Source organism: Magnolia sinica, chromosome 2, assembly GCF_029962835.1.
Source record: "Magnolia sinica isolate HGM2019 chromosome 2, MsV1, whole genome shotgun sequence".
In the NCBI taxonomy this organism is placed as follows: Eukaryota; Viridiplantae; Streptophyta; class Magnoliopsida; order Magnoliales; family Magnoliaceae; genus Magnolia; species Magnolia sinica.
The window spans coordinates 77,788,726-77,932,904 of NC_080574.1; the positions used below are offsets into that span (position 1 = coordinate 77,788,726).

The window sequence follows — 144,179 nt, forward strand, 5'->3', positions numbered from 1 at the left end:
TAATCCTAATCTAAACTCCCTAACCTAAACCTAAACCTAAACTTGAAAACCAAAACCTAAACCCGATCTCGAACCTGAACCCGATTTCCTAAACCTAAACCTTAACCTATTCTCAATTCTCTAAACCTATAGCTTATAGCCTAAACCTAAACCTAAACCTAAATCGGTAACCTATAACCTAAACTTAAACCTAAAACCTAAATGTATTCTCAAATCCCTAAACCTAAACCAACACCTAATCCTAATCTCAACTCCCTAACCTAAACCTAAACCTAAACCCGATCCCGAAACCGAACCCGATTTCCTAAACCTAAACCTTAACCTATTCTCAATTCCCTAAACCTATTACTTATAACCTAAACCGAAACCTAAACCTATACCTTAACCTAAACCTAAACCTAAACCTATAACCTAAACATAAACCTAAAACCTAAATGTATTCTCAAATCCCTAAACCTAAGCCTACACCTAATCCTAATCTCAATTCCCTAACCTAAACCTAAACTAAACTTGAAAACTCAAACCGAAACCTGATCCCGAACCCGAACCCGATTTCCTAAACTTAAACCTTAATGTATTCTCAAATCCCTAAACCTAAACCTAAACCTACACCTAATCCTAATCTCAACTCCCCAACCTAAACCTAAACCTAAACCTAAACTTGAAAACTCAAACGTAAACCCGATCCCGAACCCGAACCCGATTTCCTAAACCTAAACCTTAACCCATTCTCAATTCACTAAGCCTATAGCTTATAACCAAAACCTAAACCTAACCTAAACCTTAATCTAAACCAATAACCTATAACCTAAACCTAAAACCTAAATTTATTCTCAAATCCCTAAACCTAAACCTACACCTAATCCTAATCTCAACTCCCTAACCTAAACCTAAACTTGAAACCCAAACCTAAACCCGATCTCGAACCCGAACCCGATTTCCTAAACTTAAACCTTAACCTATTCTCAATTCCCTAAACCTATAGCTTATAACCTAAACCTAAACCTAAACCTATATAACATATAACCTAAACCTAAACCTAAAACCTAATGTATTCTCAAATTCCTAAACCTAAACCTACACCTAATCATAATCTCAACTCCCTAACCTAAACCTAAACCTAAACTTGAAAACCCAAACCTAAACCCGAACCCGATTTCCTAAACCTAAACCTTAACCTATTCTCAATTCCCTAAACCTATAGCTTATAACCTAAACTTAAACCTTAACCTAAACCAATAACCTATAACCTAAACTTAAACCTATAACCTAAATGTATTCTCGAATCCCTAAACCTAAACCTACACCTAATCCTAATCTCAACTCCCTAACCTAAACCTAAAGCTAAACTTGAAAACCCAAACCTAAACCCGATCTCGAACCCAAACCCAATTTCCTAAACCTAAACATTAACCTATTCTCAATTCCCTAAACCTATAGCTTATAACCTAAACCTAAACCTTAACCTAAACCTAAACCTAAACCTAAATCTATAACCTATAACCTAAACCTAAACCTAAAACCTAAATGTATTCTCAAATCCCTAAACTTAAACCTACACATAATCCTAATCTCAACTCCCTAACCTAAACCTAAACCTAAACCTAAACTTGAAAACCCAAACCTAAACCCGTTCCCAAACCCGAACCTGATTTCCTAAACTAAACCTTAACCTATTCTCAATTCCCTAAACCTTCACCTATAACCTAACCTAAACCTAAACCTATTACTTACACTTATAACCTAAACCTATAACCTAAACCTAATCCTAAAACCTAAACATAAACCTAAAATCGAAATGTATTATCAAATCCTTAAACCTAAACTTACACCTAATCCTAATCTCAACTCCCTAACCTAAACTTAAACATAAACTTGAAAACCCAAACCTAAACCCAATCCCAAACCTGGACCCGATTTCCTAAACCTATACCTTAACCTTAACCTTAACCTATTCTCAATTCCCTAAAGCTATAACCTATATACTATAACCTATAACTAAAGCCTAAACCTTAACATAAACCTATAACCTAAACCTAAACCTTAACCTAAACCTAAACCAAAACCTATAACCTATAACCTATAACCTAAACTTATAACCTATAACCTAAAACCTAATCCTAAACCTAAACCTAAACCTAAACCTATAACCTAAAACCTAATACCTAAACCTAAACCTAAAACCTAAATGTATTCTCAAATCCTTAAACCTAGACCTACACCTAATCCTAATCTTAACTCCCTAACCTAAACCTAAACCTAAACCTAAACTTGTAAACCCAAACCTAAACCCGATCCTGAACCCAAACCCAATTGTTGTAATAATGTAGCCCAATCACATGGCAAGAAACAAGAATGTATCCCTTTTAACACATGCCCCTTTTTACAAAGCTTTAATTTTTGTTGTTGTTTCTATTAACTTGAATTATAGCCCAATCATATGGCAACAAACAAGAATGTATCCCTTTTAACACATGCCCCTTTTTACAGAGCTTTAATTTTTCTTGTTATTTCTATTAACTTGAATTGAAACACTTTTTTGCATTATTTGCTTGCATTAATTTTATTTTAATGATCAGTTTTATTTTTAAAAAGTGCCCACTTTTTTGGAAGAAGTTTATGCAATTCTTCATGATTCTGAATTATAATGTTTTGTTGGTTTAATATTTTTTTCAGATGAAAGACACAAAAAGAAAATTGTTACGGATTTTATTCCTTTTTTTTATTTATGATGTTAAACTTATATGTATTTATGCGTGGATGAATGTAATGTGGATAAGATTGTTTGTGTTTGGATGGATGTAGTTTATGTTTGGATGAATGTAGTTTATGTTGGATTTACGTAGTTTGGGTTTAGATGGATATGAATGTGAATATGATGAAATATATTATATAACAGGTGTATATCAGGAAGAATACGATGAAATATATCGTAACAGGTGTAGATTGATCCTCTCAAATTTGAAAATGTGCTTTAAAGGCTCATAAGGGATGGTTCATGACAGTCCTTTTTAAGGACGGTCTGTGGCCGTCCTTTGAAGGCTCATAAGAGACGGTCCATGACAGTCCTTTTTAAGGACGGTCTATGACCATCCTTTTAAAGGACGGTCCATAGCCATCCTTTGAAGGGCCATAAGAGACGGTCCATGACAGTCCATGACCGTCCTTTGAAGGCTCATCAGAAACGGTCTATGACAGTCCTTTTTAAAGGACGATCCATGACGGTCCTTTTAAAGGACGGTCGATGGCCGTCCTTTGAAGGCTCATAAGAGACGGTCCATGACCATCCTTTTTAAGGACAGTCCACGATCGTCCTTTTTTCGTCAATAAGAATGACGATTTTCGACCGTCCTTTAATGTAATGCCCTAAAATTCGGGGGTCGAGCATAACTCAGCTCCCGAGTTCCAAAACATCACTTATGCAACATATTTAATGATGGATGTATGTTGACTGTATTAGTGCATAAAACAGGGAATAGATTAAGCCAAAACACAAATATGATTCAGGGACAAGTGAATAAAGCAAGCGGAAAACTTATAGAAAACTAGGTGTACAAGTGTAAATCCCTGAAGTACATATACAAACCAGGTCGTATGAAAGTGTTACTTAACAAACTTATAAGTATCAAGTTACATCATTTAAGTTCCCAAAAATAATCCCGTAATCCCGCGCATCAACACGAGGCTCGCTAGAACCCGTCTGAAAACTGCATATAAGAGAAGGTAGCCTCATCATCATCCATCTCCCGCTCTGCCTCAGAAGTCGCATCAACATCTGCAACATCAGAACCTAAGACAGAGTCTGGTGGGTGTTTAACACCGCCCCAGAACGTGGGAGTGAGTGATCAACTCAGTGGAACAATAAGGCACTGGTTAACATGTTATCAGTTCAATCAAACAGTAATGATAAAGCAGGACAATTAAATAAATCCTAAGTACTATTATTAATACAAGGATGTATGCAATATGATGCGTGCCCTCACGCGTACACCCTCAGCGTCTTCATCTTACGTTACGCATGACATCGCCTCAAAGTGCGCCACATCTACAAAGCACATGCAAATGCGGTGCATGGATATGATTACCAAGTTGCTATTAGTCCATTTCACACAGCAGGATTGGGAAGCTAAGATACCTTCCTCATATCACCATCCAAACAGTGATCCATTCTAGGGTCGTCAATCCTAGTCGTCTCATACGATCATATAATTGAGGTCGTAGCAAAGGGCTCGTCACCAATCAATGCACGCCTTTCATGCCTTTACTACCACAGTTCGGCTCGTCACCTCCTTGTGGTATCCAAGTATGCTCAAGGTCACTATAAAGGGCTCGTCACCAATCAATGTAGGCCGACAGCACGAATATAGTGTCCCATACCTCCATAATCGGCTCACGAGTTTAGTTGCTCACTGGTCACTATGGGGAGGCTCGTCACCCCACCGTAGGCCGACAGCTCGACCACGGTGTCCCATACCACCATGTCCGGCTTATGAGTCTTAGCGGATCAAGGTACCATGGTTATTAGGATTTCAGTGGTAAGTTCGGTACCCTAGATTCAAACAGTAGCGTCCATACATGGTGAACATACATCGGACAATCGGGTTACTTGAAGAACTCGACTAGCACGAGCGCACGTTGAATTGAGCGACATAGAGTGCGCAAACACTCCGTGTGGCCAAACCACTGCCGACAACTCTAATACAACTCGGGTTCGTCTAATACGTCCTACGTGGCGAAAGCAATCTCAGCCACGGACATAGGGTCAATTACTGATTTCCTGGACTAAGGCATAGTCCCAAACACCTTACACTACAACAGATATTCATGTTGAATGTAAAACAGTAATGGAACAACAACTTAAATCATGGTACATGCGCATCTGAAGAATATCAACTTAACATAAATGTAAGCATATGGAATGCTTGAATTTAAATAACATGGAATGTAACTAGCATAAAGGAAATCATGCACATCAAAGGGAGTGTTGAGAATCACTTCTCAACGCCCGCAATTAGTGTAAGAAGTTACACTTTAGATCATTCATGCATTTCTACAAACACTTAGCATACATGAGACAACATACATGACGTATGTTGGAATACATGCATTTGGACAATTCCTTTTACTAAGGAGCTGTCATACATGCATCTAGCACACATACATGACAAATAATCATGGCAAACATAAGTGCGTATTTTATACGTATATGGTACTTTATACATACACATAGAATACACAAATCTCAATATAACGCATGCATATCAGGAAAGCAACGTAAACACAACATTTGGCATATGAAATCTCATCCATAACAAGAATAAATCACTAACTGGCATTGAAAGCCTTGAAAACCATAACCTATACACTTAAAGTCCGCACCTTAAGCAAGGAAAGAAACACCGAACTGATTTAGACGAGTTGTCTTCGTCAACGGCGATAGAATACCCTAAAACAAGGATAGAAATGAGATACAACAACACCAAGACTAATCTAAGCTCTAACACAGGTTAGGGTTAGATTAACTTACCCCAAGATGAACTCAGAACCGTCAGAATAACGATTCAAAGTGAAGGTTCAAGGATGAAGAAGAACAAAGAAGAATCCAAGATGATTCACCAACTTATCTCTCTTACTATCTCTCTCTTTTCCACTCTCTTTCCAAGCTAGGGTTAGAGAAAATTCGTATGGAAAAGAGAGCTAGGGTTTAAGGACTATAAATAGGCCTAACTTTAACAGAAATAACCCCAGGGTCAAGGTATACTTAGGTTATAACCAAAGTAAGCCACTCTCGATCCAACGAAGCACTTCTGGTGGGCCAATGACCACGAAAGGTCGGACTTAAGCTCATAGACCATGGATCTAGGTCAGGTTGAGTTTTCGTACCGACCGGCTCTTCAAATTAGCCGTGGCGAACCACACTCAATTCAATGGTCACGGAATCTCGATCAGGTCCACAAGCACTAGGATATGCCTGGGCCACCTTCCCTGATCAGAGGATGAAATTGGGTCAGAATCCAACGGTCAGAATGCTTAAAATCGTCGCGCAAGCAACACGATTCAGATTTCATAAAATCTTAATAAATATCCAACCGTTCTCACACTCTTCACTCCGAACTCAATCAAATCGACCCAGAACATCACATGGACTTGATTTTCAAGGTGATGGTCAAGCCCAATATGGTGACCGCAACAGCCTAAGATCATCGCCATCGGACTTTCGATGCGCGGTCCAGGTCCGATCCAGATCTTCCAAAAATTCTCCAGAACAACTGGATTTAGCGATGGATCCCAGATTTCAGAGTAACGTAGCGCTAACTAATCTACAAGTTTTGAGCCATGCAGATACAATTTAAAGTGACTGATGCGAATTTCACAAGCAATCGAGTATAGCGCTAATTACCCCAAAAATAACTACTTAAGGAAAGATTAGCACAAAAATTCTAAGGTCGTTACAATCTACCCCCCTTAAAGAAAATTTCGTCCTCGAAATTCATACCTTCATATAATCCTCAAGGATCAGAGGGTAGGTCTTTCTGACCTCAGCTTCAGATTCCCAAGTAGCCTCTTCCACACCATGATGCGTCCATAGCACCTTCACAAGAGGGATAACCTTGCTACGCAATACCTGCTCCTTCCTGTCGAGAATAAGCGTCGGTCGCAGTACATAAGTGGCATCCTCACTCAACTACACTTGCTCCCAACTGATAATATGCGAAAGATCAGGAACGTACTTCTTCAGCATAAAAACATGAAATACATTATGCACGCCCGCAAGAGGTGTGGGCAAAGCAAGGCGGTATGCTACCGCTCCCACTCGATCCAGAACTTGAAATGGACCAATAAATCTCGGCGTCAGCTTCCCCTTCTTACCGAACCGCAGAACTCCCTTCATAGGAGAGACCTTCAGAAAAACATGGTCTCCTACCTCAAACTCAAGCGGTCGATGCCTCGTATCAACATAACTCTTCTGCCTGCTCTGCACTGTCAGAAGTCGACGTCGAATTATGTCAACCTTCTCTGAAGTCACCTGCACTAACTCCGGGTCAAGCAAACTACGCTCACCAATTTCTGCCCAACAATGTGGTGCTCTGCACGGGCGACCATACAACGCCTTAAAGGGAGCCATGCCGATACTCTCCTGGAAACTACTATTATACGTGAACTCTGCATACTGAAGACAATTATCCCAACTGTCCTTGAAATTTAAAACACAAGCTCGCAACATATCCTCTAGGACTTGATTCACGTGCTCCGTCTACCCATCTGTTTGCGGATGAAACGCGGTGCTGAACTTTAGTTTTACACCCATTGCTTCCTGTATACGAGTCCAGAAGATAGATGTAAAACGCGTGTCTCTATCAGACACAATCTCCAGGGGAACTCCATGCAGACGCACTATCTCCTTGATATACAACCTAGCCAACTCGTCTGCAGAGTAAGTGACTCTGATCGGTAAGAAATGCGCCGACTTCGTTAATCGATCGACGATTACCCAGATAGAGTCATATCCCTTCCTCGTCCTCGACAACCCATAAATAAAATCTATAGAGATGAAATCCCACTTCCATTCAGCTATGGGCATAGGCTGCAACAACCCAGGAGGTCGGCGATGCTCTGGCTTGACCTGCTGGCACGTGAGACAACGAGAAATAAATTCAGCAATCTGGACCTTCATATTGTCCCACCAATAAGACCTCTTCATATCCTGATACATCTTCGTGCTACCTGGATGCATCGCAAGTTTAGAACTATGGGCTAACTCGAGAACCTCCCGTCTCAAGTCAGGGATGTCAGGAACACATAACCGGCCACGAAAACGTAGGCCCCCATCAGAACTAACACTCCAGTCGGAGTTCTCATCTGTACCAACCCGCTGCCTCATCTTCACTAAAAGCTCATCATCTGCCGAGCTGCAACGATCCTCTCGTCGATAAGGGGCTGTACACGAATGTGTGCGATAACCTCATACGGCTCAACCACCGTAAGCTTCGCTCAAAATCGCGCACGAACTCCAACATATCCCACTCTGCTATCATCAGGAGAGCAAACTTCAAAGCCTTCTTGCGACTCAACGCGTCACCACAAGGTTCGCCTTGCCGGATGGTAAGAAACATCGAACTTAAAGTCCTTCAATGTTTCCATCCATCTGCACGCCTCATATTCAAATCACGCCGCGTGAAAATATACTTAAGGCTCTTGTGGTCGCAAAAGAGCTCGAACTCTTCACCATAGAGGTAATGTCTCCAAAGCTTTAATGCGAAGATGATGGCCACTCCATGTCGTGCGTAGGGTAATTCTCTTCGTGTTTCCTCAATCGACGCGAAGCATAAGCAATCACCCCGTCCTTCCGCATAAGGACACAACCCGGGCCAACGCGAGAGGCGTCAATATAAATAATATACTTAACCCCTTGCTCGCAATACTAGCACAGGGGCGGACGCCAACTTGTCCTTCACTCTGAAAAGCTAACTCCGCCGCTCACTCCAAGCAAACTTCAAATCTTTCCGTGTCAATCGAGACAACGGTCTCAATCTTCGAGAAGTTCTGAATAAAGCGTCGATAATAGCCTCGCAAGACCCAGAAAACTCCTTACCTCGATAACTGAATCGCACTGCAGCTAACTTGGCAAGGTCGACGGCTATTCCTTCCTTGGACACCACATGTCCCAGGAACTTGACTTCCTCTTTCCAGAAATCACACTTCTTGAACTGTGCGAAGAGCCGATGCTTCCTAAGAGTATCCAAAACCGCTCTTAAGTGCTCCTCGTGCTCTGGCCCGGCGAATAAATCAAGATGTCATCAATAAAGACAATGACGAATCGAACAGAATGGCCGAAACACCCTATTCATCAAATCCATGAACACGGTCGGTGCGTGAACAAACGACATCACAAGGAACTCATAATGACCGGGGTCCGAAAGTGGTCTTACGCACGCCCCATCCTTGACGTGCAATCGATGATACCGATCGCAGATCAACCTTCGAAAAGTACCGTGCCCCCTTCAACCGATCTGACATCATCAATCCTGGGCAAAGGGTACTTATTCTTCACGATTACCATCAACTGCGATAATCAATACACAATCGCAAGGAACCATCCTTCTTCTTCACAAACAGAATAGGTGCTCTCCAAGGAGACACACTGGGCCGAATAAAACCCAATTCCAGCAAACCATCTATCTGCTTCCTCAACTCCTCCATTTCACTCGGAGGCATATGATAGGTGGGTAAAGAAATGGGCACCGCACCAGGCATAAGATCGATAGCAAAATCAATCTCACGCTGAGGAGGTAATCCAGGAATCGACTCAAACACATCTTCAAACTCCTGAACTACCAGCGTACTAACTAACGCCGATTCGGCCAAACTCTCCAACAAAGAAGAATAAAAATCAATACGAAGAGGGTAACTGACCTGAACTGGGAAAGTAACAGCCTCGCCCTCAGGTCCATGGATCGTCACTGATCTAGCTTCACAATCAATCTCAGCTCGCATCCTCGTGAGCCAATCCATACCCATAATAACATCGTAGTGATAAAGCGGTGCGACTAGCAAATCAACATGGATCGATCCACTTCCCAGATCAACCAAACAATCCATACAACCCTTGCCCAAAGCAGAGGAAATCCCCATAGCGGTAGTAAGCGTCACTCCTTGCATAGGAACAGATCTCAAACCCAAACGCCTAACTGCCGCATAAGATATAAGAGAAGTAGTGGACCCTGTATCCACTAACACAGAAACGGGAATACCTTCAATGTGCGCTGTCACCTCGAAGGACCTCGGCACTAAGTCAGACATAGGCGCTTCAGCTGAAAGCGCATGAACACGAGCCTACTGCTGACGATTTGGGGGAGGAACCATGGGCCGCTGAGGTGGCCTGAAGCTAGGAACTGCAGGTCTGAAGGATGGATGAGCTGGCGCTGATCGAAGACGTGGAGGAGAAATAACCTGAGGCATCGGACGGCTAACCCTCTGCGGTGGAGTAAAATCACCGGCTCGCATACAGGAGAAGCAAAAACGGTCCAAGTGCCCTATCTTCCCACAATATGAACATCGAAGATCAGCTCTCATCTGCTGAGCGGGCGGCGCTGAACGCCTCGGAGGAGAATCTGCTCGCGGCCTCTTGCCGAGGAAAGGTGCACCCTGAAAGTCCGGTCGCGGCCTAGGAACCATCGGTGCTCGCATGCGAGACGCTCTATCCCCGTCCTACTCTGCTCGCAAGGACATGCTCACCAGCTCCGCATACGAAGAAATGCTAGCACAGCAAATCTTCGATCGAATCTCAAGTCTCAATCCCTCAGAGAAACGCCACATCCTCATCGGCTGATCACCCAGGATCAAAGGAACATACTGCCCCAACTCAGTAAACCGGTTCTCATACTCCGTCACTGACAACCCTCCCTGGCGGAGGCGAAGGAACTCACTCTCCTTCTCATGTCGGTACGTAACCGAGAAATACTTCTCATGGAAGCGCGCCTCAAATGCCTGCCACGACCACTCAAAGCCTTCCTCGACAGTGCGAAGAACACTGTCCCACCACAGACTGGCCTCTTTCTCAAACATGAAGGTGGCAAGCTCAACCTGCTCGACCTCAGAGCAGTGCAGCGATCTCAGCATCTTAGAGATGCGGTCGATCCAATACTCGGCCTCCTCGGGTCTATGAGAACCCGCAAAAGTAGGAGGTCGCAAGCGCTGGAATCGCTCGAAAGTACCTCTGGCACTGGCGCTCCCAGATGGAGACATAGGTGAAACAGGTGGAGTCGCCCCCACAGACTGAGCAAAGATGCCAGCCATGGAAGAGAGGAACTCCTGCTGCTTCTGCTGCTGCTGCTGTTGGTGCTGAATCTGCTGCTGCTGCATCAACAACATCATCTGCTCAAACCTATCCACAGGTGGAGTAGATGAAGGTGCACGGCTCGGCCCAGGAACCGAGGTCGTGACTGAAGGAGCCATAGGTGTCGACCCAACACCAGCTCGAGATGGACCCGCCTGCGGATCTGACTGGCTATCGCTCAAGGGAGGAACCCCAGCAAGCGACTCAATCAGATAGAGACGGGCCGAAGTCTTCGAACCGTTAGGAGGCATCCCTACATTCAACAGAGGATGTAACCTGTCAGATTCTAAGTCACATAATCCATCCACACAACAACACAGCACAACTCCAAAGGCAAACAACATGCATTCCATTAATCAAAATCGTCGCAATACAAGTAGTGCAGCAATACATGAATCACGACTAGGAAAGCATGAAAACAACAACATCTAACACTTCAAACAACCACAGTAACTTTTAAACTACAACACTTCAATTACAAGCCAGCAACGGCTACATACAGAAAGAAAACAACAAACAAAGTAAAAGACGGCCACGACGACAGCTACTCGTCGAAATCAGGAGATGGAGGCGGAGCACCCTTATCCTGCAAGCAACACAGGATAGACTTCAGAGTTCGAGTCACCTTCTTAAACTTATGTTTAACAAGGCCTCGAAGATCGACAAGATCCTGGCGTAAAACAGCCTGCCCTTATTCAAGCCGTGTAAGACGGGCATCTCTGGTAGTCTGCTCTGCGCCCTGCTCTGGTGCCACATAAGAAGAGCTATCACTGGAATCCTGTGCCTCATCTCCTTCCTCGTCTTGCTCTGTTTCTTCCTCAATCTCAGCACCACCTTCAGCATAACTCTCTTCATCACCGCCCTCAGACTCAGCCTCACCCTCTGAGGCATGCCGACCAGAAACAACCTCCATCAGCTTAAGAGTCCTCAGATTGATGTGACGAACAGGAACTGGCTTCTTAGCTCCAAGCCTATAGCCAAACTCATGTGCAATCTTGCAAATGAGGCGGCCAAATGGAAGCGACTCGGTCCTCCTACTCGAACGAGCGATGAGAATAATCTGGCACAAGACGTACGTCGACACACACAACTTCGCTTCCTGCCCCACCTGATATAGGAAATCCACCATCAGGAGCGTACACTCGCTGCGATTGCTCCACCTTGGATATACATTGAACGTAAAGATGTGGTGAAGCAAACGGAAGTCGTCCGTCATGTAGGTAGCCAGAAGACTCCTATTCGGCTGCCATTCAACCAGACGACCACACAAGGATCAGGTGCGATGATCCCTCTCACGCACACTGTTCACATTCTTCTCGCTGGCATGCACTTCACCAAGTGGCACCTTCAGGAGGCGGGATATCAAAGCAACATCAACGATACCCACACGACCGCTACCACAAGGAATCTTAAACTGCAGAGGCTCCAGCGAAGGCTCCAGAATGTTGGCATAAAAGGCTCGAACAGTGCTAGCATTCGCGGGATACTCGCCTTCGAACAAGGGACCCCAACCAGCCCCTTCTAGGCGCTCCAACAAGAAAACTCACCAAAGAGCCGCGGATCAACATGAGCCTCAAAAAGGACTCTACGACCTTCATAGACTCCATGTGACAACTCCACCAGCAAGGTCCTACTAACGGGAGCTCGAGGATCGAGGTCCCGCTTCGTATGGAATTCACAAGTGGCGGAAGTGCTCGCGGCGGCACCTCTCGGCCTCCGTGCACGGGTTGGGCGGCTTGGCCCGGCTTTATCCACGGGCGCTCTCTTCTTCCCCATCAAGGAAAGAAGGGAAGAAATGGAAAAGATGGCCGTCACAATCTCAAAGAGGGCCATGAGAAATGAGAGAAAGAGAGAAATAGAAAGATGGTGAAGCTTCCACACAACCAATAGCCAACAAGGGGATGCAAGAGCTCAAATGAGGAGGAAAGAAAGAGAAATCAGCAATGGGAGGGAGGATTTGGAGATGGGGTGATGGGTTTGCATGAAAAATGGAGGAAGAAGAAGATTAGGGAGAGATTTGAGAGGATTTGAAGAAGGTTTTGAAGAAAGGAAAAGCTTGGGGGAGGGATTTGTGAAGGAAATAGGTAAAAGAAAAAGGTTTTAAGGTAAAACCGTGGAGGGGTGGGCCACACTAAGCCAAGGGAGCGTCGGCCCGCCCGGCCTGGCCCGCTGGGCAGCGAGCCCTCGCCGAACCGGCGAGGGCATCGCCGGTCTATGGACAGTCCGGCGATACCTCACCGTCTTGGTGAGGCCCTCCTGGTCTCCCATGGTCCAAAACATGTGGTTCCCCCCCTGGGCCCCACAGGAAATGCCCCGATTGGCCCCTTGCATAATTTGACGCCTATCTGGTTCCAAGTGTAACGCCCTGAAATTCGGGGGTCGAGCATAACTCAGCTCCCGAGTTCCAAAACATCACTTATGCAACATATTTAATGATGGATGTATGTTGACTGTATTAGTGCATAAAATATGGAATAGATTAAGCCAAAACACAGATATGATTCAGGGACAAGTGAATAAAGCAAGCGGAAGACTTATAGAAAACTAAGTGTACAAGTGTAAATACCTGAAGTACATATACAAACCAGGTCGTATGAAAGTGTTACTTAACAAACTTATAAGTATCAAGTTACAGCATTTAAGTTCCCAAAAATAATCTCGTAATCCCGCGCATCAGCACGAGGCTCGCTAGAACCCATCTGAAAACTGCATATAAGAGAAGGCAGCCTCATCATCATCCATCTCCCGCTCTGCCTCAGAAGTCGCATCAACATCTGCAACATTAGAACCTAAGACAGAGTCTGGTGGGTGTTTAACATCGCCCCAGAACGTGGGAGTGAGTGATCAACTCAGTGGAACAATAAAGCACTGGTTAACATGTTATCAGTTCAATCAAACAGTAATGACAAAGCAGGACAATTAAATAAATCCTAAGTACTCTTGTTAATGCAAGGATGTATGCAATATGATGCGTGCCCTTACGCGTACACCCTCAGCATCTTCATCTTACGTTACGCATGACATCGCCTCAAAGTGCGCCACATCTACAAAGCACATGCAAATGCGGTGCATGGATATGATTACCAAGTTGTTATTAGTCCATTTCACACAGCAGGATTGGGAAGCTAAGATACCTTCCTCATATCACCATCCAAACAGTGATCCATTCTAGGGTCGTCAATCCTAGTCATCTCATACGATCATATAGTTGAGGTCGTAGCAAAGGGCTCGTCACCAATCAATGCACGCCTTTCATGCCTTTACTACCACAGTTCGGCTTGTCACCTCCTTGCGGTATCCAGGTATGCTCAAGGTCACTATAAAGGGCTCGTCACCAATCAATGTAGGCCGACAGCACGAATATAGTGTCCCATACCACCATAATCGACTCACGAGTTTAGTTGCTCACTGGTCACTACGGGGAGGCTCGTCACCCCACCGTAGGCCGGCAGCTCGACCACGGTGTCCCATACCACCATGTCCGGCTCATGAGTCTTAGCAGATCAAGGTACCATGGTTATTAGGATTTCAGTGGTAAGTTCGGTACCCTAGCTTTAAACAGTAGCGTCCATACATGGTGAACATACATCGGACAATCGGGTTACTTGAAGAACTCGACTAGCACGAGCGCACGTTGAATTGAGCGACATAGAGTGCGCAAACACTCCGTGTGGCCAAACCACTGCCGACAACTCTAATACAACTCGGGTTCGTCTAATACGTCCTACGTGGCGAAAGCAATCTCAGCCACGGACATAGGGTTAATTACTGATTTCCTGGACTAAGGCATAGTCCCAAACACCTTACACTACAACAGATATTCATGTTGAATGTAAAACAGTAATGGAACAACAACTTAAATCATGGTACATGCGCATCTGAAGAATATCAACTTAACATAAATGTAAGCATATGGAATGCTTGAATTTAAATAACATGGAATGTAACTAGCATAAAGGAAATCATGCACATCAAAGGGAGTGTTAAGAATCACTTCTCAACGCCCGCAATTAGTGTAAGAAGTTACACTTTAGATCATTCATGCATTTCTACAAACACTTAGCATACATGAGACAACATACATGACGTATGTTGGAATACATGCATTTGGACAATTCCTTTTACCAAGGAGCTGTCATACATGCATCTAGCACACATACATGACAAATAATCATGGCAAACATAAGTGCGTATTTTATACGTATATGGTACTTTATACATACACATAGAATACACAAATCTCAATATAACGCATGCATATCAGGAAAGCAACGTAAACACAACATTTGGCATATGAAATCTCATCCATAACAAGAATAAATCACTAACTGGCATTGAAAGCCTTGAAAACCATAACCTATAAACTTAAAGTCCGCACCTTAAGCAAGGAAAGAAACACCGAACTGATTTAGACGAGTTATCTTCGTCAACGGCGATAGAATACCCTAAAACAAGGATAGAAATGAGATACAACAACACCAAGACTAATCTAAGCTCTAACACAGGTTAGGGTTAGATTAACTTACCCCAAGATGAACTCAGAACCGTCAGAATAACGATTCAAAGTGAAGGTTCAAGGATGAAGAAGAATAAAGAAGAATCCAAGATGATTCACCAACTTATCTCTCTCACTATCTCTCTCTTTTCCACTCTCTTTCTAAGCTAAGGTTAGAGAAAATTCGTATGGAAAAAAGAGCTAGGGTTTAAGGACTATAAATAGGCCTAATTTTGACAAAAATAACCCCAGGGTCAAGGTATACTTAGGTTATAACCAAAGTAAGCCTCTCTCGATCCAACGAAGCACTTCTGGTGGGCCAATGACCACGAAAGGTCGGACTTAAGCTCATAGACCATGGATCTAGGTCAGGCTGAGTTTTCGTACCAACCGGCTCTTCAGATCAGCCGTGGCGGACCACACTCAATTCAACGGTCACGGAATCTCGATCAGGTCCACAAGCACTAGGATATGCCTGGGCCACCTTCCCTGATCAGAGGGTGAAATTGGGTCAGAATCCAACGGTCAGAATGCTTAAAATCGTCGCGCAAGCGACACGACTCAGATTTCATAAAATCTTAATAAATATCCAACCGTTCTCACACTCTTCACTCCGAACTCAATCAAATCGACCCAGAACATCTCATGGACTTGATTTTCGAGGTGATGGTCAAGCCCAACATGGTGACCGTAACAGCTTAAGATCATCGCCATCGGACTTTCGACGCGCGGTCCAGGTCCGATCCAGATCTTCCAAAAATTCCCCAGAATAACTGGATTTAGCGATGGATCCCAGATTTCAGAGTAACGTAGCGCTAACTAATCTACAAGTTTTGAGCCATGCAGATACAATTTAAAGTGACTGATGCGAATTTCACAAGCAATCGAGTATAGCGCTAATTACCCCAAAAACAACTACTTAAGGAAAGATTAGCACAAAAATTTCAAGGTCGTTACATTTAAGTAATATTGAAAAGGCCAAGCTATATGTCCTAGAGGGGGGGTGAATAGGACAATGCCAAATAAAACTTATAACTGCGGAATTAAAAAGAAAATGATAGCCAAAGTAAATCACAATGCAGGAAAGAAAAATAACCTTAAAATTCAGATCTTGAGAGGTTGATACAAATGTTATTCTAAGGACAACCTTACACCAAAAACCAAAGTTTATGGTAGGACAATCTTATTTCTAGAAAGGTCTTTGTATCAAATCTCAAATCGAAGAGGAATACAGAATTAAATACAAACTGAATTGAAATAACTTGTAATAAAAAATGTATTGTTCTAGGGACAGCCATACACCATAAAAATGGCAGGGCAACCTTGCTGGAACAACTTTCAAAAGAAATTGTAAATCAAGCTGAAAAAGAAATAGTAGAAAATAAATTCTAAACTATTACAACATTCTCACAATGCTTGAATTAAATGATTACAACATTCACCACCATACATACATCCCACAAAAGAAATAATTAAAGATTACAAGAATAAATCAATCAACCACAATACAAGGGTTTATAGTGGTTCGCCTGTGTGTTCACCAACTGTTAAACAACAGCCACACAAAATGCTACTCCACTCCTAATATCCTCACACAGGGGATATTAGCGTTTACTAACAAAATAGGTTTTCTCAGGTTCACCCAAAACCTTCACAATTGTGTCTTTGTCTATGGGCTTACACAATTAAAAAACCCCCTTCTGAGTTTTCCTGGCTCTCCTCAGATAACCAATACAACAAGATTTTTCTGGCAAATCTTGAAAGAAACCAAAACAAAAAGGAATTTACAATTAAATATAAAATACCTGATTATCTCCTTCGTTGTAGCAGCCCGGTAGAACCAAAGCAGAGTAGATGATTGAATGTCCAAGTTCAATGTCCAGTACTCAATTACAATGGTTCTAATTCTAATAGATTTTAAATTAAACCAAATAGGGCTTACCTTAATTGATTTTGATTCCAAAGAAAGGGAATAATAATTCCTCTTATCAAATCGGATTGGAATAGCAGAAACAAAATCAATTAAAATAAAGCTAAGGAAAGAGAATATTAAATAAGCACACTTAGCTTAGATGGAGCACAGAATTATCTCTCAGAAGTTCGACGAAGATTGGCTTGAATGAATTAATTAAATCGATGATTTCTTCTGAGATTCGTGCACTATTTATAGGTAAGCAGATCGTGTCTTCGACTGGTCTAGGGAGATCTTCGACTAGTCGAAGCAACAACAGATATTTGAAAAATCCGGCGGGATATGCTCTGACCGTTCTACGACTGGTCGAAGGTCTCCTACGACTGGTCGTAGGTCACCTACGACTGGTCGTAGCTCTCCTTCGACTGGTCGTAGGTCCTAGAAAGCTTCGCTAGAATTCGAGTCGAAGATGTTCGACTGGTCGAAGATGCAGTCGACACTGTTCCTATGACTGGTCGAACAATTTCCTGGACTAGTCGAAGCATAACAGATTTCATCCGAAATTTGTAACAAACTCACGACTGATCGAGGAATTTCTTAGACTGGTCGAAGCAAGTCTAGGACTAGTCGAAGAAGGCCTAGGACTAGTCGAAGAACAGACCAATCACATGTAAAATAAACATTCGGTTTATGTATCCGAAATGACCTACTTCTAAGGTCAACCTATGGTCAATCAAACCTCAATCATGAAGTAAAGGACATTGAAACATTCGGAACAAGTGACCTTGAAGTATGAACCTTGAAGTCTTGACGTAGATCATTCTTAAAATCTTGACGTAGCTCAATCTTGAAAGGGTCTTGAGTTCTTTACCAACTGCCTTGTACTCTTCTTGAAGTCTTGTAGCTGGAGTCAAAGGGTCTTGTGAGCTTGTTGTGAGCTTAGCTTGTTCATGAACGTTGATCCTTGAGAGAACTTCACTTATGCAAGTAATATATAACATAACAGTGATCTTGGCACCACAAATTTGACAACAGACAGGGATATAAATTATAGCACTTACAAATATGACACGTCAAAATTTGACGGCCCATGCGACGGTCCATGACCGTCCTTTTTGGTCATTTGAGACAGTTTTGGACCGTCCTTTTAGGTCATTTGAGACAATTTTGGACCGTCCTTTTTTCATAGTTTTGGCGTAGTGGAGGTTGGTTGAATCTCCTACAACTAGTGGAAAGTAGCTTTTCCTAAGGGATTCAACTAGATGGGTCTTCTAAACGATTTGAACAATGGTATGCCAAGATTGCTTAAGTCCAATCTCTAAAAAATGGAAGGGTTCAAGCACATCTTCAATGTAGATGTTGAAATCCTTATATGAGTGTGAATCTCAAGGAAGAGTGCTTAAAACACCATGGAATATAGCTTGGGGATGAGGGATATGAATATGGAATCACCCTACCTCCTGTTGCTCCAAAAACTCATCCTAATGCCCAAGAACAGATTCTCTTTTATAAAAGTTCGAACTCGAATGGTAAAAAAAGGACAAAAATGGCTCTGTCGATGCCATCAAAGGCCCTTCGATGTTATTGAAGATACCTTTGATGTCATTGAAGGTTTTCTCGATGCCATCGAACAATCCAAATATATATATATATATGTTGATTTCTTGTTGGACATAACTGGGGTATTTTTGATGTCATCGAACTTCCCTTTAATGTCATTAAACTTAACCTTCGATGCCATTGAAGGTGTCCTCGTGGTATTGAAAAAGTTAAAATTAAATCCAATTTCTTACTAGACAAATCTAATTATCAATCGATGTCATCGAACTTACCCTTCAATGCCATCGAAGGTACCTCGATTCCATCGAGAAAATTAGAACAAATATCAATATGTTGCTGGACTGTTCTGACTCTTAATTGATGTCATCGAGCAGGCCTTCGATGTCATTGAAGGCAGTTTGATGGCAGCTCGACGCCATCGAACTTCGCTTTTCTTCTAACCTTATTTATCATGTCTCTCTTGGTCTGCTAAGGGTAAGGGATGATCAATTATGTATTCCTATTAGGTCAAGATCATCTAAAGGTGTATAGGTTGTTTTGGGTCAAGGGTTAGGGTCACCAAGGTACCTCATTTATTTGTTCTTCCTTGATTCTTCAGCTTCACTTGTGTCTTCGGCCTTCACTTTCCAAAGGTTCAACCGACTACATGACACAACAACTGACTTGATTGACAAATCGAGTGCAAAAATCAGTGCACTAACAGGGGTCGTTTGCTATGGACGATGCTGGTCATTCCCTTTGACTTGCCTAAGGGTCACATACCGGCCTTGTCACTTCGACTCAGGAGGATCCCCCATCCAGGAACGGTTCTTCTAGCGTATCATTCGTACAATTGCGAGCCTTTCCCATCTTGCCGAATAGTGCTCGGATGGCTTGCATTCGAATGAAAGGGCCAACATCCCCTTTGTACTGGTAATCATAGTATCCCTCTCTAGTTGATCGAGCCAAGATCGACCTTTGACCGTGGTTGGTTTCTCAAATTCACCATGACTATATTGACCTTAAGGTTGGGTGAGAATGGATCTGTGTTGATCAACATAGCTTACTCGCCTTTTTTTCTAAAAACTTCAGCAATTCGTAGATGATGTTATCTTAGACGACGTTCCTGAATACAACACATTTATTATTCAAATGAAACCGAGTTTTATGCCACTTGCAATATTCAATCTTTTACAATTCATCGGTTGTTGATATCTTATGAATTTTAATAAACTTTCAGGCCAACAGAATTTCAAATATCTCATCAGCCCTTGTGATGTTGAAAGTATAGACCCTTTGAGTTTTATGTGCAATTGACGCAGTCGATTCTACTTTGACCAATGTTGCACATATGAGTGGTTTCTTAGCCACCACTTCGACGGTTGCAACTTCATAATTTAGGTTATGGTAATATGTTCCTAATTACGAGTTCTTTTGCCCGGTACCCTCTTGCGGGAGTTCCTCATACCTAGAAACTTTCTTAGTCAAGTTGTATAAATCTATGAACTCCATGCCTATGAACTTCTTACAAAGTTTGTATTCGAGCCCATCTTGTGCTAGTTACACAAATTTGGCTTTGGTCATGACAATCTTACATCGGCTTTTCACCATCTTGAATTGAGTAATATAACTCTCAAAAGTCTCTCCCAACAATTACTGAAAGCGGGTGAGATCAACCATAGTTATTTCTCTATTCTTAGAGAAGAAATGAGTGTGAAATTTCTATTCCATCTCTTGTTAAGTATGCATCGAATCTGGCAATTGGTTCAAGTACCATGTGAAGGTCGTTGCCGTTAGTGAATGACCAAAACAATTGCAATTTATGATAGTCATTATTTGCCAACTCTGGACATTACATAGTAAATCGGCCGACATGTTTTAGAATCGACTGACCGAAATCGCCTAAAAATAATGTAAAATCTGGTCGACAGTTTCTTTGCAGTGGATGCTGCTGATTTATCCATTCAGAATATGGTGCAACCTTTTGGGAAATTTGAACAATTTGGTCATGATCCATTCATTAAGGTTCCATGACCAGTGGTGGATCAGGGCCAAATCAGTTCAATTGTTCTTGGAATAAAGGATTCCTAGGGAATTGATGAGGGTTAAATCCTCATGGTAATCCTTGATTCTGATTTCCAGGTATGAAATTTCCAGCTTCTCGCTCTGATCATCTAAGTTTTATAGAAGGTAGAATATTTTGCATATCTTAAACTAGGATTGGTGGTGAATTCCTCTATGGAGGCGGTATAGATGGCAGCTAAGTTGTATTGTCGATTGAATTTCCTTCAACGTTATATGGCATCACCAATGGCATTCACTCGGTCATCGTAGCCACTAATTGATGCATAGCCTTAGTCTGTCTAGCCATGTATATGTTAGTATTTTCAATTTGAATACGAAATTGCTCAACTTGATCTCTTTCATATTATTATACATGCTGAATACTCAGTTGTACATCTTGAAATACGACCACTATCTTGTCTGAATGAACAATCCGAGACGTCGATGTTCCTTCATGGTCACAGGTACCGAGCGTTATACTATTGTTCAGATTCAATACTTCATAGATCACTTGAACCAGCACATCATCGACTAGATGTGGTGCAGTTGGCATAGAGGGATCGGTCCCGACAATTCAAGTACTTCTTCTGTTCATAATTGGCAATATTACGTCGTTAAATTAGAAACATTGTCCCATCAGGCATGCCAAAAATTGTTGCTATTCTATTTTCAGTTGTATATGTGTGAGCATGCCAGAATTGGATTTGTAGCTCAATTCAAACCAAACAGTTATGACCCAAGCACCAAGCTAGGCAGACACTTAGTGTATGACTGAGACCTGAAGAGATCAGTCACCTATTCCGCAACTCACTCAATATATAAATGGATTAGGCGATATTTAGATGGTGGGGTTTGTCCTGATGATGGATTAAACCTTTGTCTTCTATACGAGAGGACTTTTCAATATAAATAAAGTGAAATGAGAAAGTGATTCTTACCGTCGATCGTGAAGAACAGCCGCAAAACACCTTCCTGAGTGAAAAACTGAATCCAGCGTGCGAGTGTAGAATTAAATTACAACTAAAATTACCAACTACTTGATTAGCAATACGGATTACACTACGGAATGTAAACAACAAGCTGAAAGTAAAAGATTACACTAAGAAATGTAAATTAACTAGTAATTGAAAGGACAATTGAAAGATAATGTTTGGTTTGAATTGGTTAGTATGAGACTAGCTTTTACTCTTGCATTCCTCTTCTATTTATAGCTTTACCCTAGCCATTTAAATTCTTACCACGTATTGATGGTTACTATAGCCATTCACCATTACACGACCTTCTAGAGACTTCCTTGTCATCTGTCTTGTAAACGCTTATTCATGATCATTCTTCCATAGCTCTCGTAAACAATAATGTCGCATTGTTTGATATGTTCTAGTTGTATTACTAAAAAATCTTCTCAGTATATCTCTACAAATCTTCAAACACCCCATGTGGATTTATACAGATCATAAGTAACCTATTCTGATTGGTTCTCACGAGGAATGATGATCATAGGTGTTAATAAGTTCAATTATTAAGATGTTTTCATTGCGCCATAATGTTAGGAACAAGTCCAAGTCTTTAAAAAAAATTCCAAGAAATATATCAAGCCGTTCATTTTTATATTGGCCCACAAAATTAGTTTAGTGAACTGATTCTTAGATCAACGATTCAACACATACGGGCTAATTATCTTTTCTTCGTGCATTTGCGCAACATGTTTATTCATTCACATGTAATTTTCAATAAATAATTTATTATTAATTAATTTTATATTTTAAAAAGTAACTCCAACGGCCCTCAGGCCCTTGCTGGTGTCGTTTGGTGTATTATCATATTTTGGTAGACTGTATTCTTTTCAAAACTTTCCTAGATAACATTGAAGTGTTCGGACTGCCCCTGGTGGAGATCTTTGGGCCATGGCCCATCAATCCAAACATACGGATCACTAGATAATGGGACCCACTTTTAGGAACCAGGCAGAGGGTTCCACACGAACATCACATTCATGAGGTTGTGGTCCGAGTGCAAATGATCCAAACCACTTGAAGTGTAAATTCCATCGTAAACGGGAACAAACACCTCCTAAAAACAATCCTAACTCATTCTAAGGGCCTGTTTGGCAGAGCATGAATGATGATTGTTGGGGACAGAAGATACGGAGTTCGGAGACTCAGACTCTATGCCTCGGATCGCCAAAGGATGTGTCAGATCCGAGGCATGGTTTACTGAACCGAGACAGAAGTTGAGTCGGCTCGGACTACGCGTCAGCAATCCGGGCATGCATCGGGCCGATCTTCTTATCGGATCGGCCAGCGCAAGATAAGGCCTCATCCCGAATATCTTGGGACAAGATCCCCGACCCCGAAGCTCACGGGATCGGACGAAGACTGGAGATAGGCACGATCCTTTCTCCGTGATACCAGGAGAGGATCCCGCACACGATATCAGGAGAATAATCCTCGTACAAATAAATGCTCCAGCAGCTATAAAAGGAGGACCTCCCTCGTCTTGTAGGGTAAGGCAAAAATTCTATCTCAAAACCCCTCAATACGCTTAGACCCAGAATCCAGGCCTGACTTTGGCATCGGAGGGTCCCCTGCTTAAGCCAGGGTCTCCTTTGTCCTCTTTTTGTACAGGTACACGAAGGTCTAAGAGGGCGAACCAGATATTCGCATCAACAGCTTGGCGCCGTCTGTGGGAACCGTACAAAAAAGCCATCTCATACTTCTATATTGAGTTCCATGGTGATGACTAGAAGGACGGTCCCAGAAGAAGATTTGAATGAGATTGCGATCACAGGGCCAGCGGGCCCAGTCGCGGTCCCCGCAGCCCAGAACCCACCTAACAACCGCCAACGAGGAGCGACCAGAACGAGTAACAATCAGCGGGGTCGCGACGATGGGCGGTTGGACAAGGAGGTTCAAGAAATCCGGTCTGATATGAACATGATGAAGCAGATGCTGGAACGAATGTATAAGCAGCAAATGCAGCCACTCCCGCATCCTCAAGGGGAGACAGCGCAAGTACCGACTGCGGCGGTTGATCATCAACCTTCCGCGCCGCAGTCTTTGCGGCCGAGCCAACCCCAAGGCGAGTCAGAACCATCTCCCGCGCAGTCGGCCAACGCTTCCCTGCCCCCGACCGATCTTCGACACGAGATAGAGCGAAGAAGGCGCAACCGCCCTTCCATGGAAGGCATGGCCGAGAGCAGTGAACCTTGGAAAGCCGATATTCAAAATTTTAAAAGAGAAGTGCGGGAAGAAATGGTGAAAGAGATGGCAGACATAAAGCATGGCCGGAATATGTACTCGGCCAGATCCGAAGCAAAGGCGTCCCCCTTTGTGGACTCGGTAATGAAGGCTCGGTTGCCCGAGAGGTTTTGCTTACCTCAAATCACTCCTTTCACCAGCAAGACCGACCCGACGGAGCACATCGAATGCTTCAGAACCTATATGGAGCTCCACAATGCCTCGGATGCAGTGATGTGTCGGGCCTTTTCTCTTACATTGACCGATGTAGCTCGACTGTGATTCAAACAGTTGAAACCAAAGTCCATCAGCTCATTCGTTGAGCTGAGCGACGCCTTCCTCACAAACTTCATCGGCACATTTGAACAACATAGTTCAAAAGCAGGGAGAGCTATTAAAAGATTATATCAAGCGTTTCAATTTCGAATCCCTTCAGGTTCGAAAACATTCAGAAGAAACGGCTCTCAATGCGCTCATGCAAGGAGTTAGAGATAAGCCATTCCTGGCATCTCTAGACAAAACTCCGCCTGATACTCTGGCAGAATTTATGGCACGGTCAGATAAGTATGCAAACGCCGAAGAAACGCGAATTCTGCGTGAAACCAAAACTTTGGTCAAAGAGTCGGCCAAAAAGGAAGCCGACTCGGCCGGAGGAAGGAAACGCAAGGATGATCAAGCGCATGATGAGCGAAGGTCAGGCAAACGGCCAGATCGAAGATTTTCCATATATACCCCCCTGAACAAGACTCAGGAACAGGTATTGATGGAAATCAAAAGCGAAGGCTTTGTCAACTGGCCCAGTAAGCTCAGGAGTAATCCTAATCGGCGGGACAAGGATAAATACTGCCATTATCACCGTGATCACGGGCATAACACAAGTGATTGCCGACACCTAAAGGAAGAGATCGAACGACTCATAAGGGACGGCCGACTCAAAGAGCATGTGGTTAAAGCTGGGGTAGCTGAGGGACGTCCGACAGAGAGTCAGCCTATGGAAGAAATCTGGACAATTGTCGGCGGCCCGCGAGGTGGAGGCGACTCAAACAATGCTCGAAGGAATCACGCGAGGAAGCTCAGTCAGCCTGAGTCCGAGCTTATGATTATAGATCGGCCACCAAAGGAGAAGAAAAGGGAAAGATATTGCATCTCGTTTACAGAGGAAGATGCCCGAGGTATCTATCATCCCCACGATGACGCACTAATTGTCACCCTGACTATCGCTAACCGAAAAGTGTTCCGGATACTCGTCGATACGGGGTCATCCGCAGACGTGTTATTTACACAGGTGTTCGACAAAATGGGGATCAAACGATCCATGCTACGCCCAGTTCGGACCCCGTTGATCGGTTTTTTCGAAGGGCAGGTACTGCCCGAAGGGATTGTCTCGTTACCACTCACTGCTGGTAGTGCCCCACATCAGACGACGATGATGGTTGAATTCTTGGTCGTCGATCAACCCTCAGTATACAACGCAATACTCGGCCGACCTTCATTGAGTCTCCTCCAGGCCGTGGTATCCACATACCATCTTTCACTGAAATTTCCGACTGAGTCAGGAGTAGGAATTGTTAAAGGAGACCAGTAAGATGCGAGGCGTTGTTACATGATAGCTATAAAGGGAACCGCCGACAAAAGTCCGATCAGCATATCAACGATCGAATCATTGGACCCCCGGGGCGAGAATCATGAACGAGGGCAACCGGCCGAAGATCTTATCTCAGTCCCCTTGGTCGAAACGGACGGATCCAAGACGGTACGAATTGGCTCGTCCTTACAGTCCCCCTTGAAAGAGAAGCTGATAGCCCTGCTCCGTAGGTACGCCGACGTATTTGCCTGGTGTCATGAAGATATGCCCGGGATCGACCCCTCTGTGATGACTCACCGACTCAACATCAATCCGTCGTATCGACCGATCCGACAGAAGCGACGACCGCTCGGCCCTGAACGATACGCCATCATTGAAGAAGAAGTCATTAAACTCCTCCAGGCTAATTTCATAGAAGAAATACACTATCCAGAATGGGTCGCGAATGTCGTGCTTGTAAAGAAATCCAACGGGAAGTGGCGAGTCTGTATTGACTATACTGACTTAAATAAAGCCTGCCCGAAGGATAGCTTTCCGCTTCCGAGGATAGACCAGCTAGTAGATAGTACAGCTGGACATGAGCTCCTTAGCTTCATGGATGCATATTCCGGTTATAATCAAATTGTAATGCATCAAACAGATAAATCAAAAACTACCTTTGTCACCGACAAAGGCCTTTATTGTTACCGAGTGATGCCATTTGGTCTGAAGAATGCCGGCGCGACTTATCAAAGATTAGTTAACAAAATCTTTGCTCGGCTTATTGGCCGAACCATGGAAGTATACATTGACGACATGCTCGTCAAAAGTATACACGCGGCAGATCATGTGAACGATTTGGAAGAAATGTTCCTCATCCTACGGAAGTTTCGGATGAAGCTGAATCCGAGTAAATGTGCTTTTGGGGTAAGCTCTGGGAAATTCCTCGGTTTCTTGGTTAGTCAGCGAGGAATAGAGGCAAACCCTGAGAAGATAAAAGCTTTGATTGATATGGAATCCCCTAAAACCATTAAGGACATCCAAAGGTTGACTGGACGAGTCGCAGCACTCAATCGGTTCCTGTCCAGAGCCACGGATAAATGTCTCCCTTTCTTCAAACAGTTGAAAGGAAGACAAACAATGGGTTGGACGGAAGAATGTGAAGCGGCATTCTAACAATTAAAATCATGTCTCGGCTCTCCACCTCTCTTATCAAAACCCGAATCAGGGGAGTCCCTGCTCCTTTACCTAGCAGTATCCGAGGCAGCGGTTAGTTCGGCTTTGATAAGAGAATCCGAAGGAAAGCAACTGCCGGTCTATTACGTCAGCAAAGCGTTATTGCCAGCAGAAACGAGATACCCAAGCTTGGAAAAAGTGGCCTTAGCTTTAATAACTTCCTCTCGCCGAGTCAGGCCGTATTTCCACGCCCATACCATCATCGTGATGACCGATCTTCCGCTTCGCCAGGTATTGCAGAAACCAGAAGCTTCCGGCCGACTCACGAAGTGGGCTATCGAACTGAGTGAGTTTGACATTCAATACAGACCGAAGGCAGCAATCAAAGGGTAAGCCATAGCTGATTTTATTGCCGAGGGTACACCACTAACCGAACTCCCGGTCAACGATATGCCAACAGATGTTGCAGTTCCAGCAACGACCACTCCCCTGACCCGTACCTGCACTATTCCCTGGAGACTGTTTGTCGACGGTTCTTCCAACTCGAAGGCAAGTGGGGTCGGGGTTGTGCTGGAGACCCCCGATCATACCTATATACAGTATGCCTTACGACTTGGATTCCAAGCGTCGAACAATACAGCAGAATATGAAGCATTGTTACTCGGCCTCCGACTCGCCGCTAGCATAGAAGTCACGCACCTAAATGTTTTCAGCGATTCTCAGTTGGTTGTTAATCAAGTTACCGGTGTATACCAGACACGGAAAGAACAGTTAAGAGCATACATGAAGAAAGCGAAAGAACTTATCAATGGATTTCAACTCTGTCGTGTTACTCGGATCCCTCGAACAGAAAACGGCAAAGCCGATTTATTAGCAAAGCTCGCCTCCGCCGATGTAGATGATATACCCAGGTCCGTTCCTGTCGAATACGTCGATGAGCCGAGTATAAAGGAACCAATTAGCTAGGCCATCAATACAATCGACTCAGAACCATCCTGGACCGATCCGATCCGCCAATACCTTGACAAGGGAAAGCTGCCTGAAGATCGTGCCGAGGCTCGACGAGTTAAGATCCGGGCCTCCCGTTACACCATACTCAACGGAACCCTTTATAAGAAAGGGTACTACGCCCCGTTGCTGCGGTGCCTCAAACCCAGTGAGGCGAACTATGTATTACGTGAAATCCATGAAGGAATCTGCGGAAACCACTCTGGAGGGCTATCTCTCGCCCACAAGGTCTTACGACAGGGATATTACTGGCCCACTATTCAACACGACGCTCGCAAGCTCGTCCAAAAATGCGACAAATGTCAACGGTTCGCGGCAATTTCGAGGCAAGCCCCCGAGGCACTGACGCCGATGACTGGTCCCTGACCCTTCGCACAGTGGGGTGTCGACATCATAGGTCCACTCTCTATGGGAAAAGGTCAAACCAAGTTTGCTGTGGTAGCAGTGGATTATTTTACGAAATGGGCCGAGGCAGAGCCATTAGCTAAAATAACCGAGCAGAAGATCACCGAGTTTGTGTGGAAAAATATTATCTGCCGATTCGGAATACCCTGCACCATTATTACAGACAATGGAAGGCAATTCGATAATAGGAGCTTTCGCGAGATGTGCGACAACCTCGGAATCAGAAACGTCTATTCTTCGCCTCATCATCCTCAAACTAACGGACAAGTAGAAGCGGTTAACAAGATTATCAAGCAACATTTACGGACCAAGCTTGACCGGGCCAAAGGAGCATGGGCCGAAGAGCTCCCGAAAATTCTTTGGGCTTACCGAACTACAGCTCGAACCGCCACAGGAGAAACCCCCTTTTCGCTCGCGTACGGCTCGGAAGCCGTCACTCCCGTTGAAATCGGATTACCTTCGGCTCGAATCACTTCGTTCAATGCGGAAGAAAATGAAGAACTCCTTGCACTCGGGCTCGACCTTCTGGACGAACAAAGGGAAGTGGCGCGGCTGCGCACGGAGGCACGGCAACGACAAGTGGCTCGGTTCTACAATACCCGAGTTAAGATCAGGAGGTTTCGAATGGGAGATATGGTTCTCCGAAAAGTATTTTCCAATACCAAGGAATTTGGATCGGGTACGTTGGGGCCCAATTGGGAAGGACCCTATATCGTCTCGGGCACCATCCGACCAGGAACGTATCGGCTAGAAGATCTAAACGGACAATCGTTGCCTCATCCTTGGAACGCTGAGCACCTCAAGATTTACTATCCTTAGTACTCAATGTTCAAAAACTCTGAACTAAGAAAGATTGAAGCCGAGTCAAATGAATAAAACTGAGCGTTTCCTTTTATTCATCAATCGCATGTGAGTACAACATGTGAATACATCGATTTAAAAAAAAAACACAAGGGGCCCTGATTACTGTCCTCCGGAAGGAACGGTACCCGAAGCATTTTCGCATGTACCGGCCTCATCCCCAGCAGTGACTTCAGCGGCGGCATCCGGATTCTCGGATTCTGAGGCTCCTCCTCCCTCGATTTCTGAGAGATCAAGGTCAGGAAAAGATTTCTTTATGTCTTTGACACATTCCAGATATCCGCTTTGGAACAAGCGATCCCTCTCATCCTCGAACTCCGCTGACTCAAGGAAAGCTTGGACGGCTTGGTCCCTAGCCTTCTCAGCCTCCCGAGTCTTCTCGTTGGCCTGCTGAATATGCTCCGCCTCCTCAAGCTTAGCGCGAGCCAAGTCATCTGCGCAAGAAGCATGGACTGCGAGAACTCGTCGGTTCTCTTCTTCAGCTCTGGATAGGAGAGCCAATACCCGAGTAACCTCGGCTTGCGCTTCATCGAGGGCTCTCCTGGAGGAAGCCGCCTCTGCCTTTGCGTCTTCGGCAGCTTTCCGGGCAAGGGCCGCCTCGCCTATCAGAATGCCGACCCGAGTTTCGGCTTCCGACAGAAGAGTCTGCAGCCGATGAGTCGAAGATAACTCTTTGCTGGCCTTAATCAAGCAGGGAGCGAGTTCAAAAAGCACCCTTGCTGCATGGCCGACGGTTTGTGACGAAGGAGCGTTGTAGAGGCTGATGAACTCTTTTTCGCCCCCATGGGCTAAGGCCCAGGGAACCATCCCCGACACCACCTTCCGCAGGACGGACGGCCCTTCTTAGTTCGTTTCCTCCCCTCTGGAGGATGCAGTCCTCGTCTCTTCTTCCCCTCTGGAAGACGCAGCCCTAGCCTCTTCCTCCTGTCTCGGAACATCCGTCACAACGTGTCCCGAGTCAGGTGCCGCCTGAGGTTCCGAGGCTGTGGCCACCGTCGCTTCCACCCTTTCTTCCGGGTCAGAAATTACGACGACAGAAGGGGCGGAAAAACTCGCGGGCTCCTTCTCCCTCCGCACCACTCTTTGTCTCTTCGGCGGCCGAGGCTCCGACAGAAGAACTGATCGCGGAGGAGCCTTTAACTTCGTAACCGCCCTAAGAGGAGGACGAGCTCCAGTCATTTCCGAGGGAGCCGGTTCGGGAGCAACCCTGAGATTGGATCGAGCTTCGGGCAAATCTAAGAATAAAAAAAAAAAAAGGGGGGGGGCAAGGGAGAAGACCCAAGTCACCTGCTCTCTGGAACGCCCGAGGAACACGAGCCTCGCAGGGCCCAGACTCAGCCGTCTCCCAGCGACCACAGGCCCAAAACCAACGTTCTCTCCAATGTTTGTTGGAAGTGGGAGGGTCAGTTATTAGGGAGCGGCCTCCGCCCCGCCAAGCAGCGAAGACATAAAAGCCGGGGTAGTTCGGGTTCACGCGCACTTGGTACAAGTGGAGAAACTCGTCGACTATTAGCAGTGACTGTTCCATCTCAGCCCACAACACCGCACACCCGAATAAGATCCTCCACCTGTTCGGAACTATTTGCCCCGGGGCAATCTGAATACGAGATAAAACTCCCCGGACAATGGCCTGAAGGGGCAGACGCAAGCCGCATTGCATTGAGACTTGGTAGATCGCGACCGCCCCAGCAGGAGGATGATCCGGCAAGTCATTCGGACGGGGGAGATAAGTGATAACCGATTCGGGGATGTGATACCCGATTCGGATTCTGTCTAAATCCGCCTCAGTCAAAACTGAAGGAACCGGGCCGCTTAGATCATCCCCCGATCCTTCTCCTTCAGACTCGGCGTGTGCCGACTCATCAACAGGAACCGACCCAGAGGTTCCCTCGGCAATCAACATTTCCTCTTCTTCCTCCATACCCCTTGGAAAATTAGGCCTTCCCGGGCGGGTTAATAAAGACGACCCACCACGAGAAGGATCAACGAAAGCAGGGCGCTCCGCCGGAGCTTCAGTAACCCTCTCAGAAAGAAAAGCAGCGTTCGCATCAACTGCCATCTCTGTCAGTAAGGAAGGCGATTCCGCAACATTCCAAAAACGTTGCGCTTCGCCTTCATCTCCGGAAACTCCCTCCTGGGGACTTCGAGGACCTCTAGTCACCATTAACACTAAATAAAGAGGAAGGAGAGACTCACCGGAGGAAGAAAGGAAAATGGGAATGGCGAAAGGAGGCGCTGGCAGTTAAGAGAGAGGAAAGGAAGAAGACGCCAGACCGAAAAAAGCTCCAAAGGAAAAGCGAAGCGGGAATGGCAGTAGAAGTTCGAAATGCGGGACCCCCACCATTTTATAAGATTGCCATGTAGCGAAAGCAATTAATGGGAAAATGATTCGACGCCTGCATCGACTCCCCCACTCGACACGTGGCGCACGTCTACTGACGGCAATAATGCCCTTGCTACGTGTCCAACCCTCATTGGCGGGGTGAGCGATTTGACGGCTAACGGCGCATGCGATGTCAGAAACTGAACCGTCTCCCATCAAAGGCGACACAGAATGCATTAAATGACTACTTATTGCCTCGGACTGAGCTATGAACCGACTCAAAACTCGCTACTCCTAAGTGTCATATGAAACACACGGAGTAAGGGGGCTTACTGTTGAGGACAAAAGATACGGAGTTCGGAGACTCGGACTCTATGCCTCGGATCGCCAAAGGATGTGTCATATCCGAGGCATGGTTTACTGAACCGAGACAGAAGTTGAGTCGGCTCGGACTACGCGTCAGCAATCTGGGCATGCATCGGGCCGATCTTCTTATCGGATCGGCCAGCGCAAGATAAGGCCTCATCCCGAATATCTTGGGACAAGATCCCCGACCCCGAAGCTCACGGGATCGGACGAAGACTGGAGATAGGCACGATCCTTTCTCCGTGATACCAGGAGAGGATCCCGCACACGATATCAGGAGAATAATCCTCGTACAAGTAAATGCTCCAGCAACTATAAAAGGAGGACCTCCCTCGTCTTGTAGGGTAAGGCAAAAATTCTATCTCAAAACCCCTCAATACGCTTAGACCCAGAATCCAGGCCTGACTTTGGCATCGGAGGGTCCCTTGCTTAAGCCAGGGTCTCCTTTGTCCTCTTTTTGTGCAGGTACACGAAGGTCTAAGAGGGCGAACCAGATATTCGCATCAACAATGATAGTAGGCACTTACAAAATACTTAGCTATTGCATGTGTGGCCTACAAGTCAAATTGGAATTTGTTTTAGCTGTTATGAACTGAAAATTCTGCTTATTTAAATAACTGATCATCATCAGATTGGTGGACATTTATTGGAGGGTGGGGAAAAAACCAAAAAAGTCCAATAGTCCTTCAACAAGCGAGTCTCCACAAATATAAGGCTACGATTGTTCAACCAGTCTGATTTTGGATCTTTGACTGCCCAACAATGGGCAATTGCATATTTAAGAAGGTTCAACTTCAGTTAATGCATGAAACATGTTTGATTGCCTATGTATCAAGCAATATATGCTGCCTGAGTACCATGTAACTTTCTTGGGGCAAAAGCTGGCCTACGATTTACTGGGGAATTTTATAATTTTCCACTGAAGGATAGTCGGACCACTCATGAGGTGGGCCACTGGCCACACCATCTAAATCAATGGTAGTCGGCTGTTGATGATCGGTTCTCCGTGTACAATTTGGGCCAACGTCCAATGAGCCTGGACCGTTGATATCAAGTGCCAAACCATGGATGGACGACGCCTCAAAATCTCCTTAACAGGACATTCTTAAGGGAAATGTAGCCACGGCGCACTCTGCATATCCTTGTCTAAAATCTTTCAGCTAGGCCCATAAGATCAAACGGTCTGGATCATTGAAACATGGGCTGCACATATACGAACTTAAAACCAAAGGACATTAGTAGAGAATCATAATAATGCAAGTGCATCAATCGGATAGTGAGGTTCCTTCGTTGGCCGCGTAATTATTCAGGGTCCACAGCATTTCCGCTGTGGGTGTGTTGATGTGTTGGCACTGTGGGGCCATCGTCATGTATTTGTTCTATATATCCATGCCGTCCATCCGTTTTGCCCTGTCATTTTAGCGTACGAAGCCATGAAGTAGTTCTAAAGCTCAAGTGTACTGCACCAGAGGAAAAAGTGGTGACTTAATTCCCACTGTTCAAATCTTCCTGGGCAACAACAGTGACTCGATCAGGAGGTTGGTATCATTGTTTCACGGAGTGTGATCCATTTAAATATATTTCATTGTTGGGTTCATGCACTAAAATAATGGACTGGTGGATATAAAGCACACGTATCACGTTGGCCCGCAATGCCCAACACATTAGATTTCATATTAAAGTTACTGCGCATGGATGCTGGGTGGGGCCACTTCCATGTTTGTGGATCCAAAGACAGGAAAAGAGATAATCAGGAAAAGAGATCAAATGAGAAATGAGAAGGAAAATTGGGGAAAGAAATACCTACCGCTAAAATTTATCCATCTGGCGAGATCATTTTAGGAAAAGAGAGGAAACATTAGGTGGATCCAAAACTCAAGTGGGCCATGTGAGAAGGAAAATTGGGGAAAGAAATAGCTACAGTTAAAATCTTCTTAGGCTCCACTTTGATATTTATATGCCATCCAAACAGTTCATAAAGTTATCACCACTAGGATGAAGTGAAAATATAAAAAAATTATCTTATGCAAAGCTTTTATGGTCATAAGAATGTTTCAATGGTTCTAGCTGAATCTCGGCTGTTTCCTCTCACATAGCATACTTGAGTTTTGGATTCACTTAAATTTTAGTTGAATAACCTCAAATTAGCTCGATAAACAGGGTCAAATTCTCGCAGACATAACGTTGGGCCTCACCCACCATCCCTGCGCAGTAACTTCGTTGGAAAGGCTTTCCCAAGTAATACGCGTCCCATCAACGCATCCCACGGGCGTCGGGCCTATCCTAAGGAGCCGAACTTAAAGAATGCTCTTGGTCCTCATTGATAAATCAACGGTCAAAGGCCTTCCAGAATATCCAAGCAGGAAAAATGGTCTACCTTTGAATGGACCGTTGGTAGCTTATCTTGCGTGGAAATCCTGCCAACGGTTTAATAAAAACTTTACGTGTCTGTATGCATGGAGTAAATTCAAAGCCCGCCCGCAATTTTCTTTTCACCTCTCTCCCTCCATCTCAGCCTTCCTTTTCTAGAGATGCGGAGGGATTCGCGTGGGGCGAGATTGCAACAAGCAATCTGCTCATATCTCCACGTGGCACTCATCTACACGGTCAGGGCCAAACATCAAGTGGTTCTCTTTTTAACGTGACCATTGGCAAAAATCTACCTTGTCCCCTCATCGGGCAAGGCAGATATTGGCATGTTAAATAACAATCAATGACCTTCAGTTCTTTTTTAACCATTGATTTTTCTCAGTGGCCCCGATCATATGAGTGGCCTCGATCTTAAAAAAGACCGTGAATAGCCCCTTCGATCTCTAGTCATGTCACATGCGAAATTGGCTCCTAGTGTGAGATAAATTCCATTTCTTATTACAAAACATAATTGTGTAAATACACGCTGAGACCACAACACAGATGTATATGGTGAGTACACCGAGCAGCTCCGACCCCCGGATCTACCCAGGCCGATGTAACACTTACCGTATGACCCACTATGCTATATACTATACAACATTAGTCCATCTGTTTTACCAGCTTATTTCAGGACATGCCCCATCAATGGAGCAGGTACAAATTGCAGCTGGACCCGTGATAGAGATTGAACTTCTACTGTTAAAAGCTTATTAGGTATTATAAAAGTTTTGAATCAAGTTGTTATTGTGCTTTCCCATCATCCAGGTGTGTGTGGCCTTATCAACATATTTGATGACCAATATACCTTAAGGTAGGCTTTAGAGAGTTTTTAATAATGCACATATGTTTCCTAATGTAAGTCCAAATAAGATTTGTATCGATTTCAATTTTAGAAAGAGACCTTTGAATAAGCTGTAAAAATGGATAGACGTACGGGAATATATATATATATATCAAGGTGGGCCTGACGGTTAGGGTGGCAGCCACCAGGCTGGATCTGAGGTGGCAGCTGGTTCTAACATCATTTGAGATGTGTTATACACGTGACAAAATGACAGTTAGTCAGGGCCCTCAATAGGTGGGGTTGATGTGACCATCGAATAGGCAAGATCCAATGGTTATTCAAGTTTGGACGCGGATGGGTCGGATCCGCCTTCATATTGATGGTTTACCTTTTATAGAATTATCAAGCTGGCTGGCGTCCATCGGTTAGAGGTCGGTGGATCCCTGACTTCGGCTACCGTAACGTATTTATCTTACATCACCCTCTAGATTCATTTCACCGGAAGGTATGAGCTCAGGATGCAGTCGATCTGAATCTCAGGTGGACCACACTATAGATAACAGCATTTATTGACCTTTAAAAGCTTCTCGGGACCCATCAAACACACGTTGATACGGTCCCTTAGTCCGAGTCGATGTGACTTTATGAATAGGTTGGATTGCTAATAAACATTCTAGTGTCTTCAAAAAGTTTTTAACGGTGAGCATTCAGACACTACTAATTCTTATGGTGCGGTTCACCTGATATTTGGATATGCCGCAGTTTTAGGCTCATGTATTAAAATGAAACGGGGAATCGGATGAACAGCATGGATATAAGATAAATACATCACGGTGGACCCCACGATCAGGGATCCACCGACCTTGAATGGGATTTGGGTCCAACGAATCCCAAGGCGAGTCTACATATTTTTGTTTCCGGGGCAGATTAGTTGGTGGCTCCCACCATCTGATCTGTGGGTGGATCCCGTAAACGGTTGTAAAGTTGGGACGCGTACTGCAAATGGCCTCGTCGATGTCTCTCTTCCTGCGAATCGCGCCTCTCAGTCGTTCCACGCGCACCATTTCCTTGAAGACTTCAGCTGAGAAATACGGGCGAGGACAGATTGAAGAGAGGCACACGTGTGCAATCCGTTCCATGTCCCCATGTGAGTATCTGTTTACACAAGCATGTACGCGTATTCTGGCCGGTCCAATCATCAGATATGCGACACGTGTAAAGTGAAGCTAGGCCGCTGGTGATTGTTAACCGTCTATGTATTCTTAGGGGCGAGCATAGCCGCCAGCAGTGTGAAACTTTTTTATTTTCGGACAACGGCAAAACCGACGACTAATTGGTCAGATTTTTACACGTGCAGTTCATTGTCACGTGTGCATGATTTACCTCTTCAATATCTCCTCGCGCGAGTAGCCGTAGACCATTGGAACACTCCTCTCTCTCTCTCTCTCTCTCTCTCTCTCTCGCATTCATGTGTGGGGGCCACTGCTTTGCTGGCCTGAAGCTCTCTCACCTCTTCGTTTTTATAGCTTTTGTCTGCTGAGAGAGACGAGAGTTTCACTTCCCCTATTAGCAATATCGACTCTCTCCTCCTCTCTCTCTCTATATCTCTCTCCAAAATCCTAATCTCTCTCTCTCTCTCTGCCCCAAAGGATGTTATAGATCTGCAGATCTGACTCTCACAAAAGCAGATGCTATTTGGAGAGAGAAGGTAAATAGAAGCACAGAAAGGTGAGATTTTTCCCTGTTTTTGCTTTTCTATGGCAATGTAAAAAATTTCATTTCTGAAGCTTTCTTTTAGGATTCTGTTTTCTTCGGTTTTTGCGGAGAGGAAAAAGGGTGGTGGGTTTTTTTCTATTGGGTCTTTGGTCCTTTTGGATTTGGAATGCCAGACCATATAATCTTATAAAGAAAAAAGCCAAAGGAAAGGTGATTTTCATTTTGGTTATCGTTGTTTCTGTTGATTTTTAAGGTTTTTGATTTCTAGGTTTTTCTTAGCATAGGAGAAGAGGTTGCTTTTTTTTTTTAAAAGGAAATTTTGAAAAATTGAAGAAAGCTGTGTTTCTTGTCTTCTTCTTTTTTTTTTAAAAAAAAAATTAATTTTTATTTTGCAGAAGTTTGCTGTTTCGTTTGTTTGATTTTATGTGATTTTAGGGGTTTTCCAAGCATAGGGGTAATGAGGTGGGTGGTTTCGGAAATTTGAAAGAGACTGTTTTGCCTTTTTTCTCCCCTAACACTTACGCTGTTGCTGCTGTTTGATTTTATGTGATTTAAAAAGAAAAAAGAAAATTGTGGGTTTTTGTTGTTTTCAGTCTTTCTATTTTTGGGTTTATTGCATCCGTTTGGATGTGGAGGAGAATGGGCGGCTCGCTTGGATGAGATGAGGGATGTTATCAGGGTTGATGAACTTTCTGAGGTCCTGTTGGCGCTCGTCGTCAGATCGGTATGTTCATACGGGATCAGATGCTGTGGGACGCCAAGACGGGCTTCTATGGTACAAGGATACCGGCCAGCACTTGAATGGCGAGTTCTCCATGGCCGTAGTTCAGGCCAACAACTTGCTTGAGGATCAGAGCCAGATTGAGTCGGGCCCTTTGAGCTTGCATGAGTCGGGGCCCTATGGAACCTTTGTTGGTGTGTATGACGGGCATGGAGGACCTGAGACGTCGCGGTATATCAACAATCACCTCTTCAACCATCTCAAGAGTAAGAATCTGAATCCTGAAGCTTTCATTCTTGTTGTTTAGAAGCCTTTCAAAACATGTTATTCTTTGACTTTTGTGAAATGGGTTTCTTCAGATTGTGAAATTACAGTCTGCAACATTGGTGTGTGATCTCATGTGAATTCATTTTCGTCTGTTTTTGCTGGTGGGTTTGTGTGGTCGATCCATTAGTTTGTTACTGAGATTTGACTTGCAGTGGGTTGTCTAATGGTTATTGGAACTTGATGCTGTGGATTGTGGTGGTGCATTTTTCTTGCACTGTAAAGTGGATATTTCTTTTCTGAATCTGTGGTTTGTTGTTATGCATACTTGAGAAATGTAATGCATGTCACATGAGTAGAAAAAAATGCTATACTCATCATGTGATTGTTCTACCAAGGTAGTAGTACGAATACTTCTGAGTACAACACCCTTCTATTCCCTGATTGATTGCCCAATTGATCAATAACAAGGAGTGTATGGCTTAGGCATGCTTTTGGGAAATCTTGTGCTGGATTCTGTTCATGCTTTGAGATGTATCCCTTTTCTTTGATTTGTTCTCAAGTTCTCCACACTTCTCTTTAGAGGCTTGGAGCAGCATTGAGCATGTTTCAGTGAGGATAGGTTGATTTGAAATTAATGTTTCGTAACCCATCAGTGAGCTGCCTCCACAAGGGTACTAGTGACGATAGGTTTGTTGCTTTGCAGGGTTTACGTCGGAGCAACAGTCAATGTCAGCAGATGTTATACGGAAAGCATTTCAGGCGACAGAAGAAGGGTTTTTCTCTGTCGTCACCAAACAATGGCCTACAAAACCCCAGATTGCGGCAGTTGGATCTTGCTGTCTGGTTGGTGTGATCTGCAGTGGAACTCTATACATTGCAAATGCTGGAGATTCGCGTGCGGTATTAGGGAGACTAGTCAAGGCAACTGGAGAGGTTCTGGCGGTCCAGTTGTCAGCAGAGCACAATGCATGCATTGAGTCTGTTAGACAGGAACTGCACTCAATGCATCCAGACGACTCGCAGATTGTAGTTTTAAAGCATAATGTCTGGCGTGTAAAGGGCCTCATACAGGTACTTCTTCCCCTTTGCATTGTAATGCCAATCAATAATGATTTATAATTCACAAGCTATGGTCTGGTATGAATTCTTTGTAGCTTACTACGGTGCAAATTTATATGTTGGCTGCACAAGTTGGATGATCAATCAGTTGGATCCAATTGCAACCAATCATTGAATGGAGGGGTACACTGTATTGCATGTCCCCAATTTCACCCTTGTCTTGTGTTCGCTGCCATTCAAATGAAGGGCTGCGAATGGACTTGAGGCCATTTTTACTCCTACCTTCTGTTTTGCATGACCTTAAATGTGTGGCTGTGATTATCCAATCATGGTTATTTTTCAGGTCATGTTCACTTCCACAGTGGACCTTATCCAAGGTTCTTTGTTGATCATAAGTGGGCCCAGTTGAACACTACATGTAAATTTGCACCACTAATAATATATGAAGAATTTGTATTTTATCACAGGTCAATAATTTATACTGTCAGGTCAAACAAAGAAGCATATGTGATAAATTTTCATGATGATTCTTGATGTTGGATCTATTTTGTACTAAGAATTTTAGTACTTTGCTGATTCAATTAAAAAATATTACTTCAACTGGAACTGCCTTTGGGTGCTGGTCCCCCCCCCCCCCCCCATTGTTTTTTTTTTTTTAGATTGAAGCCATTGTTGTAATCTTTTTTGAACTACTTGGATCTTTGAGCGAGTTTTACTTTAATTTGCGTTTTTCAGGGTGATTTTTGATCTCCTAAATTCACAAAGAAGCAAATGCTGAGTTACATTGGTTAGCTAATCAACACAAGGCAGCTTGCATCGTCCCTACGAACTATATGAGAAGGTGATGGTGAACTGAAGATCCATCAGATAATCAAACAGGCTGTGGTCTTTGACAAGGGCAGCAACTTGGCTGACCTGACTGTAGGAGAAAGTTTGTCCATCAAGCTTGATGGGGGTCAAGTTGAGGAAGAATCTCAAAGGATTTGGAAGACATGAAGGAAAGAACAACAAAGATATGAGGTGATGAAGGATGGAGAAGAGAGATATAAAGGGATAGAAATTGAAAGAAAATGAAGATCAAGTAAGAGGGGAGGGCTGTTTTGTGGGAAAGATTTAAAGAATTTGTAAAATGTACCTAAGTGAGGTGCAAGTTATTTGGCAAAATGATGAGAAAATGGACTAATGGGAAGAAATGTGGCTCTAAGATGGCGCGAGTGAGCAGAGTGTACGATGGATGTGGGGAGATTTGTGAAATTTCAAAAGAGAAGTAAATGGGGGTTGCGTTTGGGGTTTCCATAAAAGGGGGTCCCATGCTGGATTATTTGGTTGACTAGGCAATAACAAATTGGATTGGTTTTTCCGGAGTCAGCGTTTTATTGCCTATTTTGTTGAGCTGGATATAAGACAGGGGTTAGCAAAGTGCATCCAAATACGCAACATCAACTTCCATTTGGATCAAAATGGCATTTAGGCCTCAAACACTCCATAGAGCCAAATTAGCCCATGGGCCTTTAGGGTTGGGGAATAGGGAGATAGACAGTTCCACAAGATAGGTCTAGGGTTAGGAATAAAATCAGTAGCAGGCCAGGTTATGGCAAGGGGCATGGAGGAAAATAAAATGAGGAGATGCTTTTGAAATGTCTCTAGTAGTGGGGAGGAGGTGTCCTTTAGGGCAAAATCCTTTGTTTTGGAATTGGCTTCATGTATCAAGTACTTAAAGGATTGTAATTTAAGCTTTTTGCTTGTAATGTTGCGCTAGCTCGGCACTTTTCCAATAAAATTCTTGTTACCCTTCAGAAAACAAAAGAGGAGATTATTTTTTATTTGACAGTCTGGAGATGCGAATAGGGATTCCAGGTTGAGATGAAAATTTTGAGAATAAAGAACAAGATCATGGGGAATGAAACTACCTTAGGTGGATTGGATCTTTACATATGCTGATGCCAAAGAAAGTATATAGGCATCCAAAAACTGCCTCTTTCTAATGTGAGAAAAACTCGAGAATGGATTCAGGCAATCTCAACTGTGTATTAGTGTGGCAACCTAGGTATTAAAAAACGGTTATGTAACAGTGGGAACCATTACCCATTATGGGAAAAATGGCCCATAGCAGGGCTGATACAGTTTTTTCTTTTAATTGGCCATAACGGCCATCATGGGGGGCCATAATAGCTGTTATGGCCTGTATCGCAATGGTAATTACATTTGCCATTACAGCCACCGTTACTTATCGAATACTTTGATGGCAACCGCTTTGGAATTAATTGAACTATATAATAATGCATAGTATAAACTACACTAGTAGTTGTATCTATTTAATTTAATGTGTTACTGTTGGACATGAATCTAGGCTGTCAAAGATGGTGGCTGAACTCGGATGCCAGTATTTTGTTTATACATTATTCGATCATTGTCATCATCATTATCATTTTAGCCTTTTCCCAACTAGTTGGGGCAGCTACACGAATCCTATTATGCCATTCTTCTCCATAAAGGACCATATCCTCAGTTAAATCGTATATTGAAGAAATGGAATATTATTTTTAACGATATATTGTAATTATTTACGTGTAAAAAATCCCAATAGATAAATAATGATAACAATAAGGGAATTGCTATTGGCACCCACTGACCTTCAATCGCAAGTACAATTCTATATTATAAATAGAAGTACAAACAATTCTTGAAAAAAAAAAAAGAGCAAAGCAAGGATGAGTGTTTTAGCAGTTGGAGTGAGTGTACGTATTGGTTTCCCATTCCCTAATGATAAACCTCAAATTTAGTTACTTTTGCAATGTTGTTATTCCAAAATTTAAATATTAGTCTCGAGCCATGTCCACTGTTGTCAAGCATGTCGAGTTTGGACACAGACTCCATGTTGGCACGACTCAATTTCAAAAGCGTGCTCGTTGCTAGGTACATACCCTTTAGCATGGTACAAAAATACAGTAGTTCATCTGGACAAGTTTATAACTGATATAAACTTGTAAAACATGAATGTCTAAAAGTCCACGGTCATTCTCTCTCACACAAATTATTGCCTTGGGCCATGTAACAAGGACACCACTTCTTTTGAAATTGTGCCAATGTGAGTCCTGCAACATGTGTTCATGTACATGTCTGCGTCTAGCTGATACTCATGGCTAATAAAATGATATTTTTATCTGTCGTTATCATTATCTTCTATTGCTGGGGTACATTTTTTACATGTAATTATTTTTTAGGTTTATTACTATCATTAGCTGACCCCAAATAATGATGAAGTTAATTGTTCTCATTATTCAATGGTTGGGTTCTTTTCTACATATAAATAAGTAAAAGTAATTAGGATCTTGGGAAGAGATAGGTTGGAAGACTAAAAGGAAATGTTGGAATAGGCATCCAGGCTAAAGAATGTAAAAGCTTGTAAAGTTGTTTTTGCTCAGATTGTAATTACTGGGGCTGTATTCTTTTCCACAATGACGTTTGTCAGTGTGTTTTTTTTTTTTTCCAAATAAAATGGAACCAATTATCCTTCGGAAAAAAGTAAATAAATATTTGTTGGGTTCTTTTCTACGTACAAATAAGTAAAGGGCACTACTAAAATATTCATCCAATGTTTGTACAAATGTGTTGGTAGGAAGTCTGCCTCCTCCTTAACCTCCCTGTTAACATGTTTAAACAACACAACATGCTCTCTGCAAATGTCCCTAGCATATGAGGCTGTTAATATATTATCTAAAGTTTTGAATTGTCTTCTGTCATTGGATAAAACTTGTAGTTTAAGAGGGTCTGAGCTCCACTAATCTCAATTTTCATTGGAGTGTGTAAAGTGTAAACATTCACAGATATTCATTGGTGAAGGGGCTCATTTACTCCATTGTCCACTAAAATGATCACCTCTTGGATAGGCCAGTGCCCAAACCATATTGATCGCATGATTTGAACTACTAAAAATTCACCTATAATGTCTCTTAATTGGGTGGCTAAAAGGTGCACTGTTGCCAAAGTTGCATTGAACCGTCCAATTATTGAACATTGTTGGTGGCCTTTCGTGCTGTTTGTGTCACCCAATCATTCTGGTTTTGCAGCATTGGCCTATCCAACATGTGACTGTTCTAACTTCTTCTAGCCAAGGTATCCAAAAAACAGTTATGCAACAGTCATTACGTAACTGTAATGTGGCTACCATTATGCTTACAGGGCCGTAACGGCCCTTAAGGAATAAATGGCCTGAAACGGCCATTACAGGGTCAATATAGTTTTGCGAAAAACAATGGCCGTATCATAAAAGTAACAATGGTAGCTGTTACCTTTTTTGAACACCTGGCTTCTAAAAGATTACCCAGATCAATAAGCTCCTTCATGGAGTAGTACAGTTGAAGGTTTACACATGTATGGAGCATTTCATCACTTCTTTTTTTTTTTTGCCTCATTTTGGGAGCCAAATGATGATTGAATGACACAAAATTGGTGCTGTTGGATAGCCTATCAACTTATCCTTCTGTGGGAGGGTCCAAGATCACACAATTCAGACAAGTATCAAAGAGGGTGTAATCAAATTACCAATGAGGTATTAGTAACGAACTAATGATGAAATTAGAGTTTTATAACAGTGTCATCATGTGGGATCCACTGAGACTTAAATTGGGAAGGTTCTATTGGTGTTAGAAATTAACCATGTCTAGGTTAATTTCAACAAAGAGAGAGAGAGAGAGAGAGAGAGAGAGAGAGAGAGAGACCATGGCTAGAGTTTGCAAGTTACCGTAGTTATGAGTGCCTACTTGGATTGAGGATTATCATGGTAATGTAATGGAAAAGTGCAATGATTGCAAATTCCCTTACCTATTTCCCAAAAACATCTAAGTTTGACTGAGGATTGCCATGTTTGGTTTTTTGGTGGTAAAATCGCAATGGTGACACTTTTCCATTACTTTAATGCCACATCATTGAATTTATACATTGATGTGCCTGTTTGGATTCACAATTTCTACGGTAATGTAATTAAAAAGTACATTGATTACAAATTCCTCTACCTACTCTTAAAAACATCTGCATTTGACTAACGTTTACTCTATTTGATTTCCTCGTGGTAAAATCATAATGATGACACTTTTCCATTGCATTACAGTGGTAATCCCCAATCCAAACAGGCTCGAATTTGTTAGTTTCATTGGTCAAAGTTTATTTTAGTTCATTTCCAATATGTATTTGAGTGGGTTGTGGGAAGTTGGAGTTATAGGTAACGTCTGCACCAATCTAACTTCATTTTTTAATGTCGGTTTTGGAAAGTCTTTACATGATACTAAGTTGAGTTTAGAATGTTTTAGACTTGGAAGTTGGATTTTAGAGTTGCTTAGGTGATTATAAATATAGCCCTAAGGAAAGTTTAGTTTAGTTTGTCATGATATGTATAATAAAAAGCTGACCCCAATTATCTGGGATTTGACTTTGATGATGATAGATATTTGCAATAAAGATTCAGAACTTCTAATGTTTGGTATATGTCAGAAGGGAGATTTGTCTATGTTCTCCTAGTGGCATGATCCCCTAGAAGATTTTTAAGAGTCTTTCAACAGTCCTTTTATCTATTTTTGGAAATTTCTTTTTGCATATTGCATGGAGTATGGGATGAAGTTTGTATCCAAAATCTGGTACGTGCAAGTTGTTTTTTTTTTTTTTTTTAAATTGTAGCAATAATTGATTAAAACTGAACAGAAGAAGGGGATGGTGAGGGGCCATGCTTACCTCATTACAGCGGCTTTAGCCCAATCAGCCAAGTGGTTCTCCTTTCACAAAGAGCTTATGTCCCACAGGTCATAGCCCAGTTAGTGGGTCTACCCTTAGCATAGGAGTATAGCCTGAGAGGTAGCCAAATCTATTGTTGGAAGTGTGGTTATTCCTCTCTTCCAAATGAACCATGCCATGGTCAGCAAGGAAAAAGAGGGCCAAAAATCTTCTCCAAACCTCAAAAGCTACCGCACACTTAATAAGAAGGTGATTGGCAGACTCCAGATCTCTAAGACACATGATAAGCCCGTTTGTTGTGATCACCAATTTCCTTTTCCTCCAATTAGTCTGCAAGGATCTTGACTTGAATTCTTTCACTTAAAAGATCTTTCAATATCAGACCCAAAGCTTCATCCTGCATCATTTGCTCCACCTGCTTGGTGAAGATCATCAAATCATCTGTGAAGGTTTACACTCCACCCTATTGGTGAAGGTTATCAAAACCCTAAACAACAAATAGATGGTCATCAGTTCAACAATCCCTGATGTTGATGTTATGTGTCAATGCAGCCAAATGTCAAGGTCCCATCGATATAACCCCTCTTCTGCTCTTATGTATGATATTGAATATTGTCTTAGTTTAATCAAACTAATAAAAATTTTCAGAATAAGAGCCATATTTTTATCTAGGTCTTCGGTACCGAGTTTGAGTTCTTTTGCATATTCCACTTCAATGTCTTTTATTTTTTGGGAACTTCTTGGTACTGTCTATGATACGATACTCCTTTTCGTGTTTGTTAAATGAAATTTCAGGTAATTATTGATCACCATATTCTCTCACTTGGTAATTACAATTTACACCTAATGCAACATTACTCATTTTTTACTGTTGTACCATATTCATCCTGCTTAGGATATTCCCCATAGTCATTTCATTTTATTTACAGTAGAATCCCAACATCAATAAAGGAAGGAAAGGCAAGATAATAAACAAATATCACAGATCTAAAGTGGATCTTGCAAACAAGCTAATCGTTACTTCATGCTGGAAACTCTGATCTCTTGCACTCTGCAGATCTAGAATGGACCCTCTGAAAAGTTATTCATTTCTTCATCTAAGGTAATACTGATCTCTTGCTGATTTTCTCAAGTAAACAGAAACAAAATACAAGATACAACATCTCCAGGTGGAGAAAATCACTCCAAAAAATCCCTCAAATTGTTTTAGCAAGGCAATTGGATTAGTTGTCAGTGCAGAGAGGAATGGGCTATGTTTTCTCAAAAACCCTGCACAAGGAGTTAGCAGTCTAGATTTTTGGGAGGAATTGCAAGTGGAGTGGTGTACGACTGAAGGATCAATCCTCCTTGTCATTTAGAAGTATAATGGAACTGCTGAGAAAGTAGCAAAACTTCTTCTTTTTTTTCTCTTTTTTTGTTCTCCTTGCTCTTAGGAAATTCCCAAATGATAGCCATGCTTTAGAGGCAGAACTCTTTATGAAAAGGATTGAAGCGTGAGCTGGGATTCTATACCTGTATTCAATCCACTGAATGACTGGGGAGATCTTCGTCTGCTATTAATGTGAGAAATGCTGCCTTCCTGTCTTGGAATTTCGGAACGAGTTTGTATTGGTCCTATCTGTCTGTTTACTTGTTTTAAATGACACACATCATTCTTGAGTTTTGTTGTTTATCTATAGAAATGAAAGTCTCAGCTGTATCTTATTTTAGCCTGTGCTTCCGTCCTTATTGAGTAAACTCAAGGTTTTTCTGGTTGGGACAATGAAGGATTAGGCAAACGTAGCAACTACTAAAAGAACTCATCATAAGGCAATGACGGAGGGAACATATTTTGACTTTCTGGACATTTGTGTGGAATGCCAGTGATTGGATGATTGGCTGCAAAAGAAAAAAATGCTCACCATTGATCAACTCCAGAAAAGGAAGATGTTGATAATCACAAATGCGTGTTTGCTGTGTTTAAAAGCATAGGAATCTACTAACCATCTTTCATTCATTGAGAATTTGCTGCGGGAATATGGAAGATGATCCTAGAGATCTTTTGGGAGTTGGCCTCCCTTCTCCTAGCTTGGAGGGGGATTTAGTTAGAAAAAAGGTCTGTTCTATGGAGGCTGGCTGCTGCTCTAGCAACACTGGGCAGTTTGGAAAGAATGAAATAATAGAACATATAACAATAAATTGGCAGGAGGCACAGTGGTTTTCTACAGAATCAGGGGATACACAACATTTTGTGCTTCAGATAATAGAACATTTAACAGTAAGTTGGTGGGAGGCGCCGTGGTTTTCCACAGAATCAGGGGATATGCAACCTTTTGTGCTTCAAGGTCCCCTCTGTTTAAGGGATGTAAAATGGAAGATTTTATTATCTTTAAATAGAGGGTGTGTATTTGTAATGTTCTGTAAGAGGTGCTCTTTCCTCTTTTGCATTTTATATTCATTTCTCTTGTCTTTTCCCCTTTTTCCTTCTTTTAATAAAATGCACATCATTGTCGTTTGGAAAAAAAAAATGTCAATCATGAAAGTGTTCCAAATGGGAAAGAAAGAATTAAAATAATGTCGGCTGAATGCATCTCCATCATTTTATAGGAAGGTTTAGAACTCATACATTTTACTATTCAGATGGGGACTTTAAAGGTGTTTCCATTCGGTATGTGAGTTTATTTATTTATTTACTCTTTTTGGAGGCCATTTGGTATGCGGGTTAAGGAAGCCAATGAAGAATGCTACTTGCAGATGCCCATCTGTAGTTGCCAAACCCACATGCTCTCGTGCTGAAATGGCACATTTGCAACTCACTGGCTGCTCATCAGGTTGGGCCAAGTGCATGTGCCATGGCATGAAAACTACACTGAAAGGATGGTTAGAGAAAGAAAACCTATACCCAAAACACATCCGTGGCCCACATGAGTGAACCAGCCTGATTTATGGTCAGGGACAGGACAAATTAACAGTGAGGGCCTCCTGATGAAGAGCCTGGATCTCAGATATGCATGGAGTCTCTGGGTTTTTGGCGACAGCTGATGTGCATGTGAAAGTAGCTTTCCTTGTCAAAAATTTAATGCCTCAACTGTTGAGAAGACATGTAAGATGGCACCCTACTAAGAACAATCTACAAGATAGAAAGATGGCTTGGTTTGGTTTTGATTCCCTAGCATGTCGCTTTAGTTTTTTATGGCTGTACTGTTACTAGAATGGGCTTTTTTTTTCCCCCCTTCTAATGGTCAGAAACTGTCATGTGGTGCTACAGGTATCTAGATCTATTGGTGATGTATACCTAAAGAAGGCTGAATATAACAGAGAGCCTTTGTTTGCTAAATTTCGCCTTCGTGAACCTTTCCGAAGGCCGATACTGAGTGCTGAACCAGCAATCTCTATGCACATGCTGCAGCCACATGATCAATTTGTTATATTTGCATCAGATGGGCTTTGGGAGCATCTTAGCAATCAGGAAGCTGTCGACATTGTTCAAAATCATCCACACAGTGTAAGTTCTCTATCACAGTACTAAGTCTGTTTACCATCCAAAGAAAAGTTACTGATTCTCTATTCAGAGGTAGCATGTTCAGATTTACGCAATTTCTTAGAGTAGAATGTACCGAGTTGACTATGCATAATCATTTACTTTTCCAGAATGGGCTTTGAACCAACTCGACTTTGCTAGTGAGTGGTAGTCCAACATTGCTTGCCTGCTTTGATGTGAAACAAACATTTGTCCAAAATGCAAATGAGTGTTCTAAAATGTAATGAAATTGACAACTCTGGTTAGATGCTGTTTGGACGCACCCTCCAAAGGGCCATTTGAGGTGTAAATCCCAGTTTTTAGCCCAACTAGTTTTTTAGATGTGTTTGGATGCACTTTGCAAGTCCTTGTTTTACCATCTCGCTCGACAAAATAAGCACTAAAAGGCCGAGTCAACAAAAAACCAATCCAATTAATTTTCGTTGAGTTGACCAAAAAAAGTAGGGTTGAAACCCACTTTTGTGTGAGTGCATCCAAATGGGCCCTCAGTGTTTCATGTATCCACATTGCCAAAAACATATTTTTACCAGCACAGAAATGGGTTCAAGTGCAAGTACTAGAGTGTACTTTGCCTTATCCTGGTCTGTTCATGTCCTTTTAGGTAGCGCCATTGTGTTTCAGTATGTTTTGGTCATAGTGTTTCTTCTGTGAATTTTATGTAAAATGTCAATTTCCAGCTGTTTTGGCGTACTCTCAACGGCTTTAGGCTTGGGAACAATCAAGTTAAGGATCACCATGTCAACCTTATGAAGGGTTTAACATGAGTGAAGCCCTCTCATTTGCAACTTAGCCAAAAAAGACAGTTTTCTATTTGAATTCTTGTTTAATAGTTTTGTTTGTCTTCTCCGAAATGGAATGCTGAAATGGCTAGAAGTGCCAAAATGTTCCATTATATTTGGAAAAATAATGCCACTGAAATGGAAGCAAGAATGATGGTTCTAACTGTATCTGTATTGGTACTTAAATATGTAGAGTCTTCGAAGTCCAGTTTCATTATTTCGATTTTACCTGTTTTCTTTTGTTTTCCTTTCAACTTTAAATTTTTTTAATTTAAAGGTGGCCTAATTGAGTGAGAAGGTATCTCTTGTATTTATGCAAGGTTTTTCTCCTGAAGCCATTGGCGTCCTTTTTCTTTGCCTCCATCTTATTAGATTGTTAGACAGGTCTTCGTGATGGCTGATATACTAGCACATCTAAATCACATACGTATTTTGATAACAGGAGAAAGGTCAATTTATCCTTGGTATGGGCAATGTTTTAAATATCAACGATATCGTCCGATATATCCCACGATATATCTTGTATCCCACCTGTGTGATACAAAACACATAGGGAGTGCCGATATATCTCACATGCTCAATCCGGTGAGCATTTTCAATTTTTGATCCTTTTTTGTTGAAATTATGTTAAATCAGTGTCAAATGGTTACACATCCATTGCTTCTTCATGTTTTGCATGAAAAATCATGGAATTGGAGCTTTGATTTTGATCTCCATTGGTTCTTCATGTTTTGCATGAAAAATCATGGAATTGGAGCTTTGATTTTGATATCCATTGGTTCTTCATTTTCTCCATTTTTATTTATTTATTTATTATTTTTATTTTCTTTTGAAATTTGCCTTCAACTACCTGTCAATTGAGACTAATTTCGAAGTATTTAGGAGTATTCGATGAAATGATCATCACAAACACTCTAATTTTGAAATTTGAGTGTAGTTGGTCCAATTTGGGAAAAAATGGGGAAATTTTAAAATTTCCCCAATTTCTCCGAAATTGCTTGCAATGTTGCATTCTAAACATGAAATCAAGCATGTATGAGGGCTGATCTACTGTTTTTTTAGGTCCTTGTCAATTTTCAAAAAAGAAATATCATTTTTAATTAAAAATATTAAAATATATTTTTTTTAAAATTTCCCTTTAAGTCTTTAACCAACTATCAATTGAGATTAATTTCAAAATATTTGGGAGTGTTTGATGAAATGATCATCACATATACTCTAAATGTTATGCATTCAATTTGAATATAGTTGCATTAGTTCAATCAGACAATGCATAGCTTAGGACCCTATATAAAGGAAACCTATTATGTGCACTTCTTTTTTGAGATGCTATGATTTAAAAGCGTGTATTAAAGTCTTTTTTAACAATCCCTGAAGTTTTATTGAAAAATTCAACCATTTTCCCAATGTTTCCCCATGTTTCCCAATAAGTGCGATAAATTACTCGATACAAACGATATATCCCGTGCGATTATTAATATGTATCTATATCCCAAGGGTGCAATACTTAACGTGATACCGATATTTTGAACATTGGGTATGGGTAATGGTATGAAGGATGACAAGAATCTAATGAGGAGCTCTTTTTTCTTTTTTGTTTTTTTTTTTTTCTCAGCTATGGATTTGGTATAGCTATGGCTTTGGCTATGGAAAGGATTGTTTATTAACTTGCAAATTCAACAATGTTGAAATAAATGTTCTTAAGAATATTTGAATAGCATAGTATATACATATACAATAGTATAAATATAGTTAATCTTTGTTACCTGGGTATGGGTATTTGGGTGTACCAGTATGGAGTCTGGTAGGGATCTTAATAAGGAGATTCTATTCTCAAGATATATGTATGGCAGAGTCAAGGATTAGTTATAACTTCTAAGTGCAGTTGTGCTAAAATACTTCTTCAACTATGTTGCTGCTAAATCTATGCAGTTCTTGTTGTTTCACAAGTTGGGCTTGTAGTGTATGTTACCTGAACACGGGTATGAGCATTGAGCACAGCAGGGATCATTTACTTATGGCAGATCCAACTTCTGAGGATATGAGAATTGCGAGGATTGGTTATCGCTGATGAGTGTAGTCATGTTCAAATACAACAGTATCACTAGTTGTAGTTCTTGCACAATTGGCATGATTCACTACAAATTCTAGGTAATTAATACCTCTAGAGTTCAAATTCCCATTAAATCTTTGAAAATAGGCCCTTATCCGATTATCCTTCTCGGGTACTGCAGTTTTTTGAAGGATTTGAGTACGATGTAGCATAATAAGACTTCAAATTCTAAAAAAACCATTATGAGCTTGCAGTTCAGAACATGGGCATCCCTTGCTGTAAAAACTATGGCTTTATTGCTTGCAAAGTGACTTGCTTTTTTTCCCCCTTTTACAATATTATTTTCCTTTGTAAAGAGGGAAGGGAAATGAAAATAGAAGAGGAGGATATGAGGAGGATATGTGGAGTCATATCCACCCCCTTTTACAATATTCTTTTCCTTTGTATAGAGGGGAGTGGAAGGGAAAGAAAATAGAGGAGGATATGTGGAGTCATATCCACCCCCTTTTACAATATTCTTTTCCTTTGTAAAGAGGGGAGTGGAGGAAAAATAAAATAGAAGAGGACGTGGAGTCATTTTTTTCTTTTTCCGTCTTTACTCTTCAAAATTTTAGCGAAAAAGAAAATCAGTCATATAGGGGTCACATCCTCAATGAAAAATAGATGGTCCTGCTACACCTTTTGCAAGGGTGTCAACAAACCACACACTTCTCTACCTATGTAAGAAAATGAGATGTTTAGCTTGGAAGCCATATCTTAATTGCAAGCCCTTTGTTGCAGGATCTTTCCATTTCACCTAATGCTTTCGTTTCAAACCGTGGATTTGCATTTTCAATTTAGATTCTTTTGGGAACCGCAATTTTCCCTATTGCACTTGCAGCTTCCAGGAAACGCAAATTTCTTTTTTTCTTTTTCTTTTTTTTTTTTAAATTCAAAAAAAGACATAAAGAGAGTTGATTGTTCGTATGACCTTTATTTTGAGAATCTTAAGATTCGTCGCATGTTTACAAAGGTTTTAAGAAAATATTTCTAAAAAAAGTGTCTTTTTAGTAACTAGAGGTACAATGTATTCATTGTAATATAACTGATAGTGTGTACAGTACAGATGATTCTTAGAGGCTTTGAACTTCCTAACTTTTAAAAAAATAGGCAATCCCCATTCTTGCTCCTGCTTCACGCAAATAAGGGCAAGCGTCCATGGTTCAAAATGTAAAGTAATCATGCAATGGATGACATGTTTTGAATCACCTTCACAATTAGAATGGACTTGGAAATACACCTGAACCAGAACTGGGGCAGATAGGGGAGTAAGGCCACTCCCAAATGATTCAGCATGGCATTTGGGGCAGCATGAATCAAGATGCGCACGTGCGCATGCATACACTCTGAGTCTAGAAAATGAAGTGGAAAAGATACACAATCCTGCCGTAAAAGTCTTTGCTTCAGCTTGGTTAGAATCTCTCACCTCAGCTCTGAAGAATACTATTATGTTCTCTTGTTGTCTCTTAGTACATCTTTTGTGTTTAGTATACTAAGATTTCTCAATGAGCTGTTAAAATGAAATTTCCAAGAACAGGAGGTGGCCTCCCCACCTTATCCTCTCTTAAGTTTATTAAATCTACTTTCTTTGGCTGCTTTGAAAAGCCCCATCACCATTTGCTTAAAAGAGACCAAATATCTTTCTTGAATTCTTCTGATTCTCACATGCCCTTACCTTTTCCATTTTCAAATCTCCGTGCAATCACCAAGTGGTGCCTTATGCTTCCGTTCTACAATAAATACCTTTACAACTTTTCCCTTGCCACTATACCTGGGATTTCAAATTTGAAGTGGATGAAGCAGTCGGGGGATATGGGATGTAATCCACGTTTGATAGAAGACCACGAAATGACAAATTATTTATTTTCCAAGCCCCCGATCTTTCAATGACTGAATTCTATGTGAAGAGAGATTGAGAACGAGGTTCCAATTTGAGACAAGCATGAGATTGGGAAAATTCATATTGTACAACACAGTTGAGCAAGCTGTTCTCAAACAAGAGATCAGCCTCTGCAGGCCCTTCGATGATGCACCATTAACCAGGTTTATTTCGAAACACCTTATGATCCATCCTAAAATTTTGAACTTGAACTTCAAGTGTCAACACCAATGTAATCATTGACAAATTGATGCTGAAATCCAGAAATTTCCTGGCATCCTACTTTGAATCTTTTCAAGCCCTTTGATGACTTGGTTTACTCTGAAAACACCCTGTGAACCTAATATTTTTGGACTTTGAATTTCGAAAGTGTCAAAAAGCACTAATTGTATCATTGACAAATAGATGATGAAGTCCAGATATTTCGAGGTACCGCACTTTGAATCTTTTCAAGATTCAAAAGAATTTTGGTTCTTTGAAATAATTGACCAAGTCATGCCATGGTAGCTAAAAAAGAGGGAGTGCGTCTTGTTGATACAGTCCTCCTAGACTTTGAAGAATTATTTTATAGGGGCCTTATTTCCGAGGTTTAAATTATTGTCCAAAACCGATATGTATATCCCATGAAGGCATGAACGATACTGGTGTATCAGCCCCGTTTCACCACAAAACAGCCCGATACAGGGTGATACATGGTATCAGTGGTGAGTGATACATTAGGAACATGCCCATTTCAAACCTTGCTTTCTTATCTCCAACCAACCGTCTGAGTCAGGTAGCCTAGTCTTTAGAATGATTTTACTGCATTGTATCCATAATAGACGGAAACATCTTTTGAATCAGACCACACAAAGGGCCTGGCAAAGCAGTTTGTTGATTTCCCAATTGCCCTGACAATGTGAAGCACATATTCTAGACAACAATACTTTTGAAAGATGTTCTTTGGATGCGTGGGAACGTAGCATCCAATGTCCCAAAACTTCTGGTAGGGATGCATTTCAATGTTTTCATGCCCATAGTTTCCACAGATGGACTCACTTGGCATGCTTGATTCAGCTGCTCAGTCGTTTTGGGCCGATTTGTAGTCCTGCACCCTGGAAGTTCTATGCTTGGAATGTTTTAGAAAATCTGGGTTGATTTTTTGTTTACTGTTTTTCCATTTGTGCAGGGGAGTGCACGGAGACTTGTGAAGGCTGCACTGCAAGAAGCAGCCAAGAAAAGGGAAATGAGGTACTCGGACTTGAAGAAGATTGACCGTGGGGTCCGGCGGCACTTCCATGATGACATCACAGTTATAGTTGTGTTCCTTGATTCGAACCTTGTGAGCAAGGCCAGGGGCCCCACACTTTCTGTGAGAGGGGGCGGGGTCAACCTACCTGCGAATTCTCTCGCCCCATGTGCCACACCCATGGAACATGGCTCCACCTAATGGAGCCAGTTCCTGTCTACAAACTAACAAGACCCATTTGGATATCCCCAAGATTCCTCCCTCGCTGACCCACCATCCAATGGTACCCACGATAGAAGAAAATGGTGGGGCAATGTCTTCAATTCTATAGAGTACACTGTGAAATATATATATATATATATATATATATATATATATATATATATATATATATGCAGAGAATGTCAAGCTTCCCTTCTTTACTCAATGCTTATAATTAATTAGGGACATGTACTTTTTTTCTTTCTTTGTTTTTTCTTTTTTTTCGTTCTTTTTTCTTTTATTGAAGTTTATTAAGAGCAGCAAAGGAAAAGAGCTTTTCGAGGTGACACAAATTATTTTCTAGGACAGTTGTTTCTATTCATTTTCCTATTTTCTTGTGGGGATCTTTGGCTTTGTAAATTGTGTGAAACACCTTTTGGAAATTTAAGTTCCTTGCTTTTCTTTTCCTTTTTCTCTTTCACACCTTTGTTGACTAGATGGGAATGGTTGAGAACTGACCAGATGGACCTAGATAGAGCGCCAGGCGCCATCAACTAATAGATGTGCCTATACTGATCGGGACCTCCTAAATGGTGGGCTTTATTGTGGATGCATTATCATCATCTGTAAATCACAGATGATGTTGAGGGCCTGTTTGGATACCACCAATAAGTTACTTTTTCTACTTACAGCAGCAGTTGATGAGTGATTTATTTCAGATAAGTTTAGTTTATGATTTGTAATAAGTTTTGATGCGTTATCATCATCATCTGTAAATCACTTTAATCAGATGATGTCGAGGGCCAGTTTGGATACCACCAAATAAGTTGCATTTTTCTACTTACAGCAGCAGTAGAAGAGTGATTTATTTCAGATAAGTTTAGTTATAAGTAACTTTTTTACTTAAAAAAGTACTTAATCACTTTACCTAAAAAAAATTAGCTTTTCTACTTTTTACAAGTTGCTGAAGAGGCATCAGGAGAGATGAAAGAGAGGAGAAGCTGATAAATATGTTATTTACCAAACATACTTATCTTCATAGCTAGTAGAAACTAAGATAAACTACCAGTGGCATAAGAAGGAAGCTTATCTTAAGCAACTTGCGATCCAAACCCAAGTATCCATTATGTATGCGCATTGCCAATTGTATATAAATTCCAGGTATCAATTTATTAGCAATAGTCAATAACCTCCCTTGCAACAATGAACATTGTGTTTTGGTAGGAAAAAAAAAAACTAAAATCGCAGTAACTTTACACGTTCTTTCTAAATATATGAGTTTGAGGGTAGTTTTATTTTTATTTATTTATTTTTAATTGCATCTAAGCTTCATTCTTGTGGATTGAATTACGAATTGAAATCTCGGTGGGTCAGAACCAATAAGTATGATATATTGTAGTATAGTGGGTTTTTTTGTTTGATTTTGTCATGGATGTCACTCCATTCATGTTTATGCATCATTCTCATGCATTACCATAGATTTAAGTGAAAATTAAGATATTCATTTTTTCAAAATCTTTTAATTATATTTCAAAAATTAAAACATTTTGTTTAATTAGGAGTTATTTTTTTTTACACACTCGCACCACTGTGGGATTTCACCACAATGGATACTTTAACCCATGACACCGAGGGATGAGTAGGGCCCCCATTTAATTAGAAGTAAAAAAGTATTATCTGTTTTTTTTTTTTTTTTTAATTCCTTGTGATTTTCTTATATGGTTCATGTTTATGATCAATGAGTTGGCATTAGTTAATGGAAAATCAATTTTTTTATTATTTAAAATGATATTAAAAAAATGTTTATTTAAATAGCCTTGCATCTCCTGAAGTATTCCATCTTTGTTTTTTGTTTTTTTAATGAATGCATCGTGTATAGTTTTATAATGAAACATATATGTATGTTGAAGCCCCCGTGTGTAAAGGCCATTGCATCTCCTGAAGTATTATTGAAAAACCCCATCATTTTCTCATGTTTTTTTGAGTCCATAATATATCTTGAAGTATTATTGAAAAACTCCATCATGAGTAGGGCCCCCATTTTATTAGAAGTAAAAAAGTATTATCTGTTTTTTTATTTTTTTTGGTTCCTTGCGATTTTCTTATATGGTTCATGTTTATGATCAATGAGTTGGCATTAGTTAATGGAAAATCAAATTTTTTATTATTTAAAATGATATTAAAAAAATGTTTATTTAAATAGCCTTGCATCTCCTGAAGTATTCCATCTTTGTTTTTTGTTTTTTTTAATGAATGCATCATGTATAGTTTTATAATGAAACATATATGTATGTTGAAGCCCCTGTGTGTAAAGGCCATCGCATCTCCTTAAGTATTATTGAAAAACTCCATCATTTTCTCGTGTTTTTTTGAGTCCATAATATATCTTGAAGCCCCCATTAAATGAAAACTTAATATATATATACATTTTCTTTGCAATTATTTAATTCCTATATATATATATATATATATATATATATAGGAATTAAATAATTTCTCCAGATGGCCGGAATTGCACCCCAGCTTCCCGAAAGGTCCCATGTCTGGCTAAGAAGGATGACCATGACCAGGATGATTGACGAATGAGAATGGACGGTGTATTATCACTAGAAGACCTAGTTAACACAGTCACGAGCCTGTTCACTTGAATGACTGATTTCTATTTGTTTTTACGGGATCGAACCAATGTCTATGATCCTGCGATGCATGTGGGTTTGTCCCTCCATTTCCCCCTCACCCATATTCTATTATAAGCAGTGGCAAGTGGGTTTGTCCCTCCATTTCCCCCTCACCAACACCGATATTCTATTTGAAATTTCACATCGTTCGCTGAATCTCATATTTCTAGCCATTCACTAAAAGATCAAAACTCGATGGCCTATCCATGGTGGGAACATGAGATGATCCCTCTTGTGGGTCCCACATCCAGTGAGTGCTAGAAACCTAACTTAGTTAAAAGTTTTAGCACTGAAGATCTATCATGCACTAACCTACCTATTTTGGTCTTCCACAAACAACAGAACTTTAAACATGATGCATCCGTCCAACAATCCAGACCATTCATATGGGTCGACCAGGGCATGAATCTGTAAATTGGGAGGTGACATGAAAGTTTTATCTTTTGTAGCAGCTGGCATCACTGAAATATTTTGGTCTGCCTGCCCATAAAAATATCTTGTTTTGTAATGCCTCCTTACCGGAAAGCTGGAAATGCTTTCCACCCTATTTCAACCATTGGTTTAGAAGACAGTTGCATAAAGATGGCTGGAGCACTCTTTACAACCTCCCTTCTTCCAAAATTTAAAAGCGTTGAGCAGATGGAAAACATATTTCAAACCCCGTTTCACTCCATTTTCTACCCCCTGATGCAATAAATACTCTTGTATTAACTGCTTGAGCATTACGCTGGCTAGCTGGTCACTATGACTATCATTGATGAAGATTTCAGTCATAATTCATATGCTGAAAATACAGATAATGGGAAATCATCTATCCTTATATGCAAGATAAACATATGCCAATCCAGGCCCTCCAAATCATGAGCCCCATTTTGCATACACAGATAATCCCACACTACGGAAATGACAGTTAGGAAAATACACAGGCAGCAGCTGTAATGGTTTCATGACATACCTGAATCAACTTAGTTGGGAAGGTCATTTGGTAGTTGGGTGGTGCAACCCAAGCAAACAAACTCAACACATCACGAGCAACGGTGAGAAACAGCAAGACCATATAATCTGAGTTGGATCTCGAGCCTGAGTTTTTAAATTGCAACTCATAGAGTCTGCTTCATCCATATATGAGCCAGTTTTAAGTCGTCCACCATCTGTGAAGCCTTCAATAAAATGGGATAGAAGCTGTACATGTCCATTACATTTTCGAGTAACCTGTGAATGGTTTGCGTTATCAATTCTTTTATACAACACACCCTAAGGATATGGATGGCATGGCATGTGCCGAGAAGTTTAAATAACCTGATAATTACAGCTATCACATTTTCTTACATAATCAATTCTACTACTTCAGACCTATCTCAGATACAATGATACCAACAACTGTGAGAAGAGAATGAATTCGGTTACTACTGCAGCAGGTGAGTGTATGCCAAAAAATGGGACTATGTCTACCTGCAACCAATTCTCAACCACTGATCCCACTGCAGCACCCACAATGAGGCTACCGATAGTTAACAAAGCTGCTTTTCCTGCCAAGAAAGAGAAAAAAGAAAAGAAAAAAAAAAATGCTATTAAATATCTAGGAAATGCTGGAGACTACAGCGGGCCGTCAAAGCTATAAATGGGTCTAGAATTAGACACTGCTTGGGTTAGTCGTCAATAGAAATTGTTGTTAGTACTACGCCCGGGCATGTAGAAAAGGAATCAAGAGAAGATGGATCAAAATATATCACGTACAACATTGAGAGAGAAGAAAAGAGTTTTCGAGAAAATAGGGGAGTGAGGTTTGGACTTCACCCCATTGTCTATTTATATTAAGGTATTAATGAGTTTGAAAAGACAAAAATACCCCGTGGTAACAAAAGCAAAAATTCCACCTATGTCCTAAACAGGAATCCTAGTCAAATATAAAAAATGAATCAATCTAAAATCCTAAATAATGAGATGAAAGAAGAGCTAGGCCCATATCACCATCCAGGTTGGCCGTACAGCTGTACAGCCTACATCCACACATCCTTAGATGGATCATACAGCTATACGACCCATGTTGTGTATATTGACACAATCCATCCTGGATTTGGTCTTATTTTCTATAGCCATGTTTTTTTTTTTTTTTTAGGATGGGATGGTTATGATTGCAGAATAATAAGCAACCCATGGTGGTCCCTAGTAAATACAAAGTCATGGATCAAATTGTTGACTAGGCCTACTTTTGTGTAAATGATCTTGACCATCCATATTTAAAGGCCATTGATCAAATCGTTAGTATTTGTCAAATCATGTGATGTTTGCATGATAGCCCATAAAAAGTGTATTTGACCTAATTAACAGTTTGGATCAATGAATCAGACTGTTTGCATGTCCCGATGCAACTAGGATTCCCCTTGCTCAACTATGTGGTAGTCTCTATCTGTTGAATCAGAACCATAATAATAATAATAAAGTGAGTCTGAACCACCAGCACTGAAATCAGTAACTATATTCGTAGCTTGGCCTCATTCCACCCCTCTAGTTTCTAAATGAGGATGTTGTGATGGATGCGTGCAAAGATGAGGAAGGATAAAATTATAAATGAATGCATTTGAGGGAGCTTAGGAGTAGCAGCAACATGTAATAAGATGAGGGAAAGTAGACATGGATGGTTTGGTCATGTGTAACGAAACCGAGAACGACATCAGTTACGAGTGAGTTGGTGCAAGTTGAAGGCTTTAAAATGGGTATGAGAAGGCCCAAAAAGACATGAACGGAGGTAGAAAGAAACAACTGGATGACCTATAGTCTAACTAAAGTTATGGCCATTGATAAAGTAGAATGGTTGATAAGGATTCATGTAGCCAACCCCAATTATTTGGGATAAGGCGTAGATGATGATGATGATGAAAATCCCGGTCTCCCGCAAACTAGACAGCAGGAGACCTTAGATGCAAAAAAAAAAAAAGAAGGTTGGGGTGGGTTCAGGTCAGCCCTGCCATAATATCTATTTGAAATCCACTCTTGACCATCAGATGCATCAGCTCACGTGAGGCCCAAGGCCCCAAAATCAGCCACATCCATGATTTAAGTGGGCCACAGGAGTAGAAACAGTGGGCAGGGGGACACCACCATCCCAACTGTTTCACTTGGTGCAGTCCACAAAAATCATGGATGGGCCTAATTTTTGGGCTCCAAGCATAATTTTTCGTTAGGCAGCTGTTGGTTGGAGTGGATTTCACATAAACATCACGGTGGGCCTTGTAAAAAAATCAATGGTGGACATCCCTCTCCCAACTGTTTCATTTCATGTAGCCCACTTGAATCACGATTTTGCTTGATTTTTTAGCCCTATGGGTGACACACATATGAGAATTGCGCACGCACACGCATGTTAGTTTTGATTCATGGTAGGGAAAAGAAAAAGAAAAAAGAACGGGAGAAAAAGAGAGAGCTCTGCTCTCTTAACCTCTTATTTTTAAACATAGATTTATGGTGTCTGTAGGAGTATCAAAGACAATGTAAACCATGTGACATTTCCGACACTCCCCTTTAAGCTAGCATAGACCACACATGCCTAGTTTGCCTAAGATATCTCTGATTTGGTACCAACTGGAAGCCTTCATGAAGATGTTTGCTGATTGATCCTCTAAATGGACAAATGGTAAAGGGAATGATTCCATCATCACTTTTTGTCCAACAAAGTGACAACCAACTCCAATATGTTTGGAGTTCTCATGAAAGACTGCATTATTTGCGATATGAGCTCGGAAGTTGTATTTGACACTGCCTCGTACTTGACACTTGTAGATGATCAAGCAACTACACTTTGCTTCTTGCTTTTCCAAATTAGTGGATTTCCTCCTACACGTAGTACTCAAGTTTTGAGCCCAGCTTTCCTATTATAAAAGGTACGATAGCCACTTATCATCTCCTATCATCAGATGAACTAGCCCAATCAACATCATAAAAATCACTAATGTTCAGATGACCATGATTGTAGTATAAGCATTTCCTGGGAGTAGAGTTTAGATGCCAAAGAATTACACAATGTACTGTCAACATGAGTACAAGAAGCATTGACTACCTACACTAACTGTATAAGCGATATCTAGCTGAGTGATAATTGAGTAAATTAGTCTCCCCCAAGTCTCTGGTAAATACCAGGATCACTGAGCAACACTGACCTCTCCTCATGAAGATGGAGATCGACTTCAATAAGAGATTCTAGAGCTCTTGCATTCAATAAGCATGAGTCAGTAAGGAGATTAAGAATGAACTTTGAGAAATTAATCTGCCTTGTTTAGATCCAACAAATAACCCCAAGATAAATCACTCAATTCGGTATAGGCAGCCCTTTCAACTTCAACAGAAGTAGAATATATTTTCCTTGGGGGTCTTCCAACTATGTTTCAACATAACATCTCCTACGTATGATGTATCCATCCACAATGAGTACAATATATCGTCTTTTACATCATTTGAGAAATAACCATGATCACATCCTACGACACCATTCGGCCGCGGCAACATCACATGTAATCACTACGGTTACCTAATCCAAGAGTAGACTGCCATGTCCTGATGACCCTAAAATCTGCTACCATCACCTCTTACTCCAACATCACAACCACAAGGCCCTACAAGTTCAAGAGCTGATTGTTCAGGGATGATATTATATTCTGACAACATTATATTTCGATGGCTCTCTTTCCATTGAAAGTAACTCCCTAAGGATGCACTAGGCTCTCTGTTGAGAATCCAAGCATGAATTATTCTGAATTAAGGCATCCTAACAGATCAAATATTTGTTGTTCTTCAATGTTAATTCTTATGTTCTGTATCACAACATTGCTTGATGGCATGATGGTGACTCAGTTTAAGGCACATTCCACAGAGATGTGCAATAATTCCCCATCGGCTTATCACCTTTCTAAAAATGAACAATCTCTCTGGCCAGTTGAAATACACCAGCAACATTTCTTTTCTGACAATAGGAGGCTGCAATAGAATCCCAGATTTCTTCAGCAGTATTTCAATGCATGAACGCCTTATTTCAGGCTTCAGACATAACTGTCATATTAGCTGCCTCTCGGTCACTGAATGATGGATCATCAGCTTTAATCTCAGCAACTTTGACCTGTAAAACTGGGTGTTTCAGGAGAGAGAGAGAGAGAGATAGACTTTGGGCTCTTGACTGCTCTCTCAACCAGGGAGCTCACCCAGTCATCAACCGTGGGAAGGAGCCTTTGGTGGTCAGCCCTGTCCCTGAGCCGGCTACTAGAGGTGGCTGGACTGTGGTCTATAGGTGGTGACCTCCAGTGAAGAAGAAGAAATCCCAGTTGTCGTCCCTTCTAGAATTCTCCATTCTCTTCGTTACCAACATCCTGGAAGACTGGAACGAGTACCAGCTTACCAGTCTTTAGGAAGGCAGGGGTGGTGAAGGAGGTGCTCATCCCAAAGAAGAAAGGAACTCCTTCCAATCGTGTCTTTGCCTTCGTGCACATGGAGTCTGCTCATGCCATCGCCACCCTCCATCCATTTGGCCTTGGTGGCAGAAAGATCTCCATTCAAATTGCTTGGTATGGTCCAGAAACCATCAATAAAGACCCAGGTGAGAGAGAAACAGAGGTAAGTGGTTCTAGACCCTCCACCCCTAAGGCAGTTAGCCTCCCAAAGAACATGAGTGGAGGCAAGACGGTTTTCAGTCGATCATTCAAAGACGCAGTGGCTGGAGTCTCCATTGATGTCCCTCTAGCCATGGATGCTAGTCTCTGAGAAGCGGCCACAAAGTCACAAGGTCCTCAGATCTAGAAAGTTCAGAATCCGGTCCTAAGATCATAGTTAGCCGCTCGGTAGTGGAGGATGCTACTTCTAGCCTCTAATGGAGTCTCGCTGCCAAAACCAGGAAGGGAGCCTCCCTCATTAAGATTTACGTTTGGTTAGAAGCTTGTTATAACCTTAAGGAAGGCGACTTCGCCCTTAAGCCTTTGGGAGAGGATGAGATCCTCAATCTTAGGCTGAGAGAACATTGATCGTGTCCTAAATGGCGGGGGCCCTCTTCAACAATGGCCTAGTGGTCTCTCTGTGCAAATGGGATGAGATGCCCATCTTCAGTTCTGAGGACTCCTGGTTAAATTCTAGGGCATTCCTTTAGAGTTGTGGAGTCGAGAATTCTTTCTGGCTTTTAGCTCTTACATCGGCGTGGTTTTGTCCTTCCATTCTAATATGGTAAGTGGTTGGGAGCTCTAGGCAATCTGCATCCTCATCAGGAAGAAGAGGCTCTTCTTCAACCCCTTACAAATTCTCGTCTCTATTGGGATGGCTCACATGGAGCTCAAGGTGAGGTAGGAGGCTTCGAGGGTTGATTTCAGCAGATTCAGCCTCAATTTATTTATTTATTTTTATTTTTATTTTTGTGAGTTGCGGCTAGCAGAGACGGAGTACCACCTTGCAGTTGCTTCAATGGAGCACCAAATAATTTTCTGACGATAGATGGAGACTTGGCCTTCCTCGATGGCGTTGGTTCTCTAGAGACGCGTGGCCCCTTGTCATAGTCTACCAAGCTCGCCGACGTCAGCCATGTTAATTGCTCAGAAAAGGGTGTTAGTCCGGTCAATCCACGGTGACATGTGGCCTTCTCTCATTGCCCCTCAATCCTTTCGATGCATCATTCGTTGATGACTCTAACAACAACGCCAGTGATGACTCTAACTACGTCAGTAGGGGGTCCTCCGAGGCAACATGTGGCTTGTCAGTTGTCACCGCCGCCCCTTGAGACAGTCGGCATTCTCTGCATTACCATCTCATGCTTACGACTCTGACGTCGATGTTAGTGATGGCTCCATCACCATCAAAGGGTGGCCTTTGTGGCGATGCATGGCCTGACCTCGTCAATTCCCAATCTAGATAACGTCACTTGCCTTAATATCTTTCAAACCTTTGACCCCTCCCATCCTACCCTTGCGACACTTGTCCCCTTTCTTAATAACCCCGCTGCTAGAGACAGAGAGCTTCCTTCCCATTTTAGGAGTGACGCCCTCAAGCATGCTACTACAACTTTTCCTTTCCCTACCCTTTCTCTATCTTTGGAAGACCAATCTAAGACTTTACTCCTCCATGGGTTTGATTCTCCTTGCCTTAGCTTAATCTGCTCACTTCCATGCCACCCACCCTGCTACCAGAGATAGAAAGACAGAGAGCTACTGATGAGGACATCCAAGCACCATACCAGAGGAGGGCTAAGCCAATCTCCTAATGGCTATACGACCATTACATGGGGCCCACTTGGCCCAATTCACATTCCTAGCCATGTTGAAGACCCAACATACATGTCCATGCATCTTTGAACACCCCACACTGGGAAGATGCACATGGGCTGCATATAAGAGCTTGATGGACACGATGATCGGACTGTTAGATCATCATCATTGGACATCTTTATCGTGGACTCCCATGGGCTATGAAATAGTTTAGTCGTTCAGATTATTTACATACTTTGTTATTTTTTATATAACTTGTATATGTGTTGACATTAGGAAGTTAGGAACAACTTTTAATTTATTAGGCATCTTTATGTTGAAAATCTTAACTGAGAGCACCTTTTTGTAAAAGTTTTTTTCTGAGACTATAAAAGAGAAAAGGAGGTGTGTGGAGCCCTCATGCCATTATTTTGAAAAAAAAAAAAGTTGTGTTTTCTATTCTTCATGTGATTTGAAAAATACTCCATGTGATTTGAATCTTGGGTGTGGTGTAATTCCATTCCCCATTCAACGGATGTGCGAGGCTTCCATCTATCATCTTCCTTCTCTCTTCGTTTCTATCCAAAAGGAAGTATTTTTCAAAAAACTTCATCTCTCTTCTTCCCTTCCTATCCAAATCATCTCTCTCTCTTCTTTTCTTTTTTCTTTTTTTCAACTTTTCATCATCCAACTTCAACCCCAATTGAAAATAACCATTTAGGACGCCAAAATCCCTAACTTCCCTTCATCCAAAACCTTAATTCCCCTATACCAATACCTAAATCCATCAATCCCCTTAACCAATTCATCTAATTTATTCCTAATTTTATCTTTTCCCCAAATTCTAAAAAACCCTAATTCTAAAATTTCCAATTCCCATGAACCTTAAATTTTCAAATTTCATTTTTTCCCTTCCTAACCCTAATCACAGAACCTACAAGTCAATCCCTTGAGTGTAGAACGTGTTTATGCTAAATTAAAAGTTTTGTCCTTCCATCGAGCCTAATTTTAATTGATTTATGTGATTTCTTAGCATGCAGGCATGTGATTTAGGTTAAATCATATTTTATTTCCTATTATTTACTCTTAATTACGTGGTGGGTTAGCATCTTTTGTTAATTTAATTACTTTATGGACTTTTTCATAATCCCAATGTTGCATGCTAGGATTAAATCATGTGTCCTACATTAGCTACCCTACTGCCAGAGACAGAGAACTACCCTGCTAGTAGAGGTAGAGAGCTTCCTTCCCTTTTTACATGCAGCACCCTCGAGACTGCTGTTGTAGCTTTTCCTTTCTCTATCTTTGGAAGCCCCATCTAAGACTTTACCCTTCCATGGGTCTAATTCTCATTGCCTTCTTGTGACTTTCACCTTCTCTGTTTTGGACTCGAACCTATCTTTCAAACCTCCATTCATAAATTTGAGTACCTTGGCCCCTCCTACGTTGGGAGTGGGTTTTGGCACCTCACCCTTCCCTTCATGAGCAAGATGTCTCTCCCTTCCTAAAGGTTCCCTTCCTGGTGGACGCCTCTTCCTCAAATATCCTAGATGTCTCCCCCTTTTAGGTTGTGGACTCCATTTCGGAAGGGTCCATTTCTTCTCTTCAAAACATTGTCCTCCCCTCTTTGGCTTGTGACATCTCGATCTTGTCACAATGTAAGGACACCTACATCCAGTTCAAGAAGCTTGTTGGCATCTCCTTTGGCGAATAGGATAATGATTATGTAGCCCTTTTTCAATTTGTTGAAGTGATAGGTGCTAGGAGCGCTCCAGAGCAAAAAAAAAAAAATCTCAAAAAAACCCCAAGGCCTAGAGAGAGCTAGGCAGTCTTGAATCCTCGATCAACCATGATGTGAGTTCTTGCTCTAGAAGTGCTAAAAAGGGTATAAGGGCTACACCGGTTTCCCAATGAAGCCCATCTCCCAAAATGTTTGAGGCCTTGGTTGTCGGCAAAAAAGGGCCCAAGTCAAGGATATATGTCGTCAATTCAAGGCGTAGTTTATTGCCCTTCGGGAAAGTAAGATTCAGGTTGTTAATCAGTCTCTGATGGACTTTATTTGGGGAGTCCTCTTCAGAGACTGGGTGACGCTCGATGCGAAGGGGTCAACTAGTAATATTTTGGTGGCCTAGGATAATAGGCTGTGGGTCAAAGAGGATGCTTGGATAAGGGCTTCCTCTGCCTTTGTGGTCTTGAAAAGCCTTTCCTCTAGTTTTAGATGAATGGTCTTGGTGGTCTATGACCCTTACAGAGTGTCCCTGAGCACCTCCTCTAGGAAGATCTCAATGCTATTAGGGCCAGATGGTTGTGGCCTTGGTGCTTTGGAGGAGATTTCAATGTTACCCGGTTTACCTTCAAGAATTCGACTGATGGCCGTTTTTCAAAAAAGCACGAAGCTCTTCCTTGAATGGGTTGGCAAGAATGGGCTTGTGGACCTTTCGTTCTCGGATGTGAAGTTTACATGGTTGAATGGCCAATGTCCCCCAATTCTCTCTCACCTCGATAGATTATGTGTTTCCTATGATTCGTTGGAATCCTTCCTAATTGTTTCGCAACTAGGCCTGCCTCACCCAATTTCCAATCATTGACTGATTTTGTTGAGGATAGTTGGGGTCATGAGCCTTTCATATTTGAGCTATCATGGCTTGAAATAGAAGGTTTCTCTTCTATGATTAGTAACTGGTGGAACTACTTTTTCATTTCAGGTCTCCCCTGAATCGTCCTTAGCTAGAACCTCAAGTTGCTATGTAAAAAATAAATAAATAAATAAATATATATATATATATATATATATATATATATATATATATATATAAAACTTTGTGTCCTGGAGAAAGGAAACCTTTGAGAGCAAGGATGCTAACGTTAACAAAATCCCCTCATCAATTTAGTCTTTGGATGTCAAGGAAGAAGGCAGCCCACTTTCTGAAGAAGAAAGTCTCAAGATCCCTTCTCCACTGACTACATGAGCAAAGTCATGCAAGAAGAGATAAAATAGAGGCACCATTCACATGTAGTTTGGCTCAAGGAGGGAGATAAGAGCACCCACTTCTTCCACGCATTGCTAGTGTGAGGGCTAGATGCAATAGAATAAGCAATATTTCTATCAATGGCAACAGTGAGGCGAACAAGCGTCTAGTCTGTGATCATATTGTATCCCTTTTTTAATGACGACTAGGTGTCCCCACCCCTTTTTAAGGTGAGACTAATCCCTGCAGATGCACACAATCACCCGCAAACCATGTGATCATATTGTATCCTTCGATAGCAATTTATTATCCTCTTATCGTTGGGATCCATCCCAAGTTAAATAACCTTGCTTTCCCTCAAATCTCTGCCAAGGAAGGCGGCCCTCAAATCCCCTTTCTTTAAGGAAATCAAGTTGGTTGTGTTCTCCCTCAACAGAGATAAAGTATAGCCAGTGTTCGTAATATTGATACTATCGGCCGATATTATCGTTATCGTAAGCCATCGATACGAAACCCCTCAGAAGTCTTTAAAAAAATAATAATAATAATAAAATCTTGAAAACCTGTGTATCGAGCGATATATCGCAAAATATTGCCAATATCGATGATATATCACACGATAATGCTTGATATTTCAGATTTTTGCTTGATTTTATACGCGATATCATAAGACCATAGACACCTACCACGACAGGCGACATCTCTTCTCATCCAGAAATTGCAATATATATATATATATATATATATATATATATATAGAGAGAGAGAGAGAGAGAGAGAGAGAGAGAGAGAGAGAAATATATATAGAAAAAATTTATCTTACCTTTGTGATCTGCTTGAGGTGGCTTTTGACTGGATTTGGTGGGCCGCAATCGACATCCCCGGATCATGTAAGAAAAACCCTAAGACTCTTTTTCGTTCGAAGATAATTATTCTAGAAGGAAATTGTATTTCCGCCAAGGATTATGGGATTTGGGTTGGGATTTGCCAAATAAAAATATTTTCGAAGAGATTTTTGGGAAATTTGGTTGGAATTTTCGATGGATTAGGGGTGTGGACTTGCGGCCGTCTTTGACAGAGAAGCTCTCTCTCTCTCTCTCTCTCTCTCTCTCTCTCTCTCTTTAAGTTGAAATTGGATTGCGTACTGAGTTACTCCGTACGCTTTTATCGTACCAAGTAAACTCACTTGGGCCGACCTTGAATGTATATGGACTATCCACGCCGTCCATCCGTTTTTCCCTCTAATTTAAGGGGTTGATCCAAAAATTGAAGCATATCGAAAGATCAATTGGATCATACCACAGGAAACAATGGGTATAATGATTTCCACCGTTGAAACCTTGTTAGGCCCCACAGTAATGTTTATTTGTCATCCAACATGTTCATGCGATCATAAAGACATGGATAAACGCTAAACACAAATATAAGCTTGATCCAAAACTTCTATGGCCCCTAAGAAATTTTCAACAGTAGATGTTCAAATCAACTGTTTCCTGTAGTGTGGTCCATTTGAACATTTTATATGATTCGTTTTTGGGCTCAAGCACTAAAAATTATCTAGGAAAATGGATGGACGGAGTGGATAAAATAAATAAATCAAGGTGGACCTCACAGCGTTTACTCAGTACGCTAAGTGTAGTGAGTTACTATGCAATCCACTTAGTGACCTCACTGTGTGGGGCCCATCTTGATGAGTGTGTTTAATATCCACACTACCAACCCGTTCTCTCAGATCATTTAAGGGTGTTATGATATAACTTAAGCATATCCAAATCTTGAGTGGACCACACCATTGGAAAAAGTTGTGAATCACCATTAAAAGCATTTTGTAGGCCACAAAAGTTTTGGGTCAATCTAATCTTTGAATTTTCCCTTCATTCAATTCTGGTTGATATTATCAACGGGTTGGATGACAAATAAACATTACGGATCTGCCTGCAGTGGGCCTTGGGAAGTTTTTAATGGTGAGCATTCAATCATCATTGTTTCATGTGGTGTGGTCCACCTGAGATTTGGATGTGCTTAATCATAAAGACTGTCCTAAATGGGTTGGAAAAACGAATGGACGGAGTGGATATACAACATCTAGCCAAAGTGGGCCCTACAATAAGGGTAACACTGACAGAGCTATTACCCAGGTAACACCCAATCCGCGCCCCTAAATTTGGTGCGACTCGACTGCACCAAAGACGATGCGGCCCTTACAGTGGGGCCCACCTTAATTATGTTTTGTATATCCATTCCATCCATCCATTTGGATAGATCATTTTAGGTCATGAGACAGAATGAGGCAAATCGAAAGTTCCAAGTGGACCCCACCACAGAAAACAATGGGGATAGAATGTCTACCATTAAAAATTTCGTGGGGCCGTACAAGTCTCGATCAAGCTGATACTCATGTTTTCCCTTCTTCCATATCTATTTGAACTTATGAACGGGTTGGATCTCAAATAAACATCATGGTGGTCCCCAGAAATAGTTTCAACAATGGACATCACTGTCCCCACTGTTTTCTGTGGTGGGGTCCACTTGAGCTTTGAATCGGCGTCATTATTTGAATCAAGCCCAAAAATCATCTCTCCGAATGGATGAACGGTGTGGATACAACACATACATCAAGGTGGGACCATGATGGCAAGGTCCCACTCACGTGGATGTTTCGCGTAGGCCGCGAATTGGGTACTACCCACACCAAGACGGGCATGGATCCACTGAGGTAGGTGGGATCCTTGATGTATGGGACCCACCTTGATGTATGTTCGTTACATCCACGCCGTCCATTGGTTTTTAAAACTCATTTTAGGGCATCATCCAAAAAATGAAGAAAATCCAAATCTCAGGTGCGACATAATACAAGAAACAGTGGTGATCGACCATTAAAAACTTCTCATGGGCCAAAAAAGTTTTGGATCAAGCTAATATTTGTGTGGTCTCTTCATCATGGCTTTTGTGACCTTATCAACAATTTGGATGGCAAATAAGCATTCCGTTGGCCCCCATGAAGTTTATAATGGTGACGATTCAATCAAGACGTTCCTATGGTCTGGTCCACCTAAGACTCGGTTCTGATTCATTTTTGGGATCAAGCCCTAAAATGAGTTGTAAAAATGTATGGACGATGTGGATGTAATACACATACATCAAAATGGGCCCCACAATTACGAATCTACAGACTTTAGTGGATCCGGGGATCCACCAAAACCAAGCCCGGACGCAGATTGCCTCCAGACTTGAGGTGGCTACTATACGGTGCTTTGTGGGCCCCACCATGATGCATGTGTTATATCCATATCACGAATATATTTTTTTCATATTATTTTACGCCATGATCCAAAAAATGAGGCAAATCCAAATCTCAAGTGGACCACATAACAAGAAAACGGTTGTGATTGAACGAACGCCATTAAAAACTTCCTAGGGCCCATTGTAATGTTTATTTGCCATCCAACTTGTTGATCAAGTCACAAAGACCTGGATGAAGTGAAAACACAAATATCAACTTCATCCAAAACTTTTGTGGCCCTAAGGAGTTTGTAACGGTGGGCGTTCAATTACACCACTATTTCTTGTGGTGTGGTCCACATGAGATTTGAATCTGCCTAATTTTTTGAATTATGGCATAAAATTATCTGGGAAAGAACAAAGTGGATTTAAAACATACATTATGGTGGGGCTATAGACCACCATCCAGTGGCTATTGACAACATCGGTAAGCAATTCGTGTCCACCAGGACCTAGCCAGAGACAGACGGTTTGTGGGGCTCATGGTGGGGCCCACCATGATGTTTGTGAGAAATTCACTCCGTTCATCCATTTTTCCAGAGCATATTAAGGCATAAGCCCAAAAATCAGGAAGATCCAAAGCTCAACTGGGCCACACAACATGAAACAGTGAGGATTAAACGTCCATCATGCCCATTGTTTCTTATGGTGTGGTCCACCTGAGAATTGGATTTGTTTTATTTGTGGTCCATGCCCTAAAATGAGTTGGCAAGAAGGTTTGAATATAATTGCATTAATTTAGTTAGACGACACAGCTTATGATGTAGGGACATGTGATGACCTAATCTTAGATGCATGTATAATCAGGTTAAAGAATGTTCAAATAAATACACTAATTAGCTAATCGTTTCCAGTCAAAGGAATTAGGTAAATTTCAAAACAAAGATGAGGTCATTCCGTCAAGATCATGCCCCTTAGCATAAAATTGCGTAAACAGTAAAAAGGGAAGACCTAGGGATACGAGGATATCCCAGATTTAGCATAAGTCAGTCCGCAATAAAGTTTGAATCTGATTCTACTGACCACCCGTCTCTCTTTTCCGTTCAAATTAGAAAGGGGATGGTTAGTCAGTAGAATCAGATCCAAACTTAACTGTGGACTGACTTATGCTAGATCTGGGATATCCTCATCAAGGTGTCCCATATCGGTATCGGTTGGTGTAACGGTGACCTCCAAAATCGATACGGATACGGGGTCATAATGGCGATACGGGGGCGTAACGGCCCTTAATGACGTAAAAAAAAATTTTTGCCAAAAAAATATAAAAAAATATGTATTAGATCCGGAATATTCTAAGCATTCCAAATATGCATTCATTTATAAATTGGAACATGTTTATGGTGGTGTAACGGTCCACTCTTTGGTGAAAAGCTATATCGGACTGTCTGATTAATTTTTGAACCAGGTAACCTGAATTTGACTACAAAATGTATATATTTAATTTTCTAAATATCTAATTTATATACTTAACAATTTAATATCTTTCTCCCAGTAGTTCTTTAAAAAAATGAAATTAAATTCAGGTAGATGGCGTTGCCAATTTCGGGCTGACTTGGAGGATCAATCTATGCCCCAAATTAGCCTCAAATTCATGCAATTTATTGTCATTATCCCACTTATGTATTAGTGGACATTTATTGGATAGTGAATCATGAAAAAAATCAAAAGGCCCTATTTTAAAAAATAAGAGTACACAAAATAACAATTAAAACTATTCAAATAATTTGATTTTGGCATTGTGAGTTAGCAATTGCAGTTTATAATTTAAATGGTAAATTTTAAGTTAATATATGTCTTTCGTACAATTTTTTAAGGGCTCAAATTAGGCGGTACTCGGATTGTGAAGTGTAGCACACATGTCAAAGTTTTTTGGGCCCCACCCATGATGAATGTGTTATGTATAAACCGTCCATTCATTTGATGAGATCGTCTTAAGGCTTAACATGAAAAATAATACTGATCTAATTATCAAGTGGACCACACTGCAAAAAGCAGTTGAGGATTGAACGTCTACCATTGAAAACTTTTTTGGGATCACAGAACTTTTAGATCAATATGAAATTTGTTTTTCCTCTTCATTCAGGTCTTTTTGACCTTATGAACAGATTGGATGGAAAATAAATGTTATGGTGGGCCTACGAATTGTTTAACGGTGAAAATCATCATCTCCGCTACTATTTTTGGTGTGGTCTAGACGATCTTTGGATACGATTAATTTTTTAGGTAATGCTCTAAAATAATATTTAAAAATAGATGAATGGTGTAAATATAATAAATACATAACTGTGGAGCCCATAAAACTTTGATCTCCTTTGAACCGTTCGTACAACTCGGAGCTCGAGGAGTGTCAGCGCTCGTCTCAGCGTGACACGTACCTACAGCAGCTTACGCCTGCAAAAAGAAAAAAAAAGGAGAGAGGGAAACCAAAAAGAAAAAAGAGGGAAAGAAGAGAAGAAAAAAGAGGGAAAGAGGGAAAGAGCAGAGAGAGAGAGAGAGAGAGAGAGAGAGAGAGAGAAGAAGAAGAAGGAGGAGGAGGAGGAGGCCGCAGCCGCAGCAGGGCTGTAGCAGGCCGAGAAGAGGAAGAAGAAGAAGAAGAAGAAGAAAGGGAAGAAGAAGAGGAAAAGAAAGGAAAAAGGTAAGGTTTTTTTCTTTTCTTTTTTTTCCAAGGCCCGTAACAGCTATTACGGGTCAGTAACGGCCGTTACGCCCGTAACAGCCGTTACATATACAAAAACGGGACTCGGCCGATACGGCCCCGTATCGCGTAACGAGTACCACCGTTACCGTTACGTATTGGCCGTAACGGCCGATACGCAACCGTTTTAGGACACCTTGATCCTCATATCCCTAGGTCCTCCCTTTTTAATGTTTACGCGATTTTATGTTAAGGGGCATGATCCTGACGGAATAACCTCATCTTTGTTTTAAAATTTACCTAATCCCTTTGACTGGAAACGGTTAGTTAATTGGTGTATTTATTTGAACATTCTTTAACCTAATTATACATACATCTATGATTAGGTCATCACGTCCCTGCATCAAATTTGGTATCAAAGAACAGTTTTAGCGTAGGTCAGTTTATTGTCAATCTGTCTTTGTAGTGAAAATTTTCTACAGAAACCTTTTACCCAAAATTTAAAAAATCATTTGGGTTTCAAGTGGTACACAAGCTAGATGTCTATACTTGATATCAGTGAATCCAATAAACGATCGTAAAGATTTCAATAAGTGAGTATCGATCCTCAATTGGTGATTTCAATCTCTTTTATCTCAAGATATTCAGTCATTAATACTATTAAAAATAAAAAATAAAAATTGAACAACAAGATTTTAAGCAACAATTTATGCATGTTCAGTCTCTTCTAGCTCGACCCGGGTGACTGGCTCTGTGAAGGGGACAAATTTTGTTGAGTTTAGTCAGCCCTTTTTCCTAGGTTTTTTTTTAATCCCCATATAGATCTAGGCCATATAGGGTAGTTGTATTGCATTGGTATCATTGTTTTTACCCTTTCTCGCACATAGATCTAGGACCATTCACTCATCATTCCTAGTGTATGCCCATGCGCACTGGTCATGGGTTCGGTCTCCATTACACCATGGACTCCGATCAATTTACCAAGGCTATGGAGGGCCTAACTAAGAGAATAGATCAACAGTTTCAAACCTTAAGGGATAATATAGCACAGTAGTTTGCGCATCAGGATGGTAGGTTCATGCGTCTAGAGGAGAGAATGGTGCGTTTAGAGGCTGGTATTCCAACCACCACTGTAGGTGGAGCCCAGGCGACCCCCGACACTGGGGTTGTCAATCAGTCCCAAGTTGTGGGTCGTGATCCGCCTAGGGATGGTTTGGGCGCAGACCAGGCCCGTGAGCCTGACAACAAACACGATGGGGTGTATGCATTACCACCCGCGCACAATCATAATCCTGTTCTTCCCGCCCAATGGGAGGGCCATGATGGGGTGCGTCGTCAACACCCCCAGAGAAATTATGAGCACAAGGACCCTGTTTCTATGGTCATGAAGGGCATCAAGGTTGATGCCCCCAGTTTTGATGAGAGATTGGACCCCAAAGTTTTCTCCGATTGAAGAAATGTGGAGCGTCGCCGTGAGCGATCTAGAGAGGAGCAAGTTCTCTTTTGGATTGAGATGAAAGAGTTGTTGCAAGAGAACTATGTTCCCCTTTCTTACAAGCAAAGGTCGTTGGATCAATAGCACATTTTGCATCAAGGATCCATGACAATGACAGAATACATCGCCAAGTTCGATGAATATTGGATGAGGTGCGATGTGGATGAGGACCCCGTTGTGGTTCTCTCTCGTTTCCGAATGGGCCTCAGGCCCAAGCTTCAGCGGGAGCTCACGCTTCACATGGTCACCGGTCTGGAATATGCTTACCAGGTGGTGCATGAACTGGAGCACTATGTGCGCCAGTCCAATGTGAGGGGGATTGATTTTCGACCTAGCCTAGAGTAGCTCCGCAAGGAGCGAGACCCCAGGTCGGAATTCAACCCAGAGCTCAACCTGGTACCCAACTAGTTAACAGAAATCGAAGTAATAATATGGCTGGACCAATTACTAGGCCCACGATGTCAGGGCAGTGCTACCGCTGTGGTGGCATAGGTCACATCGCTGCTGAGTGTTCAAATAAGGGTGGGCACATTACCTTTGTTTCCGACCACCCCATAGAAGTAGCAGATAAAGTTGATGGTAACCAAGATGATGAGGAGATCGTTATCCCCTCCCTTGACCCGGCTAGTGATGCCGATGATGATACTGTGGAGACTATCCTACTTGCAGTGGTAAGGTGCGCCTTGACTCGGATGAAGGAAAGCGAAGATTGGCGCAGAACCACAATTTTCCACACTTACACCAAGTGCGGAGAAAAGAGCTGCAAAGTGATCATAGACAACGGAAGTTGTGAGAATGTAGTTTCCCCAATTACTTTGAGTCGCCTGGGGTTGAAGCCAGTCCCTCACCCCAACCCATACAGAGTTTCTTGGGTGGATGCAAAATCCCTCCCTGTGACCCAGCGATGCCTTGTTCCGATTGAGTTTGGACCATACAAGGACAAGTTGTGGTGTGATGTGGTCACGATGGACGTTGGTCATATCATCTTGGGAAGGCCATGGCTCTATGACAAAGATGTCACAATATTCGAGCGTACGAATAATTGTGTATTTAAGCATGAAGAAAAAAAACTTGTCTTGAGCTCGCTCCCTCCTAAATCATCAACAGGAGAAAAAAATGTTGCGTCCCCAGGCGGTCCTAAGAGTCAAAGGGCGCCTCGGTCGAAGTCTCTCCACATCATATATGCTAAGGAGTTTGAGAGAGAGACCAAGGCGGGGACTAGTGTATAGCCTACTGGCTGGGGAGAGTACACCTAAGTTTGCTATGGGGATACCCCAGGAGGCTTGTCTAGTCCTAGAGGAGTTTCAGGATGTCTTCCCTGAGGAACTTCCAGACGAGCTTCCACCAATGCGAGACATTCAGCATGTGATAGATCTCATCCCAGGGGTGACCCTACCAAACCTCCCTCACTATAGAATGAACCCCACCGAGCATGCCGAGTTGAAGAGGCAGGTGGATGAATTGCTTAAAAACGAATTCATTCATGAGAGTCTGAGCCCGTGCACCGAGCTCGCGCTTCTTACGCCCAAGAAAGACGGCACGTGGCACATGTGTGTTGATAGTATAACCATAAATAAGATCACTGTCAAGTATCGGTTTCTCATCTCGAGGCTTAATGAAATGCTTGACATGATGGCCACATCTACTATCTTTTCAAAAATTGACCTTAAGAGTGGTTATCGCCAAATTCATGTTCGCTAGGGAGATGAATAGAAAACTGCCTTCAAGACGAAGGACAGGCTGTATGAGTGGCTAGTTATGCCCTTCGGGTTAACCGATGCCCCAAGTACGTTTATGATGGTGATGACCCAGGTGTTGCAACCCTTTATGGGCAAATTTTTAGTTGTGTACCTTGATAATATCCTCATCTATAGTACGTCCCCTAGCCAGCACATCGAGTACTTGAGGTAGGTCTGCAACGCCTTGTGGGTAGAAAAGCTTTATGCGAACCTCAAGAAATGTTCCTTCTTGACCTCCCGTGTTATCTTCATAGGGTTCATTGTATCGCCATAGGGTATGTTTGCAGACCCTGAGAAAGTCAAGGCCATTGTCAATTGGCCTGAGCCGCGTACCATACACGACGTGAGAAGCTTTCACGACCTAGCTACGTTCTATCGGCGGTTCATCTGTGGATTTAGCTCAATTATGGCTCCCATCACAGATTGCATACGAAAAGGGGAGTTTCAATGGATTAAAGCCGTGGCACGGGCTTTCTCGGAAATTAAGAAGAAGATAACGAAAGCGTCATTCATGTGTCCACCCAACTTTACCAAAGCCTTTGAGGTAGCATGTGACACGTCAGGAATTGCCATAGGCGGAGTATTAAGCCAAGAGGAACATCCTATGCCCTTTTTCAGTGAGAAGTTGAATGAGGCTAAACAACGCTACTCCACTTATGCCAAAGAGTTCTATGCGGTTGTGCAATCATTGCACCATTGGTGACATTATCTATTACTGCAAGAATTCGTCCTGTTCTCTGATCATGAGGCCTTGAAATACTTGAGCTCTCAAAAGAAGTTGAGCCCTAGGCATGCCAAGTGGGCACAATTTCTTCAAAAGTACACATTTGTGCTTAAGCACAAGGTGGGAAAAGAGAATAAGGTTGTTGACGCGCTTAACCATCTTATCATGATGCTGCGGTCCATGAGTATTGAAGTTACAAGCTTTGAGCAACTCAAGGGTGAATACTCAAACTGTCCTGATTTTGGGATCATTTATGCATCATTGTCTGGTGACCCCCCCTCGAGGAGTGCGGAGTTCGTCCTTACATATAGATATCTTTTTAGAAGGGACAAGCTCTGTATCTCGCGAACATCCCTCCACGGTTTTCTAATATGAGTTGCATGCTGGAGGGATGGTAGGTCACTTTGGTAAAACAGTTGCCCTTGTGTCTAATCGTTTCTATTGGCCTAATATCTAGTGAGATGTGGCTAAGATTGTAGAGTAGTGTCGGACATGTCAACTGGCGAAGCAAAGGAAGAAAAATACAAGTTTATATACTCCTTTGCTAGTTCCACATGCCCTGTGGCAAGATGTCAGTATGAACTTCGTGCTTGGGCTTCCTAAGACTATTCGTACGCACGACTCCATACTCGTGGTTGTTGATCGATTTTCTAAGATGGCCCATTTCCTACCCAGTTATAAGACCTCAGATGCCTCCCACGTTGCTATGTCATTCTTTCAAGAGGTTATGTGACTCCATGGAGTACCTAGATCCATCGTGTCTAACAGAGATACTAAGTTCACTAGTTATTTTTGGAAGACTTTCTAGCATTTTTTAGGTACGAGGCTCCATTTTTCTTCAGCATATCATCCCCAGTCAGATGGTCAAACAGAGGCAGTGAACCGTAGCCTAGGGAGTTTGTTAAGATGTCTGGTTGGAGACCACCACAAGACCTGGGACACTGTTCTTCCCACAGAAGAGTTCGCATATATTCTTCAATGAACAGGTCCACAAGAATGAGCCCGTTTGAAATTGTTTCAGGTCTTAGACCCTGAACCCCCATAGATTTGATTCCCATGGCTACCCCATAACGTCCTTCAGAGTTAAGAGAGCCATTTGCCCAACATATACAAACATTACATAATGAGATCAGGAGGAAGATTAATTCAAGTAATGAACATTATAAACTTTCTGCTGACACTCACAAGAGATTTAGGGAATTTCAACTTGAAGATAACGTCATGGTTCATATTAGGTCTGATTGGTTTCCACCTGGATCCGTGAAGAAGCTTCATGCCTGTAACATAGGCCCATATAAAATTGTGAAAAGGTTGGGGTCTAATGCTTATGTTGTTGATATCCCTGCTACCATGAGCATCAGTTCCACACTTAATGTGGAAGATCTAGTTCCCTTTCACGAGCCATTACCTATATCCACTAGTTCCCTTGTTTCTTCCCAAACCCTCCCTATATATGGACCTTGGCCACAGCCTGATCTTCCTATACCCATCTTACCTTCTCTTCCACCTGCACCAAGAAGAGACGAGATAGAGGAAATTTTGGACTCTGAGGCGGTTTCCACTCGCTCCAAAGGTTTTTAGAAATTCCTAGTCAAATGGAGGAACAGGCCTACTATAGATAACTCTTGGATCACAGAGGCAGAGCTACAGTGCATCGACCCCGGTTTGCTTGAAGATACAAGAGTTCACTTTCGCTAGTGGTGAATTCTTCCTACCCGGGGAGAATTGATGCTGACATCAGTGGTGCACTCTTTACAGTGTACCAGAGGAGGAGGCGTCACCGACAGAGTACCGAAGTGGAGGAGTTGATGTGGATGGATGTTGGGTCCATCGGACCCATTTTTTGATGCGCTACGAGTGCAGGAGCGGCATGATTGCATCCCAACCATAGATCCATGGGTCGGATTTCGCACCCTACCACACGGGTGTTTTAATTTTGGACGTTTTTTGTTCTTTTCCTTATTTCAGGAGCTTTATCGCACTTTCCTTACTTTTCGTCTTTTTTTGTTTTTTCTTGTTTTCAGGGGCTTTAGTGCGCTTTTACTTTTTGCATAGTTTATGTATACGTTGTGAGAAACCCTATTTTCATTATTATTGAATGCATAGAAATTCGTCGCTTTTCTTCCTCTTTATTCAAGAGATTAGGATTTCAAGATTGGCCCTTAGGTATAGAGGATTCCACCTCGATTTCAGGTTTCCTTCTTTCTAGATCTTCGAGGTGCAGGAAAAGGTAAGAATCATCCTCCGTTCTTCACCCCTTTCGTTCCTCTCTAGAGACCCCCTTTCTAGTTTGAATGGAAAGAGGGATGGTTAGTCAGTAGAATCAGATCCAAACTTGACTGTGGACTAACTTATGCTAGATCTGGGATATCCTCATATCCCTAGGTCCTTCCTTTTTACTGTTTACGAGATTTTATGCTAAGGGGCATGATCCTGACGGAATGACCTCATCTTTGTTTTGAAATTTACCTAATCCCTTTGACTGGAAACGGTTAGTTAATTGGTGTATTTATTTGAACATTCTTTAACCTGATTATACATGCATCTAGGATTAGGTCATCACATGTCCTTGTATCAGCTTAGGACCCTATACAAAGGAAACCTATTATGTGCGCTTTTTTTTTGAGATGTTATAATTTAAAAGTGTGTATTAAGGTCTTTTTTAACAATCCCTGAAGTTTCATTGAAAAATTTAACCATTTTCCCAATGTTTCCCCATGCTTCCCAAAAAGTGCGATAAATTATGCGATACAAACGATATATCCTGTGCGATAATCGATACGTATATGTATTCCAAGGGTGTGATACATAGCACGATACCGATATTTCGAACACCGAGTCCAGGATCCTTATGGGTTCCCCTTGGCTTTCTTCCAAGTCTTCTAAGATGTGATCTAATCTAACCTTACAAGCTTTTTCTTTGACTTTTTCGCCGAAGGTCGTTCGTCACAGGACATGAGGCCTCCTTCATCGCCATTATCCCTAAAGTCAATGATGGGGTCCAACTCAAGGACTTTCGGCCTATCAGCCTCTTAGGGGCTCCCTACAAAATTATGGTCAAGGTCCTTGCCTCCAGGCTTCAACTTGTTTTCTCGGGTGTTATCTCTGAAGCCCAGGTTGATTTTGTGGCTAATCTGTAAATCCCGTATTGTGCCCTCATTGCCCATGCATGTGTCGACTCCCTTCATCGAGAAGGTAGGAATGGTGTAGTCTGCAAGCTCGACATTGAGAAAGCTTTTGATCATGCCGACTAGGACTACCTCGACTACTTGGAGTGACAATTAGGCTCTGGTTTGAAATTGTGTGGATGGATCAGTGCTTGCAGTTTGCTTAGCGAAATTCTCAATTCTAGTTAATGGTTCCCCCAAAGGATTTTTTCCAATTTTCTAGAGGTTTAAGGCAAGGTGACCCGCTACCCCCCTTCCTTTTCACTATTGTAGCCGAAGGCCTTTGTAAAATGTTAGATAAATGAGTGTTTACTGGCCAAGGTGGTGAGTTGAGGTCCCTTGGCACCCGCATTCGGTTTGCCAACGACAATTCTCTTCTACAATGCTAAAGAGGTGTCTGCTGAAAACCTCTGTAAAATTGTGTTGCTTTGAGGCAATCTTTGGCTTTAAGGTTAACCTATCCAAAAGTGAGATGCTTGGTATCAATCCCTCTACCCCTACTCTTTTCTAATTGGCGACCATCTTCAGATGGCTCCTTCTTTTCCTCGTATCTTGGCTTCCCATTGTGCATTAGTAAGCCTACCAAGCATCCGTTGGACGTAGTCATTGAATGAGTTAAGCAGAAGCTTTCTCGCTGGAAAAGTCGTTCCTTGTCCCTTGAGGGGTGTTTGTGCTCATTAAAGCTGCCCTTTCAAACATGCATGTTTACTTTCTTTCTCTTTCCATGCTCAAAGCCTGTTTTGGACAAGTTGGATAGGCTCAGAAGGGGCTTCCTATGGAGCAGGAGTTTCAATGGCCGCAAGTTTCATCTCATTAGTTGGTCAAAGGTTTGCAAGTTGATCTTAGAAGGTGGTGCAAGCATTCGGGACCTTGCCTCGATGAATCTAGCGCTTTGGCTCAGAAGGAGGCAACCAATAGAGAGAGATCATTGCTAAGAAATGTGGGAAGTGCAAAGAAGGGTGGTAAACCAAAATTTCCTCTCTTTATAGGGCCACTTGTGTTTGTGATGCAGGACATGAAATTCAAGTATAGTGTGCAAGATTTCAGGCTTTAGATCACACTAGTTTAGAAACAATTACACAAAATTCCACATCCCACACAAAAGTTCAAACACAATCAAGGGGAATCTTATGCGGGTCCAGGCCCACACATGCTAGGGCCGGATCAATCAAAATTATAGACCAAACAAGAATCAAAGAAGGGTAAATTCATCCACGCATGCACAGAAATAATTCTCCCAATCCAAGGGATTTAGAAATTTCAATTCGGAAACCTAAGGTTGAAGAAAGGGCATAAAATTGGGGATTTGAGTAATTTAGGATTAGGTTTAGAGATTTTGGATGAAAGAGGAGTGAAAGAGAAGAGAAAGACGAATCAGAGAAGTATCACACGTGTGGACAGCAACAATGGCCCAGACGCACGTGCGTGTGATCCTAGCCACACGTGTGGGGGCCCACTATTCAGAAAAAGGCCACCCTGGCCCTAGTCGGCCAGGGATGGACTCCAAAACCCCCAAAACTCAGCTCGATCCGATGCACGGTTTATGTGTGGTGCTCCGCCAAAGTTTCAGCCCTCCTGCAGGGCCAGATTCTGAAAATCTGTTGTAGAGAGAAAAACAGCTGTAATAGAAGATGGATTTGAAGCGTAGCTGATTGTAGGAGAAGAGAAATAGGATGGAAGAAAGTAGAGGCAAATCGGATAGGTATGGCTTCACACTACAGTAGTCGGCCTTTCGAGGAAGGGAGGGTTTCGCACCCAATTGAATCTCCACAACTCAGAAATTTAAAGGAGCAGAAAAACACAACAATTTTATTAATCTTCATTGGGAAAAAAGACTACAAGGGGTGCCTATTTATAATAAAACCCTATACCCCAAATCTCGCGCCATGTGTGCAACCTATTACTTGGAGACGAAGTAATAAAAAATAACAGTTAATCAAAGCAATCTAAACCGTCCATGATATTCCTAATAACAATAATAAGTAAAACCCAAAGTACTAGGTCACTTAGGGTAGTGGGTCACCATCATGAGATCCAATGATGGGATCCACATGATGATCGGGTCAACCCCAAGGAACCAAAACAGTCCTCTAACTAGGAGGCCCTCCATGGATGTCGTCATCGATCCAAATAGAAGGTAGGGCCCTCCTTGCGTACAAGCGCGAGATGTCCCCATCAGTTTGGAAGCTCATTGCCAAAATGGGCCCTCATGTGCAAAAAGGCTTCTTTTTCGCTCTTGGCAATGGGTCTTGCATCTGCTCGTGGATGGATCGCTGAATTTCTGATAGCCCTCTCTGATTTCTCTTCCCTAGTCTAGCTCGTATCACCTCGGACGGGTTCGTTTTTATAGTCAGTTGCTTCTCTGACATTAGGTATGGGATTTAGTCTCCCCCTTGTAGGAGAAACCTTTCGAACTCAAGAGTTAGAAGATTTTCTTTGGCTTCTCAAGCTCTGGAAAGGCATCTCTTTGCTCAAGTAGCTTGTGTCGTTTTCCTTCCTTCACATGGTCTTACAGAGCTCCTTCGAAAGTCGTTGCCTTCTTCGGGCTCTTTGGTAGGCAGAGATTCTTAACTATTGATAACTTGCAATGAAGAGGCATGACTCTTACCAACATATCCGCTTTGCATGGAAAACGCATAACGATTAACCAACTCTTCATCCATTGCCCTTTCACCCATGGAGTACGATCTTGCATCCTTGCTCTTTTCCATACCCCTGGGTCATGCCTTATTCCACTAAGGATCTCTTTTTTGCTTTTTGCTTGGCATGGGGGAGGTGTTAGAAAGGATCCCAATGCTATTTGGCATCTGATTATTATGGCAACCCTTTGGGCCATTTGGAGAGAGGAATAATGGTTGATTCCATAATTCCTCCTCTCCTATTTCTCAGGTTGTCTCATTCATCGAAAGGGAGGTGGCGGATTGGTCATCCTACCTCCTGATCTTTGATCCTTGTATTTTATTCTCTTCGGATTGTAGCAGACCTTGCTTGTTCTCTTTTCGCCTTTGGCAGTTTTTTAATAAATTGATGTTAATCTTCAAAAATAAATAAATAATTGGGTGTTTCACAACTTTCCCTTCAAATTATATCTAGTACCCAAAGTAGCACTTGTACTTGACAACATCCATTCTGTGTAGTAGAGAGATCGAAAGAGATGTATAGATTGAGGTTAACGAGAGAGAGAGAGAGAGAGAGAGAGAGAGAGAGAGAGAGAGAATAAGGGGTAAAAAAAGGTATTAGGGTTGAATGTATTGGTTATCTTGACAAACCCTCTATTATTAATAGAAATAGGAAACTAGAATGGTACTCCGCATGACTAAATAATACAATGGGAAGAAAAAAGAAGGGAAAAGCAAAAAACAAAAGCATTCATACTCCACATGACTACATCTCTGGCATAACAAGGTTAACAAGGTTAGGATACACAGTTGTACATACAACTGCATACTTAATTAACGACGTGCGTACTCTACACTGGTTGGAATAATACAGCTTTCCATGATGTAGCTTCTAACTTTCAAGAACCTCAGGAAGTGGAACACAACGGTCCCTAATATGTGCATCATGCCTGGGAAAAAAGAGCATCGATGACTGGTACCTGTTAGATTATAAGATATGTACGTGCAGCTGTACATACTATAGATAAATGGATATCTGTAAAGATCTCCTAGACATCTCCCACTTTTGTATATAAGCTTGTCATTCTCAATAGAATAAAATGTAGTATCTAAAGTTAACAGCATCAAACCCTCCCCACGATTCCTCGCACAGACCCTACAGGGTGGAGGAATACCTTCACTATAGAAGAATACGGTTGACCAGAAATAAAAAAGAAAACTCTCCAGGGTGTGTTACAGGGGGTGGGGGCACAGAACCTTGTATATATAGTTGTCATTCTCAATATAATAAAATGTAGTATCTAAAGTTAACAGCACCAAACCCTCCCCACGATTCCTCCTTGCACAGACCCTACAGGGTGGAGGAATACCTTCACTATAGAAGAATACAGTTGACCAGAAATAAAAAAGACAACTCTCCAGGGTGTGTTACAGGGGTAGGGGCACAGAACCTACACCATCAACTGGAGAGGAGGTACTCTCGCCAGAGGTAGGATGGGTCGATGCAAGTGACTCTCCAACATACGATGCTCACTGGCATCATTCTTTACCCAGCTTGCTATATATGAAAGCTAAAGACGCGAGAAAAGAAGTATTGGTGTCTCCTTACCTAGTTTAATGTTTTTCTTGGTCAAAAAGTATAATGAAGCTCCAAAACCAGTGGCCAAGATTAGCCCAGGAACATCAGCCCCAGCATATGGCCCGACTGAAGATGTAGACGCTTCGCTGATAAAGGTGAAAACCATCATTGCTCCGTAGACCCCTGCGTTTATACCCAAGGTGCCAGGAGATGGTGCTTCAATTGAAACAGGTGCATTCTTAACTGTGGACTGTACCCACTGGGGCATTGAACTTGTTCCTGAACTCCTTATGGGTTTTACATCAGCATAACGAATGTTGCTATTCATTACTTTGCCTGCCCTTCGTTGTGTTAGACTCTGCATAAGCAACATGTCGTATGCAGCCTCTACCTGAAACACAAGAACCAATTTACTTTCCTTTTTTATCATTTTTATCCTCACAAGCAGTAATATTACTCACACAGAAAAGAACAAGAATGAAATGCAGGGGCATACAATTGACTCACACCCATGAGCGGCTTAATGACAACTGCGAGCTTTTCATCATAGACAAACTACAAACAGAACCAAAATGAAACAATTGTATGTTCATGCGGATGCCTAATGCAACAAACAATTGTACGTTCATGTGGATGCCCAATGCAACCGGTGATAAATGTAACTATATGAGATGGAAAAGAAATAGAAATTCGACTGACATTCTCTATCATTGTTCATGTAAAACATATGATCCATGATAAGAGAAGAAAAAAATACATTCTTGGTGTAGAATCTATCTCCAGCCCTCCTGTTAAAAAATGGAAGATAAAATCGAGTTAGTGATGCCGGGTGAATGTATTCTACACCCCTCTCATTGAAGATTTCCAAATTTGTTTTTGTAAACAAATAGAGTTCATTACAGCTCCAACCCTCAATAAAGGAGAAGGATTGATTAGGGAGGTAGCTGGTTGTCAAACTTTTGCCAAGCAACCATGAAAATTCTAGTTTTGAATATAATTGGCAAGAGAGGATTTGTAAAGCTGACCCAAATAGCTGGGGCAAGGCTATCATACGGTGGTCATGATGATGATGACAGTGGTGGTGGTGATGAAGGCGATGATGATGAAATAGATGGAACCCATGCAGATGTGCACTCAAAGGTACCACAAGGAAAACAGAGAACGAAAACAAACTGCTACCCACAAGTGACAAACAAATCATAGAAACTTCTATTTTTACCGGGCCTGTTTAGATGGGGTGAAACCAAAACATGGAAATGGAAAACCCCCTTGGAATCCTCAAATCAGGGAAATGTAAAGGAAAAGCAAGAAATGCTTTTCCATTTCCAGTCCTTCAAAAACTTTATCAAAAGAGAAAAAGAAAATAAACACAGGAGAGATGAGGAGCAAGGTTCTAAATGACGGTATCGGCCGTTGTATCGGCCCTACGGAAAAATGATATGATACAACATCATGTATAGGTATCGGGGCTACATCAGCCCATATTAGTCAGAATTTTATTTTATTTTATTGAAGCATATATATATATATATATATAACTGTTGATATATGTCATAAATTGATATCAAATATTGCTAATTGTCTAATATGATTATATATTAACTATTGGACTATTTAGTGGTAACTATTAAAATGTCCAAGAAGTAACACTACTCACTAGTCTAGTCACTAGTACTCACTAGTCTGGTGTAGATCTTAACAAAATTAGCCCCAAAAGCAATATATTTGTGGGGGGGGGGGGGGGGGAACATTTTTGAAATTTCCAGAAATTTTGAAAGAAATTCCAAAAAAATAAAACAAAATAATAACAAACTTTTTATTTTCCGATCAGATCTGTTGTAGATCTGATTGGAATTGAGTCCCATCTCCATATTTGTGCTCGGAATTTTGATTTTAAAAAAAAAAAAAAAAAAAAAAACATTTTCTGGAATTTCCAGAATTTTCCACAAAAATTCCCAAAAAAAAAAAAAAAAAGAACTTTTCAGATCTGATTGGAATTAAGTCCTCTCTCCAGATCTGTGCTCAGATTCATTTAAAAAAAAAAAAAAATGGTTTTCGAAAATTACAGAAAAATCGGGTGTAAATGCAACTGAAAAAAAAAACCACAAAAATGATCAAAACAATCTCCAAATCCAATAGGTTTTGGTAGATCTAGGCATATAATAAACATCTACATGGATTTAAACAAGGATCAACAAAAAAAAAAAAAACAAACAATTTTCTGATTTTTTCAAAACCAGCCCCAACCTCTTTTGATCCTTCAAATATGATGAAAATCGATGCTTTGATTCTCCAAATAGCTATAAATGGCGCCGAAAATCCCTCTACTTTGATGTACTTCAGTGATTTGAAGCAAAGGAGGAGAAATGAGGGAGAGAGATCAAAAACGGGGGGAAAATGGCCAGTTTTTTTAGTTTTTATACCCGTATCGGTCTGACTGATATGGGTACAAAATATCGATACCGATACGAGCTGTATCGGCTGATATGGACTGATACGACACAACCTTTTCGAATAGGCCGATATAGCCCCGTATCACATATCGTATCAAGCCGATACAGATACGATACGCTGGTATCAGACAATACGATACAGATATTCAGAACCATGATGATGAGGAATCATCCATCGGTACAAAGCTAAATGGTCCCCCCATCTTCCCCAAAAGGACTCCACGGGTCTATCGGCAAAAACATCAGAATGCATGTTCTAGTCAACCACAAACCCCTTGATTGGCCCTATGGAAACCACCTCTTGCGAGCTCAATTTGTTCCTCAAAATCCTGTTGATGTCGTCATCGTGCTAGACCAACCAAATAAGAGCAAGAAGAACAAGATGCCATATCGCTCAACCACATACATTTTGTTGCCAAAATGCCATGCATTGAATGATAAGACTAATAATATATATATATATATAGAGAGAGAGAGAGAGAGAGAGAGAGAGTAATTGATGTAGGACACATGATTTAATGCTAGCATGCAACGTAGAGATTATGAAAGAGTCCATAAAGTATTTCAATTAACAAAAGATGATAACCCACTAAGTAATTAAGAGTAAACAATAAGAAATAAAATATGGTTTAACCTAAATTTCATGGCCACATGCTAAGAAATCACATAAATTAATTAAAACTAAGCCCAATGGAAGGATAGAACTTCGAATTTAACATAGGCACGCTCCACACTCAAGGGACAGATTTGTAGGCTTTATGATTAGGGTTAGGAAGGGGAAAATCTGAAATTTAGAAAATTAGGGTTCATGGGAATTGGGGATTTTGGAATTAGGGTTTTTAGAAATTGAAAAAATAAGAAAATGGGGATCTACGGTTTAGGGTAGGGTTGCGGATGGGTAATCAAGAGGTTTTGATGGGGGAAGCAGGGGAAAATCAAAGTACTGAGCAGTTGTCCATACGGTCAGCCTAGGGGCTCGCACGTGTGGGTCGTTGGCCAGGGTTTTTTGGATCCTCAATGGTTGATTTCGGTTGGGTTAAAGTTGGATGATGAAAAGTTGAAGAAAAAGATGATTTGGATGGTCTTGGATAGGAATGGAAGAAGAGAAATGAAGTTTTTGAGAAAATACTTTTTTTGGATAGAAAGGAAGAGAGAATGAAGATGATAGATGGAAGCTTCGCACCTCCGTTGAATGAGGAATGGAATCACACCACACCCAAGCTCCAAATCACATGGAGTATTCTTCAAATCACATGAAGAAGAGAAAACACTTCTTTTTTTCAAAATAATGGCATTAGGGCTTCACATACCCATCTTTCTCTTTTATAGTTTCAGAAAAGACTTAACAAAAAGACGCTCTCAAATAAGATTCTCAACATAAAGACACTTAATAAATTAAAATTGCTCTTCACTCCCTAATCTCAACACAAATATAAGGTATACCAAAAATAACAAGCATGTAAACAATTTAAACAACTAAACTATTCTGTGGCCCATGGGGGTCCATAATCAAGATATCTAATAATGATGATCCAACGGTCTTGTTGTTGCAGAAATCTGGTTAGCCTTCCCTAGACCTTCGTGTACCTGCACAACGGACGGACAAAGAAGACCCTAGCTGGTACAGGGGACCCTCTAATGCCTAAGTCAGGTTGGGAATTCGGGTCTTGTCGAGTGAAGGGTTTTAGGCTAGAGATTGTGCGTACCTTTCACCATTAGAGGCCTCCCTATTTATAGCTTATGAGAAGAAGTAGCATGGAACGAATCTTCCTTTTTTGGTGGGCAATATTGTAGGCAGAATCGAATCTCGGATCAATAGGATGATACTCCGAGATCCATGGCGAGGATCCCAAGATCCTGAGTACATCGAAGATATCCTTCAAGATCTTAGGAGAAGATCTCGAACGGATCTTTCTTAGATGGGAGTAGAAGGCCGACCTGGATGATGTCGACCTGGGTCGTGCCGACCTGATCCACACTAACCTAGTGCCGACCTGGATTATACCGAGCTACCTTCCTGGTCAAATAGGAGAACAGGGGCCCCTGACGAACTCTGGAGATCTTCGAATTGGCGGAGGTATTGCTCTTGCGGGCATGTTACTCTGCTTCGGACCTAGAGTAGGAAGTCAGCCCTTGTGGATTCCGAGCTTCGTGTTGGTCTTTCGCGAGGCCAAGCTCACAAGGTTCCGACCTGACCTTTCGTTATAGGTTGAAATTGCAGTAAGGACCGCTATAGTAGAAGTTGGAATAGGTTAAAGTGTCCTAGAGGGGGGTGAATAGGACTTTATAAACTTTTCTTGAAAATTAAAAATCTTATTAACCCAATCTTGATCTAATGTGTAACTATCAAGATATACATATACATAGTTTAACTCTAATGGCTTCCAAGCCAAATAGAGGATCCAATCGCAAGACTATTCAATATTTAAACAAGATTTAGCAATTTGTCTATGATGGATGAACAGTGTAACAATGTGTGTGGGATGTGATTCTTAGCAGTTCTAAACATTCATGTTATCATGTTTTATGTAACCATTCTAAGCAAACATAATGAATCGAATACGCAAATATCAATCCCAAACACAGTCGTTTATAGTGGTTCAGCTATGTGCCTACTCCACTCCTAGCGGACGCACTCAACCCTTAAGTGTACCGGATTTCACTATCAGAGGTTTTAAATCAGGTTCACCTCTAACCATTATAACCTACACAAGGTCAACTCTAGGACCTACACAAGGAACCTAGACATGCCTACACAGGGCAAAAGTTTATGCCCTACACAAGAGCAAAGGTCCTACACAAAGCACCTAGGTTTTATGCCCTACGACAAGAGTAAAGGATCCACACAAGAAACCTCGGTTTTATGCCCTACACAAGAGCAAAGGATCCATACAAGGAACCTAGGTTTTATGCCCTATACAAGAGCAAAGGATCCACACAAGGAACCTGCGTTTTAGGCTACACAGGCCATGGATCCACACAAGGAACCTAGTTTAGACTACACAGGTCAAGGACCTACACAAAGACCCTAGATTATGCCCTACACAAGAGCAAAGGATCTACACTAAGAACCTAAACGTACTCTCCCGTCGGAGGTCTCCTATGAGGGCTTGTAAGCGGTGAGATGTACCTGTGACCCAATCCTACACAAGAAATGATCAACAGGGTCTCTGGACTCTAATGACTTACAGATAGGTAGATGAGCCTCGTTCTGCACATTGACAAAGACGATCTCCCTTAATTACAGAGATTCTTCAGCTTCCTTGATCCGCAACACTGATGATGCTCCATCATAAGGCAATGGGTTGGGTCAAGGTTATGTTGGAATCTACTCTAATGAATGTTACTCATTTGAGAGACAGAGAGATTCCAAGTTCTTAAACATTCAAGGGATCTTAGCTCAATAATTTGCCATTAAGATGGTAGCTGGATAATCCTTAAATGAGGAAGTTCATTCACCAATTCACTCTATTGAATGTTAATGATGGGGGTGGATTGAAGGATGAACTTCCATGAGAAAAAGGGCTTAGGGTAGGTGATATGCAATTACTCACTTAAAGCTCTCTCCTTTTTTTCTCTCTCTGTTTAGCAGCCAAGAACACACTCTCCTTATAAAGGCAAAAAGCTCCAATGGAAATAAAACTGTCAATTTCTGACTGAGTTCGATGTCATCGAACCTAATTCGATGTCATCGAACGTATACTTTCGATGCCATCGAATATCGGTTCGATGATATGAATTCAACTGTAAAACATTCCTAGAACTTTTTGATAGATGATCGATGTCATCAAACTTGATTCGATGTCATCGAGATTTGAACTTCGATGCCATTGAATCATGGTTCGATTCCTCGATATTATATGTGACTTTACACAAGAGCTTGCTGGACAAATAAAAGGCTAACTACGATATCATCGATTCTAATTCGATGTCATCGAAATTCAAAGTTCGATGTCATCGAATCCCATTTCGATTCATCAATCTTTTCAGAAGATATTCCTTGAAAGCTCGCTGGACACTTCTTCGTCCTATTTCGATTTCATCGAGACTCCCTCGATATCATCGAAATTTGAATATCGATATCATCGGAGGCTGTCTTGATTCCTCGAACATTTTCATTGATTTTCTTGTTGAGCTTGCTAAACAAAATTCGTCCACATTCGATAGCATCGAATCCTGCTCGATGTTATCGAATTTTGAATTTCGATAACATCGAATCTCGTTTGATTACTCGAGCAATATCAGAATATTTTCCTAGAAGATTTGCTAGATAATGCTCTAAGTCCTTCGATATTATCGACTAACCTTCGATGTCATCGATTACTGATGTTCGATATCACCAAATGTATGTTCGATCTATCGAGCATTTGGTCCAAATTACTTTGTGGTTGCTGGACATAAAAAGGCCTAATTCGATGTCATCGAGTACTGTCCAATATCATCAATCATGAGCGTTCGATGACATTGACATAGATTCGATATCATCGAGTTCAGCTGAAAAACTTAGAAAAGTTTTCCTATTTAAAACTTAAGTTTTCAGACTTCTAATTCCTAGGTTGTTCTAAGGCTTTCAAGGCATTATATACCTGAGTGTTTTGGGACATGGGATGTGAGGCTTAGTTTACCTTTGTCGAGCTCGAAGTACACATGCAGTTGAGGCAATGGCTTGAACGCTCTTCATATGGGGCTCACTTGACTCATCGACTCAACCCTCACGTTAATTGACAAGACAGGGCACTTTCAACCTCCCCCTTTGTCAATTACATGACAAAACACAAAACACAAAACACCTAGAACAATACCTAGAACAACATCCTAAATTGTGTGTACATGAACTTTACACAATTTTACAAATGATCTATTGGCGTTCACACACAAAACGAAGGCTTCATGTAGCTGCTCCCCCTATCTCCTTGCAGTTGCTCCCCCTATCACCTATATCACCATGCATATAAACCATACACAATTGTTCTCATGGTGGGATTTGTTCTCCCCCTTTTTGTCAATCATTGGCAAAGGTTAGAATATACCAATCGTAAACAAATTGACTGAAGTTGAAAATAAAGAAACTGGGAGAATCAATGCAATAGGAGGGTCATGTGGGGACGCCTCATTCCAAAAGGCCAACAGATTTCACTTTATAACATGTAATCACATCTCCAAAGTGCATTTGAAAATAGAGCATTGACATCATTCCATAAGAGACATTATAAGCACATGTGCATTTGAAAATAGAGCATTGACATCATCATTTAACAACCATAATTAAACCCTTTCACGGGCATATAAATAGTGATAAACCAATCACCATTCCATAGTCAGCATTCATCCCTACGAGCATATAATAAACAATATTCAGCATCCTGCAGACATGATTCATTCTCATAGACAATTTAATATCAAGCTCAAAGATATCACCATTCAACAAAGCACAGAAACTGCCCAAGCCTAGCAGAGAAAAGATCATCCAAAAAGAATAACATCTAGCCCATCTTGGGCACATGTAACCCCAAAAAAAAAAAAAAAATCCAACCATTTTGCCAGTATCAGACAGTCAAAATACCCCAACTCTTTTAACATTTTGGGTCCTTCCAAGGACCAAACAAACAAACTAAACTGTCAGCCTATGCAAGTCAGCATTCATCACATACACTCATAGGTACTTAGGACAATAAAAAAGATATACATGTCCTAAGTATGAGTACTGAACAAGTGTATGTGATGGGGTAATCAACAGAACTACGGCGCCGAGGCCGAGTCGGATGGAGCTGTATCGTCTCATCGGCACGTCAACAGGTCAACGATTTGTTGAGCCATGCGTTGTAATGCGGCTACCATCCGCTCCAGGCCTGTGAGTCGCTCCTCCTGTCGATCAAACCTGTCCTCAAGTCGAGCCAATCCTCGTAGAGTCGCCCCGACCCGATCCTGATGCTGCTTTTGTCGCTGAGTCTGTGCGGAGTCAGAAGTGGTCGAAATTACCCGTGATTCCTGCGTTTCTCCTTCGGCCGGTGCTGCTGCTTGCCCCATTTCTGTTTCACCTTGCGTCTCTTCCTCGATCTGTCCTTCTGTGAGTGGATGGAATTTGAGGTCCATCTTTTGGATGCTAACTTTGTTGAAATGTTGTAGAGGATGCTCAGGATCGTCCATCACGGGCAGTCCCAACTCATTGCATAGTACATGGATGATATGTGGGAAAGGTAGATGAGTTGCTCAGGAGGTGTGGACAACAACAACCAATTGGTGGACCATTAAAGTGGGTAGACACATCTTGACACCAGACCCAATGCCATATAGGATGAGGACCGTGAAACTGGTAAGATCGGCTCGATTCGTCCCCCTAGGGTATACATTTGTAGAGAAGATCCCATGCAAAACTCAGTATTTAGGGAGCATGTATTTTGCCTTAAGTGCATTCCCTTGATACCAAGGGACATGTCTACCATGGCATAAGAATTTGGTGACCGTGGATCGGACTGTTGGATCATCAAGATCAGGACTAGACAGGCCTATAGGGGAAAGGGTGAGACCAAACAGATTTGCCACGGACTCGGTCGTGATCTCCACGTTCATTTCCCCAACTGTGACAGTAATTAAGGGAGGCCCAAGGATTGGAGAGTGGCAATAAGCAAGAAATCGGTAGGTTCGTTCGTCATGGGATGGCCCACCAAAATCCAAAATAGGTGACCAATCAACTGTAGACAACAGGGATTCTAAGTCGAAAGCTCAAATGCATTCCCTATCAACCCGTCGTTCATGCACAAGACTCCTCCCCATATATTTTTCCAATACATTGGCGTGTGGCGGAGGAATCTCTGCAGTTGGAGGTGCAGGCGCCGCAGACGGAGTCTCACCACGTGACACCTGTCTAGCAGTGATTCCACGGCGGTGAGCGGGTGATTCGGGACCTCTGGCTCTTTCTCGTGGAGCCAGAGCCTTTTTCCGAGTAGGAAGCAATGATTCTCCGACTATTGAGGCCTTCCCTTTTTCCTTAGACATGGTAGATTCAGCAATCACAGCAGCAAGACGAGGATGACAGGAAAACCCAAAAACGATCAAGGCAATGAAAGACCGACGAGTATTTCCAAAAAGGAACTTCTATTAACCTAGGATGATCAAATGGAATGATGAATACTTTTGAGGAAAGAAGGGAATATACGACAAAAAAAAATGACTTTTTCCTACTCCCCCGCTTTTTATCAAGCAGACTTATTCGATGTCATCAAATTAGATTCAATGACATCGATATCCCCTAATCGATGTCATCGAAGAGGTGTTCGATGATAGACTATCAAGTGCAATGATTCCGATTCTGAGAGATCTTCGATGACATCGAGCCGTCCTCGATGATATCGACGAGTCATTCAATTCGTCGACTGACTTATTGAAGTGAAAAATATGACGTTGTTCTAAGTACTTCGATAGATTTTCAGAGATGTATATCATAAAGTATTACCTTTATAGTTTGTATACACAGCAAAATTTGTACAAAATAGTGTGAACCAAAATTATAAACATTTGCTATGTTCATATTCAAAAAGAATTTGATGAGGTATACAAACTTCAAATATAACATATTAACCACAAAAGTGCATTATTTCACATGCATGCCTGGGCCTAGATGCCATGACCTGGACTTATTATCGATGCTCAGGTGATATTAGGCAGACGGATCATCCTGCCTATTGCCTTTCAGGACATAGCATTGGTCACAAGTGCGAAGACCCTTCATAATTGATTTTCCTGATAGATTCGAGATCTTGCATTCTTGTTTAGAGAAAGTCACCACATGCTTGTTGTCACATATTTGAGAAATGCTTAGAAGGTTGTGCGTCAACCCTTCTACCCAAAGAGCATTCTCATTTTTGAGCATTTCTAATCCAACAATGGTTCCATGTCCCATCACGTTAGCGGTGCGTCCATCTCCAAAGGTGACCTTCCCATCATCAAGAATTGAATAATTTAACAGAAGTGATTTGTCACCCGTGACGTGTCTTGAGCACCCGCTATCTAGGTACCACTTAGCATCATTGCCTGTTTTTGTAAATAAATGAGTTACTAGACAATTTCTCTTGTTTTTCGCTACCCATTTTGTGACGGTTTTTCTAGGAGACGCTATTCTCACTTCATTATGGGTTTGTCTGGGTACATTGGGCAACTGAATCATATTCCCTTTTTTCATTAACTCCTTTGTTTTTTGATTCAGTTGAGCCACTTGATTCAATAGTTCCTCCATTCTTTTTGTCATTTTTGGTGGAGATGGATGTGTCTTACCTCTTGCCATGTACTTTGATGGACTCTTTACATTTTGCATAGTTCTTTCGATTGATTTATATTTACCAGTCAAGTTCAAACCAAAATTGATTTGAGTCCTGCCAACAATAAGACATTCAAATTTGCAGTGACCTGAGTCCCCACATGAGTGACAAATAGGGGTAGAACTTGTGTTACTCCCTGAAGCAGCAGTTTTCTTAGTCATTTGAGTTGCAGGAGTGGGACTTGGTTTGAAATATCCCAATCCTCTCGTCTTTTTGTGGTCTCCTCATCCCTAAAAGTCTTTCTAGTTTTTCACTACTTTGGGAGAACTTGTAACTTAGTTCAACAGATTTTTTGGATTTTTCTGTATAAAAAATAAGTGTGTGAATTTCATTTTTAAGATGCATGTTTTCATTTTTCAATAATTCAATCTGTTTGTTTAGTTTTACTAAGTCAGATTTGAGAAATGAATTGATTCTTTCCAGCCTATCATTATCTGAGTGGTATTGCTAAAGATCATTAATTGTGTATTGATCTCTAAGTTTTTATCCAGATCCATTTGCAGCAATTTATTCTTATTTTCACTAATGCCAAGTCTTTTAAGGATATTGATGCTACGTATGTAAAGTTGATCATAGGCATCTTGTATATTATCCTTTTCTTCCTCTTCTTCTTCTTCTTCTTTCTCATCATCTGATGGAAATGTCTCTTTGGCTTCTGGTTCATCAATTTCCTCAGTGGCCTTGGGAATATCAGAGGATGTGGAGGCCATAAGTATTTTCAAGGATTCCTGGTCTCCATCACTCTCTAATTCACTGAATTCTGAGTTTGATTCTTCAGTGTCATCCCATGTGGCTGCCATGGCCTTTCCCTTGCCTTTTTGGTGGGACATTCAGTGGACAAGTGCCCAAATTTCCGGCACTTGTAACACTGAGGCTCTTTGGACCTTTTGAGAGGTTTGCCTATATGGCGCTTGTTGTCCAACTGTTTGCCTTTGTAGTTGTAATGTTGGCCACGGTTTTCGTTGAAAAATTTCTTCAACTGTTAAGCCAAGAGAGCCACTTCCTCATCCTCATTTTCTCTCTCACTTTCCTCCTCATTGATGGCGGTGTGTTTTACAGCTTTGAGGGCATTACTTTTGCATTTGGGGGGTAGTTTGAAGTGTAGTTCAAATGTTTGTAGGGAACCTACTAGTTCTTCTACTTTCATTTCATCCATGTTCCTACACTATTCAATAGTTGCAACTTTTGAGTTGAAACGTTCCGATAGGGATCTTAGAATTTTCCTACAAATTTTCGAGACTGGAACTTTCTCTCCCAATCCACCCATGGAGTTGCAGATGATGTTCGGTTTTGTAAAGAATTCCATGAATGTCTCATGTTCCTCCATTCTGAGATGTTCAAACTGCAATGTTAGAAGTTGTAGCTTGGATCTTTTCACTGTGCTGGTTCCTTCATGGGTTGTTTCCAGCAAATCCCATGCTTCTTTTGATGTGCTGCACATACTGATTTGATTAAAGACCTCTTGGGACACAGCACAGTAAATAACATTCATTGCTTTTGCTTTAGATGTTTGTCTTTCTTTATCATATGTAGTCCACATTTCTTTGGATTTGGGTTTTGAAACAGTTGTACCATTTTCAAGTACTATTTGATCAGTTGGTGACACATCCTGTTTCGACTATGTCCCAAACGTCATGATCCAAAGATTTCAAAAAATAATGCATCCTGGCCTTCCAATATGCATAATTTGAGCCATCAAATACAGGAGGTATGGACACAGATGAGCCCTCCCCTTTGACCATGATTCCCAACTTCAGTCACGATCACTCTCTAGGCAGTTAAACCCTTAAGAGAGACCTACTCTGATACCAATTGAAATTGCGGTAAGGACCGCTATAGTAGAAGTTGGAATAGGTCAAAGTGTCCTAGAGGGGGGTGAATAGGACTTTATAAACTTTTCTTGAAAATTAAAAATCTTATTAACCCAATCTTGATCTAATGTGCAACTATCAAGATATACTTACTTTAACTCTAATGGCTTCCAAGCCAAGTAGAGGATCCAATCGCAAGACTATTCAACATTTAAACAAGATTTAGCAACTAATCTATGATGGATGAACAATGTGACAATGTGTGTGGGATGTGATTCTTAGCAGTTCTAAACATTCATCTTATCATGTTTTATGTAATAATTCTAAGCAAACATAATGAACAAATACGCAAATATCAATCCCAAACATAGTCGTTTATAGTGGTTCAGCTGTGTGCCTACTCCACTCCTAGCGGACGCACTCAACCCTTGAGTGTACCGGATTTCTCTATCAGAGGTTTTAAATCAGGTTCACCTCTAACCATTACAACCTACACAAGGTTGACTCTAGAACTTACACAACGAACCTAGACATGCCTACACAAGGCAAAAGTTTATGCCCTACACAAGAGCGAAGGTCCTACACAAAGCACCTAGGTTTTATGCCCTACACAAGAGTAAAGGATCCACACAAGGAACCTCGGTTTTATGCCCTACACAAGAGCAAAGGATCCACACAAGGCACCTAGGTTTTATGCCCTACACAAGAACAAACGATCCACACAAGGAACCTAGGTTTTAGGCCACACAGGCCACGGATCCACACAAGGAACCTAGTTTAGACCACACAGTCAAGGACCTACACAAAGACCCTATTTTATGCCCTACACAAGAGCAAAGGATCTACACTAAGAACCTAAACGTACTCTCCCGTCGGAGGCCTCCTATGAGGGCTTGTAAGGAGTGAGATGTACCTGTGACCCAATCCTACACAAGGAATTCTCAACAGGGTCTCTGGACTCTAATGACTTACAAATAAGTAGATGAGCCCTGTTCTGCACGTTGATGAAGACAATCTCCCTTGATGACGGAGATTCTTCAGCTTCCTTAATCCGCAACACTGATGATGCTCCAATATAAGGCAATGGGTTAGGTCAAGGTTATGTTGGAATCTACTCCAATGAATGTTACTCATTTGAGAGACGGAGAGATTCCAAGTTCTTAAACATTAAAGGGATCTCAACACAATGATTTGCCATTAAGATGGTAGCTGGATGATCCTTGAATGAGGAAGTTCATTCACCAATCCACTCTATTGAATGTCAATGATGAGGGTGGATTGAAGGATGAACTTCCATGAGAAAAAGGGCTTAGGGTAGGTGATATGCAATTACTCTCTCAAAGCTCTCTCTCCTTTTTTGCTCTCTCTGTTTAGTAGCCAAGAACAGGCTCTCCTTATAAAGGCAAAAAGCTCCAATGGAAATTAAACTGTCAATTTCTGACTGAGTTCGATGTCATCGAACCTGATTCGATGTCATCGAACGTATAATTTCGATGCCATCGAATATCAGTTCGATGATACGAACTCAACTGTAAAACATTCCTGGAACTTTTTGATAGATGATCGATATCATCGAACTTGATTCGATGTCATCGAGATTTGAACTTCGATGCCATCAAATCGTGGTTCGATTCCTCGATATTATATGTGACTTTACACAAGAGCTTGCTGGACAAATAAAAGGCTAACTATGATGTCATCGATTCTGATTTGATGTCATCGAAATTCAAAGTTCGATGTCATCGAATCACATTTCGATTCATTGATCTTTTCAGAAGATATTCCTTGAAAGCTCGCTGGACACTTCTTTGTCCTATTTCGATTTCATCGAGACTCCCTAGTTATCATCTAAATTTGAATATTGATATCATCGAGGCCGTCTCGATTCCTCGAACATTTTCATTGATTTTCCTGTTGAGCTTACTGAACAAAATTCATCCACATTCGATATCGTCGAACCCTGCTCGATGTTATCGAATTTTGAATTTTGATAACAACTTATCTCATTCGATTACTCGAGCAATATCAGAATATTTTCCTGGAAGATTTGCTGGATAATGCTCCAAGTCCTTCGATATCATCGACTGACCTTCGATGTCATCAATTACTGATGTTCGATATCATCAAATGTATGTTCGATCTATCGAGCATTTGGTCCAAATTACTTTGTGGTTGCTGGACATAAAAAGGCATAATTCCATGTCATCGAGTAGTGTCCGATATCATCGATCATGAGCATTCAATGACATTGACACAGATTCAATATCATCGAGTTCAGCTGAGAAACTTAGAAAAGTTTTCTTGTTTAAAACTTAAGTTTTCAGACTTTTAATTCCTGGGTTGTTCTAAGGCTTTTAAGGCATTATATACCTGAGTGTTTTGGGACATGGGATGTGAAGCCTAGTTTACCTTTGAAGAGCTCGGAGTACACATGCAGTTGAGGCAATGGCTTAAACGTTCTTCATATGGGGCTCACTTGACTCATCAACTCAACCCTCATGTTAATTGACAAACTAGGGCACTTTCATAGGTCAGTCAATTTTTCCCCATAACAGATGCAGAGCTACAATAAGCCCCCTGATCGGTAGAACAGGCTTGAGAAGTAGGTCGAACCCAGGTCGGATTATTATTGCTCGGGATGTCAGGTCGTCTTACCATTAATGCTAAATAAGGCGGCGGGTGTGGGTATCGAGGCATTCCAGTAATCATAGTATGGTACCCTTGAGGTGGCATGCCACGTCTCGAGGTCACGTGGTTTATCAGGGCGCCTTTTCGGTGCCAGCTAAATGAGGCAACGATGCGTAGCCTAACCTTGGTCGTGGAGTTGTGCAGCGAGTGGGAGCGCGCCACGTGTCGAAACGAGAGAGCCAAGGAGCCACTTTTCGACCGTGCATTAATTAGGCAATAAATGCTCGTACACGTGGCTCCCTATAAAAGGGAACACCCTAATCATCGGTCGGGGCTATTTGCCTCTTCCTTGCTATCACGCTCTTCCTTCTTCCTTGGCGTCAGATGATTTCCAGCAACTCTATTTCTGGCGGCTATCTCAGCCGGTGCTACCCTTCGGTGAGCCCCATTCCTACCTTCCCCTTTATTTTCTTTTTCTTTCTCCTCATTTCCGGCATTCTTGGGCCCACAGCCATGCCGGAAACCTCGGGCTCATGGGAGGGGACCCCAGGCAGTGATGGCGGGGCAAAGAATCTACGCCCCACGTCGAACCCTCCATCACCCGTGCTGATGATGAACGACGTCGATTTTCGGACGTCGCAGGCTTCGCGGGTGCTCAAATGGTCCCCAGCAAAGTGGCCCTCTGCCCGGCGGCGGAGAAGGATTGGGAATTCCCGTCGAAGTTGGAGGAGAAGGGGCCTGTAGAGTCCGTCCTGAGGGAGGCCTACCTGGTGAGGATCAAGTTGGGGTACCATATCCCAGAGTCCAGGTTACTCCGAGCTCTCTCATCAGGCGAGCTTCCCAACGAACCCCCTGAAGGAGAGGTGGCCATTTTCCAGGTCGCCCTCCAACGCGGCCTCAGGCTTCCTTTCTAGAGGATAGTGAGGCAAGTGCTTACGCATTTGGGGTTAGCTCCAGGGCAAGTAATCCCCAATGCTTGGGAGTGCTGGTGGGGTCATTCGTCCTCTGGTCCGAGCTTGACCAACCCGAGCTAACTGTGGACGAGTTTCTCCACCTATACCAAGTGAAATTCAGCCCTCTGCATGAGGATTGGTATTACTTCTCCGACTGGCAAAGGACTGGCAAGGCCTTGATCACGAACATTCCGACCTCCAACAAGAACTGGAAGAACAAATGGTTCTGGGCATTGGGAGATTGGAAAGTGCTAAGACTGTCTGGGCTTCGCTCTTGGGTCCTGACTTCCTTCTTTGCGCCAGGTTGGTATTGTTAGGACTTAGCTTCCTTTTTCAGTTTTACTTTGTCGTTCTCTGTATCTTGACTTAGTATATCTTCTACGCAATTCTCCCCGTTACAGCCACCGTTACCGTTTTGGAAAACCTAGGGCCTGTAGCTGCTCAGCTACTAATGCATCAGAACTAGGCACCCTTTCATACATACAAACAAGTCATATATAAGTGACTCGATCCAAATCACCCCAACTTAGATAGGTCGTGATGAGGACATCAAAGGACCTACTAAGGTGTACCAGAGACGGAGACGACTACCCAAATCAGTGCAGCTTTCTTTGTAGATGGAAGACGAGTTCCAAATGGGGCCCAACGGGCCATTTTGAAGACGCGGTGCATTGGACGTGCATCAGGAAGGCCCCGCATTGGGATGATGCATATGGGTTGCTTAGGAGTCATTTTAGTAACAGAATTTCTATTCCATGTCGATCCAATGTTGGAATTTGTCGCTCAAACCATCGGGCCACCAGATCTTTTAGATCTGGGCCCCTTGGACTCTAATCTTGCTTTCTTTATGTTTTTTGTTATTTTTAGGAATTATTTGATGGTTGATATTAATAATATATGTTTTAGTTTTTGTATTTTAGATGATGGGCCACTTCACTTAAGTGAGTGGCATAGTTGTAATTATGCTAAATTTTTAATAATAAACGCACAGGAGGGGTGGAGTTCCAACCCTAGTGGAGATTTGAGAAGGAAAAAAATAAAGCTCTCTTGTGTGAAGGAATTTTCCTCATTATTTTCTAAAGTTTTTTTGAAATTTAAAAATTAAATAATAATAATAATAATAATAATAAATAAATAAATAAATAAAAACCTCCCTTTCAATTAAATTGTGGAAGGGTAGAAGCTTGCTTGGTGGTGGATTCCCGAAGGTACATCCTTCCTCATTCTCTTCTTCGAAAGGTATTCTTCTTCTTACATCCTTCATCTCTCATCTTCGAAAGGTATTCTTTTTCTTCTTCTCGTCTTCCTCTTTTCCCTTCCACTACAACCTTCTAAACCCTAGATCTTCAATTTCCTATTTTCTCCAATTTCTAAAAACCCTAATTCCAAAATCCCCAATTCCCATGGACCCTAATTTTCGAAATTTCAAATTTTTCCCTTCCTTACCCAAATCATAAAACATACAAGTCATTCACTTGAGTGTGGAACGTGCCTATGCTAAATTAAAAATTTTATCCTTCCATCGAGCCTAGTTTTAATTAATTTATGTGATTTCTTAGCATGTGGGCATGTAATTTAGGTTAAATCAGATTTTATTTCCTATCGTTTACTCTTAATTAATTGGTGGATTAGCATCTTTTGTTAATTGAATTACTTTATGAACTCTTTCATAATTTCCTCGTTGCTTGCTAGCATTAAATCATGTGTCCTGCATCAAGTCGACCCCTATAAAAAAACTCAGGGGCGATTCGACCTGAGTCAACCCTTCACTTTCAATAACTAAGGGGTGTATCTTATTGTCCATGGACAATACATGTATGTATTCTGGTTTCGAACAATTTTGAACCTTGGTTTCTAGTACCAATTCTAATATGTATAATGACAGTTAGGGATGTACACGAACCGATTTAGCTTGGTTAGCTCGCTTGACTCGACTCGAAAAAGCTCAATTCGACTTGGTTCGAAACCGAGTCTGAGCCAAGTCGACCTAATTTTTTTAGCTCAGAAAAATTTCAAACTGAGTTCGAGCTTGGCCGAGCTCGACTCGACTCGGATCGAATCCCAGCTCGAATTGAACTCGGATCGAACCAGTTCAATAACTCGTTTACTTTGATATTGATGTTGTTGACCAAGTGTTTGGCGAAATGACTCAACGAAGTGTCGACTGGTGGCAAGGAAGGTATGTATATGAAACAAATACGTTTTTTCTTGATTTTGATGTTGCCTACAAGGTGCCGACAAGGTGCCTACAAGGTGTTTGATGGAATACCTATAAAACCATTGTTGCCATTTTACATACAGTGAGATTTTGAAGGTGTAGTCCATGTGTTTGTGGAAATGCTGCACAGGCGAACTCAACTCAATCTTGGCTCAAACTTAGCTCGAACTGGCCCGAGCTGCTGACCGAACCGAGCCAAGCTGGCCAGTCAAGCTTGAGGACCGAGCCGAGTTCGAGTTGGGGTAAGCTAGTGGCCGAGCCGAGTCAAGCTATGCCAAGCTCAGCTCGGATCGACTCGCGTACACCTCTAATGACAATAAGATACATCATTCATGCAAGCTTGGCATTGGGTTCAAACTCAAATACATTCTCCAAACGTAAAAACTGTTAATCATATATCTTTTGTAAAGCAATCAGATTGCAAAATTGCAGAACTCTTCGATTTCAACATGTCTTCTCACTAGAATTCAAACATATTTAGTTTCACTAGTGCTATCATCAAGGTATCCCATATCGGTATCGGTTGGCGTAACGGTGCCCTCCGATACCAATACAGATACAGGAGCGTAACGAATTCGTTTCTCTTCCAAATATCGGCGATATATATCGCCGATAACGTTGATGACAACGAAAATATCGACAATTCGATGATTATATCTCTGTATACAGCCTTAAATTCAAAAAAAAGAAACAAAAAAGAAAAAAGAAAAGAAAAGAAAAAGAAAAAAAAAGAAAAAGCGAGAGATATTAGATTAGATAGAGCGAGTAATTGAATAGATTCATACCTGTGGAAGGAGAATCTAACGGAGCTACCCGCGTTGCGGCGGCCGCTGCGGAGGGATGGCATGAGTTTTAGGGTTTTGAAAGAGGGATCGCAGCTATTTGCTTTAACTTTACCTTTTTAGCTTTTTCTAAAGTATGCTTTTTCCACCGTTTAAAAGCATATGTCACCACTATTTTAGATGGAAATAAAACTAATACTTTAAGTAACTTTTAAGTTATTTTAGAGTGTGAGTTTCGTATCATGTAATAAAACTGGTTCACCACCACTTTAAGAAAAAAAATGCAGCTTTAAAACAGCTAAAAATTTAAATAGAGTGGGATATTTATGGCAGGTGAGGCCCTTACTATGGGGCACACCATGATCTACGTATTCTTTATCTACATTGTCCACCCATTTTGCCAAAACGTTTTACGGCATGAGCCCAAAAATCAAGATCCAAATCTCGTGGACCATACAACAACGGTGATTGAATGCCATACCATTAAAAACTTCCTTGGGCTCACCTTAATCTTTCCATAATGTTTATTTGTCATCTAACCAGATGCTAAGGTCACTTGAACATGGATAAAGGGAAAAAGGAAATATCAGCTTAATCCAAAACTTTTGTGGCCCATTTATGGTCAATCACCATTGTTTCCTATGATGAGGTCCACTTGAGAATTGGATCCACTTCATTTTTAGGATGTTTGGATGGATGGATGGGATGGTTGGATGGATGTTTGGATTGATAGATGGGATGGATGGATGGATGGATGTTTGGATGATTGGATAGGATGGATGGGTTGGTTGGATGGATGTTTAAATGGATAGATGGGATGGATGTTTGGAGGATTGGATGGTTGGATGGGATGGGATGGGATGGATGGATGGATGGATGATTGGATGGGATGATTTGATGTGGTGGATGGGATGGACGGATGGTTTATATAATTAACAATTTGATATCATTTCTCCCAATAGTTCTTTAAAAAATGAAATTAAATTTAGGTAGATGGTGTTGCCAATTTGGGGTGACTTGGAGGACCAATCCATGCCCCAAATCCGCCTCAAATGTATGCCTTTTTAAATTTTTTAATTCATAAACATGTAAATATGTGTATTTAAGCCTCTTGAAGTTTCATTGAAAAATTACATCGTTTTACCATGTTTTCGCATTTCAGGTTATCGGCGATATTATCGGCGATAACGATATTATGAATTGGTGAACTCGAACACCGATATTTACAGGAGCGTTAGAATAGTGAATCATAAAATAAATATGCAATATAAGGTGGGATCCATATAATCAAAAGGCCCGATTTTAAAAAATAAGCGTCCACAAATTTAAATTTAGGTAGATGGTGTTGCCAATTTGGAGCTGACACATTTATTGGATAGCAAATCATGAAAATAATCAAAAGGCACTATTTTAAAAAAATAAGCGTCCACAAATTAACAATTAAAACTATTCAAACAATTTGATTTTGGCATTGTGAGTTAACAATTACAGTCCGTAATTTAATTGGTAAATTTTAAGTTAATACATGTCTTGTGTACAATTTTTTAAGGGCCCGAATTAGGCGAGACCCGAATTGTGAAGTGTAGCACACGAGTGTCAAAGTTTTTTGGGCCCCACCCGTGATGAATGTGTTATATCCATACTGTCCATCCATTTTGCCAAATAATTCTAGGGCATGGGCCCAAAAATGAAGCAGATCCAAAGCTCAGGTGGACTGCACCATAAGAAACAACAATAATTAAACGTCCACCATTAAAAATTTATTAGGGGCTACAAAAGTTTTAAATCAAGCTGACATGTGTGTTTTCCCTTCATCCACGTCAATGTGACCCAATTAACAGGTTAGATGAAAAATAAACATTACAGTGGACCCTAAGAAATTTTTAATGGTGAGCATTCTATAACCACTGTTTCCTATAGTGTGGTCCACCGGAGATTTGGATCTTACTAATTTTTTGGATCATGACCTAAAATGATATGGCAAAATGGATGAACGGCATGGATAAAATATATACATTATGGTGGGGCCACGCGGCACGTGTACAAAACGTGCTGCGTAACTCCAGAGAGTCTGATTTCTTTGGAAGCCTGGTGTACCTATGTGTATTGACATCAGTAAGTCCTGTGGGTCTGATCATGAGGTATGTGTTATATCTAAACCGCCCATTCATTTGACGAGATCGTCTTAAGGCTTGACACGAAAAATAATACAGATCTAATTATCAAGTGGACCACACTGCAAAAAGTAGTGGGGGTTGAACATCTACCATTGAAACCCTTTTTGGGATCACAGAACTTTTGGATCAATATGAAATTTGTTTTTCCTCTTCATTCAGGTCTTTTTGACCTTATGAACAGATTGGATGGAAAATAAACGTTATGGTGGGCCTACGAATTGTTTAACGGTGAAAATCATCATCTCCGCTGCTATTTTTGGTGTGGTCCAGACGATCTTTGGATACAATTCATTTTTTGGGTAATGCTCTAAAATGATATTTAAAAATAGATGAACGGTGTAGATATAATAAATACATCACTGTGGAGCCCATGTAACTTTGATCTCCTTTGAACCGTTCGTACAACTCGGAGCTCGAGGAGTGTCAGCGCTCGTCTTAGCATGACACGTACCTACAACAGCTATACTGGTGTGTGGTACACCAGTCAATCCGCTTCCGATTTCAAAAGAAAAAGACGGGAGAGAGGGAAACCGAAAAGAAAAAAGAGGGAGAGAGAGAGAGAGAGAGAGAGAGAGAGAGAGAGGAGGAGGAGGAGGAGGCCCGGGCCGCAGTCGCAGCCGCAGCAGGGCGAGAAGAAGAAGAAGAGGAAGAAGAAGGAGAAGAAGGAGAAGATGAAGAAGAAGAACAGAGAAAAAAAACAGGCATGCTTTTTTTTTTCTATTTTTTTCCCTATTTTCTAGGCCCGTAACGGACGTAATAGCCCCGTAACGGCCGTTCCGGTCACAGAATCGGGGGGGTGCCCGTTTCGACCCCGTATCGCGTAATGGTGTCGGCCGTTACCATTACGTATCGGCCAATACAGCTGTATCGTAACGGATACGGGACGCCTTGGCTATCATTCTTAAGAAATGTCACAAGTTGGATTGATAACTAACGAGAAACCAGAACTTATTAATGAGACCAAAATATTGAACTAAGAAGTCAAAAATGCCACCCAAACAAACACTAACTGAAAATTCATCAAATGTTTACTAGTGAAATTGTGGCTTGAGCTTGCTACATCGTAAGGAGAATTATGAACACACCCAAGGGATGAGCAACATACGTATATGTAACACCTAATTCCTTTGAGGAATTGATTCAGTGGAACCATCTCTACTGAGCTTCCATGCAACCAACCCACCAAATGTGGAAAGGGGAATGTTGATCAACTTCGTCCTTATAATGGCACCCGTTGTGGATGGCTCAATCCTTGAGGGGGGGGGGGGGGGGGCCACAGTTCCCAGACCCGGACACATGCTACTAGCAAGCGGGTTAACTCGGTATTCAGCGAGTCGACCAGGCAAGTAAAGAAATTAACTTTGTAATTATATTTATTATAAAAGGTGGAGAAGCTATTTCCAAAACTTGTTAAATGGCGACCACTCGAAGAGCCTAGGGATAAAGAAATCATAAACACAAATGAAGCTAGAGATCATAGATACTTTCGTTGGATTAGGATATCTGAAGTGAAAGAAGCTTTAGTAGAGATGAAGACACAAAATTGCCTATTGACTAGATGGCATGCTAGAATAGAGGTTTGGAAGTCCAAGAGAGATATTAGTTGATTTTGGTTTACATAGTTGTTCAAGAAGATTGTAAGATGAAGAAAATGTCATATAAATGGAGGGAAAGTACCGCATACCTATTTATGAGAATAAAGAAGACATAAAGTTGTACTAACTATCATGGGATTGAACTTATGATCCACACAACGAAACTCTAGAAAGTGTGAATAAGCAAAATTTAAGGCAAGAAACAAATATATATGAAAAATCAATTGGGATTTATGCCAAGAAGGTCATCGTCATCATCAAAGCCTAATCCCAACTAATTAGGGTCAGCAGCATGAACCTATCATGCCGATGCTAGGAAGGTCAACCATCAAGAATATTTTTGTACCCAATTGATGGAGAAATTTGCCACAACCCCAAGTAGTTGGGATAACACTTAGATGGTGATGATGTTGAGTTGATGGAGAAATATTAGTATAATGCTTACATCATCATCATGATGATGAGTTGATGGAGAAATATTAGTATAATGCTTACATCATCATGATGATGATGAGTTGATGCAGAAATATAGGCAGAGGATGAAGGATCTCCACATGGTCTTTATTGACTCAGAGAAAGAACATATGATAGGGTCCCTAGAGAGATAATCTAGTAGGTGTCTAGAAAAGAGTCTCAAGAGGATATAATGACAAGACTATGAGGGAACGGTAACAAATGTTAGGATCACTAGTGGAGAGACAAGTGACTAGTGAGTTTCCAATTACTGAGGCTTACACCAAGGACCGACATTGAGTCAGTATGTTTTTAAATTGGTTACGAACGAGTCAACGATGCATTTACAAAAGCGGTCTCATGGTGTATGTCGTTTGCTGTTGACATAGTTTTGATTGACGAGAAGAGGAAGTTCTGATTGAAGAGATAATGAAAGGGGTAACTAGAAAGCTGGAACTATAGGGATGGTTTAGAATCAAACAGGTTTTAAAATCAAGCAGACTAAAACGAAGTATGTGGGCTGCAATGTTAGTAACAATAGGCATGGAAACGAGGAGTTAGCAAAAACTACTGACCAAGAAGTATCCCAAAAAGACCATTTTCAAGATATAATAATACATGAGAACAAAGAGGTTGAGAAAGATGTTGCTCATAAATTTAGAGTTGGGTGGATGATGTGGAATTGTGCCTCTAGAGTTTTATGTGATTATCGCGTTACTAATCAAATTGAAGAGGAGATTTTATAGGATAGCTATAAGCCCACCATGCTTTATGGGACAGAATGTTGCACGGTCAAGGAACAACGTGTTCTGAGCAATTGAGCATAGCTGAAGTGAGGACGTTGAGATGGATGAATGGCACAACAAGGAAGAATATAATATGAAACGAAGGCATTAGAGGGAACCTAGGAGTAACAGCAATATAGAAAAGTTGAGGGAAAGTAGGGTTACATGGTTTGGACATTTGCAACGGAGACCAAGACTTGCACCAGTTAGGAATGAGTTGGTTTCAGTTCAAGGCTATGAAAGGGCAAGGGAAGGCTCAAAAGGACGTGGGTGGAGGTAATAGGACAAAACTCGGTGACCTGTGGTTTTACAGAGGATGTGATATGTGATAGAGTTTAATGGCAATACGAGATTCACATAGCTGACCCCAATTACTTGGGTATAAGGCTTAGACTATGATGCTACATTTATTACAAATAATAAACATAATTCCACAGTAAGACATCTACCAAGTGGGTCCCACATCTTAGGTACCCTAGATAAAACATCAATCTATTCCATTCATCATCACTGCGTTGGGTCAACTTGTGGCTCAGTGGGTTGATCAGGTGGGTCAAGAAAATAATTTTTAAATTATATATTTATTATAAAGATGATAACCATAAGTCCATTACTAAGCTGTCTACCAGGGCGGTTCCACATCGTAATACCCTGGAGAAAAAACGGGTCCAATCCACTCATCAAGTGGCCCATAGTTAACAAAACAAATAGACAAATAAAGAACCTTGACTGAGTTTTTAAAGTTGTCTGCCTGTTTCTAACACTTTGGACCATTTGCTTAGTGGTGACAATCCTGATTCATGGGCCAAAGCATCTGCACAATGAGACCCAAATGATGAACAGTTTGGATCTCAAGTTGTTGTGCATAGCAGTAACACGTGTAGGCATATGCATGGGCAACCTTTTACACAGCTGAGCTTGACAAACCTCGAGAAAGGAAACCATGCATGGAAAGGTTTGCTAGAATACAATAATACATGCCGGTGTATCAATAGGATATGCCCAGGCTTGAGTCATTGGGTCAGGGTCAGGGTTCCTATCCAATGACTCGGCGTGGAAGGAGGATACCCAAAAAAAATCTCAGGTTGAAATATTTTAGGCTGGCTACAGTTATGAAATAAATGGATAAATGAATAAAAACCAGGCAGAGATTCTAGCTCATCTGACCATTTCAAAGATTGGTGGGCCACACAAGTAGAGCAGCATTATTGTTGGACCATATTATCTACATGGTCAGATGAATATGATGGACGGCTTGGATCTTGCTCACTTATGCCACTCCAGCACATGCTATGGTGTGTACATGGGATGCCTTGTACAGATTCTACACAGCATGCAGGTGTAGCGAAGTTCTTGGAAAGGAAGAGGAAGGGTTCATAAGTAGAAAGGCCTATGCTAGTTCAGCACCATTTTGAAAATGGAGGTGACCCATTGTCCTCACTGGGGCACTCATGTACAATTATCCAGATGATCCAAATTATGGGGCTGATGGAGCATATCTTTAAAATCAACCTGATAAAGCAATCATAACGATCCAGTTAATGGTGTCAAATAGAAGGCTAAAATAAAATATGGAGTGGTCCGAATTCCAACGAAAAACTTAGATGGCTACTACCATCTTCTCAGTGAAAGTTTTGGGTCATTATCCATCCACAATTAGGTCAGTGATTTGGACAATCTGGATAGTCTAGGTTGCCTTACAACTATGCCATGGATATAGTTGAAGAGTCACCACAAATTTTCAAACGGTGTTAAACCAGTGTTTTAAATAGCTATGCTATGTAGCGTATACGCTACGTAGCATAGCATAGCCTTAACGCTATGTAGCTCATGAAAATAGCTTACATTACATGTAGCTTATGCTGCATCATAATTTGCATATGTTACACGCTACGTAGACTACGCTACGCGCTATGTATCTCACATGATGTTTTCAATGATTTATTACATTTGTCTATTTTCAATAAAAATTAGTTAACCTTTTTAATGCTTTTAGTAAAATAATATAAATAACAATATTAAACCAGTTTTATTGCTCTTTCTTTACCTTTATACTTGATCATTGCCCTTTCCTATTACTTTAGGTTGCATTTTTTATGTAGAGCGGGTCGCGGGCACTTTCATGTCCAAGATGGACCAGGGAAGGCCCGATCGGAGGCAAAAGTGATCATGATCGTCAGAACCCTAAAACAGGCATATCTCGCAAACCGGAATGAGTTATTCGACATACCATATATGATTTTGGGGTAGGAAAAGCTACTTTAGCCACCCAACCCGGCTACACCGAATTTGTGAGATTCCATGAGATTGACGGTCGAAAATCCTTTTTAATTTCGTTTTTACTATTTATAGTAAGTTTTAATTCGATCATAACTGTTAATCCTTTGAGCTTTAGGAGTTGTGCCCAACATGAAAAGGGCTTAGAAAATTTAGGAGAATAATGCGGTTAGGCCAAATAGGACACTTACCATTTTTGGGCGAAAGCCATGAAATCTAGTAGGAATCATGACCGTCTATAAATAGTAAGTTTACTATTTATAGTAAGTCACAAATTTTAGGGAGTTTGAGTTGGAGTTTGATTCTAAAACTTCTTCCTAGGTTTGGTATCACTATTTAAAGGGTTGTAAATTCGTTTTTATCATCAATCAATCTATTTTCGAATTTATTAGAATTTATTTCTATTTTCCTATTTCCCCTCGTGGATTCAAGGAAACTCTGTGAGGAGTTTAGAAAAGCTCCGTGGATTCGGAGTAATTATCCCCTTGAGGAAGACGATGATCGACCTCATCACGTCCATCCCTGCATCAATTTTGTTGCACCAAATATTATGAAATTTTGTTAAATTTCACTATTAGTAAGTCTAATCTAGAATAGAATATCATGACCTTGGTACAACCAAGCACCTTGACTGAAAATCTAGAAGTTGCATGTAGCTTACGCCTCACGCTTCAAAGTGGTGAATGTTATGCTACACGTTATTCACTATTTAAAACATTGTGTAAACTAGCAGAAAAATCTAGTCCAAAAGGAAATGATATTTATCAAACCCAACACCCCCACCCCCCCTTTTAATTTGTCTAAATCCCAATTACTCGGGTGGGTAGAAAGAATCGTCGTGGATTTTGTTGACTCAGATGAGTGACACTCAAGTCCATCCATCTCTAGCTAGGCACCGAAGTTCATGACCAAGCCTACTCACCCGAATTCTGGTTTGATCCATTGAGTCGTCAAACTATAATCCTGCCCATCTTATCAATGTCCTTAAATTGACCATAGAATGGTTACTGTTCTACACTTTGGGGGTAGGGCTGTCCTCCTGGTGTGGTTTTTGAAATGTGGGCCATATACAACAGGGGCCACCATACAGACCGTCCCAATTCACCATCTCCCATGCCACGTGTATGGTGGAAGGTAGATGCACCATAACCCGAAAAACACACTCTGATCGGACAATCTTCACTATTTGACTGCCCATTAAATTCAGAATTTTTACCGTTTTCCATTTAACCATCCATTGGAAGACCACCATGCCAATTGCGATTAATGAGGCATGCTCCATCCATAAAGGGGCTCAAAGTATGAATGGTTCAGATCATCGGAAATGTACGCCACACACATTAATGTGTTTCAAACACATGAAAACCCAATTGTCTCCTTCTTTGTATCTTTTGTCTCATCTGAATCCCAATTACTTGGGTGGGTAGAAAGAATCGCCGTGGATTCAGTTGACTCGGGTGAGTGAGACCCGATTTACTGCATCTCCACCTAGTTACCTAGTTCATGACCAGGCCAAGTTTACTCACTTGAATTCTAGGTTGATCCATTGAGTTAAAGAACTATGATCCTGCCTATCCGATCATTGTCCTTAATATTGACCGTAAAATGGTTACTTGATGCAGGACATGAATTTAAATATGATATGCAAGATTTCATGCTTAGATCACACCAATTCAGAAACAATCACACAATTTCCACATCCCACATGAAAATCCAAACATTTTATTAAAGGGGAGTCTATGCGGGTCCAGGCCTACACACGTTAGGCTAGATCAATGAAAATTATGAACTAAACAATACTCAAAGGGAAATAGAAATCAACCACATATGCATAAGAATCAGTTCCTAATCCAAGGGATTCCCCAATCTTAATTCAAGAAACCCTAGGGTGAGAAAATTGGCAAATAACTTAGGGAAAACGTAATCTAGGACTAGGATTCATGAAAAAAACAGCTATGAGAGTATAAAAGATGATAAAAACCTAAGCCAAAAGACGGTCCGCGTATGGACAGCGGGCCTGGGGCGCTCGCACGTGCGAGGGGGCGTCGTTTGCAGAAAAGCTCTCCTTGGCCCTGGTCGGCCAGGGGGATGCTCCAAAACCCCGAAGTTTCGAGTCAATCCGAGCTAAGGCTTGTGCGTGGTGCTCCGCCGAAGTTTCAGCCCTCCTGCGGACCGAAATCTGAAAACCTGTTGTAATGGAGAAAGCTGATACAAGAAAGGATGAATTCGAAGTACGGATGGTGGTGGAAGATTAAAAAAAAAAAAGATGATGGAAGATGGGGGTGAATCGGGATCGATGTGGCTTCGCACCACGGTAGTTAGCCCTTTGCAAAGGGAGGACTTCGCACCCACTTTTAAATTCCTCCACAACTCACGAAGAGAGCAGAAAAATAAAGCAGGAATTTGTATTAAACTTCAATATCCAAAGAACTACAAGGGGTGCCTATTTATAGGGAAAACCCTATACCCCAAAAACTCACACCATGTGCGTAACCTATTACATGGCGATGAAGTAAACTAAAATAAAAACCAAACAGAAATCTAAAGCATTCACAATGTTTTAAATAATAACAATAAGCAAAACCTAAAATATGAAATCAATCTGACGAGTGGGCCACGATCATGAGATCCCATGATGGGCTTTTCTTGACTATCGGGCCCACTTTTTTGAACCAAAACTTATCTTCTATCTAGGAGGCCCTCCTTGGACGTCGTCATCGAGCCAAATCGATGGTGGGGTCCTCCTCCTGCGTACGTACCTGCATAGGGGTGGTGGTGTGCGGGCTTGCGTATGCACAATGTCCTCATCAACTCTCCCCAGCTGCGAAATAAAACTCCTGAACCACTCTAAGATGTCAGGATCAAGTCTCTGAAGCTCCTCCTCAGTGAACCACATGCTGTCTGAAGCTGGGCGTGACTTCTATTTAACTAGGTATTTCTGCAACCCGCTATCCGACGTGGAAATTATTTCATGGTTCAGGATATCCTCTATTTCCTCTCTGGGTGTGTGAAGACTAGGTATGAGAGGTTAAGGCTAGGATGAAAGGTCGGGAAGAGGTCATGGATCAAAGGGTAAGTCTGGGGAATCAAGATGGGTGGGCAAAGGACCGGACAAAGTATTAGTGGGTCCCTAAAAAGCAACTAAATCATTCACATTGAATGTGGAACTAATTCCCATGAAAGGTGGAAGATCTACCTCATACGCATTGAGACCGTTTCGCTTTATAATTTTGAAGGGCCCAACACTACGCGCGTGTAACTTACAAACGGCCCCTAGAGGGTACCGCTCAGGCCTGATGCGGACCATTACAGAGTCCCCAATATTGAACTCTTTGAAACGTCTATGTTGGTCTGCAGAAAATTTGTAATGTTCTTTACTAGTAGTGATCTTTCGCCTGATTTCTTGATGCAATGAATGTATGTGATGCGCAAAAGACTCTGCAGACTCTGATGGCCTATGGGACAATGATATGGGGATAAGATCAATAGGCTTCCTAGGCTTGTAACCAGTAACGACTTCAAAAGGACTTAGACCTGTGGACCTATTGACAAAACTATTGTATGCAAACTCGGCTATAAGTAGTACGGCATCCCATGTCCTGGTATGCTCCCCCACTAAACATCGAAGTAAACTCCCTAGGCTCCTATTAACCACCTCAGTCTGGCCATCGGTTTGAGGGTGGTAGGCAGAAGAAAATTGGAACCTAGTATTCATCATGTGCCATAGTGTCTTCCAAAAGTAACTCATGAATCTCACGCCACGATTAGACACTATGGTTTTTGGTAGCCCATGCAGTTTGACGACCTCACTAAAGAACAGCTTGGCAACATGAGATGCATCGGAGGTCTTAGAACAAGGAATGAAGTGAGCCATTTTAGAGAAACAGTCCACGACAACAAAGATGGAGTCATGCTTTCGAATAGTCTTCGAAAGTCCAAGCACGAAATCCATACTGATGTCATGCCAAGGGATGAATGGGATTGGCAAAGGTGTATATAATCTTGTATTCTGTTTCCTCTGCTTTGCCAGTTGACAAGTACGGCATTGCCCTATAATTTTGGCCACGTCCCGCTTGAGGCTTGGCCTATGAAATCTATCATCCACTATGGCAATGGTCTTGTCACAATTGAAATAACCCGCAACCCCTCCTGAATGTAACTCTCAGACAAGAAAATCGCGAAGGGTGGTGTGTGGTATGCACAAGCGGTCACTCTTAAACAAATATCCGTCCAAAATCAAGTACTCATTGTTAGCTCCTGACGGACTCTCTAATAAAGACGAATACACAACCCCAAAATCTGGATACTCAGAATACTCTTCTTTGATGCGCTCAAGGCCCGTAACTTCAATGCTCATGGAGTTGAGTAATGCGACTCGACGACTCAATGCGCCGGCAGGCTTATTCTCTACATCGGCCTTGTGCTTAAGCACAAAAGTGTACTCTTAAAGGAACTGAACCCACTTAGCGTGTCTGGGGCTTAATTTCTTCTGAGAGTTCAAGTATCTCAAGGCCTCATGATCTGATAACAAGACGAATTCTTGCGGTAACAGGTAATGTCGCCAATGGCGTAGTGATTGCACTACCGCATAAAATTCCTTGTCATAGGTGGAATATCTTTGTTTCGCCTCATTCAGTTTCTCACTAAAAAAGGCGACAGGGTGCCCTTCCTAGCTAAGTACTCCTCTTATGCCGACTCCTGACGCGTCACATGCGACTTCAAAAGCTTTTGAAAAATCTGGAAGTGGCGTGACTGGAGCTTCGGTCATCTTGACTTTTATCTCCTTGAAGGCCTTCGAGGCGGCCTTTGTCCATTGAAACTCTCCTTTTTTTATACAGTCCATGATGGGAGCCACAATGGAACTGAAGCCTCGAATGAACCGCCTATAAAAAGTGGCTAAGCCATGAAAGTTGCGCACCTCATGAATATTGTAGGGTTCAGGCCAATTAACGATGGCCTTGACCTTCTCGGGATCCGCCCATACACCCTCAGCTGACACAATAAAACATAAGAAGATCACACTACTAGACAAGAACGCGCACTTCTTTAGGTTGGCGTACAACTTCTCGGCCCTAAGGATTCCACAAACCTGCCTCAAATGGTTGAGGTGTTGCTCCTTAGTCATGCTATAAATCAAGATATCATCAAAGTATACGACCAGGAACTTCCCCATGAAGGGTCTCAACACTTGGGTCATCACACGCATGAAAGTGCTTAGGGCATTATTTAACCCAAAAGGCATAACTAGCCACTCATATAGCCCATCCTTTGTCTTGAACGTAGTCTTCCACTCATCACCAAGGCGTACACGGATTTGGTGATAACCACTCTTGAGGTCAATTTTTGAGAAGATAGTAGCATTGGCCATCATATCCAACATGTCATCAAGACGCGGTATGGGAAACCGATACTTTACTGTGATTTTGTTAATGACCCTACTATCAACACACATCCTCCATGTGTCATCCTTCTTAGGTGTAAGAAGGACGGGCACGGCACACGGGCTCACGTTTTCTCGAATGAAACCCTTCTCTAGGAGCTCATCAATCTGCCTCTTCAACTCAGTATGCTCCTTTGGGTTCATTCTGTAATGCAGGAGGTTTGGTAGAGTCGCCCCAGGGATTAAATCGATGGCATGCTGTATATCCCTCATAGGGGGAAGCTCATTTGGTAGATCATCAGGGAATACATCACGAAACTCATGTACTACCGAAATGGCCTCAGTAGGAAACTCTACGCTAGCCTCTGGTACACTTTCCCTGGCCACGAGGGCGTATACCATCGCGTCCGCCTCCGTCTTTCGCTCAAAGTCTTTGGCATTCAGAATATAGAGCGGTTTGGACTTGGACTTCGATTCCTTTGCTTCTTTCGAGCCACTCACACCACTCTGTGTGGTGGACTCCTTTCCAATCGTACTCTTGGGTGGCAAAGGGTTTAGCTTGACCTTCTTGCCCTCAAACCATAATGTACACAAATTTGAACGACCAAAAATAGTGACATCCCTGTCGTAGAGCCACGGTCTACCCAGAATAATATGGCCAACGTCCATGGGAACAACATCACACCAAAGCGTGTCTTTATAAGAAACAAACTAAATAGGAACAAGACAACATTATGATACTGGAATGGAGGTTTCGTCAACCTAGGAAACTCTATAGGGTTGAGGATGAGCTTCCAACTTCAAGCCCAAACAGCTCACAGTGCTAGTCGATGCCACGTTGGCACAACTACCACTATCTACGATCAATTTACAACTCTTTTCTCCACATTTGGCATAAGTGTAAAAGATCGTGTTGCAGCACCAATCATCAGTGTTCTTAACTTGAGCCAAAGCGCAACGCACAATTGCGAGGGTCACAGACTCTTGCGCTCCCTCTTCTTCATCACTAGGGGTCTCTACAGGCTCATATTATTCCTCTTCGCCATCACTCTCTGGGGGCACTACTTCTACCTACCCATCAATAAAGAATACTTTACTACCCTCTCGTGCTGCACTGGTGAGCAAAATGACCAAACCCCTGACACCTAAAACACCTAGTGGCTCCACTTCCTCGTGAACTGGACCCGGCAATTTCTTTACCCTTATCATCCTTGGACCTAGGCTGTAAATTGTTGGAAGGTTTGTTTTAATATCCAGTGTTAGGTTTAGCCCCAAAGGGATTGGCCTTAGCACTAGAATCGCAAAAATCAAACTGCCTTCCCACAGACGCTTTGAGATATTGCTCGACGTCCAACACTACTTGATACAACTGTTCGATAGTGTCTATGTCTTTGGCGAGTAATTCTCTCTTAATGTCAGGACGAAGGCCCGTTTTAAAATGAGCAAAGGTGAGTACGGGGTCCTCATCAACCTCACAGCGGGTCAACTACTCTTCGAATTTCTCAATATAGTCAGCAACACTCATGGAACCCTGTCGAAGAGACTGCCACTCCTCAATCAACTGCAGGCGATAAGAGAAAGAGAGGTACTTCTCTTTCAGCGTTTCTTTCATTTCTCCCCAATGGACTATTGGGAGTTCCCTCGCTCTTTCTTTCTTTCGCTCAACCGTCGTCCAAAACCTCTTTGCTTGAGCCTCAAGCTTTATCTTGGCGAATCGGACTTGTCGAGCATCCGACATATCGTACCACTCAAAATAGTGGTCCATATCCGCCAGCCAATCTAGAAAGGCTTTAGGGTCTAAGTGGCCATCAAATGTAGGGTCATCTACCCTAACTCCCTTGAGGAGTTGTGCATCTGGGTCATATTGATCATGATGTCCCTCACGGGGTGGGTGCACAGGTACACGCCCATGACCAACTCCGTAGTCGCCTCCATTCTTTGGTTTAACCTCCTGACCAACTGTCTGAGATTGCGCATCCTCCCCAGTGGTGGGGTTTGCCCCGAAGGAGGCCTCTATTTCTTCGAAGCGTTTATCTATGCGTTGTTTCCAATGCTTATTCAAGGACTCAACCTGCTGGGCTAACTTGGCCACTGCTTCTTGCAGTTGCTCCATGTTTAGTGTGGGGTGCAAACCGAAACCACGACCCGTACGTGTGGGCATACACTGACTTGCTCAACCTAAGGACCTGCTATGACAACTATATGCGTTTAAAAACTAAATGACCCTACGAGACTCTATATGACGGAGACTACACACCGTTACTAAAATTCAGCTATATAGTTGTCAAAAGATAAGAAAGTTTTTTTTTTTTTAAAGAAACAACCTAGTTTCTAAAAACGAAAAAGGAAAGTTTTTAAAAACAAATTAGGAAAGTTTCTAAAAAAGCAACCTATTTTTTAAAACAAAAAAAGGAAAATTTTTAAAAACAAATTAGGAAAGTTTTAAAAAAAGCAATCTAGTTTCTAAAAAAACAAAAAAAACAAATTAGGAAAGTTTCTATTAAAAAAAAAAAACCAAATTAGGAAAGTTTCTAAAAAAACAACCTAGTTTCTAAAAAAAGAAAAAGGAAAGTTTCTAAGAATAGAAAGTAAGTTAGTTTCTAAAAAGAAAAAGGAAAGTAAACTAGTTTCTAAAAAAGAAGGAAAGGAAATTAGTTTCTAAAAAACAGATTAAGAAAGTTTCTAAACCTAAAAATAGAAAGCTAAGTTAATTTCTAAAATAATTCAAATAAGGGGATAATAGAAAATTTCAGCAGCTTATGTCAGGGTTTATGGACCTCTAAAAAGCCATATATAATGAGAATTGATGCGTAATGGACATAAACAACTAAATCCTAAACATGTAATGCATTTCCCTATAAGAACCCTAAGCTCCGATACCAAATTTGATGCAGAACATGAATTTAAATATGATATGCAAGATTTCAGGCTTAGATCACACCAATTCAGAAACAATCACACAAATTCTACATCCCACATGAAAATCCAAACATTCAATTAAAGGGGAATCTATGCGGGTCCAGGCCTACATACGTTAGGCTGGATCAATGAAAATTATGAACCAAACAATACTCAAAGGGAAATCGAAATCAATCACACATGCATAAGAATCAGTCCCTAATCCAAGGGATTCCCCAATCTTAATTCAAGGAACCCTAGGGTGAGAAAATTGGCAAATAACTTAGGGAAAACGTAATCTAAGGTTAGGATTCATGAAAAAAAACAGCTATGAGAGGATAAAAGAGAATAAAAACCTGAGCCAAAAGACGATCCCGCGTATGGACAGCAGGCCTGCGGCGCTCACACGTGCGAGGGGGCGTCGTTTGCAGAAAAGCTCTCCTTGGCCCTGGTCGGCCAGGGGATGCTCCAAAACTCTGAAGTTTCGGGTTGATCCGAGCTATGGCTTGTGCGTGGTGCTTCGCTGAAGTTTCAGCCCTCCCGCGGGCCGAAATCTGAAAACCTGTTGTAATAGAGAAAGCTGATGCAAGAAAGGATGAATTCGAAGTACGGATGGTGGTGGAAGATAAAAAAAAAAAAAAGAGAGAGAGATGATGGAGGAAGGGGGTGAATCGGGATCGATGTAGCTTCGCACCACGGTAATTAGCCCTTTGCAAAGGGAGGGCTTCGCACCCACTTTTGAATTCTTCCACAACTCACGAAGAGAGCAGAAAAATAAAGCAGGAATTTGTATTAAACTTCAATATCCAAAGAATTACAAGGGATGCCTATTTATAGGGAAAACCCTATACCCCAAAAACTCGCACCATGTGCGCAACCTATTACTTGGAGATGAAGTAAACTAAAATAAAAACCAAACAAAGAAATCTAAAACATTCACGATGCTTTAAATAATAACAATAAGCAAAACCTAAAATATGAAATCAATCCAATGAGTGAACTACGATCGTGAGATCCCATGATGGGCTTTTCTTGACTATCAGGCCCACTTTTTGGAACCAAAACTTGTCTTCTAGCTAGGAGGCCCTCCCTGGACGTCGTCATCGAGCCAAACCGATGGTGGGGTCCTCCTTCTACATACGTACGTGCGTAGAGGTGGTGGTGTGCGGGCGTGCGTGTGCATAATGTCCTCATCATTACTGGTCTACACTTGGAGATAGGATTAACCTCCTAGTGTGGTTTTTGAATTGTGGGGCATATACACCATGGGCCACTGTATGTACAGTCCCAATTCACCATCCCCCAGGCCATGTGTATGGTGGAAGGTAGATGCACCATAACCCAAAAAAAAAAAACACTGCTCAAAGGATCTTCACTATCTAATTCTGCCTGCTAAATTCAGATTTTTATTGTTTTCCATTTAATCATCCATTAGAAGACCACCACCAAATGGCGATTAATAGGGTGTGCTCCATCCATGAACGGGCTTGAGGTATGAACGGTTCGGATCAGCAGAAAATGTGCACCACATGCATTGTGCTGTAGATGTTTTGCTAACACCCCAATCAATGAAGCAAAACTCACACCATAGTTAGTTTAGATCCATTTTCACAAAGAAGTGAAAAGGGGCAGTTATATGATAATCAAACGGCATATGATGCTTGATACACAGGCACTCAGAAAAAGTATATGTGGCATAGATCAACTCAAATTAAACCACCTAATTTGTGGAACCCACTGTCACAGAGTCAGCGTCCCAAAATCAGATTCTTTGAATGATCATAACCTCTAATTCGTGAACACTTGGGGTTTTTTTTTTTTTTTGTTTAAATAGGAACATTGGATATTTTCCATTTTTTAACTGTCCAATAAATGTCCACCATTCTGACAGTCAGGTGATCAAATAACCACAGCTCTTGGTTTACCATGCATTTTAACAGTATATTTAAACCTACTTGTATGCTGTGTAGGCAAGTCCTAACTAATTTCTGATTGCCTACCCATCAACCATCACACACTGCCAGAGTATCAAAATTTTTCTAAAATTTTAAAAATAAATTATTGAAAAGATAGAAAGGAGATAGTGTGAGTGAAGGATGACTAACCTGCGCCACGGCGTCCTGGTCGTCCTTGCAGGAGGCGAGGATCGAGTTCTTGGCGCGAAGGATGTCATCGAAGGACGCTCCTTCCGCCACACCAAGAACCTTCATGGCGTTCTCCACCGACATCTCGAACGGCGCCGAATCGTCTGCCCTCGACCCTGCAAAGGTGGTCGTTTTGGTCCTGGTCAGTGCTAATCTGCGCCGTGGGAGGAGGACCACACCCCAACATCGCTTCTTCTTCTTCTTTGCCTGGGCCAGCGACTGCACCGCCGTTCGGCGAGCCAGGATGGGGTTCGATGCGCCGGTCGGCGCACGGTAGAGGAGGGCAGGTTTGGGTGGGGTAGAGAGAGCGGCTGCCATTTGTCTTGCGACCGCACAAGTGCATGTCAGTCCTTGCAGCTCAGCTTTCAAATAATAAGATGAAGAGAAAGGGTTCGATACTCTGGCAGATTGTGATGCATGATATGCAGGCACTTGAAAATTGCAAACGTGGCATAAAATAAAGTTAAATTAATCTGTTAAAATTATATATCCTTGTTTAGATGCATCATGAACCAAATGTTAATTTTATTTGAACATCTGACCATTAGATTGGTGTACTTTTGTTGGACGATTAGAAATAAACCAAGTGTCGATTTCAACAAATAAGCGTCCAGGAATCAGTGGCTACGATCGTTATAACATATTATTTTGTGGTTCCACGATTTAGTAGTCCAATTTGAGTTAATGCAGGCCACGTGTAAAATTTCTTAGTGCCCGTGCATCAAACTCTGTGCGCTGCTGAGTATCATATAAAGCGAGCGGATTAGGTGTATCAGGTTAACACGTTAGAGGGTGTTTCCGAGGACGACCTTGATGTATGGGTTGTATATCCACTCCATCCATCAGTTCTTTCTCGGCTCATTTTAATAGCATGGTAAAAATAAAAGTTGCTGATACAAATCTCAAGTCGATCAGACAGACCGATTGTATTTCCATCGTTAAAAAACTTCAGTTTTGAATCAATATTTGTGTTTTCTCTTTCATTCGTAGCAATGCGGCCTTATCAATATGGCAAATAAAAATGACGGTGGACTTGAGAAGATTTTATGGTGGGCGTTCAGTGACTGTTTCCTGTGGTGTAATCCACTTCTAGATTTGGATTACTTCATCTTAAGGACAATGCTTTAAAATGAGTTGGAAAAACTGATGAATGATGTGAATATATAATACATCCATCAGCGTGAAACCTACGTTCGAGTAAATACCCACTACCAGGCCACGTGAGGTAACACGTGATCTACTCATATAACCTCCAAATTTTTTAAAAAATATTCAGACTCCTCCGTAAATGTATTGAATTATATGCATACACTTAAAAGTTGATTAAGGTTTGATTGATTTTTCAATTACACTTATAAATCATCGTAAACTTATAAATTATTGTAAATGAATAATAATTATTTACTCTTATAAGTACGTGGTGACATCATTTATATTGACTATTACCAGGATGATTTTGCTATATTTTGTTTCGACCTAAAATTTACCGTAAAAAAGGTAGATTTCTAATGTAAAAAATGTGTATTTGACTTTTGAATTACAAACTATAATTCATGTTAAACAAATAATAAAAAATGATAATAATGGATCATTTAATTCGCATCTCATAGGAAATTGGAAAACCAAATAGGGCCTTAGAAAATGCATAAAAGGTATACAAATAAGTTAAATAAAATGAATTTCAAATATATCTATTTACACTTGTCCAAGTAGAGTCTATATAGACTAATAAAATATCGTCACGTGTCAGCATTACGTATGAATGGCAAACGAAATCTTATTCGCGTCTCGTAGATATCTTCGGACCCTACTTCCTTCGGTAACATGTCACTTACCAAAAGCAAAACAGCTTAGACTCGTACACATGTTTACAATCTAGAAAAGTGAGACATTGTGAGAAGGACACGTAGTCTTCGCACGAGTGGCACATGTGGGTGAACAATGTGCTCGATAAGCTTATAAAGCCCATTGATATCGGATCTTTTGTAATAGAGATATGCACAATAAGGTCATCTCACAAGATCATGCCTAAAAGGGAAACTTCCCAAAGATGATCAGTGTTTTTATGACGACTACGAAGGTTCGAAAAGCGACTTCATCCTAAATTAGAAGGAAATTGAGAGATGCAATGAGGAATCCAAGTCCAACCGGGATACAATCCCATAATCTTCAAAGATAAAACATGGATTGGCAAGGAAACCTGAATATAATTATCACTCTTCCAAGTCTATATATTAGAATCACCAAATAAAGAGCTCGAGGGGCGAACCAAACTATCACATATAATCTCTATCATAGTGCAACACTGTTTTATCTTAGTTTTAACTTTAAGTCATCCACTTCTACCAATCCCTTGCCACAAAAAAGTTTGGAGTTTAGTATATCTTATTTTTGTCATTGTCCAACGTTATCAATGCAGTAAGTCTAAGAGCAGTATAAATATCCACAACCTCCGTCGTCAGATCCTCGATCAACCCAGTTCATACTTAGAAGATCACACCAGTCACCTCCTACTAGACATTCACATTGATTGTTTATTCACATAGATAATCACAGGTAATCTTTCTTTTAATTTTCTCTGCTTATTTTATGTTATCGCTGTTTGTTTTGTGTTCTTGCTGATTATATTGATCTTAATTCTAAATCAATAAAAATGGCAATCCAACCTTTATTTTTTAATTTTAATCGTCCATTATTATATTAATAAGAAGCCTGAGAACCACGATCACCGTTGAAAGAAAACACCTTACCTCAAGGCAAAAATATCTCATCAGGAAGGACTAACCCTCCCCTTTTAAATCGTTTGATCGTTGCACATTGGTGGCTTGACGGTCAGGTCAGCTATCACAAGTCTGATCCTATAGCTGATTTGATGCTTAGGGTCATAAGCATTCAATTAAACTCAAGTCAAATATGACCCTGGCAGGCCCGATATTATCCTAATCGCTCATGTTTGACTGAAAATCAGTCGTTTGTTAAAACAAGTGGTCTCATGTTTGATTGAATTGGAATGGTGTCATGAACCAAAAGTTACACTTATTTGATTAGATTGGTGGAAAATATTGTACTGGTTAAAAATGAAAATATCCAATGATCGCATTTCAACAAACTTATCCATGTGAATCAAATGTTAGAATTTCTCAATTAACTGACTTTGGGATTGTGAAATTGGGACAGTGAGTGTAACATCTTAGAAAAATCCGTACAAAGACCCAAGTACCACCTCAGGCAGAAATCCCTACGGACCGTATTCTATAGAAATTAGATGAAAATTAATTAAGTACTAAACTAAATTAATCGATGGATTTAGCTTGAACCACTATTTATACAAATGGTAAGACCCAACTCAGCACAGCATAAAGACCTAGGGAAAAATCTCAAAAGCCTGTTGCTCTTGGGAGCACATTGAAACTACGTATCGGACCTGGACCACACGTCGAAAGTCCGATGACCTCGAAACTATAGGGTTATGACCATCTATTGGGCTTGACAACCATCGTGGGAATCGAGCCCAAATAGTGTCCAAAAATGCATAACTTGAGCCCTAAGCAAAGTGTGTGAGAAACGCGAATACCTTTGCAAAATGTAATGAAACTTAAGTAAATTGGGCCATTGGCTTGCGGGCGAAATTGAAGATTTCAGACCGTCAGTTTCTGACCGAACTTCACCCATGGATCAGGAAATTTTTCTTGCACATATCTGTATACTTGTGGCCCTGATCGAGTGACAACGACCATTGATCTGATACAGGTCCTTCACGATCGATCAGCCGATCCAATCACGTTGAAACCACATCTTGGCATAGATCCATTGTCAGGGAATTTACCCTACGCTGTAAGTGAGTAGTGAACCTCTATGTGAACCCCATTCGTCAGAAACAGTCGCCTTTTGGATGTAAATTAGGTATACCATGGCCTTGGGGCCATTTACACCAGTTCTAGGCCTATATAAAGCCCTTAAACCACTTCATTTCCATTCCATACGAATTTCTCTAACCCTAGGAGAGAAGAGAGAAAATAAGTGAAAAGAGTAAGGAGAGAAGAGAGAAATAGGAAGATTGTTGTTAGGATTCTTTCCCACGACTCCACGTGCTGTTTCACCTCCCCACCATCGCTACACGAATCATTCCAACTACGATTTGGATAAGAAATCCTAACCCTAATCTTGATTTAAGAATCCAAATAGAGTAATCAACGAAATAGCTAACCTATTTCATTCCTTAGGTGCCCGTTGTTCCGTTTTCGGGAACGTAAGATTCGAACCGCGTCCGAATCGAGTATTCCGACGAAACGTGCGGACTGTAAACGTTTAGGTTATGGTTTTCAATACTTTCAATGTCAGCTAATGATTTATGTCTGACTTGATTGCTGTTATATTGTCTTAGATACAACGTTTTTTATATATTATACATGTGTGAACCATGTTGAATATAAGATGCATCCCATGTGTTTGTTGAAATGTTTGAATAAACATGAAATTGTGTTTTATGCTTGCCATGACTGTTAACCTAGGATTCATGTTTGTCGTATGTATAATGATCTCTTTATGTAAGGAATTGCCACAATATATGTCGTAACTAATTTAGTCTATATATTTAGTGAAGTGTAACTTAAGTGTTTGATAAAATGTCTGAATGAGAAAATGTTGATGATTTGTATTTATTAAGTGTTTAAGATAGGATTCTCAATTACCTTAATCATATATATAGTTTCTTTTATGTAATCATATTTGCTGCTACGTAATTTATGGATAAAATGCAAGTGCTTGGTGACATGTTCAATGTGTTTGATAAAATGCTCAAATGAGGGTTGTATTTAGATTGTTTGTTAAATGCTGATATGATTATCACATGTGTCTACCTATTACATCTGAGTAATATTGGGGCTACAACGTGGCTCAAGCAATCAGTAACAATCCTTGTACAGGTGGCTGAATTAGTCTTACCACATTGGGTAACTCGACGAATCCGTGTCGCATGGCAATTATCGATAGCGGTTAAGCCACAAGGGGTGCTTACGTGCTCCATGTCGATCAAGTCAACTTATACTCGTACCAATCAAACTTACCAAACAAATCGATTAGCCTATTATGTATTTACCATGTATAGACATTACTGCTTGAATCTAAGTTACCACTTACTAATGTAAAAGCCCGTTTCAACTATGGTACCATGATCCACTAAGACTCATGAGCTGAGCTGGTGGTATGGGATACCGTGGTCGAGTTGTTGGCCTATGCTGGGGTGACGAGCCTCCTCGTAGTGACCAGTGAGCAACCTAAACTAGTGAGCCAAATATGGTAGTATGGGACACCGTATTCGAGCTGTCGGCCTACCTGAGGTGACGAGCATCCCTGTAGTGACTGTGAGCATAAACTATTTTTGAATTTGCCTATCCACTGCTTTTTATTAGGGGTGATGCCCTACAACTTGCTTACCATATATGATTAACTAGGATTGACGACCTTAGATGGATCTCCGTTTGAGTTAATGATGTAAAGGGAGGTACCTTAGCTTTCCAAATTTGCTGTATGAATAAGCCTAATTAAGTATTCGGCTAACACAACCATGCACCGCATTGCATGTACTCTGACGAGGAAGTTGCACCTTTAGGGAGTTTGTCATGTGCGAACTTGGTTGTTAGAGTCACTTTTGAGGGAGCTTTGTGCAAGGGCATGCATCATTACTGCACACCATTCCTGCATTAACAAGAGTAGTTAGGAAGTAATTGTTGTATTGCTATCATTACTGCTTGATTGAATTGATAACAAGTTAACCTTTGTCTTATAGTACTACTGAGTTGATCACTCACTCTCACTCTAGGACAGTGTTTTAAAACACCAACTAGACTCTATTGTAGTTGCAGGTAAGGACGAAGTCTATGCAGCTAAAATGAACTTCATAGATGAGGAGGAGGAATTCTCCTATGTTTAGCTATCAGGCGGGTTTATGTAGACCTTGTGCTGATTCGATTGGATTACAGGGATACATGGATTAGTTGGACATGTACATTTTGATATTTTGTAAACTTTGAAACAATACATGTTTATATTCAGCTTGGTATCATACTCATACTCTGGAGGTTGCAACACCCTTACATACTTTTATATATGTGTGTGTGTGTGTATGTGTGTGTGTGTGTGTTTCAGTCTTCCGCTTGCTAAATTTTATTTATCTCTAGAGTATAATATGTTGTTTTAGTGTAATCCCACTCATGTTTAATACGTTAATATGGACCACATCTAAAAATCATTATCCATGTTGCATAAGTGATGCACTGGACCTCGGGAGTTGAGCGTTGCTCAACCCTCGGAATTCAGGGCATTACAGTGAGTCTCACAATTTTGTTAGTGTAATGCCACATTTACTATTTATGACCCTGTGGGTATCTTCCATCATACTTTTTCAAAGTATTAAATAACTCCTTCAAGATGAAGGAGAGAGTGGTCACCACTGGTAGGGTGATCCAATGGTTGTACCATTCTCGACCCATTTTTAGGACGCCAATTTCATAGGGACTCCTTATAACCCAAAGCTTCGTGAGGTTAACATCAATGTCCATGTGCATCTACTCAGTCCATCCATTTCAGTAGCTCATGTTAGGACATGAGTGCATTAATAAGGTAGATCGAAAACTCAAGCCGACTATATCATAGACCCAGTGGGGATTGAATGCACAACTTCAAAACCATCTTGGAACCCACAAAAGTTGTGGATTAGGCTTATATTTGTATTTTCCCTTCACCCTAGTGGGAATCATCTTATAAACATTGGGAACGCAACAAGCCCTAACACGACTTGTCTGGCACGAAAGAAACATCAAGCAAAATCAAACAATGGAATAGAGAATGAAAATCTAAGCAACAACAGAGAATACACAGATTTTATATGGAAAAACCCTTGCGGTAAAAAACCACGGCACTAAGTGACAAACAATCTACTATAATTAGAAAGTTACAAGAGATGAGGCAACTTACAAATTCGAAACTGTAGATTTCGTTCAAATTTCTCTGCATTAAGCACTCATTTTTTTAACCCTTAATCACGTATTACAAAGGCTTATAAAGACTTTAGTACGTAATTAGAAACAAAACTTGCACTTACACATTTCGTCGGTCAACCCAACTGGGCTTTCGGTTGACTGAGATATCAACAAGGACTATCAGTCAATCGAAATGAACCTCGATCGACTGGTAGAAGAATAGAGTTTGTCAGTCAACTGACACAAAACTCGGTCAATTGATATAGAACTTGGCTGACTGGATAACCATTATCTACCTAATTAAAGGCACTCAATCAACAATCTCCGCCATGTCTTTAATCTTCCATATCTACTACTCCAAGTTGTTGTCACCATCTATACTCTTTTTCATAGTAGCACCATCATCATCATTTCTTATGCACACTGTCTTTATTTTTTCTTTTCTAAGCCTAAAGAAGTTGAGCAAAACCTTAACTTATTTGTAACAACCACCTTCGTAAGCATGTCCACCGGATTCTCACCAGCGTGAATCTTCTCAATAGTAACACCGCCTTCCTCTGGCATCTGTAAAAAAAAACGATGATGCACATCAATGTGTTTGATCTGGAAATGGTACAATGAGTTCTTCGCCAAATCGATCACGCTTTTCGTTGTCACAATGCATAAGCACGAGTTCTTATTGAAGCCCTAACTCATTCATCATCTCTTTCAACCAAACAGCTTCCTTGAATGCTTCCATCATTACCATATATTTAGCTTTTGTTGTGGAAAGTACAACCATAGATTGAAGATTTGACTGCAATTAATCGCTCTACCTGATAATACAAACAAGTAACTGGAAGTCGATCTTCTATTGTCCACATTACCAACATAATTCACATCCAAATAACCTACAAGTCTCTCATCAGATTTTTCAAATGTCATTACGTAGTCCGTCATACCTTGTATGTAATGAAGTAATTATTTCACTGTCTCCCGGTGTTGCTTACTAAGGTTTGACATGTATCTGATCATAATATTCACTATATGTGAAATGTTTGGTCTAATATAGATCATGACGTACATAAGACTACTAACCGCGCTCGAGTGGGACACAGGAGACGTATACCATTTTTCTTCATCTGATGTAGGACATTGTTCCGAAGAAAATCGAAAGTGAGCAATGTGCGGTGTGCTAACCGATTTAACATTTTTAAGCCTAAACAAGACCAAGACCTTCTCAAGATATTTTTCCTGAGACAATCATAACCTACTCCTTTCCTTATATCTGTGTAAATTGATAGCAAGAATCCTTTTTACCGCCCTCAGATCTTTCATCTTGAATGTCCTGAATAACTGAGCCTTTAATATGTTGATTTTAGACATGCTATGGTTGACGATAAACACATCATCAACATACAACACTAGAATAATGAATTCCCCATCATTTAGTGATATAAAGTAAATACAATGATCGAATTCACTTTTGACAAATCATTGGCTCAACACAAAAGAATCAAAATTTTTGTACCACTACCTAAGTGATTGTTTGAAGCCGTACAATGATCTCTTTAACCTATAAACTTTATTCTCTTCTCCATGTACCTCGAACCTTTCAGGTTTCTTCGTATAGATCTACTCTTTTATTTCCCTATGTAAAAACTTAGTTTTTATATCTAACTATTCCAATTATATATTATATTAGGTAACCAACGCCGATACGAATATGATAGATACTTACTTGACCACAGGTGCAAATATCTTACTGAAGTTGACACCTTCTTTTTTAGTATAGCCCATTGCAACCAATCTCGCCTTGTACATATTCATTTTCTTGCAGAAAATTCACTTGCACCCAATCACTTTCCTCCTAATGGGTAGCTCTACCAACTCACACGTTTCATTCTTGTACAGAGACTCAATCTCATCATACATTACTGTCATCTATTTTTCAACATCCGTGTCTTCTAATACTTCTTGAAAAGTAGACGAATCCCCATCATTTGTAATGAGGGTAAGCATAACATTTGAGTCATATCTGTATCTCAATGGTAATATGTAATCTCTTGATGGATTTCTCCTGATGGGTGGTGGAACCACCTCTTCCCGTACTTGTAAGATCTGTATCCTAACCGTACCGTTCCGTAAGCTTCCACGGTCTTCTCGGTCGAATTTCGGCGACCCACAATCTGTTATTGGCGTTTGCACGCGATCGTGAGTCGTGTCCCGTATATCAGAGTCTGATCGACTCGAAACTTATACCTTTGCGACCGCGCCGTCGCCGTGGTTCCAACGCCGTATATTACCCGCCAAGGCGAGACCTGGTCCAGGAGATGTGGGCCCGCGTTCAGTTAGAGGAAAATGCCGCGTGTTGCAATACCGAAAGAATCTCTACAATAGGTCAAATCAATCAAGTACATGTCACCTTACCCAAAAAGCAACCCAAAGACAACTCTCCCTCTCTCCACCCATCCTTTTCAAGTACACCCATCACTCACCCCATTACTCACCCATCCCTCTCTTTCTTACATCCTCTCTCTCTCTCTCTCATTTTTCTCTCCCAAGCACCATGAGAGCACCCCACGTCCATGGCTCTCTATGGGAGGAGCTTTGTGTGGCCCACTCCCTACCATCTAATCCAATCCTTCAAAGCCAATCTCAACCGTTGAATCACACCCATTCGAGCTCTAGATCGCATTGGCAGAAGAAAGAAGAGGAGATCTTAGGTGGGTGATCTTTATTGTTTGATTTTGTGATTTGAGGGCCCACACATGGTGGGACCCATCTTGATGTATGATTTGTGTGAGGGGCCCATAGTGGCAGGGTCCCTCCGCTACTCTCTCTCTCTCTCTCTCTCTCCCCCATATGTTGTGGACCCCACCGAAATATAAGCATCAACGCTGTCCGGCCATGGGCCGCCCACTGTCCAGCAGCAGTGGCCGCCCACCTAGCTGCTGACCGGTGAAGATGAAGGGAAAATATAAATGTCAGCTTGATCGTAGGGTGGCCCACTCACTTGGGACTCACCTGATGTGTTGGGTCCACCGTCTAGCCACGTGGGATGTGTGGACCCCAGCCATGATAAATGGGTTTTATCCACGCTGCCTAGACCATGGGACAGCATTGCTGTCCACCGTTGAGCCCACCTTCGTGCCTAGTTGTGGCCTGTGTGACCGGCCGGTCACATAAGCCCAAACAAAGGGAAAGACAAATATTCGCTTGATTTGCCAAGCTAGCGGGCCACCTGTGTGGACCCCACCTTGATGTATGTAGTATAATCCTCACCATCCATCTTCAGACCGTCCATTTGGTGAGATCATGAACCCTGATTGGGGCAGATACAGTGGCAATGAGTAGTAGCAGTCTGCAGCTAGACCGGTTGAAAGGAGAACACAGATATTAGTTTGATCCAAAACCAGGTGGGCCACATGCACGTGGGGCCCACCTTGTAGCGTTTAATCCAAGCCATCCGTCCAGACGAGGGACGCGAGGCCACCTTGAAGCATTCCATCCAGGCCGTTCGTCCACTGGATGCCTAGGACGCTGGATGGATGAAGAAGAAAATACAAATATTAGCTTTATCAGAAGCTGGTGGGTCCCACACGTGTGGACCCACCTACGAGGTATATGCTTCAATCCATGCCATCCACCGTCCAGGGGTCTGGATGGTGGAGCCTACCTATGACATATGTGTTTTATTCTCAGGCCGTCCATCACCTGGACGCCCTACCATGATGTATGTATTCTCCACGTAGTCCATCTATTTTAGCAATGTGTGGGACCACCCCCACATGTGCTGCACGTGTGAGGGGGAGGCCCACCTTGATTTATGTATTCTGCATCTAGCCGTCATCTACGTCGTCCGTCCAGTCTAGCATCTGGACGTTGGACCATTGTGATGTAATTATCTTAATCCAAGTCGTCCAGTGCTGGACGTGGATCCACTGCCTGTCGTATGGATTTCATCCACACTGTATATCGGTGGGACCCACCATTGACGTATATGTGGCATCCATACCGTCCATCTGCTGGACAAGCAACATAGCTGCTGTATTGACGTCTGCAAGTTCTATGGGTCCCACCTGTATTCACGTCAGCAAGTGTCGTGGGCCCCATCACACGGTATTTGTTAATCCAAACCATCCTTTTGTGTGTGGGACCTACATGTTTTACATCCCACCCGCTCATTCCTTCCTGGACGTGGATCCACCTCGATGTATGGGTTCTATCATCGCTGTCCATCCATTTGATGGGTGTGAGACCCACATGATGTGAATGTTTCATCTGCGTCGTCCGTCTGACGGACCGCCATGATGTAAGTGCTTTATCCTTACTATCCATCTGTGAGATCCACCTGCCACATCATCCAACAGCGGTGGGCCCTACCTTATTGTATTTGTTGTATACACACCGTCCATCAGGACGTGAGGTAGATTCAATCTCTGGTGGGCCACGTGTGTGGGACCCACCTTTGATGTACGTGTCCACCCTGTTTACAGATTATTTTGAGGCCCACCATGATATGTATGTTTTGTCCTTGCCGTCTATCAGCTTTCAGGCCTAGCATGTTGTTTATAGGGCCCATTGATGCGGCTCACGTGATGTATTCGAGGCCCATGGGCGGGCCCAATGTGATGTATTCGAGGCCCAATGTGATGTATTCGAGGCCCATGAGTGAGGCCCATTGTGAGGTATTCAAGGTCCATTTTATGCGGCCCATAGTGATATGTATGTAGCCCTTGTATGAGGTCCATTGCGATGTGTATTAGGCCTTCGTGTGAGGCCATGGGCCCACTATATATTTAACCCTATGCGGGTCACTCGTTGGGAGCACTGATGGTTGAATGCCCACATTGTGATCTTCCCTTAGGCCTTGATAGTCTCATTCTCATCATTCACTTGTGGGTTAACCCTAATCAGTGGGCCTCATTCACCATGGACGGATGGCTCCGTGCTACTGGATTTGATATAACCACGGCCGAGGGCCGATCTTTATATTAGGGTTGATCGGCCGTTCATCTATAGACCCCGCCTTGTTTATGTACTGGTTGTCGGTGTCGATTATCGATTCTGATTGTCAGTACCGATTATCGATGCAGATTATCGGTGCCAATTGTCGATACCGATCATTGGTGCCGACTGTCAAGTCGATTTCGATTGTCGTGACTGAGTGTAAATTCCGATTGACGTGACCGATTTACCAATTCTGATTATCGATCGATTTCGATTGTCGTAACCGATTTACCGATTCTGATTATCAATCGATTTCGATTGTCATGACCGATTGCCGGTTCCGATTGACATGACCGATTTGCCAATTTTGATTATCGATCGATCCCGATTGTCGTGGCTCCGATTGTCGTGATCGATTTACCAATTCTGATTATCGATCAATCACGATTGTTGTAGCGGATTGCCAATTCCGATTGTCGTGATCGATTTGCCGATTCTAATTATCGATCAATCCCGATTGTCGTAGCCGATTGCCGATCCCAATTGTTGTGATCGATTTACCGACTCTGATTATCGATCGATCCCGATTGTCATGACCGATTTGCTAATTTTGAATATCTATCAATCCCGATTGTCGTGATTGATTGCCGATTCCGATTGACATGACCGATTTGCCGATTCTGATTATCGATCGATCCCGATTGTCGTGGCTCTGATTGTCATGACCGATTTGCCGATTCTGATTATCGATCGATCCCGATTGTCGTGGCTCTGATTGTCATGACCGATTTACCGATTCTGATTATCGATCGATCCGATTATCGTAGCTGATTGCCAATTTTGATTGACGTGACCGATTTGTCGATTTTGATTATCGATCAATTCCGATCGTTATGACCGATTGCCGATTCCGATTGACGTGACCGATTTACCGATTTTGATTGATGTGACCGATTTGCCGATTCTGATTGATGTGACCGATTTGCCGATTTCGATTGTCGAGGCCAAGTATCGAGGTCGATTCCGATTGTCGAGGCCAATTGTATAAGCCGATTTCAATTGTCGAGGCCGAGTATCGATTTCGATTTGTCGAGGCCGAGTATCGATTCTGATTTGTCGAGGCCGATTGTATAGGCCGATTCCGATTGTCGAGGCTTCTTGTATAGGTCAATTCCGATTGTTGAGGCCGATTTCGATTACTGAGGCCGATTGTCGATACCTATATGAGGCTCATCATGATGTGTATTGGCCCTTGTGTGAGGCCATGGGTCCACTATATGATAGGCTCTATGTGGGCCACTCCTTGGGGGCAATGTTAGTTAAATGTCCACATTGTCGATGCCGATTGTCGGTGCTGGTTATTGATGCCGATTATGAGTATGTTACAGCATAGCATCACGATACATGCTCATACGCATCATCTGCATGTTTGTTATGAGATGTGACTGATCATTGCATATGTCACTGGGCATGTTGTTATGAGACTCCCTGATAGGCATAGATTGTCTCACATGAGTACACAGTATGCGCAGGATTGATGCATGACTGATTTGTATGACTCATGCATCTTACATTGTGTATTGTGATTACTGTACGCCCTAGCGACATTAGGGTCGTAGCCTCCACAGGTATTTCGTGGATGGTCAGATGGGACACCGAAAATCTGTTCTACATGGGGTGCTATAGATATCCCTGGGTGAAAGTCCCTAAACCCTCTTGGTTCCAGAGGTTGCTCCAACGTTTAGACCGAGTGGATGCATGAGCACATGAGGGCCGTATACCGTTAGGCCGCGTCTCCCACTGTGTCGTGGTCTGTTGAAAGGGGGTATGGCCTTATCGAGAGGAGGGGGCAATGCTAGGCTGAGTCTGACCAGCTCGAGGAATGGGTCCTCTATCGACGAGTTGGGCCCGATATTAGCAGGTGGATAGTGAGGTCTCTTCCACTCACCTTGTTGCGCGCGATGGGGTGGCAATCAAGTTTGGAGTGTAATAGACCCCGGTGATTTTTCAAAAAGGAACCGTACTGATATGTGGACTTATTAAGTAGGAGTTGCATACTCATACATTCATTTCATTCACTATCCACTCGAGCTGGTGGTGCGCAACTAATTGTTGTGTACCTTCGCATTGCCAGGATTTCAGTTGGGCACGCGACTAACCTGAGATCAAGAGTCTACCACATTAGGTCTGACTATCTAAATTTAGGTATGAGACTTGTTTGGATAGAAGCCCTTTGTGATAGACCCCGTAACTTGCGATACTACGTACTACCATCTCGACTTCACAGTTCAGCTTAGTCATTTCATTCGCATCGCATGTGCATTGCATCCTCAACACATAGTATTTAGCTTACTCCCTCCACATTTCATAGCTGATCTACATTCCTTCATCAATATATGATATTGGTTTATTATATTTTTACATCACATAGCCTGGATAAGGCTGATGGTATTTATGGGCCTATTAGCATGTCTTCGCATTACTCTGATATCATAGATTTATGAACTTGCTAGTATTTCGGATATTGTATGATTTATGGGCTTGTTAGTATTTCCGCTTACTCTGATTACTCTGATATTGGTTACTGGGCACTTACCTTGTGCACACACTTTCACCACCCACTAAGCTTTCTATAAGCTTATGCATGATAAATGCATGCAGGTGATGTTAGGTTGCAGCAGCATTGAGCCTGGAGCGTGCAGCGGTCTTCTGGAGCTTTGATTTATTTTATATATGTATTTCCCTTTCAGTATTGTACTCAAACGATTATATTAGTGGATATGTGATGATGATGTTGCTTTTGTGATTTGGGTAATCTTGTGGTTATACTCATTACGAGATAAATGTACGTTGAAAAATCCTCCTTGTAGGATTCAAGGATCGGAATCTGGCGTATATATACTGGGAGCCGAGAATGGGGTACTACGGAGGCTGTTAGCACTGGATTCGATGATCGGGAATTTTATGAGCCCGGTTTCCAAGTTTGGGGCGTGACAGTACCTCTATCTACGATTCAGCTTCTTTTAAGTATTTCAATTTTATCTGTTTCAACATCAATCATCAAATTTCCCACTTCCTTGTGCTCATCCTTCTAAAATAAGGAACCCTAATCGAACTTAATGTCCCGATTAAATATAATCTTGCATCAAATCTGGTCATACAGTCTGTATCCTTTCACCCAATCACCATATCCGATAAAAGTACACTTTTCATCATTTAGTCTAGTTTATCTCTCTCAACTGATAGTACATGAGAGTAGGCTTCATAACAAAAAATCCACAACTTAGAGTAGTTAACTTCAAAATCACTTTATACTTTAAGATTTTATAATCAATCAGTGTCACACTCCAAACTCGGAAACCGAGATCACCAAATTCTTGATCGCCGAATCCAGTGCTGATAGCCTCCGTAGTACCCCATTATTGGCTCCCACTGCCCATACACCAGATTCTAATCTTGAGAACCTACAAGGAGGATTTTTCAATGTACATTTATCTTGTAAGAAGCATAACCACAAGTTTAGCTAGATCACAAAGGCAACATCATCATCATATATCCACTAATATAAACAGTTGAATATAGTGCTGAAAGGGGAAATACATATATAAAAAATCAAAGCTCTAGAAGAACAGTTGCATGCTCCAAGCTCAACGCTTCTGTAACCTAACACCACCTGCACATATCTATCATGCATAAGCTTATAGAAAGCTTAGAGGGTAGTGTAAGTGTGTGCGTAAGGTAAGTGCCAAGTATGCAATACAAATCCATAAATCATATAATGTTGGAAATACTAGCAAGTCCAAGAGTCATATAATATCGAAGTATGCAATATCAGAGTAATGCGAAAACATGCTGGCAAGTCCATAAGTACCATCAGCCTTATCCAGGCTATGTGATGCAAAAACATAATAAACTAATATCATATACTGGGGAAGCAATGTAATATGCAAATCCTGACAAGTCCACGAGTACCGTCAACCTCATCTAGGCCATATAAATGCAGAAACATAGCAACCCAAAATGCCATATACCACTGATGTAATGCAATATGCGGTGCGAATGAAATAATCAAGCTGGAGTGTGGAGTCGGGATGATAGTACGTAGTATCACAAGCTTTGGAGTCCATCACAAGGAACTTCTATCCAAACTAGTCCCATACCTAAATTTAGATAGATAGATTAAATGTGGTAAACTCCTGATCTCAGATTGGTCACGTGCCCTAACTGAAATTCTGGCCATTAAAAGGTACACATAACAATTAGTTGTGCACCACTAGCCCGAGTGGATAGTGAATGAATGAATAAATGAGTATAATACTGAGTATGCAACTCCTGCTCAATAAGTCTGCATATCAGTACCGTACATCTCTGGGATCATCATCGAGGTCTAGTACACTCAACGCCACCTGCCGCCCTATCAAGGCACAACTGGGTAAGTGGAAGAGACCTCACTATCTGCCTACTAATATCGGCCTGGCTCGTTGATAACGAACCCATTTATGAGCTGATCAGACTTAGCTTAGCATTGCCTATCCCCTCGGGCGAGTAAGGCCACACCCCCTCCCAACCGACCACGACATAGTGGGAGACGCGGCCTACTAGTATACGATCCTCATGCTCTCATATATATCCACTTGGTCTAGACGTTGGGGCGTCCTCTGGTACTAAGAGGGTATAGGGACTTTCACCCAGGGACATCTATGACACCCTATGTAGAAAAAAAATTTCGGTGTCCCATCTGACCATCCACGATATGCCTGTGGAGGCTACGGCCCTGATGTCGCTAGGGCGTACGGTGGTCATATCACAAAATGCGAGATGTATGAGTCATATTATCTAGTCATGCATCAAACCTGCGCGTACCACGCGCTCATGTGGGGCAACTCCACCTATTAGGGAGTCCCATAAACAACTTGCCCAATGACATATGCAATGGTCAACCATATCTCATATCAAACATGTAGATAATGCGTATGGGCATGTAGCATGATGCTATGCATGATTATGGAACATAATAATGATTAGTCTTACACAATCACAATGGGCCTCTCACATCGCAATGGGCCTCATCCAGTCACAATGGGTCTCATACAAGGACCTCATATACATCGCATTGGGCCACACTCATGGGCCTCGAATACATCATGCTAAGCCTCATTACACGGGCCGTATATACATCATAATGGGCCTCAAATATGGGCCGCATATACATCACAATGGGCCTCTCAATCACAATGGGCCTCAGACCATCACAACACAATGGTCCTCACTCATCGTAATGGGCCTCATACATTCATAAATGGCCTCATACCATCACAATGGGCCTTATATAGTCACGATGGGCCTCATACAATGATAATGGGCCTGACATGGTTATAATGGGCCTTAGGTAATCACAATGGGCCTCACATGGTCACGATAGGCTTCATATAATTACAATGGGCCCCATACACAATGGGCCTAATAAAATCACAATGTTATGCTAACACATACTCAGTGCGTATACCAACATAGTCGTAATCGATGATCGATTTATATATATGGCAGGGTCCATAGAAGGACAACGGATCTAATCCATAATATGAGGATCGGTCCTTGACAGTGAATACCAAATTAGATAGCACGGATCCCTTTGTCTACAGTAATGTTGTACTCTCCTCATATCAAGGTTGGGCCTAGGTGGCCTACCTATATTCCTAAGGATCCAGAATGGACTTCTTTCGCCATACTATCAGATGGCCCACTAGATGCCCTAGGGGGCCCAAATAAGTCCTAGATGGACTCCAAGATTAAAAGGAAATAATCCTATGAGCAACCAATGGGGGCCTAAGGTTGTGGGTTAACCCAATATGAATGGGTGGGTCATGCAAACATCAATGGGGCCTAATGATTAAGGCCAACCCACTTAGGGAATGATGAGAATAGGCCTAACAAAGGCTAAGGGAAGGTCACAATGTGGACATTTAACCATCATTGCTGTAACACCCCATACTTTTACGTACTCGAGTGTTACCATTATAAAATAGAACCTCACATCTGTATGAGAGTACACAAAACCCAACCATTACGTAATTATACAAACAATACACAATAATATATATTAATCGTTGTTTCTTTTCACTAATGTCCATACAATTCATGTATATTAATAATATTAAAGCATGAGATGGATGGTCTTAATAACCTAACCCACAACATGATTATGATACACAAACATAAATATATATATATATATATATATATATATATATATTTACATGTAATTATAATAAAAATTAAAAATAAAAATAAAAATTTATATATTACTTAAATAATAACCTATGATGGGGTGCTTAGACTTCTAAACTATCCCTTAGGACATTTTCACCGTTGATGGTCGAATTGGAACTAGTCCGACCGTTGGATTGACATAGTCGACTATAAAGGACCTAAATTCAAATAGTAGGGCCCACCTAAGGCTCGGATCTACCCCATACACTGGATTGGGCCTTATTGCGAGCTGACAAAACAGATGAATGGAGTGGATCACATCACGAACGTCCCTATGGGCCCCACCATTGATGCATGTGCACCACCTACATGCGCACTCGATGTGCACTAGGCCATTAGCACGGTCAGACGGGCACTAACTTGTGCCCGCCCGAAAGGGGAAAGAAATTCCCTCTCTTTTTTTTTAAAAATTTTTCGTCGGGACGGACGGACGGAGCTGTTGTCGGCGAATTTCAGCCCACCATCATAGATCGGTCCCAAGATCCAAACCGTCCATGTTGTAGAGGACCTAAACCCATGCAAACCCTGCCCAATTTCCCCCACTGTCTCTCACACGTGAGACCATAATCACAAGCACAAGCAAGCTGTTTGTGCTTCTTCTCTTTCTAAAAATGGAAAGCTTGGTTTTCTCTCCACGCTGGCGATCCGTGTGAGGAGAAATCATCGAATCCTAGCCCTCCACATAGATTCATCTCAACCACCCATTGCCATTCACGCAGATTAAGGCTGTCAGTGGAAATTGATGCTGGTTATGTTGCGCCAACAGTCTCTCCTTGCCACGGAATGAATCCGAGCCATTTAACTTCGATCCAACAGATCTGGGAGAGCTTAGGGGATGCTTAAAATAGGGAAGGATTGAGCACCAGTCAAATTTACCTGTTGCTCATGACCTTACAATAGAAACTCCACCAGTTCGTTCAAAGCCCGAACCCACTGGGACAATCACCCCAAAGCTTGGAAACCTCCCTCCTGTAAGCTCCCTTGGATTGATTCTTACTGTCCCAAAGGCCCAGATTGAAGAAAAATCCATCAGATGGCGATCTACCATTAGAGCTCGGAGCTTCTTCCTCACGCACCCGCATCACACCGAGCTGCTGCCCAACTCAGTTGGGTCGTTGCTGGATCCCTAGAGAAGTAGAGAAGAAAGGGAGAAAGGTAAGAGGAGAAGGTAAAGTGAAGGAGAGAAATGAGAAAAGAGAAGAGGAAGAGAAGAAGATAGAATGAGTGGGTGGAGTGGTGCTGCTAGGTTACTGCCCATGTCCCATTCCACTGACTTACTGTGAGTCAGCTTGTGGGATCAGCTGCTGACTTGTCTGGTCTTTAAAGAAGGGAGAAGGAGGAACGAGAAAGAGAAAGAAGAGAGAGGAAGGAGTGAGGTTGCGGCCTGGTCAAAACCGAGTCGACTCGACTGGATCTGAGTCCAGCGAGTTGAGTTGGGTTTGGGCCTTGGTCCAGACATTGCTGGAAATTCCAGCATTTTTCTTTAAAAAAAAGAGAGGGAGATTAGAAGAAGAAGGGGAAGAAAAGAGAGAGTGGCTGAGAAAGAAAGGAAGAGAAGAGAGAGGAAGAGAGAGAGTTGTGAGTCGAGTCAACTCGTTGGCGAGTTGAGTCCGAGTTAACTCGGTCCATATTCTGGCTGAACGTTCCAGCAATAAAAAAAAAAGGGAAGGGAGTGAGAAAGTGAAAGAGGGTAGAGAAAAGAGTGAGAGGGAGTGAGTCGACTCGGCGGGTCGTAGTTGAATCCACGACTTGTCGTTTTGCCCAGATCTGAGTTGCCAAGTTAAGCCATCGAGTCAAGGTAAATCACCACTCACTTCATTTATTTCTTTGAGTACACTGACCGTAGAAGCTAAGTATTTACTATCTTCATTGATGTTTTGATTGAGTCATGATCACATGTTTATTGATTAGTTTTGACTCGATCGGGCTACATCTGTGTTACCTAGTGGGCCACACATAACTAGGTTGTTTGACCAAGGTGAGGACTCACCTTTTGAGCTTCCCACTTGATTTCATCAATCTAGATATAGATGATAACATGATTCCCTTAACTGATTTCTCACTTTACCATTGAATATGCTAACTTGTGGTATAGTTAATTCATGTGTTGGATGATAAACGTTTCTTTAAAATTATAACAGGCATGAATGGTTCGATGATAACATGCTATCCATTATTGTATATGTATTAATTTATTTATATGCTACCACTTGTGCTTGAATGATGAAATGAATGAAACTTATCTTGGACCTATGATCTTGTGGTCCACATTTGCCTTTGTGGCTTGGATGGGTCATTGGTGCCCTTTGTGGCTAATTGGCTACATTTACACATCTGTTGTTTCCTAGCCTTCTTGCGAAGTTCAGTCGTACCATGATTTCTGGGTGGAGCTGAAGTTCGTTTATTGATTTTCTAGCCATCTTGCGGTGCTCACATATGATATGATTTCTGGGTGGTCTAGAGTTGTATGTTTGTTTTCCTAACCATCCTGTGGTATTCGGTTGTACCATAATTTTCGGGTGGAGCTGATGTTCGTTTATCAATTTTCTAGCCATCTTGCGGTGTTCACATACGACATGATTTCTGGGTGGTCTAGGGTTTGTATGTTGTTTATCTCTTCATCTGCGGTATTAGTCGTACCATGATTTCCGGGTGGAGTTGAAGTTCGCTTATTGATTTTTAGCCATCTTGCAGAGTTCACATACGACATGATCTCCAGATGAAGAAGAGGTGAAGTTTGATTTTCTATTCACCTTATGTATTTCACTTGTACCATGATTTTCAGGTGGAGCTGAAGTTCGCTTATCGATTTTCTAGCCATCTTGCGGAGTTCACATACAAATGTGATTCTTGGGTGTACTAGAAAGTCGTATGGTTGTTTGTTTGGTTATCTGGACATGTTTCCTTTCATTGCGACTGCCATTATATTTTTCTTATGATGAAATTCTGTTGATTGGTTTGATTTTCTTAATATGAGTATGACTATGAAAGAACTCTTCCTCCTCGCCTACGAAGTCCAACTCTGCTGTATGGACCTTGCCATCACCTGCATCTAAACCAGAGTCTGGGTGGTGTTTAAAACACCGTCCCAGGTGGGAATGAGTAGCTAATTCAGTGGAACTATAAAGTAAAGGTTAACATGTTATCAATTCAGTCAAGCAGTAATGATAAAGCAGTACAACAATCATGTCCTAAGTACTCTTGTTAATGCAAGGATGGGATGCGATAATGATGTATGCCCTCGCCTGCATTCCCTCTGCAACATTATCTCACGGTCGCGCATGCAATCCTGTCGCTGTGCTCAACTCTAACGCCAAAGGCACATGCAATACGGTGCATGTGCGTGATTAGCCAAGTTCTTAATTAGACCTATTCATACAGCAGGTTTGAGAAGCTAAGGTACCTCCCTTTATATCATTTACCCAAACAATGATCTATCTAGGGCCATCAATCCTACTTAATCACATACGATAGACAAGTTTGAGAGTTTACAATCTTAGGTCGCTACGAGAGGCTCATCATCATCAACGTAGGCCTATTTTGTACTCAATGTCATACCACCAACGCCCTACCAACTGACAGTCTATTTTTGAAGGCTCGTCACCAACCTGACTGGGGACCATAGCTAGGCTGCGTCAGGTAGGTCTATTTTATACTCGAGGTCATTACGGGAAAGGCTCGTCACCTTAGCATAGGCCGACAGCTTGAATACAGTGTCCCATACCACCGTATTCGGCTCATAACTTTGGGTTGCTACTGGTCACTATGGGGAGGCTAGTCACCCCAGCATAGGCCGACAACTCCACCATGGTGTCCCATACCACCATGCCTGGCTCATGAGTCTTAGTAGATTGTGGTACTAAGGTTAAACAGGCTTTACATTGGTAAGTGGTACCTTAGATTCAAGAAGTAGCATCCATACATGATAAACATACAATAGGCCAATCGGGTTATTTGACAAGTTTGATTAGTACGAGCGCACGATGAATTAATCGACATGGAGCGGGTAAGCACTCCGCGTGGCCTAACCACAGTTGACAATCATCGTATGACTCGAATTCGTCGAACGTATCCAAGTGACGAATCTAGTTCGACCACTCGACTGAGAACCATTACTGATTGCCTGGACTACACAATAGTCCCAATCATACTCAATTACAACAGGTAATCACATGTGATAGTCATAACAACATTTAACAAACAATTCAAATACAATAATCATTTGAGCATTTTATCAAACACATAAAGCATGCTACTATACATGACATTTTTATACACAAATCATGTATGTGAAATTAAGGTTACATGAAAGAATTTATACACATAGGTAAGGTAGTTGAGAATCCTATCTCAACACCCTTAATAATTACAATTCAACAAACAATTATTCATTCAGACATTCTGTCAAACACTTAGACTACACATATCAACATACATGTAATAAATTAGTTATAACGTATATTATAGCAAATTCTTTCACAAGGGAGTTGCTACACGTAAAACAATCATATATTCTCAAACAACAATCATGACAAGCACAAATCATAATTTCAAGTCCATTCAAACATTTCAACAAACACTTAGACTCCACTTTACTACATATATAGACTAAATTGTTACGGTATATATTATGACAAAACCTCTCATAAGGGGGTTGCCATACATACAACAACCCCGTATTCTAGGTTAATAGTCATGGCAAGCATAAATCATGATTTCACTTTCATTCGAACATTTCAACAAACACGTGGAATGCATTATATTCACAACATAATTCATATATGTGTAGTATGTGGAAAACATCGTATCTAAGTACATGTGGCAGTAATTAAGTCAGTCATAAATCATTAACTAACATTG

At 41.6% G+C, this 144,179-nt stretch overlaps 2 protein-coding genes across 2 annotated transcripts; one reads left to right on the top strand and one right to left on the bottom strand.

The window, feature by feature from the left end:
- The first annotated feature begins 36,537 nt into the window (after positions 1 to 36,537).
- LOC131237207 (probable protein phosphatase 2C 60) lies at positions 36,538 to 54,638 on the top strand. Its single transcript, XM_058234883.1, has 5 exons — positions 36,538 to 36,710; positions 37,292 to 37,685; positions 38,390 to 38,757; positions 47,720 to 47,956; positions 53,911 to 54,638. Exons 2-5 carry the CDS (start codon positions 37,367 to 37,369, stop codon positions 54,169 to 54,171), a joined length of 1,185 nt encoding a protein of 394 aa, XP_058090866.1. The 5' UTR covers positions 36,538 to 36,710; positions 37,292 to 37,366; the 3' UTR covers positions 54,172 to 54,638.
- Positions 54,639 to 57,564: 2,926 nt separating this feature from the next.
- On the bottom strand, positions 57,565 to 121,490 carry LOC131237208 (protein CHAPERONE-LIKE PROTEIN OF POR1, chloroplastic-like). The gene is made up of 4 exons (XM_058234884.1): positions 121,099 to 121,490; positions 84,299 to 84,659; positions 58,302 to 58,378; positions 57,565 to 58,061 (listed from the first exon to the last, which is right to left on the bottom strand). The coding sequence occupies exons 1-4, from the start codon at positions 121,453 to 121,455 to the stop codon at positions 57,867 to 57,869; spliced, it is 990 nt and encodes a 329-aa protein (XP_058090867.1). The 5' UTR covers positions 121,456 to 121,490; the 3' UTR covers positions 57,565 to 57,866.
- Positions 121,491 to 144,179: the final 22,689 nt, after the last annotated feature.

Excerpts from the sequence above, each read along its gene's own strand:
- LOC131237207 (XM_058234883.1), top strand. The coding sequence starts at position 37,367 with ATGTTATCAGGGTTGATGAACTTTCTGAGGTCCTGTTGGCGCTCGTCG. Across the intron at positions 38,758-47,719 it reads GTGTAAAGGGCCTCATACAG|GTATCTAGATCTATTGGTGA; the intron begins GTACTTCTTCCC and ends GTGGTGCTACAG. Across the intron at positions 47,957-53,910 it reads TTCAAAATCATCCACACAGT|GGGAGTGCACGGAGACTTGT; the intron begins GTAAGTTCTCTA and ends CCATTTGTGCAG.
- LOC131237208 (XM_058234884.1), bottom strand. The coding sequence starts at position 121,455 with ATGGCAGCCGCTCTCTCTACCCCACCCAAACCTGCCCTCCTCTACCGT. Across the intron at positions 84,660-121,098 it reads ACCAGGACGCCGTGGCGCAG|GTAGAGGCTGCATACGACAT; the intron begins GTTAGTCATCCT and ends CTTGTGTTTCAG. Across the intron at positions 58,379-84,298 it reads CAAGAAAAACATTAAACTAG|GAAAAGCAGCTTTGTTAACT; the intron begins GTAAGGAGACAC and ends CTTTCTTGGCAG.